Raw genomic sequence first — 144,179 nt, 5'->3', positions numbered from 1 at the left:
TCCACCAAGATAGAAATTGAAGCTGCATGTGTAAATGTTTGGGGAAAATTAAGTATTGGAGGTGGGCATACAAACTGTAATTGGGTCCTTCTATTGACTATGATACTCAACTCTTGCTGAAGCCAAAAACATGAGAAAACCTCAGTTCTCTTGTCACAAGTTCCCAAGTGACATTGTAATCATAGTCGGAGGCTTTAATCATGCAACAATCAACTAGGGAGTTCACAGTTTAGTTGGTGGTGGCTGTAACAAGACATCCTGTGAAACATTACTAAATGCCTTCTCTGATAACTATCTGGGACAGATGACTCAGAACCCCAGTCATGATGGAACTATATTAGAACTAATGGCAACAAACAGATGTGACCTACTTCAGAATGTACACATCGAAACTGGTATCAGTGGCCATGATGTGGTTGTAGCAAGAATTATTCACAAAGTACAGGGAGCCACTAAAATTGGTAGAGGGTTATAAATGTTCAGTTAACTGGATAAAAAAGCAAGTGTCATATGTCAATCAGGAAGCAGTTATTCTTACAGTAAAAAGTTTGTGAATCATTCAAACAGAACACAAAATAAATTGCAGTTTGCGAAAATTGCAACAAAATAAAAAAAATAAAAAAACAGGGATTTACAGTGTGAAACTGATGGAGCAGATGAATATATCCAGATGCCTTCACTGGCAATACCAAAGCTTTTCATCAAGACTAAATAAACCTAAGTTGGAACTGAAACTGATACCAGTGACAATGACACAGTTGCAGAAAAAATGAATGCTAAGTATAAAAGGCAACTAAAACAAAGCAGAAAGATTTACATGTTCACCAAACTAGATAAAGAGGTGATAGTGTCATTTCTCAATGATGAAAACTTAGATCTAGATAGGAGCTTGTAGACGACCTATGGCTGAAGTTTAAAAGAATAGTTGGCACTGCACAAGCTACCTACGTATCCTACCTAGTATAACAATTCATGATGGAATGGACTGACCATCATACACTGTCACTCTAGAGCAGCTTCTAAAGAAGTGACTATTGCATAAAAGGTATAAAAGCATTGGGCCTACATATAGAGAGATGCTGAATGAAATGTGTTTGGCTGTCAACATGGCAATGCATGAAGCCTTCAATAACTATCGTTGAAGAATATTATCAAAATTCTCTCATAAACTCCAAAAAAGTACTGGTATATGTAAAGGGTGACACCAGAACTAGTGTCCAGACACTCATGGGTGAGACAGGAACTGAAACTGAAGATAATGCAAATGTAGAAATTCTGAATTCAATTTTCAAATCTTCCTTTATAAAGCACATTCCAGTAGTACTGCCTCAATTTAATTCTCGAACCACTATAAACATGAATGAAATAAATATTAGTGTCAGTGGTCTAGAAACACCTGAAATAGTTAACACTGAACCAAGCTCCAGGGCTCAGTGGAATGCCTGTTTGATTCTATACTAATTTTTGTTACTCGATCATTCCTTCTCTTAACTACAGCTGAATGGAATGGAACTTCAAAGCAGTTTACAGAGTATGGATCACACTTCACAGCAGTTTACAGAGTATGGATGTAGATGTAGATAAACATTAACTTCAGAAAAAGCTGAGTAAAATTTTTATGTACTGCCAATGTAGCACAACAAACTGTACTGCAAAAGACACATCTTGGCAAAATCTTTAATACAATGTATCATTAAAACTGTACATTTTTTGAATATGCAAGTATAAATACGTTATTTACCAAATACAACCAATTAGCTTCCGCAACACTGAAATTAAGATTGTGGTTACTTGATTTGCTGCTGACAGACAGCCACAGCAAGCACAGTACATGCGATCTGGTTAGGCAATTACAAAGTGCACAGCAGACGTAACCTGATCAGCTAATTACACAACTTTTTTTTTTTTTTTTTTTTTTTTTTTTTTTTTTTTTTTTTTTTTTCTTCCAGGGACAGGGTTAGGCCGGGATGTAAGAGCACAGCTTAAATTGCTGCAAATGTTGCAATGACATTCCTATTCTCATTTGCAATAAATATTTGGCTGTTTTATTCCAAATATGTTTCAGTTCCCATATCATGATTTCTGGGGGTATGGTTGGGCTTCGACGTAACTGCATGGGCAGTGAAGCACAATGCAATATCCAAGAGTGTAGTTAGGCTATTTTCAGCTGTGCCCCCCACCCCAGCAGATATTTCACGATTTCTTTTATTTTATTTATTTGTATTTTGCTTGTCTGGTTCCATATGACCAAATTGAGAAGCAAGCTACATGGTCATGGAACATGTCAGGATATGAAATTAGAACAGAAAAGTAATGACAGATGCAACAATATGTTTATGAATCCTAATAATTGTTGGAATGGGAACTACTTTCTGCCACACACTTCACAGTGGTTTACAGAGTCTGTGGTCAGGTTGGGACACTGGAGCAAACTTGAATTACCACAGAAAACTTAATTGTGGTCACAGTTGATCTGCAACATTGCCTAAGGTATGAGTTAGGTTGGAAAGTAACAGTCTGTGAGCTGAAAAAGCCTACAAAAGTGAAAGCAAAAAATCTGATTATGGTGACAGACTTATCAGTAGCCTGAGGTGCAGCAGTAAAACATATGTTGCTTGTCATGAATAATAAGCTATTTTTCTGAGTATGAAAACATGATTATGGTGACAGACTTATCAGTAGCCTGAGGTGCAGTAGTAAAACATATGTTGCTTGTCGTAAATAATAAGCTATTTTTCTGAGTATGTCACAATTCCCAGGAGCATGCATAGGTATGAAATGAAAAGCATAGCTTCAATAGGTGGAACCATATTATATATTTTCTGTTTCATGAAACTGTCAGTTTTTAAGCTGAGCTACAGCTTGTTGTGGCTATTTCACAGCATACCTCTAGCAGTCACTGTGCACAAGTCAAATGCGACATTACCGTTCGACCACTGTCAATACCATATCAAGTGCTGTGAGATGTTACAAAATTTGAGCCCATTTGAAGGAGAGTATCATTTGCCTGATTGCAGTTCAGTCTTGAACATGGTGTGCCATGGGTATCTTCTATGTTAATCTGCATTTTATAGATCGAGCAAAGTGGACTCATGGTCATTGTTTGTGGAGTACAATGAACTATCACAAGGGAGGACAGTTGCATGGTCAAAGGGCAGTGCAAATTCAAGCACAGTGCTCAGATCGGTACTTGGCTTGGTGATCTGAATATGACAGTCCGATAAATCTCAGACTTTTGTGCCAGGAGGGTCTTCACATGTTATCCAAAGATGCTGAGACTTGTCACAGATTTTGGCATGTCTCCACATACGGTGACTAACTGGTCTTTCTTCTGTCAAGAAGTATGTATCAAGTGGGCAACAAATAATTCACAACAGTTACGAGGAGCAAGAGGTCAGTGAAATTTGGGAAAAGGAAACATGGTACACACTGTAAAATCTGTGGAAACTGGGTGTTTGGGGGAATTCAGTGAGGGTTAAAAAAATGTTTTCTTCAGCCCACTGAATTTTGGAGGAAGGAGGTACTGATAAAAATAATCAACAAAAAGATCCTCCTTGGGATAACTGCTTAATTTGATGCAACACTCTGGGTACCATACTGAATGTTCCTACCACCTTACAGTGAGCTATAGTCTGAACTTCATAGATCAGAAAGATCATTCCATTGACACAGAGATGAAGTGGGGTGCTAGAGGTGTCACCCCATGATGTCAGGAAGAACAGATATTATGTCGTTTATGTTGCTGAGCATGTTCCATCAAGCATATTGCTCAAAAGAAATATTACGCTACCTTTTTCATTGAGGTGGGTAAACTTTACCTGCCTTGCAGAACTGTGATACAATAATTCTTTTGAAGAATGCTGCAAGTACAACTAGAAATTACAATTCTGTGCCTTTCAGGGAAACTTGCGCCTTCACTTTCCTCAAAATTATGATATAGCATCACTTTGCTTTGTACTGTACAGAGCTAAATTTCAACAAGAACACATTGAAAGAAAACAGCACTGGAGATTTAAAATAGTGCATGTGTATTAAATCACAACATAATTGTAATCTAGCACTGCACTGGCACCAGTGATGTAACAATGGGTGACCAACATGATGCTTTATTGAGTCAGAGGTTTTGTAGAGCACTTGCCCATGAAAGGCAAAGGTCCCAAGTTCGAGTCTCGGTCTGGCACACGGCTTTAATCTGCCAGGAAGTTTCATATCAGCGTGCACTGTGCTGCAGAGTGAAAATCTCATTCAGGCTTTGTACAGTTGAAGTGGTGTGTTCTGGCAGATAAATGTTTAGAAATAAAGTACTGGTACAGTACACATTGTATATTATCTTGAGACATCTGCTTTACTCCTGTTTAATGCTTAATATTTTTTCGTCATTAGTGTGTGTGTGTGTGTGCAAAAATGTGATGATGTGATTGGCTGATTACATCATTTGTCATGTGTTCTAATTCTGTGCTTTTATTGGCTGACAACATCACGTGTCCTGTGCTCTGATTGTCAAACAAAAGCACACTGCACAGTGCAATCTCAATTTCACAGTTTCTGAAGATATCATGGCGTATTTCAGTTTATCCTCGGGTAATCCAAAAATATGCAGTTTTAGTGATACAGAGCATTAAAGATCTATCCACAACACATCTTTGTTTTTGGTTGGTTGTACTACAGTGCCAGGAAGGCAGACACCAATGGATAAAATCAGTACCAAAAGCTGCAAGGTAAAAGTCTGACTAGCACTGCAGGTTCATTGAGGAACCATATAAAAAATGAACAATTTTAGTCATTAAAATTTTTTGTGTGCTGAAAAGATAATCATCTAATCATGTAACATTTTAACTGTTAAAACATGTCACTGTTGTGTTAGTCATTGTTATTGAATTAATAAAATTCAAAGCAATTTTTTCTGTTTTTCTCTTTTTCTACCTTTAGTTACTATTGATAATGTCACTAAAAATTATGTTTTTAAACATTTCATTTCACATATATCTTTCAAATATTCTGATAGTTTACTTCATGCTACTGCAAAATATATTTCACTAGTGCATGTGGTGTTAACTGAACCTCATACTTATGGAAAACTGGTCATTGATTCTTAACCTACAAAAAACATGTCATACCTGTCATATTTGCCATTATACACAAACAGAAGCATTATTATTAGGTACAGAGTGAATTATTGAATTGATAATATCAACAGTAATGGAGTAAACCATCAATCATCGAGTATCCGTAAGAATTGCTGACAAATGTAGCACATCCACAAGCATAATTTATTTGTATAAATTAGAAAGAAGTATGGATATTAAACTCATGACACTGGACAATCAAGAAAGGCACATTACCTTATCAGCAACATTATGAGGTTTGTAACTTAAATTATTTATTTACAACTTACATAAAATGGGTACATGTTTCAAAGTTTTACTGTCCTTCAAAGTATTCACCAGCATTGTGTATAACCCACTGCCATTGATGATGAAGTCATAGGATACCCTTAGAAGTGCCAATCGAGTGGTCTATTGCCCAATGAATCTCAGCAACAGTTCTGAAGACAATTCTATGAAGTGCTTCCTTCATCTTAGGGATAAAGTTGAAGCCACAAAGACTTAAGACTGGGGAGTATGGTGAGTGGAAGAGCACTTCACAGTCCCACTGATTGAACAAATCAGTCACAACTTGTGCCACATGCACCCAAGCATTGGTCTGCAAAAAGATGGGTGGCTCTGCAGAAAGTGTCCTGCCAATAGTATAACCACCTCTTTCTCAAGGTTGGTCACAAGCTGTGTTCCAAAACTGGACAGCAACACTTCCTGCAGGAATCAGGCATCATTTTACAGAACAAAACTCTGGCACATATGGTGTAAGTTGTTGCTGATTTGTTCAATCAGTGGGGCTGGTAAGTGGTGCAGCATCCACCACACTCCTCAGACTTAAGCCCTTGTGACTTAACATTATTCCTAAGCTGAAGAAAGTAATTCATGGCATTTGCTTCAAAGCTGTTACAGAGATTTGCTAGGAAACAGATTGCTCCACTCCAAGTATCAACATGAGAGGCAGTGCTGAGGGTTTTCTACAACTTGCACATTGCTGGCAGTGGGTTATACTCAATGCTGGTGACTATTTTGAAGGACAGTAAAACTTTGAAACATGTATTTTGTATAAGTTGTTAATAAACTGTTGCCACTATTAAACTTACAATCCTTGTGTATTCAAAAAGCAACTGTATTATTTTACATACTCTGCCACCTCAAACATTTCAAAAAATTCTCATGGCTAGCACACAGATATCTTTTATTTATTTATTTATTTGTCCATATAAATCTCTTTTTAAGTACATATATTGTACACAGGATATTGGACAGAAAACCTTTTTAGCTACTGGATTTTCAAATGTCAAACATAAATTTTATAAATTTTTATGACAAATTGGATCTATACAGTTAATAATTACAAATTTTTGAAATGCTGTATATTTATAACTTATTTCTACAATTAAAGATACAAATTACATTTTTTCTTGCATAAGATACTGTGAGACTGAATAGTAGCAGTTTTTCAGAAGGTAGGATGTCACAGACTTTTTAAAGCTTTGTAGTTCAGTAAGAGATTTTATATGTCTTGGTAATCTGTTGTAAAGTTTTGTTCCTGTATGATATACACCTTTTTGGCATAATGTGGTGTTACAATGATTGACATGTATGTCACTGTCTGACCTGGTACTGTGATCATGGACACTTTTGTTTTGAGGAAAAAGGTTTTCTTTTCTCAGTATGCTTTTTTTGACATGCGTGACTACTTCCAGTATATAAATGCAGGGAAGGGGTAGGATCTTCAGATCTTTAAAGAAAGGTTTGCATGATTTCCTGCTCCTCACTTGTTTCATTATTCTTATAATTGCCTTTTGTTTCCTGAAAACTGTTATGGCCTGATGTACATTTCCCCAGAAAATGATACCGTACTTCAGTATTGAATGTACACGAGCAAAGTATACAGCCCTAACTGTTTCTGCACTAGTACTGTTGCAGAGAATTCTTACCACATAGCTCATATTTGCTAGTTTTGAATTTAGGGCAGTGATATGAGTGTTCCATTTAAGATTTTCCTGGATATGAATCCCAAGAAATTTAGTTTCATTGACAGAACTAATGTTTTGGTTATCTATACATATTACAGGTTGTGCTGGATTTTTATTTTGATCAGTGTGGAAATTCATGAGTACCGTTTTTTGTGGATTAACTATTAGCCTGTTTCTGGTAAACCATTCAGACACTCCTTTTGTAATATCTTTTGCAGATGCAGTAAGGTTTTCTTCATTATTCCCTTCAATCAATAGACTGGTGTTATCTGCAAACAGTAATGGTTCAGAATCCCTAACGTGTGATGGGAAATCATTAATGTAGACCAAAAAAAGAAAGGGAAATAAAATGGAGCCCTGTGGAACACCATGAGTTAGTCCACACAGTTCTGAAACGTGTACTTGGAGTTCATTTCCTTCTGTGTACTTAATTTCAGTTACCTGAGAGCGATATTCCAAATATGATTTGATCCACTGATTTGGCACACCTCTTACACCATACCATTCGAGCTTCCGCAGGAGTATAGAATTCGAGCTTCCTCAGGAGTATAGAATGATCAATCACATCAAAAGCTTTTGTTAGGTCCAAGAATAAACCTGAGATATTTCTGTGGTTGTCCACTGCATTTAAGACATGGTTTATCAGATTGAAAGTGGCAGTTTCAATTGATCTCTGTGGTCTGAAGCCATGTTGACATGCAGAAATAATATTATTCTTGTCGAAGAATGTAATTAGTTTTGAAAGGAACACTTTTTCAATAATTTTCGAAAACCCTGACAATAGAGACACAGGCCTATAGTTACTCATACATTTTCAGTTGCTGACTTTCTTGTTTTATTCCTATCATTTCTAGATATTCTTCTGTAGATTAGATTTCTTCTTCTGTAAATCTAGCTGCTTCTTCATTATTTCTGATGGTTCTGTGTCAAAATCATTGATTCAGTTTTCTCTGTCTCCTTTTTTCTTGGAAGTAGGGCTTTGGAATGAGAAGAAATGTTTTTTGAAGCATTTCTTGCCACTGATCACAGATATTGATTTCTTCACTAGGCTGAGGAGAGACCAGACCTGCAGTTATGGTCTTCTCAGATGTATCAACTGTGGGAGTAGATGCCAATTTGATTCTTTGGTTGGGTTCAATTGCAAAAATTGATCAGTCAGTTAAGGTAGCAGATGGTCTCCAGGTCCAAAACATCTGTGTTCAGCATGCAGTAGTGCATGTCCTAAAGTCACTACATAGTTTTCAGATAGTGAAAGGAAAGATGAATACTCTGCCAACCAGTCCAGTAACATCATAGAGTCTTATTGATATCCTTATCATGTGGTGTCTTCCCTCACCAACTACCTTTTTTATATAGGGGTATTACTTTTGCCATTTTCAGTTGCTGAGGGAAGACACCACATGATAAGGATATCAATAAGACTCTATGATGTTACTGGACTGGTTGGCAGAGTATTCATCTTTCCTTTCACTATCTGAAAACTATGTAGTGACTTTAGGACATGCACTACTGCATGCTGAACACAGATGTTTTGGACCTGGAGACCATCTGCTACCTTAACTGACTGATCAATTTTTGCAATTGAACCCAACCAAAGAATCAAATTGGCATCTACTCCCACAGTTGATGCATCTGAGAAGACCATAACTGCAGGTCTGGTCTCTCCTCAGCCTAGTGAAGAAATCAATATCTGTGATCAGTGGCAAGAAATGCTTCAAAAAACATTTCTTCTCATTCCAAAGCCCTACTTCCAAGAAAAAAGGAGACAGAGAAAACTGAATCAATGATTTTGACACAGAACCATCAGAAATAATGAAGAAGCAGCTAGATTTACAGAAGAAGAAATTTAATCTACAGAAGAATATCTATAAATGATAGGAATGAAACAAGAAAGTCAGTCAACATTAAGAACTCAATGAGCATCACTATCTTTTACCTATCACAACTTATCTTCAGCAGTGTCTCCTTGTTCAGGTGAAGGCAGCATTCTTCAGAGGCACTTCGTCACTGTGAACTCTATGACAAAGATCAACTACTTACAGAAATTGTGATGTTAACGTTTAACAAGACCTGAAAGATAGCCAACTCAAGTGTCATTTCTGTGTTGTAATGGAACAATGAAGTGTACTTCCAAAAATGAAAGAAAATTTGCACCACCGATCGATGGTTTGATAGTAATTACCTAAACTAAATATAGGTTAACAAGAACAGCCTGAATGCAAATATATTGTCTTTTGATTGTGAGTAGAGTGACTTGTGATTGTTGTATACCAGCCTTTTGTAGGCTGTTTCATTACTATTGTTCGTTGTTTGCATTTTAGTATACTATAATCCATAGCATGTGCAGATCCAAGATTTGGGCTGCAAGGGCATAAAAGGTCCTAACAACTTGCTATTTCTTATACACTCAACAGCCTAAGAAACTGGTACACCTGCCTAATATCGTGTAGGGATCTCCCGTGAGCATGCAGAAGTGCTGCAACACAACATGGCATGGACTCAACTAATGTCTGAAGTAGTGCTGGAGGGAACTAACACCATGAATCTTGCAGGGCTGTCCACAAACCATAAGCATACGAGGGGGTGGAGATCTCTTATGAACAGCACATTGCAAGGCATCCCAGATATGCTCAATCATGTTCATTTCTGGGTAGTTTGGTGGCCAGCAGAAGTGTTTAAACTCAGAAGAGTGTTCCTGTAGCCACTCTGTAGCAATTCTGGATGTGTGGGCTGTTGCTTTGTCCTGCTGGAATTGCCCAAGTGTGTCAGAATGCACAATGGACATGAATGGATGTAGGTGATCAGACAGGATGCTTACGTCGTATCTAGACATATCAGTGGTCCCATATCACTTCAACTGCACACATCCCATACCATTACAGAGCCTCCCTCAGCTTGAACAGACCCTGCTGACATGCAAGGTTCATGGATTCATGAAGTTGTCTCCATACCCATACACATCCATCTGCTCGATACAATTTGAAACAAGAATCGTATGACAGGCCAGCGTGTTTCCAGTCATTTACAGTCCAACGTTTATGTTGACGGGCCCAGGCAAGGTCTAAAGCTTTGAGTCATGCAGTCATCAAGGGTACACAGGTGGACCTTCAGCTCCGAAAGTCCATATCAATGATATTTCAGTGAATGGTTTGCATGCTGACACTTTTGGATGGCCCAGCATTGAAATCTGCAGCAATTTGTGGAAGGGTTGCACTTCTGTCATGTCGAATGATTCTCTTCAGTTGTCTTTGGTCCCATTCTTGCAGGAAATTTTTCCCGCCACAGCAATGTTGGAGATTTGATGTTTTACCGGATTCCTGATATTTACGGTACACTCGTGAAATGGTTATACGGGAAAATCCACACTTCGTCACTACCTCGAAGATGCTGGGTCCAATCACTCATGCGCTGAATGTAACACCATATTCAAATTCACTTACATCTTGATAACCTGCCATTGTAGTAGCAGTAACTGATCTAACAGCTGCGCCAGATGCTTGTTGTCTTATATAGACAATGCCGGCCGCAGTGCCATATTCTGCCTGTTTACGTACCTAGAGATATGTTTACAGAGCTGTATTTTAATACACATGCCTATACCAGTTTCTTTGGCTATTCAGTGTATATAATGCTGATCAGCCACTATGGTTTTGAGCCAAGCAGAAGGCATTGGATAAAAGGCTCTTAAGTTCCGTTACAAGCTGGGCTGCGATACCCTGCAGTTGTGACTTAAGGTTGGGAACTGTAGAGGCCCTCTACGTGGGTCATGGGTGCGCTACACATCAGAGGCCACTACGCAGGTGACTGACTATGTATGGAGTGCACAACTGGTTTTTAGCTTAGGAAACTCCAGATCCATTCCAGATAATTATAGCTGAAGGAGATCTGTACTTTAGGATAAGAGTCAAAGAAATTGTCCCCAGAGACAAAATGACTAAAATCTGAGTGATATAATGCCAAAACATTCACAACTGAGTCCCAGAGTTTGAAGCAGTTCTGAAAACCAATGGAGCTCATCTAACACTAGGCACAGAAAGTTAGCTAAAACCCAAAATTGATAGCAGTGAGATTTTTTTTAGGAAAATCTGTGTGCATATCAGAGGATAGGCTAAGGGGAAACTGAATGGAATATACTTGACTGTCATGAGAGCAAGGTGCAAAGCTTTCAGTGCCTATCATGGCAGAACCTTATCAATGATCTCTCACAAGAATCCTGATATTGTGTAAAGTGTGTTAATTGCATCACGGTGAGTGCCCATTCACTCATAAATGGCAAAAGAATGGAAACTGAGGGTAGCAAGACAGAAACAGATATACTGTAACTCCTTTCTGAAATACTCCTTTACGCAAGAGATATATGTACTGTCACAGTTTACTTTTCACACCACTGCAAAGATAACTGATATAGATATTAGTGACAGTGGCGTTGAGAAATACCTAGAAACCACTATCATTAAAGAAGGACCCTGGGGCTGATGGGATTGTCATCAGATTTTATGCACAAATTTCAATTGCTCCTATAGTGTACAGTAGATAGCTTGAACAAAATTCCGTGGAAGGTAACTGAAAAAAAGAAAAGTATAGGGGCAATTCCATAGTTACGGGTGTTACATGTACACACCTTAAAATCAGGAAAAATAATGTAAGGAAAAATATTTATTGAATTTAATATTGAAAACTTTTAAGGCTTACATTATATTTCATGTTAGAAATGTTGGTACTGGAATTGTTTTATTGTTCTCCTGGTTATTAATCAAAAAATTGGTGTTACAGGTGTTACCAAAAGTAGACCTGGCCCCTGTTATGAGTTACGGAATTCTCTAATTTCTGCATACTTGATGAAACTTTTATTCTTGTAAAACAACTGTTAAGAGGTATTGCCCCAAATTTTATTTTGAAATATAAATTTTTATTTTTTTGGACATCATAACTCAGTATATATATATTTTTTGCTGTTACGGGTGTTACGTTAAATGTTACGCGTGTTACATAGATGCATCAGATTTGATTCTTGAAGGAATAGATCTACCTCTTACAATTGCATAACAAGGAAATTAGTATTGTAGTCTATTTGGAATAAATGTATGTACTTAAGAAAACATATTTGAAGGATAATGCTATTTATTACACAAAAAATTTTGTTACAATTTTATAGTACAACTAGGCCAAGATATCGTTACTTGCTTAACATTTAGGCCCTACCTCATTTTGTAGGCCTAATAATTTTATGACAAAAATGTTTTCTTATTATTGATAGGTTTAAAAACTTCATTTAATAATCTTTTTAAGCAGCATCCAACTCAAAATTGAACTCATAGTACAAACGGTTACCTTGTTGTTTGATTTCTGGTGTTGTTACCTTAGATGGTACTTGACTGAATTTCACAAAACAAACATCAGTTTCATCTAGTTTAAAAAGTGTTGTACTTTTTCCTACTGACTTCAGAAACAGTATTTTCACATCTTCCTCTTCATCAACCTCACTCTGGCAGATTCCCAAGTAACGGTATTGAATTTTGGATAGGGTTGGCTTCTTTTTGTCATTTGGAATGTCAACCAAGACAAATAACCCAAATTTTAAATCAGACTTTTCAATTTTATTAGTTATGATTAACTCACAAGCACTTCCAATATTGTCTTGTGATTCAGATAGTGAAACAGTCTCCTGATCAGAATCATCAGAACTGCACACTTCATAGAAGTTTATGCATCTTTTTGCATTTAATGTGTTAACTTTGGCCTCCTCAGTAATAAATACTGACACCCTTGTCATTAATGACTCTGCTGTTTTTGAAACCAGCAAATCAGTTGTGTTATAAGGCTGAAAGTGATGGCAGCCCTGGATTTTGAGGAATCGCTTGTAAATTTTTCCACCTTTCATCCAAAATAGGAATGTTATGCTCCACTGTTATCTTACCAACCCATAGTACCTTACCTTTAGAAAAATTCTTCAGAGTGTAGTCATAAAAGTCATTTGCATTGTTAATAATAACTTTCCTAGATCTAACAGCTGTCCACACACTCCTCTTCAGTGCACCTCCAATGCCATCCATGGCTCCTTTACCATGTGAACTGGCAAAAAAATTCCACTCAACTGTCAATCCAAAGTCTCTCAAAATAACATAGATTGGACAAAGTATATTTATTTTTGAACTCTTTTAACTTTAGGAAACGCTTTTTTAATCTCTGTTATAACAGTTTTAAGAAAAGTCCACACAGAATATTTTCTGTGTGAAAGGTCGTTACTGATGACTGCATAGGACCTGACTTCATGGTTTGCAAACCAAATGCAGAATGTGCAAATAGTTACTTGTGAATGTGTCCAGTGTGCACTCTGTACCTCATCTTGCGAAATTAAAGCATAATTCTTTGCAAAGTCCATTTGAAGAGAGATCAGAAATCCTGATAATGTAGGCCTATTAATGTATAAACATAACACTGTGCAGAGAGATAAAAGTAAAAGACATTGTTAAACATAGGCTCTTATGAATGACTAGAATTTGCCTCAATAAGCAGTTTACTGGGCCTATATAAAATTTAAAACTTGGGTTAGCAATATTGTTGAACTTGGAAAAGTTAGAATGGAAAACATAAACTATATGTAATCTAAGGAATTTTGGGCTTAATTAACTTTTTAGGAGAACGTCAGTTGAGTCAGGTTAATGCCCTAATTAACTTTTATAATTTATGTGTAGTGCTTAAACAAATGTATGCAGAGGAATAAAAATTTTAGTTTTCATGCTTAAAACTGTTTTCATATGTAATAAACATAGTTAAAAAAACTTTTTTCATTCATAATTATACACTATGGTTATAATTTAAATATAGGGCCTAGGCCTACTAAAGATGAAGGTGGCATTAAACCTTCCAGTTCAAGTTACAGGTGTCACGAATGTGTTAAGTAACACCCGAAACAAAAATTAGTAACACCCGTAACAGCTCTAAGAGTGTTAAATGAGATTTCAAAATGCCACGTAATGATATGATATTGAAAAAACATGTGCATAACCTCACTTTTACAGAAAGGTATTTTGCAGAACAAATTTGCTAGATTACAAATTAAACTTTTGTATCTTTTTTGTTATGGGTGTTACAAGCTGCATATATATTATAAAACTAACAAAATAAAGAAATCCAATTAGCTTACCTCAACAAAACGAATTATTATGAGCTATAACAATGTTGACTTTAATATTTTTTGCAACAATAGAACAATCAGCCATAGATAACACAACTAATACTCATCTCGAAATAGCATAAAACATACCTCTCTGTGGTGCCATAGAGTAGTGCGCTTTAAACACTTAGTGAAGGTAGAAATTTCATTTTTTCATATTCATGATTATTATATGAACAAATGTACTTTTCACTTGGCATTTTTAAGGTTATATTTGTAATATTGTCATTTTAATTTTTTTGTCACAACATGGAATGACCCATAGGTCATATGTGTACCAGAAGATTAAGAGAAGTACTGGTAATCCACAAAACTACTGCCAATTTTTATTGGCATCCACCTGTTGGAGAATCCTAGAACATATTCACAGTCCAAATATAATGAGATATCTCAAACAGGAGGATTTCCTCCATGCCTATAAGTGCAGACTATGAAAACATGTGAAATTCAATTTGCACTTTTCTCACATGACATTTTGAAAGTCATGCGCACCAAGGCAATCAGGCCAATGCCATATTTATTTATTCCCAATTGGCATTTTACCTGGAATCATACCAATGTTTATTGATAGAAAATGTGGCAATATGCGGTTTCAATCAAAATTTGTCACTTAGTTATGGGCCACACAGTAGGCAAGATGCAAGATCATATCTTGGTTGAAAGTCAGTTACAGGAGAAGGAATGGATTTTCAGGCATGACTTGGAGGAATCTGTCAGAGCCCTTTTTGTTCACAGTGCTTATAAATGACGTGGCAGGCACTATTAGTAGCATACTCAGGCTTTTCTCAGATAATGCGTTTACTTATAATGCCTGCAGAAAGCTGCAGAAATATACAGTAAGATAATGATAAGATTTCTAGTTGATGCAAATAATCTGGTTCACATGTATAAAAATAGTTGTGTAGTTCATGAAACAAAATGCCCCACAATTAGAACAGGTGAACTCGTGCAAACATGTGTGTGTAACAAATTGTACAGATATGGAATGGAATGATCACACAGGCCCAATCATAGGTAAGGCAAGTGACAAAGTGGCACGTGATTTCATTGGCAGGATACTGCCAAAATGCATCTTAGAATATTGCTCAATTGTATGGGGCCCATAGTAAATAAGAGTAATGGGCGGTACCAAACATACACAAAGATGTCTGGCATTCATGGGAGCCCACAGAAATTTTTCCAGAGGAGGCAAGATTAAAATTGCCATTTTTGTTATATAAGTGAGTTGATCAGCAGAAATATGCTGCAACAACAACTCGGTTTTATAGATGGCGCAGGAAATTTATCACACCTCAGAGAAACTATGGCTATCTGCTCTATATAAATATGAATAAAAACTCTGTTCAAGATTACAGGGGCGAGAGAGGGGCTGGGGCAGAGCAGGTGCGCCTTAATCAGTGGTCACAGGTTTTAGTCATACGTGAGCATCAGAGCTGTAGAAAAATTTTGAATTGGCACTGTCTTGAAGACCGCAAGAACAGTAGTGTTTTATTCATATTTATGTTAAGTTGGATTATCTTTCTGAAATAAGACGACTGGGACCCTATTTCTGAGAAAACAGATAATGTCCTTTAGGTCATAGGCATACGCATCCATTTCAAGAAGATAAAATATCCAACTGTAATTATTAAATCAAGCGTTCATTATTAGCTGTGTAATGTTCAAAGTTAATGCGGCCAAACTGTAATCGTAGTGTTTTGTACTTTCGAGTTTATTATTTTTTCACATTTCATATGATCATGTGAACGACAGAAATTACTTCACAAATTTTATTGTACGATACTGCTTCCTTCATTGCACGGTATATGTTGACTCGACATACGCTTCAAAATAAAACGCGGGCTCTAGATGCAGCGATATCTACTTAGTAACGCCACTTTCGGCAGGCGTCCCATTTATTTAGAACTCTACTTACCTCTACAGTATCACTTCCGCAGGCGCCCCATTTATTTAGAACTCTTCACATTTAGAATTCTCAACCGTCTAGAAATTCTGATTACGTTGGGTGTATACGAAAGCGTTTTAAATATGCAAACGGATTCATTTCGCGTCGCAATAATGTTTCAACATTCGTTATTTCTTGTAATAATTTGAGTTCTTTGGATCTTAGGCGCTCGTAGAATAATACTGGCTATAATTTTAAAACACATTCATTTAATCCAGTTGATAGGAATTGACGTGCTTTAATATACTATTTGGCGTGACGGGTATGTTTTCGTCGTTTAGAGCTACCGGTACTTAATATTCAAACACACACTGAGAATATACTTGAACGGTTTATTACTTGGCACTACAGAAAAAGAAGCACAGTTGCTATGTGTAACTTGTACACAAAACAGTAACCAAGGAACATAATAAACGTAATAACAAAAGCTATAGCCCCAAGGAGTAGGCAACAATATTATTCAGTGCTCCAAGCGGCGGATTCAAAGTTCGCGGTTTACGCCATTCATTTGTTGCCGTGCAGTTGTTTTGAAGTTTTCTTCCCAATAGGGAAATTGTTTATTTTTATCGGCATATTATTATTACTCCAGCTTCTATAAATATGCGTCCTATAAGAGATGAAACTAATAAGCCTACCTTACTGCTACACTGATGGGCACGAAGCCACAGTCTAATACATGTCAGACTGTGGTGTAGCACTGCATCCTATACTCCAACACAGGGTATCTTATTGGCGTTGCTCTGCGAGCAAACAATGAAGCGTCAATTGTTTATTGTACTAGCCTTAATTATTTTCTTCCCGCCCAATCAGAAAACACATCACTGGATGTGATGCAATAATGTTTACCCGCTCTTGTAGAACTTATTGTTGTGCCTTGTATTGTTCCCATTTCACTCACTCGTTTGTTGCATATTTCTGTGATCAACTCAATCGGCTTTGTGAGATGAAAGTGCTAGACCCATCTATGTACAAGGCGTCACAAGTCTGACGACGGGGCAAAAGAGATAGTTGGCTTCGTCTGACGAGGCTGTGATGTTACCACGGAACACAAATTAATTATCAGAAGTGTGGGAACTGGCCACAGAGTCGTCACAAGAAGGTTACAATTTACTATGATTGCAGTTTAGACCTGAAATTCAAAGAATTATCCCAGGAGAGGAGCATATTTAGTTTCACAACGCCTTATCTGACATTGCTAAGTTCACCTCGCTATGCAACTAACTTGTGACCAGTTTCCTCATATAAGATTCTGTAAATGCTTACCCTATGCTAGAAGCCAAGGAACGGATGTTCTGAACAGATAAGTACTGTGACAGCTGGCATTCTCCCTATTCCGGTTGTACTGCCCAAAATTCTGTGTGTGTCCTGTCACCACAAGTTTATTATTAAAAAAAAAAAAATGAAAGAAAATAGACGTAAGCTGCGATTACGAATGGTGAGAACTGATAACCAAATGTCGCGAGGCCGGCCGAAGTGGCCGAGCGGTTCTAGGCGGTTCTGGGCACAGAAGAGCTTTTGACTGTCTCTGGCTGTCGGCAGTAGGCGTTACAGTCCCATAGTACTCAGAGCCATTTGAACCAAATGTCGCGAGTTCTGTCCTCTAGCAAGATGGAACAAGGTTGATCAAAGTACGACGGTGCTGCATATATTTATCAGTAATAATTGCAACTGTACCCGGTACTGCTGTTGACTGCCTGCATTGCTCAAAATGGTTCAAATGGCTGTAGCACTATGGGACTTAACATCTGAGGTCATCAGTCCCCTACAACTTAGAACTACTTAAACCTAACTAGCCTAAGGACATCACACACACCCATGTCCGAGGCAGGATTCGAATCTGCGACCGTAGCAGTCGCGCGGTTCCAGGCTGAAGCGCCTAGAACCGCTCGGCCACACCGGCCGGCGCCTGCATTGCTCGACAGATTGCTATGTAGATGACCGACGGAGCAGCAACTGCGACGATGCGCGGCACAGTAAACAACGTGTTCCTAGGTAAATCTACTACATCTGTACTCCGTAGCGGATAATGGAGAGTACTACGACTGCCCACTAAAGCAGTCAGAACACGACTCCCCTTGTCTCAACTCGAGCGTAGCCTCAGCTTCTCCTACTCAGCACCAGCGAATGCCCCAATCATCTTCTTGCAACAAAGTTTCCACCAATCCCCTGTCTTCCCTCGAAACAGTGTGTGCGCGGGAATCATCGCCCGATGTCACACAATTTCAGCCAGTGGGTGGTTTCTGCGAGCTGTTTTAAGTTGAAACGTTCTCGAGGTTTGTGCGTCGCTAACAGAACCATCGGAACGTTTCTGCAGTCCCACGCCAAGAGCAGGGGTATGAGGGGCTTACAAGAAGCGCACTCGCCAGCACGGCTCGTAGCGACGCCACACCCTTCTTTTGTGTTAATACGGCGCCTTCCCCGCAAAAAAAACTGAGTCTGGGCCAGCATTCCACGTAGTGAAGAAATCGCAGTTTTGAGTTTTATGGTGCGGGACGAGGGCACCACCCCACCCCGTCGTCTACAAAGGCTGCCGTCCGCCGGGGGCGGCCTGTCGCAGGCTTTCTCTCGGGCCACCCGTAGAGGCCACTATAAGCCTTCCCGACTCGGCTGTTCCTTCGATGTGGCTTAGTCACAAAAATCGAAGCTAACTGAATTATTTTCATCTGCTACAAAATTTACTATTTCCGTGAAGCGCGACATTTAATCACCACTTGTCCCACTTGATTTGTTCAAATGTGTGTGAAATCTTATGGGACTTAAGTCCTAAGGTCATCAGTCCCTAAGCTTACACACTACTTAACCTAAATTATCCTAAGGACAAACACACACACCCATACCCGAGGGAGCACTCGAACCTCCGCCAGGACCAGCCGCACAAGTCCATGACTGCAGCGCCTTACACCCTTTTTTTTTTTTTTTACTTTTTAATCTCATTTTGTTCGTGTGCGTTGGTTGCATCTGCTCGTGGCGGACGTCACAAGACACCCGTATCAGTTCATCGTTGATCCATTAACTCTGTTGTTATTATTACAGAGGGCAGCTAACCCTCTGACCGAACGTGCCGAGTTACTGTGCCGGCCTGCTCGGCTAATCCCGCGCGACCACTTGGCTACTCCGGTGTAAAGATAACTAGAAATACTCAGAATGATTCTGCAAGACCATATACAAACTGCATGACTGTGTATTAAAATACAAGGAGAGTGAGTGATATGGGTTTTGCACTCGTTGAGGAGGATACACATCGGTTGCCACCTTGCTAGTTCCAGGAAACAGAGAACGACTGTAGCGCTTTTAGTGGCTTGGAAGTGAACTTCGAATATTGGAAGACATGGCGCGAAAATCTGTATTCTAGCTTTTTCAAAATACGAGTATTAAATGATAATATTTTTCACGTACACTTTATGGGTACGGCTGAAAGCAAGGGGAAACTACGGCCGTAATTTTTCCCGAGGGCATGCAGCTTTACTGTATGGTTAAATGATGATGGCGTCGTCTTGGGTAAAATATTCCGGAGGTAAAATAGTCCCCCATTCGGATCGCCGGGCGGGGACTACTCAGGACGACGTCGTTATCAGGAGAAAGAAAACTGGCGTTTTACGGATCGGAGCGTGGAATGTCAGATCCCTTAATCGGGCAGGTAGGTTCGAAAATTTAAAAAGGGAAATGGATAGGTTAAAGTTAGATATAGTGGGAATTAGTGAAGTTCGATGGCAGGAGGAACAAGACTTTTGGTCAGGCGAATACAGGATCATAAATACAAAATCAAATAGGGGTAATGCAGGAGCAGGTTTAATAATGAATAGGAAAATAGGAATGCGGGTAAGCTACTACAAACAGCATAGTGAACGCATTATTGTGGCCAATAGAGACACGAAGCCCATGCCTACTACAGTAGTACAAGTTTATATGCCAACTAGCTCTGCAGATGACGAAGAAATTGAAGAAATGTATGATGAAATCAAAGAAATTATTCAGGTAGTGAAGGGAGACGAAAATTTAATAGTGATGGGTGACTGGAATTCGGTAGTAGGAAAAGGGAGAGAAGGAAACGTAGTAGGTGAATATGTATTGGGGCTAAGAAATGAAAGAGGAAGCCGCCTGGTAGAATTTTGCACAGAGCATAACTTAATCATAGCTAACACTTGGTTCAAGAATCATGAAAGAAGGTTGTATACATGGAAGAACCCTGGAGATACTGACAGATTTCAGATAGATTATATAATGGTAAGACAGAGATTTAGGAACCAGGTTTTAAATTGTAAGGCATTTCCAGGGGCAGATGTGGACTCTGACCACAATCTATTGGTTATGAACTGTAGATTAAAACTGAAGAAAGTGCAAAAAGGTCGGAATTTAAGGAGATGGGACCTGGATAAACCGACTAAACCAGAGGTTGTACAGAGTTTCAGGGAGAGCATAAGGGAACAATGGACAGGAATGGGGGAAATAAATACAGTAGAAGAAGAATGGGTAGCTTTGAGGGATGAAGTAGTGAAGGCAGCAGAGGATCAAGTAGGTAAAAAGACAAGGGCTAGTAGAAATCCTTGGGTAGCAGAAGAAATATTGAATTTAATTGATGAAAGGAGGAAATATAAAAATGCAGTAAATGAAGCAGGCAAAAAGGAATACAAAGGTCTCAAAAATGAGATTGACAGGAAGTGCAAAATGGCTAAGCAGGGATGGCTAGAGGACAAATGTAAGGATGTAGAGGCTTATCTCACTAGCGGTAAGATAGATACTGCCTACAGGAAAATTAAAGAGACCTTTGGAGAAAAGAGAACCACTTGTATGAATATCAAAAGCTCAGATGGAAACCCTGTTCTAAGCAAAGAAGGGAAAGCAGAAAGGTGGAAGGAGTATATAGAGAGTCTATACAAGTGCGATGTACTTGAGGACAATATTATGGAAATGGAAGGGGATGTAGATGAAGATGAAATGGGAGATAGGATACTGCGTGAAGAGTTTGACAGAGCACTGAAAGACCTGAGTCGAAACAAGGCCCCGGGAGCAGACAACATTCCATTAGAACTACTGACGGCCTTGGGAGAGCCAGTCCTGACGAAGCTCTACCATCTGGTGAGCAAGGTGTATGAGACAGGCGAAATACCTTCAGACTTCAAGAAGAATATAATAATTCCAATCCCAAAGAAAGCAGGTGTTGACAGATGTGAAAATTACCGAACTATCAGTTTAATAAGTCTCAGCTGCAAAATACTAACGCGAATTCTTTACAGACGAATGGAAAAACTAGTTGAAGTCGACCCCGGGGAAGATCTGTTTGGATTCCGTAGAAATATTGGAACACGTGAGGCAATACTGACCCTACGACTTATCTTAGAAGCTAGATTAAGGAAAGGCAAACCTACGTTTTGTAGCATTTGTAGACTTAGAGAAAGCGTTTGACAATGTTGAGTGGAATACTCTCTTTCAAATTCTGAAGGTGGCAAGGGGTAAAATACAGGGAGCGAAAGGCTATTTACAATTTGTACAGAAACCAGATGGCAGTTATAAGAGTCGAGGGGCATGAAAGGGAAGCAATGGTTGGGAAGGGAGTGAGACAGGGTTGTAGCCTATCCCCAATGTTATTTAATCTTTATATTGAGCAAGCAGTGAAAGAAACAAAAGAAAAATTTGGAGTAGGTATTAAATTCCATGGAGAAGTAATAAAAGCTTTGAGGTTTGCCGATGACAATGTAATTCTGTCAGAGACAGCAAAGGACTTGGAAGAGCAGCTGAACGGAATGGATAGTGTCTTGAATGGAGGATATAAGATGAACATCAACAGAAGCAAAACGAGGATAATGGAATGTAGTCGAATTAAGTCGGGTGATGCTGAGGGAATTAGATTAGGAAATGAGACACTTAAAGTAGTAAAGGAGTTTTGCTATTTGGGGAGCAAGATAACTGACGATGGTCGAAGTAGAGAGGATATAAAATGTAGACTGGCAATGGCAAGGAAAGCATTTCTGAAGAAGAGAAATTTGTTAACATCGAATATAGATTTAAGTGTCAGGAAGTCATTTCTGAATGTGGTGCTACAGAAGAATGCTGAAGATTAGATGGGTAGATCACATAACTAATGAGGAGGTATTGAATAGGATTGGGGAGAAGAGAAGTTTGTGGCACAACTTGACTAGAAGAAGGGATCGGTTGGTAGGACATGTCCTGAGGCATCATGGGATCACCAGTTTAGTATTGGAGGGCAGCGTGGAGGGTAAAAATCGTAGAGGGAGACCAAGAGATGAATACACAAAGCAGATTCAAAAGGATGTAGGTTGCAGTAGGTACTGGGAGATGAAGAAGCTTGCACAGGACAGAGTAGCATGGAGAGCTGCATCAAACCAGTCTCAGGACTGACGACCACAACAACAACAACAACAACAACAACAACAACAACATAGAAACAAGATTTATATATGCCCAACAACTTTAAAAGTGGATGTAGAATGTTCAATAATTCAGCAAAGGTACTTTCTGTAGACACCCCTTGTTAGAATTAATCATTCTAAAACATAAATACAATAGCAAGGCCAGTAACAGCATTGTCAGTCAGATCAGTCTCAATGACGTCTCACAGTTGGAGAGGCTAGGTAAGACCCACCATTTTTAACAGCCATGTTAGATAACTGCTACATAAACAGAGGGAGCTTCATCACAGAGTGAAGAGAAGCCAAAATCTAATAAACAAACAAAAGCTAAACAAAGCAAAAATCGAAGTTAGGAGAACAATGAGAGAAGTTTTCAATGACTTTGAAAGTAAAATATTATCAACTGATGTGACTAAAAACCTTAAGGGGTTTTGGCCTTACATAAAAACAGTAAGCAGTTCGAAGTCATCTATTGAGTCACTCTGTGACCATAAGCCACTGAAATAGAAGATAACAGAAAAAAGGCCGAAGTACTAAATTCAGTGTTTTGAAAGTTTTCACCATGGAAGATCGTAATACGGACTCTCGCTTCGTCGAAATGGCAGATACTGAGATAACCGGTTGCGGAACAGGAAAATAACTGCAATCGCTTAATAATGGAAAGGCGTCAGGACCAGATGAGATACCTCTAAGGTTCTACAAAGATTATGAAACAGAATGTGCTCTCCTTCTAGCAGCAGTTCGTCGTAGTTCGCTAGAGCTAAGAAGAGTACTTAGTGACTGGAAAACGCAGTTCATTTCCTTTTTCAGAATGGCTCGTAGGGGAGGTGCACATAATCATAGGCCTATATCGTTGAGGTCAACCTGTTGTAGAATTATGAAACATGTCTTATGCTCAAGACTAATGATGAGAGCGAAAATCTCCTCTATGTAGATCAACATGGATTCCGCAAACAGAGACCTTTCGAAACTAGGCTCGCTCTGTTCCTGCATGAATACGTAGTGCTGTAGACCAAGGTGATTTGTCTGATGCCGTGTTCCTTGATTTCAGGGAGGCATTTGACACCGTCCTGTAAAACCGTTTATTGACAAAAATACGAGCTTACCAAGAGTGGGGTGGTAGTGTATGTTCTGGTCGGAAATCCACTGACATAAGCATCAGCAGTTTCTCATCTCTGGTGTCATGTCACAGCTGAGGCAAATGCACATTTTACATTTCGCAGACTTCCTTATTTCCAAGGTCACTCCAGGGTCCATCACATCCTGCCACGTGTCAAGATGAAGGCAGGCGTGGTGAGGAGCGCCCTCTCACCCCCTACCTCCCCCTACACTTCTGCAAATTTTGCACAAAGTACTTTCTGCCCCAAGTGCCCCTGCTCTGCAGCTAATGGCGTGCTATCTCGGCTCCCCATCCCCTGAGCATTTTTTTATAGTAATGTGGCTGTATGCACGTCATCGTTTGCTGTCCAGAACAAAGTGCCACCAGCAGCAGCAGCAGTAGCAGTGATAAACTATGTATTATGTCAATCCATCTTTAATTATTATTAAGTACGCATGCTTCATTATACTTAGCTGTTTCTGCTACAGCTGTTTCAGGTGCACAGCAACAGCCTACATTATGTCCAGTGTTATTAGATTATCCTGCAGCACAAGCAGGGCAGCTGCAACAAGTTCCTGATATAGTGCTGAACGAGATTATTGACATGTTTCCATATTCACAGCACACAAGATGTCTCCCAGACCTTTCCAACCTGGTGTCATCTGACAATGCCATAGCGCAACCACAATAGCCAAGTCCGACAAGAATTCTGTTATTCGCTAACACATACAATGTATCTGTCAGTGGTTCTTAAATGCATAAATGTAGGTTTGGCATCTGACAGTGACTTCGAATAGTTATAGAGGTACAAAATGCAGAATGCACTGGTGCTAAAGTGAAGTATTCTTGGTATGAATTGGACTATCTATCCAGTACCAGGGAATATATAGACAGGAAAATGACAGACAGAGTATGACACATCTGACATCCCTATTGACATTAGCATGTTTGGTCATAAAAAAACCTGTAGTATGGTGAGGCAGTTCTAGAATATTTCTCATACGAGATCTAAATGTATCTAAAACATGTAAAAAAATGTATCTAAAACATCCAGCTGATATTAAACTGAAACACCTGTTTTCTGCAGTATCAGTTGCCACTAACAGATTGTGTCATTGGCTCCAATAATTGAGAGGAGCGTACTATGAATTTGTAGGCTATTTGCACAGCAATAACGAAAATATTGGACGAGTGGAGCAAAGTACTGGTGTCTGTACTCCAGGCCCCCCACCCCCACCCCCCTCTCCCACATATAAAAGTGTATAAGTCTTGACCCTCTAACTATAAAATCAGTGGAGGCTGAATTTACTGAATGAATGTCCATGCATGTAATTGAATATGATTCATGCTGAATTCAAAACATACAAAAAAACAATTATTTGGATCCTTCTGTAAAGATGAATGATTGTGTGTAAAATTAAAAAGATGTCCCATATAGTTTTTCTTATTTACTTCCAGCCCACAATAACTTTAATGGTGAAAGGATGAAATAATAATAACACAGAAATGGCAAAGTAACTCCGTTTATTATCTGAAAAAAATAAATTTTTATCAAAAAGAAGATTGCATAACAAATGTAGAATGATTATTTACACGAAAGCTACTTTTTTTGAACAGTTCTCGGGTATCCGACCGGGTAGCGTCGTAATTTCTCCACAATATTTCGGCGGACGTACACGCCGTACCTGAAGATGGCAGCGTGTACGTCTGCCGAAATATTGTGGAGAAATTACTACGCTACCCGGTCGGATACCCGAGAACTGTTCAAATTGGAAATACGCCGGGAAAACTTCAAATCGCATAAAAGACTGCTTGCTTCACCATATGAGAAGACTCATCATCAGAAAACAGACAGTACTTATAGTCTTCGTATGTGAGCACCTATGAGGCTGCACAATACACACCATTAGCCTGTCTGTGGGTGGTACATGCAACTACACAGTGTGCATACATCTTCAGTCTGACCCCAACAAACTCCACACTCTGATAGCCATCCACTTCATCTTTTATGCGGCAAATAACTTTCTTGTTTTGAGGTGTTATGCCAAAAGATAATTGGGCTGCAAATCCAGACATGTCGAATTCCTCAGGATTGTATCTAATTACTTCATATGACCACAGCCTTTCACCCAGTACACGAAACTGTTTAATTGATATGAAATAACTTAAGATCAGCGACGTGTTGTTTTGCAAACTTGTCATGGAATCGGCACATGTGGAGAACACACATACCGATATAGACGGGCTTCATGAATCTACTGAAACCGTAGGCATCTCCAAAGCAACTATTCCTTCATTGACGATTGTCACCCTCCTCAAATTTGGCCTTATGATATAATCCATTGAACCATAACGTCTATCCTAATGGTGAACGAAACAAATATCGTGATGGTTCCTAACATTCACCATCTTTTCGTCAGAAACTGACTTATTAAATAATTTATAAAACATTTCTTCAGAGCCCCTTTTTGCGAAAGCGCTCCGATTGCTATTTAAATGAATATACTCTTTCAACCAGGAACACTGCTTGAAGGAGGTGCTATGGGTGGTTCTAAGAAATAGCATCCCAAACCTGAGACATTGCTGGTTTCTATAGTGTAGAATGTATCTCTGCTTATTCTCCAGTGTTGTCATCAGCTTCGGGATAGAACCATTTCAGTTCGACTAGGCACTCCAGACACAGACCACTGTGCTCATCATGTAAATCAGTGAGATATATCAGGTCTGTCAACGAAAAAAGCTCTTAAAGGTTTGAAGCTATGTGTAAAGCTTGTTGCAAGTAACTAAGTGCTCTCATTCTCAAATACTGGACGAATAAATTCCAGGTATTCTCGCGTCATGTAGTATCCTCCTTCTTCACTGTCACCCTAACCCTGTTGATAGGTAGGTGGTTCTTATCCAGCAGCGGTTCTTTCCAGACAGTAAGTGATTTGTGTACCAAATTTGGTTGAAATTGGTCCAGTGGTTCAGGAGGAGATATGGAACATATTTACATCCCTTTTTATATGTGTGGTATTATTTTCTATATTGCAATGAGATGCTGCCTTGTTTGCAATAACAATTCACAGAAATGATTATACAAATATGAAATGTTATCCACCACCAAATACGTCAAGTATATTTACTAGCCTGTAACCTGCATAGAATATCTTAACATAAAATTTGAAGCAAGATAATCAAATAAAATTACTATAATTATAATATCAATATATGCTTATACAAACCAGCGCAGTCTAAGCACTCCTAAAGCTAGACTAAAAGCTAATCCAAAACATTTACATCAGACTTGCAATATGAAGTTCAGTTTGATAATGCAAGTCTGATGTAAATGTTTTGGAATAGTTTTTAGTTTAGCTTTAGGAGTGCTTAGACTGCCACTGGTTTGTATAAGCATATATTGATATTATAATTATAATAATTTTATTTTATTATCTTGCTTCAAATTTTATGTTAAAATATTCGGTCCTAGTAAAATTGTGAAAAGCAAAAGATTTTCGCTTCCTGTTCATGCAGTAAAACTGCGACATCAGGAGTGACGTTTTAGTTTACTACTTCTTTATTACTAACTGTATTCACGATACACTTTGCAGACAGTACTTACGTATATCAGCCAATGTACCTGCAAAATTATATCATTGTATGACACATATTTCAGGAGATATACCGTCATACACATTGAGTTACATGAAAAACAGCCATATTACGTAGGACCTTTAAGTCTATTACTTCTTTGCTCAAAAATAAATGGTTCAAATGGCTCTGAGCACTATGGGACTTAACATCTGTGGTCATCAGTCCCCTAGAACTTAGAACTACTTAAACCTAACTAACCTAAGGACATCACACACATCCATGCCCGAGGCAGGATTCGAACCTGCGACCGTAGCAGTCGCGCGGTTCCGGACTGAGCGCCTAGAACCGCTAGACCACCGCGGCCGGCCACTTCTTTGCTACTAATTCTATGTCCACACATATCTCTGAATATACACACATCAAAAAAAGTTTTGCATCACCTCGGTTCCGAGAGTTCCGGAACCTGTACAGAAAATTGGAATAGAGCTCAACATAAACATCATTTACACCCTTTTATTGGTCATGAAAACCACACATTGCATGTTGTAACACCATAAACCGAGACCTTCAGAGGTGGTGGTCCAGATTCCTGTACACACTGGTACATCTAATTTCCAATAGCACGTTCTCTTGCATTGATGCATGCCTGTATTCGTCGTGGCACACTATCCACAAGTTCATCGAGACACTGTTGGTCCAGATAGTCCCACTTTTCAACAGCGATTCAGAGTAGATCCCTCATGGTGGTTGGTGGGTCACGTCGTCCATAAACAGCCCTTTTCAATCGATCCCAGGCATGTTCGACAGGGCTCCTGTCTGGAGAACATGCTGGCCAATCTAGTCGAGCGATGTCGTCATCACAAGATGTGCACGATGGGGTCGCGAATTGTCGTCCTTGAAGACGAAAAAATGTTCAAATGTGTGTGAAATCTTATGGGACTTAACTGCTAAGGTCATTAGTCTCTAAGCTTTTCTCACTACTTAACCTAAATTATCCTAAGGACAAACACACACACCCATGCCCGAGGGAGGACTCGAACCTCCGCCGGGACTAGCCGCACAGTCCATGACTGCAGCGCCTTAGACCGCTCAGCTAATCCCACGCGGCTCCATGAAGATGAATGCCTCGCCAATATGCTGCCAATATGATTGCACTACCGGTCGGAGGATGGCATTCACGTATCGTACAGCCGTTACAGCGCCTTCCATGACCACCAGTAGCGTACATCGGCCCCACATAATGCTACCCCAAAACAGCAGGGAACCTCCATCTTGCTGCACTCGCTGGACAGTGTGCCTAAGCCGTTCAGCCTGACCGGGTTGCCTCCAAACACGTCTCTGACGACTGTCTGGTTGAAGCCTTATGAGATACTCATCGGTGAAGAGAACGTGATGACAATCCCGAGTGGTCCATTCAGCATATTGTTGGGCCCATCTGTACTGTGCTGCATGGTGCTGTGGTTGCAGAGATGGACCTCGCCATGGACGTCCAGAGTGAAGTTGCGCATTATGCAGCTTATTGTGTACAGTTTGAGTCGTAACACGATGTCCTGTGGCTGCACGAGAAGCATTATTCAACCTGATGGCGCTGCTGTCAGGGTTCCTCCGAGCCATAATCCGTAGCTAGCGATCATCCACTGCAGTAGTAGACCTTGGGCTTCCTGAGCGAGGAATGTCGTCGACACTGTCTCTGTATCTCCTTCATGGCCGACCAACATCGCTTTGGTTCACTCCGAGACGCCTTGACACTTCCCTTGTTGAGAGCCCTTCCTGGCACAAAGTAACAATGCCGACGCGATCAAACTACGGTATTGACCATATAGGAATAGTTGAACTACAGACAACACGAGTCGTGTACCTCCTTCCTGGTGGAATGACTGGAATTTATCAGCTGTCGGACCTACTCCGTCTAATAGGCGCTGCTCATGCATGGTTGTTTACATATTTTGGCGGGTTTAGTTACGTCTCTGAACAGTCAAAGGTACTGTGTCTGTGATACAATATCCACAGTTAACATCTATCTTCAGGAGTTCTGGAAACCAGGGTGATGCAAAACTTTTTTATGTGTGTACATATAAAATTATATCATTGTTCAACACATAGTTCAGGAGATGCGACGGCAAACACTAAGCTGTGTGTAAACAAAACTGCAGAGCGAAATTCGCTAGAGATACAAGTGAATTATGTGTACCAATATGTATGAAATGAGTTAACGTACGTGACACATCCATATTCGGGCCAAGTTGCGGTTACAAGATCCCTTCTAAACTCCTAGATCGTATTCAGCCATACTTGGTACACATAGCATTTAATAACTAGGAAGGAATATTGTAGGGGTAACAGCTAGAAACATCCTTTTGAGGTGTATCGTTGAGAGAGAATGGGTGGGAGTAGGAGGTGGAGAGATAGAGAGAGGTAAGGATCACATGAACACAGATATGTGGGAGGAGGAGAGGGACAGAGAGAGGGGGAAGGAAGAGATGGGCTAATAAAATTGGAATAAATACATACCTGAGCAACATGGGGTATTCAACTAGTAATAAACAAACGTTCTTCGATAGTCACAGAGACATATTGTAACAAAATCCATTAGCACTGCAGGCATTTGAATACTGTATATTACAGTTATTTGTGCTGAATTCTGACTAATTCATAGCATTCAGAGTCTGAAAGTGCAACTCTCATGCCTCTAAATTCGGGGCTTTGAGAAATTGCTGTTATATTAAGCTCATGACCCAAGGACATGCCTACAACCGCACTTAAACTACCATTCACATTCAGCTTATGCCTCAGAGAGAATAACATTACTTTATCAGGTGACCTACATCATGGTAATGGCACAACAAGCAGTATCAATGTGGGTTATAGCGGAAGCTCGAAGTGTGAAAATATTTGTTGTATGTCCTGCTACTCCAATATATGAGATGGCCTATTAGCGTGCTGCTGCAGCGTGATTAGTGGTGTAGATACTGGAAACCTGAATAGCTTTTTGTTGTGCTCTGATAAATCAGGTAACCTGTTTGTGTGCTGCTGTGATGATGATGGTGGTATGGGCAATGGAAAATCAAACAGTTATTGTATATTCTGCTCCACTGCATCAGGCAGCAGTTGTGCAGAAGGAGAAATAACAATAAACGAAAGTACACATATATACAATGAATAATAATAATGAGCAACGAGAGAAAAAGTTTAATAATAGTTACATTGAAATGTAAGAGTCGGTTTTTTCTTTTTATTCTGGCTGATAGCAGTGAATGATCTCTGCTGATGCTTCACGATGATAATTTACCAACATACAGAGCACAAATGCCATGTCCATCTGATAACTATGGCTAGCTTGCCTGGTTAAGCAGTGGGGGTAGTTCCCTACAGTATCACAGAAATTGGAAAAACTAGTTTTGTTTTATGGTGAGAAAAATCTTAGATTGCGATACTGGCTCATAAATTGTAATAATTAATGTCAGGTGGATCATAACTTAGAGTAATTAAGATAAGCATATCTTGTAAAAGCATCCAGTGGCCATATTGGGTCATAAATTATTGTAATAAAGATAAAGTGGCATAAAGACAAAGGCAGAGATGTTTCGATAGTGCGTCGTACATTACAGTCATTAAGATGACTGGGTCATAAATTAAGACCTAATTAAATTCTAGGTAAGATAACTGGTGGGATAGTGGGAGACTGGATAGAAGAGGGGGGCGACTTTGAAAGTGACAGGGGGTGTTTGTTTACATAAGGCTCGTAAATCAGTGTTTCAGAATGGAGTCTGTTTCACTACTAAGATCTTGAATAAAAAGTCAACTCCTGTTACAGGATCTTTTTTTTTAATTTTGAAAATCATGATTGATTTCAGCCCTAAAGGCCATTCACCAGTGGTATATGTCAGGTGCCCTGAGTAAACACGGCACAATTCTCATGAAACCTAACATATGCCACTGGAAAATGGCCGCATGGTAAAAACCAGCTGTTTTATAATAAACAGGAAAGCCCAACTTGTGTTTGCATTTTATTCAAAAGTAATGTTACATTTGTGAATCTGCGTCACGATCTTCCATATTATGCTACACAAGCGAAGATAAGTTGAAAGGAGCTCTGTTTTCTAAGCGAAAATAATTTTGGTTTGATTAATCTGCAAGTACTTGTTGGAAACTGCATGATAGCGACTTCAACTCTCCTTACCTGCTAAATTCTTGTGATTAAAATTTCTTTCTCTGCCAGGATTCGAAATGGCTACCTCCACATCTAAAGCCGTCAGATTTAAATGCCTAAATGGTTACTGTTACACAGGCAACTGACGGGGGAAAATAAGATTGCCCAGCTAACGAAGTAAAGATCGAAAGTCCCCAGCATGCACACTGTAGGCAATAATATGTCGACCCCGGGAATGCTAGCAAATACCGAAATTTTCTGTTTTGTGCATAAACACTATAGTAAGAAGAATATTTGACTAGGTTTTTAGGTGATCTGGGGGTGCACAGGGTGCGAAGTGTAGTACACATAGCAGTCTCCTCTGGCAGCAGAAACTGTTTTTATAAGTTAGATGTCCAATTAATGTGAACTTGGATGACAGATATGGATACATACCCCATTTATTCAATAGAAGTATTGGTGGATGGTGGTGTGCCAGTTTCCGGGAAACCCGTGAGCAGATGTTTGTATCGAGTGAGGGATTTGGAAAACGTGCTGACCGGACCTACTTTCAATTATAGGACAGCATGGGCAACATGCCGTCTTACATTATCTTTTGGAAACGTAATGTCACCTACGCCTAGAAGACATAGCACAGTCACCAGTCTTAACACAACAGACCTGTAACGCCTACTGTCCAAATTACCAGCTATGCAAACGAGAGTCGATTGTGTTGTGTACTCAGTGGAGTTCTGTCTGGCCACACCAGGAGCTTGGTGCTTATGACAATGACGAATTCATCGTTCAATCTTGTTGGAGCCTCCACAGATTGATATGCTCGCTGTGATGCTGGGCGTAGAACGGAAAATCGTCTATAGAGACCACACAGTGCCATTGCTGTGGTTGGGCACACCACTATCACCGCTCAGACAGCTGCAGCATCAACGAAAGCTGCAGCGAGGGTCGCCATGCTGACAGTCGGCACTGCTCCAGACGTCGTTGCACTGCCCTTGGATACTTACTTATCTTGTTGCTAACAAGCTCATTACCTGACTCAAGGTACGTGTTGCTGTACAAATTTGCAAGGCTGAGTGAACAATATGTCTGATTTCTCTGATCGTGGGGACCGTTGAGATCTTGCATGGCATTGAGAATGGACCTCCTCATATCATACGAGGTGCATTCAAGTTCTAAGGCCTCCGATTTTTTTTCTAATTAACTACTCACCCGAAATCGATGAAACTGGCGTTACTTCTCGACGTAATCGCCCTGCAGACGTACACATTTTTCACAACGCTGACGCCATGATTCCACGGCAGCGGCGAAGGCTTCTTTAGGAGTCTGTTTTGACCACTGGAAAATCGCTGAGGCAATAGCAGCACGGCTGGTGAATGTGCGGCCACGGAGAGTGTCTTTCATTGTTGGAAAAAGCCAAAAATCACTAGGAGCCAGGTCAGGTGAGTAGGGAGCATGAGGAATCACTTCAAAGCTGTTATCACGAAGAAACTGTTGCGTAACGTTAGCTCGATGTGCAGGTGCGTTGTCTTGGTGAAACAGCACACATGCAGCCCTTCCCGGACGTTTTTGTTGCAGTGCAGGAAGGAATTTGTTCTTCAAAACATTTTCGTAGGATGCACCTGTTACCGTAGTGCCCTTTGGAACGCAATGGGTAAGGATTACGCCCTCGCTGTCCCAGAACATGGACACCATCATTTTTTCAGCACTGGCGGTTACCCGAAATTTTTTTGGTGGCGATGAATCTGTGTGCTTCCATTGAGCTGACTGGCACTTTGTTTCTGGATTGAAAAATGGCATCCACGTCTCATCCACTGTCACAACCGACGAAAAGAAAGTCCCATTCATGCTGTCGTTGCGCGTCGACATTACTTGGCAACATGCCACACGGGCAGCCGTGTGGTCGTCCGTCAGCATTCGTGGCACCCACCTGGATGACACTTTTCGCATTTTCAGGTCGTCATGCAGGATTGTGTGCACAGAACCCACAGAAATGCCAACTCTGGAGGCGATCTGTTCAACAGTCATTCGGCGATCCCCCAAAACAATTCTCTCCACTTTCTCGACCATGTCGTCAGACCGGCTTGTGCGAGCCCGAGGTTGTTTCGGTTTGTTGTCACACGATGTTCTACCTTCATTAAACTGTCGCACCCACGAACGCACTTTCGACACATCCATAACTCCATCACCACATGTCTCCTTCAACTGTCGATGAATTTCAATTGGTTTCACACCACGCAGATTCAGAAAACGAATGATTGCACGCTGTTCAAGTAAGGAAAACGTCGCCATTTTAAGTATTTAAAACAGTTCTCATTCTCGCCGCTGGCGGTAAAATTCCATCTGCCGTACGGTGCTGCCATCTCTGGGACGTATTGACGATGAACGCGGCCTCATTTTAAAACAATGCGCATGTTTCTATCTCTTTCCAGTCCGGAGAAAAAAAATCTGAGGCCTTAGAACTTGAATGTACCTCGTAGATTCCATAGTTGCCTAACAGCTGTGGGGTCCTGACCAATGCGAGCACCAATATCGGTGAATGATAACCATATCCTCGTTAGGCCACGACCTTGCTGTTGTCGAATTCCAACATGTGCCAATGAACGTTTCTCCTTTTCACAAGAGGCATTACCCAATCTTCTCACAAACAAACAACATTCAAGTGCTATTTCCAATTGAGCTTCAGGCTATGAAGTCATTCTTTATTTACAAAATGTAGATGCTGTTACTACTGCCTCGTTTTCACAGCTGTGCTAATCATCAAAAAATGGTTCAAATGGCTCTGAGCACTATGGGACTTAACATCTGTGGTCATCAGCCCCCTAGAACTTAGAACTACTTAAACCTAACTAACCTAAGGACATCACACACATCCAAGCCCGAGGCAGGATTCGAACCTGCGACCGTAGCAGTCGCGCGGTTCCGGACTGAGCGCCTAGAACCGCTAGACCACCGCGGCCGGCTGCTAATCATCATCAGACATGTAGTACACTTCACGCTAATTTGACATTCGTTGCATGTCGCGTTTATAACGTTGCAATTTTAATGGCCATCTGTGTATCCGTCTTGTAACAAGCAGAATGTGAAACAGAAAGAATAAAAGGAAATTGTATTCTGCTCTTAAGATCAATTTATTATGTCACTGAAACTGATAACAGCCGCAGCGGCGCTGAATTAAAGGTACTGATTGATGAAGTCTTCGTAGGCAGAGACCCTGGTGAAGACGGTTGGCGCGCCCTCGGAGCCGCACGGCATCAGACCCCAGGAGACGACCCCGATCACTGTGCCGTCCTGGGCCAGTGGCCCGCCGGAGTCTCCCTGCAACACAGGCGTTTTCACTACAAGTTGTTAACTGTGATCAGCAGCTTGGTGTCCAAACACCCCTCTTCAGAGTGCCTGCCCTAGCTGAAATTCTGTCATTTCGGTGCTCTGCGTGGAGGATATTTTATATGTAACTGATCCGCCGTAGTCATTGCGATGTGCAGATTTAAAGCGTAGCGTGTTATATGTTGTTGATGAAGCTCAGAGTGAAAGTAGAGATGTTAACTAGCGCTGCTTCTTTTTCTACGGAAGTATCAATGGGGCTGCAGTGTCTAACATCTTCATCCAACGGATTGATCACCACCATAAAAGTTCGCACCATGAAATATTGCGCAGGGGTTTTGACTTATATGAGCACTGCCAACATTCTGCCTATAAGGAACTTAACGCCTTCACCTCATCTCTCTTACAAACCAAACAGCGATGGTTAAACTTCGCTCCACACTACAATTCATACCGGTTTCTCTATCTACATTAGCGTTCATTAGCGATATTAACACAGAGAGTTCGTAAATACTACATACAAAGGAGATTAGGGTTTAATGTCTCCTCTATGAAGAGGTCGATGGCTCACATTCTCGACAAGGACCATCCCGTATTCGCTCTAAGCGGTTTAGGTAAGCCACAGAAAAAAATCTGGTTTGCTCCATACGAGTTTCAATCTCTTTCGCCACGAATACTAGTCCAGACTCTTACCACAGTGTCCTCTCGTTCGATGAGAAGAATAAACAAGAAATTAACATTGACTGTAAAGCATGCGTATGTAACTGTAGCAGATTGTAAGCGCACAAACTGCAGATAAGCTTCAGTAGCCACTGTGAACGAAAGTAAACTTTACTACATTATTGAACTGTTTCATTTTCCTCTTCTACTTTCTTTTCTACTCAACATTTGGCCTCACTCCAGGGATCTTCTCCAAGAATTCTTCAGATGACTGAACACAGCCAAACAGCTGTATCTCATCCAAATAAAGATGAACGGTCTATCGCATTTTTGTGAAATTAGAAAATTGATGGACGATATTCGTGAGACACTTATTGATAGACCATCATTTCTGGTTAAGTTCTGGCAGCTGGAAGTGCTAGGAGGGGAATGTTGCCAAACAAGTCATGGTGCTGCTAAGATGTTTTCTGGAGAGAAATGTTCCATGTCCATTACTGAAGTTTAATTACATTCGTGATGAATAGAAGCTGCTAAGCTGAAAGCTTGTAACAGATTTCTCTACTCATCGAGAACAGAAGGAAATAACAAGTGACACCAAATGAAATTCGTAGAATACCGCCCGAGACAAATGGTGCAGCAGAGTTAGCCACGAAGTCCAAAAATGCACACGTGCGCAATACGCTGCACGTGTGCGCTCCCAGGCTCGGTCTTTCCCAGCTGTACTCGGTGCGTCTCAGTTTGATTTCTCTATTCATCGAGAACAGAAGGAAACAACAAGTGACACCAAATGAAATACGTAGAATACCACCCGAGACAAATGCTGCAGCAGAGTTAGCCATGGAATGCAAAAATGCACACGTGCGCAATGCGCTGCACGTGTGCGCTCCGACGCTCGGCCTTTCTCAGCAGTACTCGGTGCATCTCAGCTTGCTTGGTCTTCTTGGAACTGCTCGGTACTACAGGACATTTCGTTTAGCAGTGTGATCCGACGTTGCTTCTTCCGGCATCTGGTATGGCATTCTTCAGTAGGCACGACTTTCTTCAGTTCAGCAGAATCGTGATGATAACGTCGTTCATCCTTCGATATTCGTTGGTGTAATTAAGGAAGTTCAGAGGTCCAGTGGCTATCTGCGTAAAAGGAGGCAGTCTAGCGATCTATCGGCACAAAATTAATAGGTATCACAGAACAGAAGGATGAGAATTCTCCATACTCATTGTGTAGCCACGTAATCTTCAGTACAGGCAATCTGATGTAGAACGACATTGCAGCACTATGCAGAAAGAAATTAAAGATTTAGTTAACAATGAAAGAGAAAAAGTTACGACGCTCAACAGACGGTTTGTAAGGAATTCTTTGTTTTGTACATCTACAAGCATTTTGTGCCTTATTTTCCGGCACGAAGCACGTCATGAAATTAGTTGTAAGAACAGCAAATTTTAAGAAATGAGATACATCATCATACCATCAGTTGCAACAGTTGTAATGGAACTGAATGAAGAGTAAGGAGACATTATATTACTGCTAAGAACGTTGGTTAAGTCAAGGAGGATTTTTCGAATCGAGACCGTCGCCAAATTCTTGAAAGGAAAAATGAAAGGAACGAAAATTATACTGAAGAGCCAAAGAAACTGGTACACCTGCCAAATATCGTGTAGGGCCCTCGCGAGCGCGCAGAAGTGCCGCAACACGACGTGGCCTGGACTGGACTAATGTCTGAAGTAGCGCTGGAGGGAACTGACACAATGAATCCAGCAGGGCTCTCTATAAAACCGTAAGAGGATGAGGGAGTGAAGATCTGTTCTCAATAGCACGTTGCTAGACATCAAATGGTTCAAATGGCTCTGAGCACTATGGGACTCAACTGCTGTGGTCATCAGTCCCCTAGAACTTAGAACTACTTAAACCTAACTAACCTAAGGACATCACACACACCCATGCCCGAGGCAGGATTCGAACCTGCGACCGTAGCAGCAGCGCGGCTCCGGACTGGAGCGCCTAGAACCGCACGGCCACCCCGGCCGGCTGCTAGACATCGCAGATATGCTCAATAATGTTCATCTCTGGGGAGTTTTGTGGCCAGCGGAAATGTTTAAAGTCAGAAGAATGTTCTCGGAGCCAATCTGTAGCAATTCTGGATGCATGCGGTGTTGCATTGTCCTGCTGGAATTGCCCAAGTCCGTTGGAATGCACAATTCATATGACTGGATGGAGGTGATCCGACAGGATGCTTTGCTTACAGGTACGTACGTGTAACCTGTCAGAGTCATATCTAGCCTTATCAGGGGTCCCATATCACTTCAACTGCACACGGCCCACACCATTACAGAGGCTCCAACATCTTGAACAGTTCCTTGCTGACCTGCAGGGTCCATCGATTCATGAGGTTGTCTCCATACCTCTACACGTCCATCCGCTCGATACAATTTGAAACGAGACTCGTCCGACCAGGCAACATGTTTCTAGTCATCAACAGTCCAATGGTAGTGTTGACCGGCCCAGGTGAGGCGTAAAGCTTTGTGTCGTGCAGTCGTCGAGGGTACACGAGTGGGCCTTCGGCTCCGAAAGTCCATATCGATGATGTTTTGATGCATGGTTCGCACTCTGACACTTACTGATGGCCCAGCGCTGAAATCTGCAGTAATTTGCGGAAGGGTTGCACTTCTGTCACGTTAAAAGATTCTCCTCAGTCGTCGTTGGTCCCGTTTGTCTCAGGATCTTCTTTTGGCTACAGCGATGTCGGGGATTTGATGTTTTACCGGATTCCTGGTATTCACAGTACACTCGTGAAATGGTCGTACGGGAAAATCCCCACTTCATCGCTACCTCGGAGATACTGTGTTCCATCGCTCTTGCACCAATTATAGCACTACGTTCAAACTCATTTAAATCTTGATAGCCTGCCATTGTAGCAGCAGTAACCGATCTAACAACAGCTTCAGACACTTGTTTTCTTATCTAGATGTTGGCGACGGAAATGCCGTATTCTGCCTGTTAACATACGTCTGTATTTGAATACGCATTCCTATAGCAGTTTATCTGGTGCTTCAGTGTAGAACGTCTGGAATTGATTACAGACCTCGCATATCAAGTGGTTTTTTCCTGCACACTTCCCACAGTAGGACGTTGAAATGAAATGCCGTGTGGCTAGGGCCCCCCGACGAGTAGACCGTTCACCTGGTGCAAGTCTTTCGAGTTGACGTCACATCGGCGGCTTGCGTGTCGATGGGGATGAAATGATGATGATAAGGACAACACAACACCCAGTCCCTGAACGGAGAAAAACTCCGACCCAGCCGGGAATCGAACCTGGGCCGTCACGCTGACTACTCAGCTACCAGGGGCGGACAAGTAGGACGTTGCAAGGTTGAGAAGAACTTCTTTCTGATTTTATGGGGATGCGTATAAAAAGAAAATCGAATTGCGAAAGGAACATCTTCTGACAAAAAACACTGTCCACTTCCCTTAGCTAACTGTAGCCGAAAAAAACGAGAATTTTGAAGAATTCATTGTAACATTGAAAGAATTACAAAACAGTCTTCTAAACGTTTTAACGACACCGCCAAGTTTACATCTGTTTTTGAGCTGTTTTCAAGGCCTTTTGCTGTTTCAGTTGTGAATACCCCGGTGCGTGTGCAGATGGAACTGATCTATTGGCAGTCTGATTCCTGTTTAAAAGACAAACTGTTTTACGTTAAAACTGTCCAGGAGTTCTACTTTGGTTTCCTTGGGAAGATTTCCATTGTCTCCAAACTGTCGATACTGAAGTTGCAAACGTGATACCATGTTTCGATCAACATATGTGGGTGAAAAGCTTTTTCCGATTATGAAACTAAATAAGTCCGATTACTGAGTGACGAAAATCTGCGATATTGTCTGCATCCGTCCATATTCCGACATTTTATAGCAGATATATATGTATTGCAGATGTATATGTATTGTGTCTTCAGTGCACCAATAGTGATTGAGTAGTAATGATAATATGTTTTGTTTCCATCTGTGTTATTGAGAAATATGAAATCAAGCCACATGCAGTGCATTCAATGTTCCTTCCGCGATTACATAGCCATGAGCCATGCACAAAGTTCCAGTTTCCCCTCCACTTCTTCTTTTTCTTCTCCTGCTCAGACAGCATGGTCTGATGGAGGACGACGGATGGCGAGGGGGGGGGGGGGGGGAGGGGATGTGCACTCAGTCGACAGATTTCCGCATGTGTGCAAGAGCTCCGCATGTGTGCAGAATTCTTAACCGTCCGTGTGCTATAGCAAACAGTATATGTATCATGACAGTGCTAAGCAAGCAAGTCACGTAGGCCGTCCTACTAGGATTACCATATTTTTTTAGGTCCACCCCAGAAATTATTATTACGTTTTTTTGAGTCCAACCCAGCACATATCTTTGAATGCTCTGGTCTTCAGTTACCTGGTTCAGCAATGTACACCCATTAAGAAGGTCATCAATATTAACGGAATCTTTTATAATTTCATTAATAGTTTGTGACCTCTATTCTAAATCTGACCAAAATATTTCAGTTGCAGATTATTTATTTATTAAGTTGTCCTTTTTTACTAGACATGACATTTTTCCGAAGCTGTTTGTTTCCATTACATCATATAATTTACAACAAGAACGTTCTCAATTAATTTTAACATTTAGCAGATTTTTAACATTGGATACTGAAAGTGTATCCCTTTTTGCAGTCCACATGTACACCATGATTGCAAAATCTCTTTCAAGTGGAACAGATATCCTAGGCAATGACATCGCAAACCATTTTATAATTATTGCAATATGAAATATCAGTCTTTTGAAACACTTTAAGAAGTTGCTTTCCACTTTTTTTTTAATATCTGGTACTTTTCTAAACTTGAAACACTTCCTACCCATTAGCCTTCAATCATCTGGTTCAACAATGTGCGCCCATAAAGTAGGTTCTCAATATTAATAGAATCTTCCATTAATAACTTGTGAACTCCCTTCTAAATATTACCAAACTAATTCAGTTCTTTAATTTATTCCTTGAAATTTATTAACTTTATCAAAACTGGTTTTCAAAACTCTAAGTATTGGATACTAGAATTATAAAAATTGTCCACGCCAGAAAACATTTTTTATTCCTTGACAATTTTATTTTCTTGAGAGTGCGTAGTAGTTCTTTGCAGAAGGTCATTTAAACATTAAACACACACTTTCTTTTGGTATTTTCTAAGCAATGAAAAAATAATCAAATAGGATAAAATGATCAAAACTTACTGCACACAAAAGAACAACGTCAGCACCCTACTAATGCGATGTTGCTAAATGACTAAATGAAACATTGCTACGGAATATATAGCCACACCTCTCCATCGACGTCAGCACTTGCATCAAGGTCGACTGAGAGAGGTATTCCGCAAAAGAATGCTTAAAAACGCGATGTTAAACAAATAGGTCTAATATTTTTGAAAAATCCGCGCCAGTCTCACACACCAGACATTTTTTCAACTTCGGACATTATCCAGACAGCATTAAAAAGCCAGGGCTGACTGAGCTAATCCCAGTCGTATGGTGAGCCTAATCCTATCTTTATAGTTCGTTAGTTAGATGTTCCCTATAAGATCTGAATGATTCTTTTATCGAAATTATGAGTAACGAGTCAGTTTGCAGAATGTGTTATCAATATTAACAGTAATGAACGTATTTTTTAGTCTCCTCATGCAACTGCACTTAACATCAACCTTTTTTACAAGTTAACAGCTTTTAAACTGAAATTCATCCATGGAATAGGAGGAGTTGTCCAGGAGAAATTACTTTATGTTAGATTTAAAACTTGCTTTGCTACCTCTCAGACATTTTATATTATTGGTCATATAATCAAAGATTTTTGTTGCAGCATATTGGGCTCCTTTTTGAGCTACTGACAGCTTCAATAAAGCTTAATATATTTTGCAATTGCTGTAGTTCATTTTCTTGCGATCCATCTTTCATTTCTGTACAATGACATACCATCAAAATACAATTTCCGAAATTATTTTTTAAATTCAGTGTCAGTGTTAGATGCCCACAGTTAACTTTGGTTAAAGATATCTACACCTATCCGCCCCTGATATGTCTCTTGCTTTGAATATACTGTATAATCTCCCTTAATCTCTCTATTTTGTCCTCTTCGATTTTCGCATTTATTAGGCCACTATTCTCCATTTTCTCTTCAGCACATTCATCTTCGCTTTCTGTTGATTTACCACATGCTCTGTACAGAGATGCTGCCCATTCCACACATACGTTTGATAAAGTCTCGTTACTTTCTGGTATGAGAGATACGTGCTTTCTACATCTACAGCTACATGTACATAGATACTCCGCAAGTCACCGTACGGTGCGTGGCGGAGGGTGCGTTGTACAACTGCTAGTCATGCCTCTTCCTGTTCCACTCACAGATAGAGCGAGAGGAAAAACGACTGTCTGTATGCCTACGCACGAACCCCAATTTATCTTTTGTTCGTGATCCTTACGCGAAATATACTTTGGTGGCAGTAGGATCGTTATACAGTCAGTTTCAGACGCCGGCTCTCATAATTTTCTCAATAACGTCCCTAGCAAAGAATGGCCCTCATTTGCGAGTAATTGAGGAAAAAATGTTTCGTAATTTTGCATGTTATTGTATATGTTTATAATTCATAATTGTACATATAGTGGCGTTGTAGCGCACTGGTTAACATATGTGCGTGATGGGCCGAAGCTTGTGGTTTCGAATCTCGTCAGGTCCTTCAGAGTTTTTGTATTTTTAAATAGTTATCGAAAGGAATTTGATCATTATTTTTATTCGATTAATTTGTTTAAATGTATTCTTTTAATTTCTTATCCTTTGACAAGTCATTTTAATCATCGAATTATCTTCTACATTTACTCTTAGTTTTACTTCCTACCATTTGGAATCTTTGCGCAAGTGTTTTTAGTTTTTTTTCTTAATTTCGATTTAATTTCTTTCATTTGATGATTTTATGTTTTTGTCCATGTTATTACATTCATTGTTTCTATTCCTCATTTGCACATTTATTTATAATTCCTTCCTTCTTTTAAATTTGCATCTGCGTTAATTTGTCCATTGTGCAACGGGCATGTGTGTTTTACGTATTGCTATAATGATAACAATCCAAAAGATGTACACCTTGAACATAACGAAATTTACACTGACACCACTGCAGAGCCAATTTAACTATATTATTTATTTTGCTTTTTAACCGATAGGTCGGCATTTTCAAACATCTAAATATTGCGATACAAAAATAATTAAAATGAAATGCACAAAGATTCCAAATGAAAAGAGAGTGATGGGAAGCAGAAATAAGAGCGCATAAAAAAGTTCATACGCTGATTAAAATGGTGTGCAACGAACTAGAAATTTAAAAAAATAGATTTAAAGCAATTAATTGGATAAAAATTACGATTGAAGTGACTTCGACAACTATCCAAAAATAAAAATTTTAAAGCTCTGGAAAAGGTAGGACCCCCAGCCTTCTACACGTCAGGCTTATACACTCGTCACTGTACTACAAAAAATGGTTCAAATGGCTCTGAGCACTATGGGACTTAACATCAATGGTCATCAGTCCCCTAGAACTTAGAACTACTTAAACCTAACTAACCTAAGGACATCACACAACACCCAGCCATCACAAGGCAGAGAAAATCCCTGACCCCGCCGGGAATCGAACCCGGGAACCCCGGCGTGGGAAGCGAGAACGCTACCGCACGACCACGAGATGCGGGCACACTATACTACGCCACTGTATGTAGAACTATCAACTTTAAAGCTCTAGAACATCACGCAGAATAACGAAAAAGACGATGTCACCCCTTGGGACCTCTCCTTGTAAGTGGAATGCTAGTAACTGATTTTTTTTCCTTTTTCTTTTGCTCCTTTCCCGATCTTCTTCGATACCGAAGCAGCACTGATCGCAAGCTAAAAGCTAGTATTTCACACACATATCTTCCTCTTTTAATTTCTGGAGGTATGGTAAATTACTCAAATGTCTCTCTACTTTTTCGCAGTTGTTCTCGGCTCTTCAAGTTATTATAACACTCAGATTGTCGAATACTTGCTGAAGACCACTGTATCGTGAAGGCGCCCTTCAGGCGGAACTACATCTCGTTTGTTTCTGAAGGCGACCTTTTCTTGGTCTACCGCCAGGTTCGTGAACGAAGATAGGGCTAGTATGTAGTTGCAGCTGTAGTTCCCTCGGACCCTGAGATAGCTATAATCAGAAGAGTGTCCTTGACTATATTCTGTAAATGATTGCCCGAACTTATTTGTGTAGTACTTATTGGTTAACAATTCAGAACTTGTGCAATAATTTCATAGAGAGCAATTGACTATATTACTCGCTGTGTTGTTGTTGTGGTCTTCGGTCTTAAGACAGGTCTGACGCAGGCCTGCACACTAGTCTATGCTGTGCAAGTATCTTCAAATCTCAATAACTACTGCAACTTACATCCATTTGAAATTACGTATTGTATTCATACCTTGGTCTCTACAATTTCTGCCTGTAATACCAAATTGATAGTATCCTCATGTCTCACGATGTATTCTATCAACTGATTCCTTCTTTATTCGTGTTGTGCAGGAAATTTCTTTCATCCTGTGTTCGATTCAGTACCTCCTCATTAGATGAGGAGTCTTCAGCGTTATTCTGAAGCACCACATTCCAAATGCATCTATTCTTTTCGTGACTGGAATGCCTATCGTCCACATTCCACTTCCGTACAACACTACACTACAGACAAATAAATTCAGAAAAAGAATGACTAACACTTAAATTTATATTCGATGTGAACAAATTCCTCTTTTTGAGAGATGCTTTCCTTGCTATTGTCAGTCTGTATTTTACACCCTCTCTACTTCGGCCGTCATTAGTTATTTTTCTGTGCTAATAGTGAAACACATCTACTACATTTAGGGTCTCATTTTCTAATCTCTTCCCCTCAGCATCGCCTTAGCTAATTCGACAACATTCCATTATCCTTGTTTAGCTTTCGTTGATGCTCAGCTTATAACCTCTTTCCAGCGCACTATCCATTCCGTTCAGCTGCACTTCCAAGCCCTCTACTGTTCCTGACAGAATTGCAATGTAATCAACAAATCCCAAAGTATTTATTTCTTCTCCTTGTAGTTTAATTCCAGCATTTCCACATTTTTCTTTGTGTTTCTTTACTGATTGTTCTGAGTGGAATGAATAACATCGGGGACAGGCTACACCGCTGTCTCACTCCCTTCTCAACTAGTGCTGCCCTGTCATGTTCTTCGATTTTTGCAACTGCGGTCGGATTTCCGTACAAGCTGTATATAACCTTTCGCTCCCTGTATTTTATCCCTGCTACTTCTACAATTGCAAGAAGAGTATTCTAGTTAATATTCTCAAAATTTTCCCTATGTCTACCAATGCTACGACCGTACGTTCGCTTTTCTTTCACCTACCTCCCGAGGTAAGTTGTAAGGCCAGTATTATCTCACGTGTTCCTAAGTTTCTGTCGTACCCAAACTGAACTTCCCCGAGATCGGCTTCTAACAGTTCTTCCAATTGTGTCAGTATTTCACAGCCATGACTTATACAACTGATAGTTAGGTAATTTTCACACCTGCCAGTATATGCCTTCTTTGAAATTATTACATTATTTCATTATTACATTATTTCTGAAGTTCAAAGGTATTTCGTCTGCTTCATGCATCTTGTACAACATGTGGATTAGTTTAGTCATGACTGTGTCTTTAAAGGATCTCAATAATTCTGACGGAAGGTCGTCGAACCCAAGGGTCTTGTTTCGACTTAGAGTTTCCAGTGCTCTGTCAAATTCTTCTCGAGTGTCGTATCTCGCATCTAACCTTCATCTAGTTGCTCTCCCCTTTCTAGAATATTCTCTTGAAATTCATTTCCCCTGTAGAGCTCTTCTGTATGTCCCCTCCACCATTCAGCTTTGTCTTCACGCTTATTAGTCATTTATCCATATGAACTCTTGATATTGATGCGGTTGTTTCTCATTTCTCCAAAGGTCTCTACAATCTTCCTATAGGCGGTATCTATCTTTCCCCTAGTTATACTCGCTTCTACAGTCTTGTGTTTGTCCTCTAGCCATTACTGCTTAGGCATTTTGCCGCTTCCTGAAAATCAAATTTTTAGACGTCCGCATTTTCCTTCGACTACTTTATTCGCTGTAGCTTTATCAGCTTTTTTTCCTTTCGTCAGTTAAACTATTTCCTCTGTTGTCCAAGGACTTCCATTAGCCTTGACTTTTACTTACTTGCTGGTTTTCCGCCTTCAGTATTTCACCCCTCAAGTCCATCCATTCATTTGCTACTGTATTATCTTCCCATGTGTCAATCAAATATTGCCTAATCCTATTGTTGAAAATCCCAATAGTCTCTGGTTCTTTCATCATATCCACGTCTCATCTCCGTAATTTCTACCTTTTTGCAATTTTCACTACCCGTCATTTATGCGAATAGAGAATTCTCATTCCTCCCTTTTGTCATTACCATTCATTTTAAAGGATCCCGACGATAGATCGCTAGATGGCCCCCTTTGTGCAAACAGCCACCGGATCAGCAAATTGCAGTTCATGACCAGTACATTATGGTCAGAGTAAGCATTTGCCCCTTGAAATGTTTTCCAGTTTTAAATATGGGCAAAAAAAAAAAATGGTTCAAATGGCTCTGAGCACTATGGGACTTAACTTCTGAGGTCATCAGTCCCCTAGAACTTTGAACTACTTAAACCTAACTAACCTAAGGACATCACACACATCCATGCCCGAGGCAGGATTCGAACCTGCGACCGTAGTGGTCGCGCGGTTCCAGAGTGTAGCGTCTAGAACCGCTCGGCCACTCCGGCCGGCAAAATATGGGCAAGTAGGCAATCTAGCGATCTGTCGTCCGAATCCTTTAAAATGAGTCGGAATGACAAAAGAGAGGGGTGAGAATTCTCAATTCGCGTAAGTGACAGGTAGTGCATTTTTGCTATGAAGCGACGTTACAACATCATGCACAGAGTATTTACAGAGTTAATTGACAATGAAAGAGCAAAAAATTATAAAGACCGACGGACGGGGTTCATTGTTTTGTACATCAAAATGAATTTTGGGCTAAAATTGAAGGCCTGGAGTATGCGAAGAAGTTTGTGGTACAAATAGCAAAATTTCTGAAGTCGCATGCATTATTACGTAGTCAGCTGCAACAAATTTCAATGGAACCTAACGGAGAGAATGAAGACTTCATATGTCAATGCAAAGTACGTAGGTTAAGTCGAGGGGGATACCTGGAACGACTTTTCGAATTAGAACTCGCTTTTGGTGAATTTATGAAGCAAAAAGGAGTGGAGGAACAAAAATTAGAACATCCGGGATGGAGTGCAGACTTCGCATTTTAAGTGAATTTGACTGCACACTGCCGACAGTAACACATTGCAAGGTAACTTCCATCTGATTTGATGGGGATGCACTTAGAAAGAAAATCGCGTTGTAGAAGGGGCACATTCTGACACAGTCCAGTTCCCGAAGCTCACTGGCGTTAAAGGAAATGCAAAGTTTGAAGAATTCATTGTGGCCCAGGCAGAATTACAGGGGTAGTTATAAAGATTTTGAGAACATTATCAACCTTACGACTGTTTCCAAGCTAATTTCGAGGCTGTTTACCGTCTCAGTTGAAAGAGCCCCTTTCCATATGTAGATGTAACTGACTGCCCTGCAAGGTAATTCCAATTATGACAAATCTTTTTACGTTATAACTGCCCAGGACGTCTACATTGCTTTCCTCAGGTAGAGGTTCATGTCTCCATAATGAGGTTTCAAAAGTGCTATAATACTGCGATGGACATATTTTTGTGAAAGACCTTTTTTGGATTAGGCGTATGCCTGTATCCGGCTGTTTGTCCCGCAAAAAAATTATATTTTGTCTTCAGCTCACCAAAACTAATTAGACAATACTGAAAATTTGTTTTGTTTGTGACCAATGTTTTTGAGAAACGTTAAATATAAAACAAAGATGTATGCAGTGCGACAGCACTTCCATTTAAACGGGGCGCGTTCGCGGCTTTCAGTTCTTCCCACTGCTCGCCGTCAGAGTGGCGTGGCGATGGGGTAAATGTGGAACGAGGCTTAGTACGTTGGCAACGGGACCTGGGCACGGCCCATGAGCCGAAATATTGGCCGCCCCTGCTCTAAATGGTGGTGGTACGTTTCTACGGGACCAAACTGCCGAGGTCATCGGTCCCTAGGCTTACACACTACTTAAACTAACTTACGCTAAGGACAACACACACATCCATGCCCGAGGGAGGACTCGGACGGGAGGAGTCGTGCGAACAACGGCAAGGCGCCAAAGACCGCGCGGCTTTCTCGCGCGGCCTTCTAAACGGTCCAAGGCTGTAAACATCTCCTGACTGGTAGGTGCAATAATATCTGTATTCTCCTCCTCCTCACTTTCTTCTGATGACCCTTCTTGCACCTCGGTCACAGCTTTCAGCACATCAGATGCCACAGAAGCACATACGGCAACACCATCGTCTGCACTAATGAATTCCTCAAAATTAATCCCAGGGTTTGCAACATCTTGCAAAATTGTCCATTCATCTGGTGAAATGGCAGTGTCCAACTAGCAGACATCTCCAGTGTTGCTATATCTCCAGGCTCTGTTAAGCACTTCTGTAAATGATGTGGTTACACGGAGTTCCAGGCTGCTTCAATGGCTTTTATTGCATCAAGCAGATTCCAATTTGGGGTTGGCAATATTGTTTTCAGCAGCACGAATTGCAGCTCTCGCAAGTCGCTTGTAATAAGCTCTTTTCATGAGAGAAGTTATGCCTTGATTCAAGAGCTGAAAGTGGCTTTTTGAGTTCGGTGGAAAAAACTGAATCTTTACGTTGGTTAGTTTCAGATCCTCTACGTTATGGGCAGGGCATATGCCCTACATAAGAAGATTACGTCTGTTTCGAACAACCATTCGACTACTGAAACGGAGGAATCGCTTGCGAAATGATGCGCCGTCCAATAAAGCTTTCTTGTGCTGAGAATAGATGCAAGCTAAAGGGTCCATATTTATGCTTCTAAAATAAAACGGTTTCTCAGACCTACCGATAACCCAGGGACGAAACTTCTCACTGTCGTCAGCACTACATACAAGTGGAACAATTACACGATGTTTCCTGCGTGCTCCAGCATGGCACTTATCATTGTCTATATCCAAAGAGTGATTTGAAAAAAAATTTGTAGAAAAATACAGTTTCATCCATACTGAACACATCACATGAGGCTTATTTTTCCCTCTCGGCTGAATTCATGCAACCAGCTGTTCGTACCTCCTCAATCAACTTTATTTGCTTCAGCACAAATTTGTATGGATGAAACTGAATATCACTGTTGGAATCGATGCAGCCAACAGGCAGAAATACTAAGATCTTCGATGACGGTATTTTTTGCAATCTCATTTTCTTTTAACTGAATCATAGGGCCACTTAAAGGTATATTAGATGTACGCACATGATTGAACCGCTCTAGCAGTAACGTCTCGATGTCATACTTAGCGTTAAGAAGTCGTTTGGATTTGTTTTCGGAACCAGATGCAGCAGCTTTAATGTTTTTTTTTCTCGATTGTTTATTATTGTAGATAAGGCAGGCTTGGGAATTCTAACTGCTCCGGAATTGTTTTCTTTTTAAAACGGTCCACTTCATCCATAATCTTAAGCTCTACTTACACATTTACAGCTGTCTGTTTCTTCTTTACCATGTTTCGCATTCTATCGTTTGTAGGTTCTTAATCAGTATTCCAACTCGATTTGGCTGTCACTAAAAGAACACTGCACATAGGATATGTTTCCAAATGTTAATGCATACATTATTGGATTTATTCGAATGTACCGTACGCCCTGATTGTTGAAGTGATAGTCGCGGCTGCCAGCCCACAGTACGTTAGAAACGAGTCAACACTGGCTAGTTGGCTTTGTAGTTGCATTTCTAGCATTCATTTCGGAAAAAAATTAATACTTAAAAATACTGTAACGTCGGAAGTTTGTATTACTATGAAATTTATTTACGCTGAAGACTGAAGAAGAGTTCGTGATACTGCTTAACTGAAATTCGTGTTAACCGATAAAACTCCCACAAGAACTAATGTATTCCTGCAGGGGCCAATATGTTTTCGCGTTAACTGCGAGTTCACCTTTTCTAGGTGCTTCAGTCCGGAACCGCGCGACTGTCACGGTCGCAGGTTCGAATCCTGCCTCGGGCATGGATTGTGTGATGTCCTTAGGTTAGTTAGATTTAAGTAGTTCTAAGTTCTAGGGGACTGATGACCTCAGATGTTAAGTCCCACAGTGCTCAGAGCCATTTCAAGTGTCTCCAGGGCTCTACAACTAGCTACAGTTACTGCAAGGTTCCCACTAACAACGATCTTCAAAGCAGACCGCTCGGTCTCCAATAGAACACTTACTGGTTGCAGCATGTGTTACATCATATGCGCAAAAGAGTATAAATTCATTCATCATCGTGTGTGAATCTGATTGAGTTCCTCTTGAGTTTCTCCTTCTGTGTTTGTCTCAGATACCACGATGTTCATAAACACGGATTAAGGTAGTGCAATGGTGAGATCTTTCATACTTAGACTGGAGAAATCGTGATATATTCGTCTTGTTCTACCTATTTGATAGCTTTTCTGTCGATGTCCTAAATCGCTTGAGGCGAATGCTTGATCTTTTCCCTAAACAAAGCCGCAGATGATTTCTTCACCAGAATTTATCCATCTTTGGAGGTGAGAGGGGGGGGGGGGTGTTAAACGATATGATATATGATTTTCGCCGTCATCTGGAGCCTTTACAGTAGTGAAGTCTGCCAGATGCTGACCAAAGTTGGAAATGCGTAGTTACAGTAAAACAAAATTTTATTTAATAGCACCTTTTAATGGTATGTGTAATAAATGTCTTATCGAAGCTGTGGAGTGCAACTTACAAAAGAAAAGATATTTATCTAGCTATCAACGCGTTTCATGGCAGATATTTATTACCTGCTATGTAGTAGCTTCTAGTGTTGCTGGAAAATTTATCTCTTCATAGGTCCTGACTCAGGGTAAAGTGAAGTGTTAGAGACTGTATTATTAGAGCTATGGTTCATATTCGTGAAGACATGGAACTCAGACTTCAGCATAGTGCGAGGACCGGTCGAAATTATTGGTACCTACGACACGAACCCTCTGCAGTGCCGAAGAGGAGCTAACACGCCCCGCTGAAGGGGAACTGCTTACAGAGGCATATGCCACAAGAGAAGTACTTGAGTAGTGCTTACGGTGCAGGCGGCGATGCCCCCAGTGACCGGCCCGGTGCACACGTTGTTGTCGTTGAGGGCGCTGTAATTCTCCAGCAGCTCGTAGCACTCGGTCATCCCGATGACGGTGACGTCGACGTACTGCAGGATGTCCGGGTCGTGCGGCAGAATACCGCTCTTGGTGCTGCCCCAGCCGGAGAGTGCAGCAATGGATCCAGCTGAGAAAAGCATTGAAGCTTGCATGCAGAACATGTATTTCATATAGTTATCAAATTTTATCGTATGGTTCATAAAATTCGTGAATAATTAGCGAGAGCGATCATTATTTAATATCAGTTTAACTCAATGATTATTTGATCACCACAAAGAAGAAGCCAATCGCTAAAACTTGGCGAACGTATCAGCCAAACAGTCGACGGCTTTATTCCAACAAGCATCATGCTTATCACTTAACAAGGACATGCACTGCTGAGATATTGTACTCGCATTCGGGAGGAAGGCAGCTGTAATTCCCTCCTGGAATGCAGATTTAGGTTTCCCATAATATCACTAAATGTCTTAAGGGGAATGCCAAGATGGTTTCCTTTGAAAGGATACTACCAAAATTTACCTCGTTATTCCCCGATCCAAGTACATCCTCCGTCCCTAATGACCCTGTCATCGACGGGATGTTAAACTCTAATCTTCCTTCTGATCGTGAAAATACGTGCATCCATCTTATGCAAGAGGTCATGAGCATGTGTCCTGGCTCAGAGTTTCTTATATACCCCAGTACCAAAATGAACCATAAGGTTCAACGTCCCGTAGGTGACGAAGTCATTAGAGGCGGAGCTTGGATTGGGGGAAGAACGGAGGAACAAATCGGCCATGTCATTACCGAAGGGCCGCGTGAAGTGGCCGCGTGGTTAGAGGCGCCATGTCACGAAACGGGCGGCCACTCGCGCTGGAGGTTCGAGTCCTCCCTCGGGCATGGGTGTGTGTGTGTTGTCTTTAGCGTAAGTTAGTTTAAGTAGTGTGTAAGTCTAGGGACCGATGACCTTAGCAGTTTGGTCCCATAGGAATTCACACACATTTGAACATCTGAACATTACCAAAGGAACCGCTCCGGTACTTGCCTTGAGGGAAACTACGGAAAATCTAAACCTAATGGGCGAACGGGAATTAGTTTCGCCCTCCTCCCTGAAAGAATCCAGTGTTTTTCCGCTGCTACAACTCACTCAGTTGTGCCTCTGTTCGAGAATCCTAGTGTCTTCGACTTTACTCATTGTGCTACAGACCGTCTCCATGGTATTACAATAAATTCATGATGGGCGCGCCGGTACGCCTTCAGGGCGCCAAACATCAGAATGAAAATTAGCAGCAAATATGGCAGAAAATTCTAAATCCATCCCTCCCCACGAACGCACGAAGAAGATTGTATGAGCTAATGACAGAAACGATAAACACAAAGGAAAATTATTTTAAGATAAAAATGACTGATTCTTCGATATATTTTGAACGTAGAATTGAGGGACCCTTTATTAATTTGTGTGCAAGCTTTACGAAATTTGTAATTGTACGAAGAAGGTACTGACCCTTACTCGTAGGTCTACAAGGGGGCATAAACACTCAAAATAGTTCTGATCCGGACTGGAAAGTCTTCCCTGTGACGAAAAATAATGCATATTCTTGAGCATGCATCCTTAGTTAAAAGAAAGAATACCTCGCGTATCACCAATGGAAGGTGTAGGGCCTACTATAGGAGACGTGCCAATTGCAGGGAACAATTCAAGAATTTCTTCACGCGGCGCTATAGTTCATCTAAAGAAGAGTTATTGCTTCTGTCTTCCTTCAAGGAAACATTCTTGTTTTTTCAGCAATCACGTAGATCGCAAGTTCGGTTCCCCTAAACCACTTGAGACTTTTTTTTTTTTTGTTGAAATGTCTGGAATGTTATACATCCAGTCTCGTGAGGCCATATGAGGAGCCGCTTGGATAAAAGAAGTGAAGCTGACACACTAGCCACCAATGTGGCATGCAATATGCATTTATTTTGTTGCTACCAATGTATTGTGTCGGGGCAATTAGACGTGTCTAAGGCTGTATGTGATATATTTTATTGCGATCAAGACTCAGCCTTTTAGTTGCTTTTCCCCAGAGAGTGGCATGCTATGTTATTCAGTTTCCGACTTAACTGTAACAGCTATTCTCATCCACAACCGAAAACATCTTTGGGGTTAACCGCTACAGTTAAAGACAAGGAAAAAATGCTACCCTGCCATGGAATATGATGGAACATACAATGGATACAAACTCTTTTACTGTTATTTGATAATTCAAAGAAAATTTCTGCTTCCTACTGCTTAGGTAATACAGGCGCGGAGACGACTTCCTGTTACATGGCTATTCGTCAGACTTCAGTACAGGATTTCGAGTACGCCAATCTGAAATTGACAATTTTTTTTAATGTCGCTGCATAACAACTATAGACCTACACGATGCTCTATTGTTACGTACCTACTGAAAATAATCCTCTAGCCTACAAGAAACATATCTAAAGGGACGTTTACTATATTTTGGTTCAAAAAATCGATATTTTTTAAATTGCATTTTGGGATCTATAAAAGTGTTTAGAATCCATCCCTGAAATGGTTTTTCCAAATATGGAATGGAAATGTTTTGTTATTTGCGGTTGAACAGAAAAATGCACCTGTCTGAAATCGGCCTTTTTCACGCACCAGTTTTTTTTTTCTTTCGGAGGACGCGTTATTGTGCCGGTGCTTGGGAGGAAACACAAAATTCAAATGAAAGTTTAAACGCGTGTGTTTGGAAATCAGCCCCCTGGTGCGAAGACTGTGGAGATTGCGACTTTCCTGGCAGTGAGCAGTTTCAACGAAGGATATTCAGCAATTCTAAAGACAATGACAACGTTGAACATCACCCTGGGACTCTAATAGACGCAGTTCGCCAAGCATTCGTACGACCACCGGATTCAAGTGGCCGAAAATCGCTTGTCACCGGCCGTACGAGCGGCTATGGAGCAGCTCAGGATGGCCCAGATCGAGCAGAACGCCCTCTATGAGGAAGAGGAAGGACTAGTTTATGGACCCGTTATAGCAGATTCAACTTAAGTTGCATAATATTGCATTTATATGTAGTCAAAACTTCAAACGCGTTTTTCTCGAAATGACTTTTTTTTCGCGCAGTATGGTAACTTGAAATCGACTGAACCGACTGGCATGATTCTTTGTTTCCGACGAAGCTAAGTAAATTGTCTAGGAGTTGTATCACTTTTATTCCGATCCATCAATTATAAATATTTTTTTCTTGGCCGACGAAGTCGAAAAATCGATGAAAAAAACCCTATTTTTTTCAAATGGCCGCCATTTTGTTTCCTATGGTCCAAATAACTTAAGCGAGGTACAACTCCTAAAGAATTTATATACTTCGCTAACGTCAACTCAATCTTGATTTCGGACGAGCCGGCTGACCTGTGACAGACCGCGCGTGGAGGTCTACATCGAAATTTTGTTTCGTTCCGACGGTACTTCCCCTTCTATCTTCGACATTTCCGGTCGAAAAAATTTCAGTTTGTAGAGGAAATATCAATAAATATTTTGACCAAATTTGACATTGATATCTACAACACATCCCGAGAAAAAAAATTCTCAAAGAACATGCTTTTTTCGGGCTAAAGATAGTAAACCTCCTCGTAAGTCGATTCTCTCCACACTTTTTCAGCTTTTGTAGTCCTGTCTTCCTCAGTTGCGTGTAATATTACGGTATATTGATAATTTTTACTTATGCACCGTCTGATAGCAACTGCTGTCAGACGGTCCATAAGTAAAAATTATCAATATACCGTAATCTCTCCACACTGTCACATAGTTGCTGCTAATACTTTACACACAGAAAATAATTATAGAGAATAGTTCCATTCTTCCTTTATGAAGCAGTCCGCAGCACAGAAGGCGTCATCACTGTTTTCTCCTACCTGCACCCCCTGCCTTCCTATCTGATATTTCTGCTCTTCGATGACAGATTTTGTTTTCTTCTCCAGTGTTAGTAGAAGAAGTCACGGCGAACAGACACGCGCATGCGTTAATGATGACTGTCAGCTGAAGATAGAGAACAGGTCAGATCTGATGCTCTTTTCCTACAGGTATTAATCACTCAGAATATTTAAGTATTTGGACCAGGATGTCAGTTAAATGATATACTTTCTACGAGATAAAGTTACAGAAAGACATAACTATGTTTATAGCATTTGTAGGTGTAGAAAAAACTTTAGCTATGTTGACATACATTATTCTAAATTCTGAAAGTATCAGGGATAAAATACAAAGAGAAAAAGGTTATCTACAATTTATACAGAAACCATAATCGATGGATATGAAAGACAGGCAGTAATTGAAAAGAGAATGAGATAAGGCTGTAGCCTTTCCCCAGTGGAACCGAAGAGAAATTTTGAAAAGGAATTAACGTTCAGTGACAAGAAATAAAAACGTTAAGGTGAGAAAACTGGTTCAAATGGCTCTGAGCACTATGGGACTTAACTTCTGAGGTCATCAGTCCCCTGGAACTTAGAACTACTTAAACCTAACTAACCTAAGGACATCACACACATCCATGCCCGAGGCAGGATTCGAACCTGCGACCGCAGCAGTCGCGCGAGAAAACTGGAAAAGGAAAGAATCGTAGCACTTGAGATGTGGCGCTATAGAAAGACGCTGAAAATTTGGTGGACTAAAATTTAAGAAATGAGAAGGTTCTTCGCAGATTCGGCAAGGAGAAGAACTGTCTTTAAACACTAAGAAGAAGAAAGGACAATATGATATCCCATGTGTTAAGACTTGGCACGTAAGGGATCTTAGAGGGTAAAAACTGTAGAGGAAGACAGAGATTGGAATGTGCCCAACAAATAACTTAGGGTACTAGATGCAAGTGCTACTGTGATACGTAGAGAGTAGGTGGTACAGGAGAGGAGTGTGTGGCGAGCGGCATTAAGCCAGTCAGAAGACTGGTGAAACAACCAAGTTTGCCGATCACCACCTAATTCCGTCAGACAGCACAGGATTGGGAAAATCCACTGAACGGAATGGATAGGTCTTGAAAAGAGATTATGAGATGAACATCAACAAAACTAAGTCAAGATTAATGCAGTGTAGTCGAATTACATCAGGCTGCTCTGAGGAAATTAGATTAGGCAATGAGACACTGAAAGCAAAAGATGTATTTTGATATTTGAGCAGAAAAATAATTGACGGTGTATGAAGACGTGAAGAGATAAAAAAGCAGATTTGCAACGACGCAACACAATAAATAAGTCACTTTTTTGAAACTCTGTTAATCAGCACCCATTGCGACGCAGAAATTTGACATTTAGTTCAAAGGTGCCTACCACCTACGCCGCGCGGGTTTAGCCTAGCGGTCTCTGGCGCTGCAGTCATGGACTGGGCGGCTGGTCCCGGCGGAGGTTCGAGTCCTCCCTCGGGCATGGGTGTGTGTGTTTGTCGTTAGGATAATTTAGGTTAAGTAGTGTGTAAGCTTAGGGACTGATGACCTTAGTAGTTAAGTCCCATAAGATTTCACACATTTGAACATTTGATCCTACCACCTACGTCTGTAATGGGCAAAAGTGGGGCCTTCTCCGACACCACTTCGGGCTCGATGACGCTTCAAATAGCAAAGTGTCGATACATGTCAAAGAAAGGACTGATTTCAGAAGTTCACATGACGTCTAAGATGAGTTAATGAGGTCATATTATCAAACTTCGTTATAATGCCGCCCAACGCCACAGTGGACGTGTTAGACGATGGGAAGGTCGTCAACCTGCCTTTTCCCACATATCACCCCTTTTCTTGACGCCTCTGCGACTCAGGGCAGAACCGAGAGGCGAAGAATTGAAATCACGCACTTTGAGTGGCCAAGAGAAACGTTTCATACATAGCGCCACTGAGATCGACACGAAAGGGCCTCATGAGGTGGGCATAAAGGACGTCAATGAAACCACCCCTTCCCTTGAGGCGTTGATTCCCATACATTTCGTGTTCCAAAACGACAGCACACAGTGCGGTGAGCAATGCAGTGATGTTCTTGGGAAGCTTTGACATTGCTGACACACCTAGGCCGTTTCAATCCTTCTCTAAGGACATTCTGGGACTACAGTGTCACTGAACGTGGTTGCACATTTTTAGAATGTAGCGTGATTTCAATTTTTGCTGTAGTGTATAGGGCATAACCCCATTAGGGACCGTTCAAAACCTTTCGATGAAATTTGAACGTGATCCAAAGCATCGGAGAGTGTTCCTGCTTTCTGAGCGCTGCTGTTTCGTGCCCTCCTTTGTCTTGATCACGGGGTGAGTGGTGCGACATTGCCATGTGGATCCCTCTACGACTCCCCAGTTCTCAACAATCCCGGTGACATCCTCACTTAATCCCAGGCGCCGGCGTGACGGGAATCCCTTTCGACAGCTCTTGGATTTTGCAAGGGCCAGTTCAGCGAGGTAGCACCATTCAGCTGAGGTGTGTTGGATGGAATCCTGTCACGACGGCGCCTAAGAATCAATGAATGGCTGTCTTTGTACAGAAACATTTATACAGAGCCCAGCAAAGGTGCAAGTAAATCCGAGCGTGTTGCCGAACTTGGCGGGCGGTGGTGGTGGTGGTGGTGGTGGGGGGGGGGGGACTTAGAGGGACCTTTTGCCGTCTTATTCACGCATTTATCAACGCCGTGAACCTCCTCCCCCTCACCACGTTATCACGCCACAGAAGGGCGCCAAATACGAGGACTGAAAGACAGGAACACCCTTTCTGCTTCGAATCATGTTCAGATTTCGTCGAGTGGTTTCAAAAGATCCCTAGTAGTGTCACACTGTACAACAGAGAAAGAGCTACGGTTGATCTACACTCGAAAGGTTATGGTCATGTTTATGATGTTGCAGACCCACAATGTTCTTAGACAAAGGTTGTATCGGCCGGGAGTTGTCAGCAGTGTCAAAGGTTGTCAAGAACGTCTTCCCGCTACAGATCGCACTGTGAACTGTCGTTTTCTGACGCGAAATGTGTGGGAAACAACTTCCCATGCTAGGGGGTGATTTCATTGTCTTTTATGCCACCCCACTGAGGCCTTTTCGTATCGGTTCTGAGCTGCGGTGTGTCTGGAATTTTCCCCTCGGCCACTCACAAGAAAACCGCGTTATTTCAACGCTGTGCGTCGCGTTCTAACCTTTATCGCAGATGAGTCAAAAGATGGGGTAAAATTTGGGTACGAGGGGCTGTGACGACCTTGCCATCGTTTGACACGTCCACGGTGGCATTGGGGAGAATCGTTGTGAAGTTTAGTTTCAATGCGACATTATTAACACACCTTACACGTCACATGAACTTCTGAGCTCTGGCCTTTTTTTCGCACTTGTCGACAGCTAGTTCTCTGAAACGTCGTCGAGGCTGAGGGAAGTCGCAGGGTGCCACGCTTTTGCACCTTTACAGAGGAATGTTGTAGTCACCTTTGAGGCAAACTTCAAACTTGTGTGTGTCAATGAGAGACAGTTACGAGGTCTTGAAGTTTGACCCTTTAACTGCTTTGCGCAATGTGTTATAAATTTAAGTGTTAGAGAGTCTTTTCTGAAAGTTTGTGGTTGGGGTGTAGCCTTGTACGGAAGTGAAACGTGGACCACAAATGTTTCAAATAAGAAGAGATAGAAGCCTTTCAAATGTGGTGCCTCAGAGGAGTTCTAGAGATTAGGTGGATAGACCGGATAACCAACGAGAACGTACTGATTCGAACCAGGCAGACGAGACATTTATTGCCCAAGTTGACGAAAAGAAGGCAGTGGGTGACAGGATCCTGAGGCGGTAAGTGTGATGGTTAAAAGTTGTAGCGAGAGAGCATGTTTCGACTGAAGTAAGCAGGTGTTCTAGGTTGCAGCACGCATGTAGATGAAAGGTCTTGCTCAGGATGACTTTCAATAGTCAGACTTTAACGATGTAGACTGACACTTTGCTTTGATGCTATCAAAGGGCAGTTCGTAGGGACGCCACGGAAAGCATATCCATTCTATATTCTTGCATTTGTCAATGACTAAAGGTGCTAAGACAAATAGAAGCATAACAGAAGCCTCAAGGTGAAGTTTACTTACCAGTGGGAACACTGTCAGCCACGGGAAGAGCTATTTTCTGTACGTAGGTGTCCAGGGTGAGCTCCGACTGCAGGGTGAAGACGGCCACGTCGTTGATTGCAACGTTCCTGTGAACACAGATCTTATTCATTGTTCCTGCAACTCTATCATCGAAAAACTCTGTTTTTTGTCTCTACACATGTCGCTAAACTACTGATCTGTAAGCATCAAACTAACGCCTATGAAATAATATGAGGTATGAAAACAAATATACTTAACTTCATAACGGCGAGAAGAGGATAATAGAGTCTCAAAATAATCCATTGCTGTTCATCTGTCTCCATAAGCTAAGATTTATTGCACTAAAAGGCATTGCACCAAGATGACACTGTGAAATACGAGGGCGGAGCAGAAAGTAACCTCCGATTGGTCACAGTGCGGGTTGTGGGGGGAGTAGCGACGCCATCTGTGCGTTCACGCACTCAACAGGTCAGTCGGCATCAAGCCGTGGTCGAGTGAACGTCGTACCTGCGCTAGTTTAGTTTTTGTGGCAGTCTGAAATGTGTGCTGCAATAGAAAACCCCGCCAAATGTGAAGTGCGTGCTGTCATAAGGTTTTTTACAGCCAAAGGATATTCTGCAGCAGCTATTCATCGTGAGCTTTGTGTCGTGTACGGACCAAGAGTTATGAGTGAAGGAGTTGTCTGTGAATGGGAACGTTTATTTAAAAGTGGACGAGAAAACGTTCATGATGAAGAGAGGAGTGGTAGACCATCATTGGTGACTGACGAACTCGTTCAGACAGTTGATGCAAAAGTTCGTGAAAATCGACGTTTCTCAATGTCGGAGTTGTCTACTGGTTTTCCACAGATTTCTAAGACTCTCTTGTACGAGATAGTGACAGCAAGATTCGGTTACCGTAAGTTCTGTGCACGATGGGTGCCCAAAATTCTTACCGACCACCACAAAACTCAAAGAATGGCCTCTGCATTAGACTTTCTGTCACGTTATGAGGACGAAGGAGAACCATTGTTAAACAGAATCGTGACCGGTGACGAAACCTGGATTAAGTACGTGAACCCTGAGACAAAAGAACAATCAAAGATGTGGGCACATTCAAATTCGCCTACCAAACCAAGAAAAGCCTCGCAAGATTTTTCTGCCAGAAAACTGATGGAAACGGTGTTTTGGGATGCCAAAGGGGTGTTGTTGGTTGAATTCATGGAACGTGGTACGACCATTAATCAAGACGTGTACTGTGAAACAATAAAAAAGTTACGACGGGCTATACAGAACAAACGCCGTGGTATGCTGACTTCCGGTATCGTTTTTTTTGCACGATAACGCCCGTCCTCACTCTGCTCGCAGAACAACGGCCCTTCTTGAGTCCTTCAAGTGGGACGTTATCAACCATCCACCTTACAGCCCAGACCTGGCGCCAAGTGATTCTCTTCATGCATTTGAAAAAATGGCTCGGGTCACAGCGGTTTGATGACGACGAAGAGCTCAAAGATGCGGTCACAGGCTGGCTCCAGGCACAAGCGGGTGATTTTTATGTAGAAGGAATTTCAAAGCTTGTGAAGAGATACGATAAGTGCCTCAATCGCTATGGAGACTATGTAGAAAAATAGTGCAAAGATGTAGTTGTAAGATGTATATATTAAAATATTTTTATTTAACTTGGTGTATTTTTTTTAAAATCAACGAGAGGTTACTCTCTGAACGGCCCTCGTACAATATGCTACACAGTGGTGGTACACAAATGAAATTGTGCCATACACGGCACATCAGAAGGAGACCCCTAGTATGGGCAGAATTCTTCGGTACTGTGGGTCAGACAACGTGTTGTGCGCGTCTGAGACACTGTATTCGAGATGGAGAAAGAAGATGGCACAGCGGCTACGGCATTAGTGGCTCGTTATAGAGCGGTCAAAATTAACGTGGTACACTTTCGGCCGAAAGATTAATTCTAACAGTGTACCCACTTCCACTATTGACCTCAAGAGTGCCTGTCCAGCAGTGGGAAGCGTTTTCCAAAGCCGAGTTATTATGCCTAATCCACGGTACATCCGGTGGGGAGACGTGCGTTGTGTTTTGTGCATCACACTCTGTACTGTCGTTCTGCATGCTTCGAAAAGAGGGCTATCACACTCGACAAATGTTACATATAGCCAATGGTCGGTTCCCCGAAACGAATTGTGTAAAAATGAGTGCGTTATATTGTTGCCAGGGCCCCATTCGATGCACACATTATGTCATGCCCAGTGTTGTTTCGCGGTTATCGATCTTAGTCCTTAGGCACTTGTGTTTTCTGATGCCAGAGCAGCTGCTTGAGATACCGGCGACAATGCGCATATTCGTAATAACGAGTGAACTGTTGTTAAGTCAGTATTATTCTAAGGCGCGTCCAAGTGCCTACAAAATGTTGAGTGACGGGTCGGACCAGTTTTCTGGACTACAGCAGTCTTTCAAGATACGCCGGTCAATCTCCGTTCTCTCTGTCTTTTGTTGGTCCCCTCTTGCAGACTCCTTTGCTACTTTAACAGATCCTGTCATTCCTAGAGAAGATACAATTTTTTGTAACTGAATTATATGCTGTTATTTAGAAGTGAATATTAAAACGCCCAACATGAATCACCAGAAATGAGTGGATTTTACATCGCAAATAACCAGCAATATAACAGATAAATGAGTAAACGTAAAATGTAATAAAAATATTAGAAGTGAACCACACATTATGGGAAGATCCCTTATATGTACATTACAGATGCTTCAATTTTTATATGAGGAGAGGCTTTGTTTTGGCTCATGTAATGATTCAAATTTCAGCTGTGTTCAGCTCTGGAGGGCCGGCCGCTGTGACCGAGCGGCTCTAGGTGCTTCAGTCCGGAACCGCTACGGTCGCAGGTTAGAATCCTGTCTTGGGCATGCTTGTGTGTGATGTCCTTAGGTTAGTTAGGTTTAATTAGTTCTAAGTTCTAGGGGACTGATGACCTCAGATGTTAAGTCCCATAGTGCTCAGAGCCATTTGAACCAGCTGTGGACGAGCACCACATTGTAGCAGCCGACTGACGATATCCCACCCATTTTAATCCTCTTTAAAAGGCCAAAAAAAATCACGTTAATGTGCAGGTCAGAGAACAGGTCACGTACTCTATAGAGTAGTCTTGAACATCCTATGTGACTTGTGGATGTCCATTTGTTATTCACCACAACTGCGAGGACCCGTAGAAAGAAGCTAAGCAATTTAAACTTTTCAAATTACCTCATATTACGTGTGCAACACGAAGGAGTTGGAATTTCCCCTGATAATCAAGGACCCTGTTGGCAATCATGACAACGTAACTGTTCGTCCAGTACAAAGCTTAATAATGTACTCTGGCGGATGACGATCATGTACTTCTGTGTCCCAAGCGTGTTTAGTCATCACTCCCGTACAAACTGAAGAGAGATTCATCGGAAACGATTTTTTTCTATCAGTCCGCATGTTATTATCTGTATTCGCGACACCCCTGCAGTGCTAACTACACAGCTCGCGATCCACTGCCGGGGCTAACTATTCGTCCGTTCCTCTTCAGATCATGTTTTCCTCAGATACACCTCTGTGTTTATAATACCCACAGTAAAAACTTCTGTTTCGCTATGACACAGACAGAATAACGAGAGTCTGCTACTGCCTCCATTCCGATCCTATAACGTGTTCCCATGGAGGCGTTTGGCGTAAATGAAGAATAATGCTATCTAATGTGACGTTTACTGCGGCAGGTACGTGCACACAGCCTTCTGTGCTCCGCTGTAACCTTTATGCAAAAAGATACCGAAAAATTTGTGAAGTCGATTTTGTATGACCCTTATTCCTAGACATGGGATAAGGTTTCGTGGCACAGAAATGGATGTCCTTACTGCCACTATCTCTGTATTGCCAGTGAAAAATACACATGACTTCGGCTGTATTTGTGTGTGTGTGTGTGTGTGTGTGTGTGTGTGTGTGTGTGTGTGTAAACGCTCCAGACTGAACGGGTTATCTACAAGGAACTTACACGTAGTACAGAGTAGAGGTCTTATAAACAAAGCGTCGTTATATCATTCACTGCAATACAGAAAAGCTTGTGGAATGGTTTGCTTGGTTTGTTTGTTAAAATATGGGGACTGTTGAACCGCTACGACCGTCAGTTGACACGTATTTAGAAATCTAATTGCAAGTTTGCATCGCTACAAAATGATGATTATCACGTATATTATGAACAGTATGTATTAATGAACATCTGGAAGGAATTAGCGTTTTTATGAACGAAAGTGAAGGTGAGTTTTTTAAAGTATTTATTTCTAGTGTTCACCGCAATTTTGGGTGACAGTCCCATCATAATAATTGCTCCATGATGATCATGTGGTAGCAAGACTGATCAACAATATAAATAACTGTAAGTAGGCTGTTTAGGTTTTTATGTTGGTAACGTCATGTAGCGCTCTGTGTGAAAATCACTGACTGTGCTGTGTTCAGTCTATGGCTGGTTTGCATTGTTGGAATATTTGCTATTGTAGTTTTGGGCAGTTGGCTCTGAACAGCGCGTAGCGTTGCGCAGTTGGAGGTGAGCCGCCAGCAGTAGTGGATGTGGGGAAAGAGAGAGCAGAATTTTGAGAGCAGACGATCTGGACGTGTGTCCGTCAGAAAGAGGAAATTTGAAAGACTGAATATATATATATATATATATATATATATATATATATATATATATATATATATATATATATATATAATGACTTTTGCACACTATTGAGCTGGCAGTACTGGCGCTCGCTTTACTGCAGTAGTTCGAGTAACGAAGATTTTTGTGGGGTAAGTGATTCATGAAAAGTATAGGTTATTGTTAATCAGGGTCATTCTTTTGTAGGTATTATTGAAAGTCAGATTGCATTGCGCTAAGAATATGGTGTGTCAGTTTAGTGTTGATCAGAATAAGTAAAGAGAGTAATGTCTGAGTAGGTTCAGTTTTGCTCAGCTGTTTGAAAATCAAATAACGTAAGAGCTTTACCAGCACAGTCATTTATAATTTTCCAAAGGGAACGTTTCATAACTACTGTAGAACATTCCATCAATGTTTTCATTCATGTAGGAAATTGTTTTATCAAGAAGTTATGGAAGAATCCAGTAAAGTAATGCAAGGTTACCTTAGTGACAACGTAGCCTTACTATAGTGCAAAACAGAATAATAACATTCTTTTTAACTCAAAATGGTATGAACCTTTATCCCTAAACCATTAATACTGACACATTAATTGCAAAAGTTATTTAGAAACTAAGCTATAAACTTCTACGATTACCACGAGCTCCTACAGATCCTAGTTTACTTTAACTATGAAAGAATTATATTTTAATAAGAAGAAGCCATGGACGTCAGCTTATGCCAAATAAAAGGCACCACCTTGTGATGCATCCTTACCCCCAAGGCTTGTAATCAGGGTGCAGGATCTGGTCTGCCACTTCGATCGTCTGTTCGGTCCCTTCGTCAGCACTTAAATCGTGTTCTCCGGCTACTGCCTGCAAAGTGTAAATACAGGATGTACAATAAAACTGCAAGGTTGTCATATCAACTAATGTAAGTAGCTCCTTATAAAGATCCGACTGTTCATTACGCTGCTTCGTATAGCTTCAGAGACAAATGTGAACTGAAGATGTGGTATTATTAGTGCATTCAGTAACAATCGAGTGCACAGCATCGTATATAATTAATAATGGTAGAATCATCAGACTGTTCGTATATCATCCAACAAAAAAATTGAAGCACTCTTACTTATTAAGTGAAACCAGCCATCTTAATTCACAAAAATCTGAACCGAAAACGTGGTTTGTTGTGGCAGTAACAACCATTGTAGGAAATTAAAACAAAGAAGCTAAATTTAAGTATGATGTAATCATTACAAAAACCGTGTAGTTCTTAAAAAATGACTGCCAGACGTTGTCATCAATTCAAGACTACTAACTTAATACATATTATATCACGCAAACAGACATTCGGCAGGTGTAGTAGTAGTAGTGGTAGTACTAGTAGCTTTATTCATCCGTAGATCTCTTTTTACTACAATATTGGACATGTCAAAATATTTACAAGTTTAGATCAATTTTTAAAAAAGCTAATTCGTATACACATATATTTACAGACTTCTAGTTAGAGACGGTTATTAGATTTACAATACTTTTTTTTACAAATAACTTATTAAATAATTTAACGCCACACTGTTCACTCATATCTCACTATCCTTCACTGCACACACTATACACACATTGTTTCATAACACTTCACTCACTACACACACACACACACACACACACACACACACACACACACACACACACACACACAAACGCACTGGTGATCTCTGGGCCATTTTCTGTGCTGCAACTTCCCATTTGCTATCCTGAAAAGCTGAGTCAGCACCCCTCCATAATGAGTGAGATGTAGAGCTCAGAAAGAGGAAGAGGTGTTGGTATTGTGCTACTCATAGCTTGGGGGTAATTAGTTCTAGAAACGAAAAAAAAAGTGAAGGTGTTATGCTGTATGTTGGATATTTGATAATAATTATTATTATTATTATTTATTTGTATAACATTTTTTTATCAAACCCCTACTCTGTTTTATATGGAAGAGTCTTATGAAATGAAGCAGCCAACTTTTAACAATTTATGGTATTTCTTCTGGACCTCATTGCAATTTCAAGATGAGGGTGAGTATAATTTACTTGCGATTTAAGAGAGCCAAGGCAAAAGCTGTAATGCAATATAGTTGTTGTAAATTATCATATTCTATGGTACACACGTTTGTCGTCTCAAATACATTTTTGTGATAACTCCTTCTTTCCATTGAAATAAAACAGTACAATACTGCGAAATTTTGCGAAAATATGCCGGCTATTGATTGATACAATTTTACAGTATGTTGATAATTTTTATTTTGGGACGGTTTACTTACAAATGAATGAAACACAGGTTTTGTGCAATACGCATGTCGCCTTTATTCTTTGCAAAGCATCTTTAGTGGTCTGGAATATGTACATTTTTTTGTTTATACTATTCAGTTTACTTTGTCGACATTGTACGTGTATATGAAGATTGTAAGCACTTTTTGCATTCCTATGGTGAGGTAATAATTAATTGCAGATTTCATGGATGTTGGCCTATATGTTGTGTTTTTTTCCTTCTTGTAGCTGTTCATCTTATAACTCCTATTTGAAATTTTGTTTTCAGACTTTCGTTTTGATGTTTTGTGTTTGAATGTGTTTTTGTGATATCTGCGATCTCTCTCTCTCTCTCTCTCTCTCTCTCTCTCTGTGTGTGTGTGTGTGTGTGTGTGTGTGTGTGTGTGTGTGTGTGTGTACGTGTGTACGCAGCCGAGTACGACAGTACTACAAAAGTTGAAAATGATACAGATTTATTTGGTCTTAACAACACTGACGCTGCTGTAACATATTTCGGAAACGCTAGGTGAAAAAATTTCTATTAGGCGTTTTTTTCTGTTGAATCAAGGAGTCATTGAAGTTCGAAGTCTCAACGAAGTAATACCTACTTGAAGATGAAGCAAAGAAGAGCACAAGTAAATAAAAGCTTTGATAATCAAGAACAGATACAAAGTTAATCTGCACTGAAGTCATTGTTAATAAATCTTATCAGACTATCTTCGTTTAATATTAAATGAAGGAAAAGAAATAGACACAGAAAGAAATCCATACGTCTAAGATCATAAAATTCACCTCATATTCTGTTCGTGAAACGTTAAAGATTTGTGGTCTTCGTCTTGCCTGAAGTAAATTTTTCAAAATTTTGCTCATGTAGATGCATTTTGGAAAAAGAAAGCTCGGCTTATGGAATACGAACTGGTGTTCACTGGTATACGCTTCTGTCATGTCACTGGTAAACTCGTTGCCGATTGAAAGAAATCCCTTTGCGCTATTAGCCCTGCTCGCTACTACAGCCTCTACATGATGTGGCAGTATAACAGCTCGTGTTCTCCCTTCCAATTCAGTAATTTCTGTTTTATCTACTTCTATCCATGCCTACATGACTGCTCTTGCAATTCACCTTCAAGCTAATTCTCTCCCGTTTCACTCTCGAACAGCGCGCGGGATCTGATTGCTCTTATTTTATTACAATGAAAGCTTCCCTCTATGTACGTGTGCCCCAACGGAATATTTTCGATTTACAAGGATAAAGTTGTTGATCGAAATTTCTTGAGAATATCCCGCCGCAACGAAAAACACATTTGTTTTAATGACTGGTACACCAATTCGCGTATCATTTCTGTGGCACTCTCGGCCCTGTTTCGCGATAATACAAAATGAGCTGTCCTTCTTTGAACTTAGTCAATGTCCCCGTCAATCCTATCTGATGTGAACTCCACACCGTGAAGCAATACTCCAGAAAAGGGTGGACAAATGTAATGTATACAGTCTCCTTCGTAGACCTGCTGTATCTTCTAAATGTCCTCGCCACAAATCGCAGTCTGCGGTTCACTTCCCCACAACTTTGTCTATGTAATCGTTGTAATTTAAGTTATTCGTAATTGCAGTTCAGCCGCGCGGGTTTAGCCGAGCGGTCTGAGGCGCTGCAGTCATGGACTGTGCAGCTGGTCCCGGCAGCGGTTCGAGTCCTCCCTCGGGCATGGGTGTGTGTGTTTGTCCTTAGGATAATTTAGATTAAGTAGTGTGTAAGGTTAGGGACTGATGACCTTAGCAGTTAAGTCCCATAATATTTCAGACACATTTGAACATTTGAACAATTCCAGTTCAAAATGGCTCTGAGAACTATGGGACTTGACATCTGAGGTTATCAGTCCCCTAAACTTAGAACTGCTTAAACCTAATTAACCTAAGGACATCACACACATCCATGCCCGAGGCAGGATTCGAACCTGCGACCGTAGCATTCGCGCGGTTCCGGACTGAAGCACCTAGTACCGCCCGGCCTCAGCGGCCGGTCGTAATTGCAGTCCTAAAGTATTTGGTTGAATTCACGTCCTTTATATTTGCGCGATTTATTGCGTAAGTAAAATTTAGCGCATTCCTTTTACTTCTCATTTAGATGAGTTCACACTTTTCATTATTTAGAGATAATTGCCACTTTTCTCTACATACAGACAGCTTGTCTAAATCATTTTACGATTGGATTTGATCATCGGATGACTTTACCAGGCGGTAAATAACAACATCATATGCAAACTATCTAAGATGGCTGCTTAGATTGTCTCCTAAATCTGTTATATAGATCATGAACAGCAGAAGGCCTATAACACTACCTTGGGGAACGTAAGATATCACTACCGTTTTATTCTATGAGTTTCCGACAATTACTACGAAATGTGCCCTTTCTGACAGGAAATCATTAATCCAGTCGCACAACTGAGACGACAGTTCGTAATCACGCAATCTGATGAGAAGTCGCTTGTGACAAACGGTGTCAAAAGCCGTTTGTAAATCTAAAAATTCCGAATAAATTTGAGATCCCCTGTCGACAGCGCTCATTACTTAGTGTAAATAAATGTCTAGTTGCTTTTCACTAGAAGGATATTTTGTTAATCCGTGTTGTCTATTTGTCAATAAATAATTTTCTTCGAGGGAATTCACAATGTTCGAACACAGTGTATGTTCCAAAATCCTGCTGCAAATCGACGTTAGTTAAATCGGTCTGTAATTCAGTGGATTATTCTTATTCCCTTTATTGAGTATTGGTGTGACCCGTGCAACTTTCCAGTCTTTAGGTATGTATTTTTCGTAAGCGAGGGGTTGTATGACTGCTAAGTATGGAACTATTGTATTAGTTACTCTGGAGGGAACCGAACTGGTATAAAATTTGGGACAGAGGCCCTTTAATAATCATTTAAACTGCTTCGTCACACCGAGGTTATCTACCTCAATAAGTTACTCATGTGTACTTCACATACGACTAGAATCTCTTTGGATTTTCTGCCAGATTTCGAGACAGAGTTTCGTTGTGGAAACCATTAAAAGTATTTCGCACTGAAATCTGCACTAAGTGTCAAGCTGCAGTGAAACATCGCAGATCCTGGAGATTTGGCGTTCTTTTAAACGTGGCATCCTTTTTTCGTTGCTTCTGCAGCTGCGTTCTGGCTTGTTTTGTGTATCATGGCGATGAGTACCATCTCTTATTGACTTATTTGGTGTGTATCTATCGACTGCCGTCACCACTATGTCTTTCAATGTAAACCACTTCTGGTCTACGATTACATTGTTTGGAAGGAGTGGAGAGTGTCTCTTAGGAAGATGCCATGGGAAGTTTTATCTGATTTTTTAAATAGGTATATTTTGCATTTCTTTTTGGTGGATTTGAATGTTGCAGTATTCAGCCTTGAGTGATAAATCCTGTGTCTTTGGCTTCCTTTCTTTCAATGTTGCTTCATGGTAGTCAGACACGGATTCTTCATAATAAACATTTGTGACACGCGACGTCATGGGATGAGTGCCATGAACCTATGGACAGTGTTGGTTCGTGTGCACCTGGTCGACAAGATAAATTCCTGTATCTTACACAGACAAAAGAGTACTAGGTGTCCATCACATTTATTAAAGAATATAGAAAAATCTTTGTCCCGAGTAGACGTTCTTTGTACGAGAGGAGGCGTGTGAGTTCACACACGTTGTTGAGACGTTATCAGATAAGTAACAAGGTCACAGATAAACCGGACGAAACAACGCAGGGAAAGACAGAGAAAAGTGCACAGACGTCTCCTACGAGATTATGGAACTGTGAAGTAAAACCACTCATTACTAGAAATGTTGTAGCACTTATACCAACATTCGTATGCCAGTAACTTATAATCTTCTGCATCGTTTTCAGTACCAATCCGCATTGGTGGATGTCAGATACATGACGCATACGGCGAGAAATTACTTTTCTTTTAGAGTCCCGATTGTCTCTCGCCGCGAAATCCAATAGGGCTGGTTAACACTAATTCAATTGACATCTCGGACATTCGGGAATCCAGCCGGATGTTCGCGTCGTTCTCGCACGATATTTCAACAGCGGGCCTCGCTGTCTTCTTCAGGTGCTACCTGAGTCTGGTCCTTGGGCCGATCGAGTCCAGTATTTATGCCTGGGAGGTGCTGGGCGTTCCCTAATCGATTAGGGATTCCCGGATATCCAAGATGTCAACAGATCGCCGGGAAAGCATGAAGAATTACTAATTCAATTACTTACGTCTGCGATGGGTAACTTAGAACATTTGATAAAGGAGAAAACAGGGATTGTGGATGTGCGTGTTCAGTCAAAGTTTGTTAAGCGGTCAAGCACCGACTGCTGTAGAGTTTACACAGCAAGATTACTCTTATAGCGATATCGAATCAAGCAGTACTAAACCAACGCTATTCAGACCTATCTGTCGGTGCGCTATTGGTGAGTGAACTGGGGTAACGGAAGCTATGGACAGTCTACTATTAAATATCAACATTACTACTAAACCATTTTACTCTCCTGGTCGACTAAACAATATTTTATATCACAATTATTTACTAAAACGTTAGCGATAGGGCTATACTGCCCTCTTAACTTTACCGAGAGATAACTGCAGTCAGTTGTACATTGTTTATTTGATCTACGTGCCATATGGCAGAAATACTTGTGAGTTGGAATTATAAAAGTATTAACCCAATACTTTTACTGTCACTCGAAAATTAAAAATAAATGCTTCAATAGAAGTTAGATCACCATCGCATTACATGCAAGGAATAACTGCAGAACATAAGATCAAATACCTATGGAACATCAAAGAGGAGTATGTTTGGAATTACTCTCATTCAGCTGCGTTCCAACTTCACTCTTCAACGGTACACGTATACATCAACTATATGCAAGCTGGTTGTATATAGACATGATACATGAAACCTCAGTAGTTAATCCATACATATTATAAAAATGGATATACACTACTGGCCATTAAAAGTGCTACACCAAGAAGAAATGCAGATGATAAACGGGAATTCATTGGACAAATATATTATACTAGAACTGACATGTGATTACATTTTCGCACAATTTGGGTACATAGATCCTGAGAAATCAGTACCCAGAACAACCACCTCTGCCCGTAAAACGGCCTTGATACGCCTGGGCATTGAGTCAAACAGAACTTAGTTGGCATGTACAGGTAAAGCTGCCCATGCAGCTTCAACACGATACCACAGTTCATCAAGAGTAGTGACGGGCGTATTGTGACGACCCAGTTGCTCGGCCACCATTGACCAGACGTTTTCAGTTGGTGAGAGATCTGGAGAATGTGCTGGCCAGGGCAGCAGTCGAACATTTTCTGTATCCTGAGAGGCCCGTACAGGACTGCGACATGCGGTCGTGCATTATCCTGCTGAAATGTAGGGTTTCGCGGGGATCGAATGAAGGGTAGAGCCACGGGTCGTAACACATCTGAAATGTAGCGTCCACTGTTCAAAGTGCTGTCAATGTGAACAAGAGGTGACCCAGACGTGTAACCAATGGCACCTCATACCATCACACCGGGTGATACGCCACTATGGCGATGACGAATACACGCTTCCAATGTGCGTTCACCGCGATGTCGCCATCATGATGCTGTAAACAGAACCTGGATTCATCCGAAAAAATGACGTTTTGCCATTCGTGCACCCAGGTTCGTCGTTGAGTACACCATCGCAGGCGCTGCTGTCTGTGATGCAGCGTCAAGGGTAACCGCAGCCATGGTCTCCGAGCTGATAGTCCATACTGCTGCAAACGTCGTCGAACTGTTCGTGCAGATGGTTGTTGTCTTGCATATGTCCCCATCTGTGACTCAGGGATCGAGACGTGGCTGCACGATCCGTTACAGCCATGCGGATAAGATGCCTGTTATCTCGACTGCTAGTGATACGAGGCCGTTGGGATCCTGCACGGCGTTCTGTATTACCATAATTAACTCACCGATTCCATATTCTGCTAACAGTCATTGGATCTCGACTAACGTGAGCAGCAATGCCGCGATACGATAAGCCGCAATCGCGACAGGCTACAATCCGATCTTTATCAAAGTCGGAAACGTGATGGTAAGCATTTCTCCTCTTTGCACAAGGCATCACAACAAGGTTTCAGCAGGCAACTCCGGTCAACTGCTGTTTGTGTATGAGAAATCGGTTGGAAACTTTCCTCTTGTCAGCACGTTGTAGGTGTCGCCACCGGCGCCAACCTTGTGTGAATGCTCTGAAAAGCTAATCATTTGCATATCACAGCATCTTCTTCCCGTCGGTCAAATTTCGCGTCTGTAGCACGTCATCTTCGTGGTGTAGCAATTTTAATGGCCAGTAGTGTACGTAGGTATTTATTTGTACATGTACGTATGTATGTGTCACATCTCCTCCTAAATCACCAGACGATTTCAACTAAACTTCGTACATGATCGCGTACTGGATGGAACGAAACAACCCCACAAAATGAAAAAAGAGGAACGTTAATCGCTTACTACATTTTCGCTGTTTCTTCTTTACTACTAACCGTATTCATGATACATTTTACAGACAGTATTCACATATGCCACTGAGTGTACGAGCAATATTATATCACTGTACGACATACTTCAGGAGATATCACATCATAGACGTTGAGACCAGTGAAAATCTGCCTCACCAAGCAAGACGTTTAAATTAATGCTTCATTGCTACTAAGTCTATTAACAACACTTGGCAGACAATATCCACATTTTCCGCTGAACGTACCTACAAAAATATGTCATTGTACGACACACAGTTCAGGAGATATGACATCACTCTCTGGAATGCCTGAAAAACAACCGCATCATGCATGACGTTTTAATCTGTTGCTTCTTTACAACTAACTCTTGTTCGCATCATATTTCATAGGCAGTACCCGCATATGCTGCTGAATACACCCAGGAAAATATATTATGGTAGGATACAGTTCAGGATATATGACATCAAATTCTGAGATGCCGTATCATGCATGACGTTTTAATTCATTAGTTCTTTATTGCTAACTCTATTCACAACACACATTGCAAGCAGTAGCTACATGTACGACTGAACTGGATGAGCCTCCAAAATTTTATCATCGTGCAGCACAGAGGAGATAGGGCGCCATAAATATTGAGCTGCGTCATAATGAAACTGCAGGGAAAAATTGACTAGAGATACAGGTGAAATGCGTGTACAAATATTTGAGAAATATGTTAAATATATGTGAAGTATATTTGCCATGTGTGTATGCGTGCAAAGTCAAGGCTACAAAGCTGATTTTAAACTATGGAACAATTTCAAACTAACTTGGTATCAAAATTAGCTACGATCTGGAAAGAATTACTGTGGGTTTAAAAACCACCACCCTCCCACTGGGAATGGGATGACATCGTGGAGAGTAGAAGGGAGGATGGGGGGGGGGGGGGGGAGAGGAGATGGATACAGACAGAGTGAAAGAGGAGATGGGCAGAGAGAGAAAAGAGGAAGAGATGGACAGACAGAGGAGAGAGGATTAGATGAGCAGCAAGAGGGGAGAGAAGATGATGGACCGGGAGAGGAGGAAGGAGGAGCAAACAGAGTGAGGAGAAGAAGAGAGATAGGGAGACGAGAAAATGGACAAAGAGAAGAAGAAGAAGAAGAAGAAGAAGAAGAAGAGAAGGAGGAGGAGATGGGATTAGAAGGGCGAGGAGTAGATGGACACAGTGAGAAGGAGCAGATGGGCCGAGGGGGAGCAGCAGATAGACAGAGGGGGGAGGAGGAGAATGACAGAGAGAGGGGCAGGACGAGATGGATAGACAATGAGGGGGGCAGACAGTGATGGGGTGGAAGAAGCGGACAGAGAGAGGGAGTGAAGGAAATGGACAGAGAGGAGGTAAAAGGGGAGATGGACACAGAGAGAGAAAAGAAGGAGAAGGACTAATAGATGAGTAGATACATAAATACATACAGGAGCAACCCTGGGAACTCAGCTAGTAATATTATATAAATGATATCTTGGTTATTTCTGTCAAATACGTAAATTAAATGTACATTTTGCCAGGGGTGCATTCCCACCATTTATTGAGACATCTTAAAGGCGTGCGATACATATGCAGCACTTTTAAGTGAGAATACATGTTGTACCAACTATTCCGACCTCGACACTCACTTGCTCAGTACATATGTTTTATTACATCGTATGGGGAGGCGTTATTCGCAGTGTGAATACTAATATGCTAATAAAGTAGTTGCTCTGCCTTCACCATTAAGAAAAGCTTCCAGTGTGCAACGAATGGCATGTTAGGACGAGTCTGCGGAGCTTTAGCTTTTTACTGAGGATATTTGTCAGCACAGCACACAAACTGCACCATGTTATTACACACACACACACACACACACACACACACACACACACACACACAAAGTTCTAGACTGTCTGGTCCATGACATCCATTCCTTTACTCACCACATAGTATCCCAACAAACCAGACTGGGTACAGTGTCCAGCTGTGAGGACAGCTTTGGTGCTGATTATCGAGCCACCACATGTGTGAGAAGAAATGCCCAGCACCACCCACTGCAGCGATACTTGGTACGGAAACTGCCCTGCAAAGGTACGTCAGTATTCATTGAAGATTAATCGGTGGCGACAGCCTCAGTTGCTGTTGTAAATGTAAGTAATCATTTTAGATCCACAGTTTGTTAGACAAGAGTTAAAATACATGAATATGTTCGAAAATAGGCTAACTGTAATTACCATCTGGCGAACTATTGAGCCAAGCACTGCGATACAGTAGGATATAGATAGATAATGACTTCTATTGCCGGCCGCGGTGGTCTAACGGTTCTAGGCGCTCAGTCCGGAACCGCGCGACTGCTACGGTCGCAGGTTCGAATCCTGCCTCGGACATGGATGTGTGCGGTGTCCTTAGGTTAGTTAGGTTTAAGTAGTTCTAAGTTCTAGGGGACTGATGACCACAGATGTTAAGTCCCATAGTGCTCAGAGCCATTTTTGACTTCTATTGGATCATCAGTCTTCTGACGTGGCCCACCACGAGTTCATCTCCTGTGCCAACCTCTTCATCTCGGAGCAACACTTGCATCCAAAGCCCTCAATTATTTGTCGGATATATTCTAATCTCTGTATCCCTCTACAGTTTTTACGCCCTACAGCTCCCTCTAGCATCATGGAAGTTATTCCCTGATGCCTTAAAGTAGGTCTTATCACAGAATTCATTCTTCTTGTCAGTGTTTTCTACGTGATTCTCTCCTTGTTCTGTGGAGAATCTCATTTCGTATGTTACGCCTAATTTTTAACATCCTTGTACAGCACCGCATCTCAAAGACCAATTCATCTGTTTTCAGCTTTTTCCACAATCAGTCATTCACTTCCATACAAAGCCGTGCTTCAAACGCTTAGACTCAGCAATTTCTTCCTCACATTAAGGCCGATATTTGATGCCAGCGAGCTTCTTTTAGACTCTTTGCAGATGTTACTCTGCTTTTTATGCTCCCTTGATTCGCCCGCCATAACTTTAGTTTCAGAATTCCTTCAGTTTGATTACTTCGTGTTCCTCAGTTTTGCTATTAAGTTTGTCGCCAGTTTCGTTTCTGCTACTTGCTATTTTTATCCGCTCTCTTCTCGGCGTTTAACAATGGAACTCCCCTTGGACTCATAAGCTTGATGTCATTGCTTTTAATTTCACGAAAGATTGCATTGTTGATTATTCCTTCCGACGACCATTTCTTTTTGGATGTCTTCTCGGTTTTCCTGCTGCCATTTCGCCTTGGTGCCTCTCCAACTCATTATTCTTCATTACTTCAGATTGATTCCTCCGGACAATTCTCACGAACTTCACCTGCTCTTCGTCACAAATCTGAGTCTATATCGACTACTGGGCACGTCTTATAATCAAATATGTGATTTAGGATTCTTTGTCTGACCATGACGAAATCCATCCGCAACTGTACAGCGTCTACTATCATTCTTCAAATATGCCTCCCTCCCTTAAGATTTCTAAACAGTGGATTCGACGTTACTAGCTGAATTTTACTTCAGAACTTAATTAGTATTTCTCCTCGCTCATTTCTGATACCCACCCCATATTCATTCGTAACTTTATTTTATATTTCTTCCCCTAAAAATGTCCAAGATTGTGGCATTTAAATCTCCATTTACGTACTTAATTACACGTTCAATATCCTCGTACGCTTTCTGTATCTCTTCATCTTCTGCTTGTTATGTCATCAAGTATACCTGAGCTGTTGTCGTTGGCGTTGATTTGTTGTCGAGTTTGCTCAGAACAAGCCTATCACTAAACTATTCACAGTGGTCACTCTCTGTTCTACCTTCTTGTTCGTAACGAATCCAGTCCTGTTAAAACATTTTCTGCTGCCACGACCATATATGTTAATCAACATATAGCATTATCTTCTTTCCATATCACTTAACTGACCCCCACTATATTCACATAGAACCTTTGCATTTCCGTTTTCAGATTTAATAGTTTCCCTACCATGTTCAAACCTCTGACATTCCACTCTACGATTTATAGAATGTTACCTTTCCATTCGTTTTCCAATCTCTCTTCTCATGGTTAACTTCTCCTCGATCCACCGCGTAAAATGTTACCCTTCTGTTCGTCATTCAATCTTTATTCTCGTGGTTATCTCCTCCTTAGTAGTCCACTCCCAGAAATCAGAATCGGTGACTAACCCGGAAATTTTTGCCAATGGAGACATCATTATGACACTTTTTCAATTACAGGCCATGTGTCCTGTGGATAAACATTGTGCGTTTTTAATGCAGTGGTTTCAGTTGCCTTCATGCCACTTGTGGCACACTTCAATAGTGGCAGAGCAGTACATTAAACAAGGCAGTATTTAATTGCACTGTATTATATGCAGCACGCAATCAAAAATACAAAGTCAGCTTCAGATCAGTTTATCCAACGTACAGGTAACTCTGCCGAAAGACACGTTATACGATACGAAGCAGAGTTTACTACGGCTGGTCAAAGGTCAGATCAGCATCAGTAACGTCAACGAGACAGTATGATGGAAAAGAAAGTCTGATTTATTTTGAGATAAAGTACCTGTTGTGGATCCTCAAAACAATGAAAATGCCTTCTGCCATCATCTGTTGAAGCAAGAAAACAGAATGTATATTACCTGCGCAAAATATTCTATACTCCTGGAAATGGAAAAAAGAACACATTGACACCGGTGTGTCAGACCCACCATACTTGCTCCGGACACTGCGAGGGGGCTGTACAAGCAATGATCACACGCACGGCACAGCGGACACACCAGGAACCGCGGTGTTGGCCGTAGAATGGCGCTAGCTGCGCAGCATTTGTGCACCGCCGCCGTCAGTGTCAGCCAGTTTGCCGTGGCATACGGAGCTCCATCGCAGTCTTTAACACTGGTAGCATGCCGCGACAGCGTGGACGTGAACCGTATGTGCAGTTGACGGACTTTGAGCGAGGGCGTATAGTGGGCATGCGGGAGGCCGGGTGGACGTACCGCCGAATTGCTCAACACGTGGGGCGTGAGGTCTCCACAGTACATCGATGTTGTCGTCAGTGGTCGGCGGAAGGTGCACGTGCCCGTCGACCTGGGACCGGACCGCAGCGACGCACGGATGCACGCCAAGACCGTAGGATCCTACGCAGTGCCGTAGGGGACCGCACCGCCACTTCCCAGCAAATTAGGGACACTGTTGCTCCTGGGGTATCGGCGAGGACCATTCGCAACCGTCTCCATGAAGCTGGGCAACGGTCCCGCACACCGTTAGGCCGTCTTCCGCTCACGCCCTAACATCGTGCAGCCCGCCTCCAGTGGTGTCGCGACAGGCGTGAATGGAGGGACGAATGGAGACGTGTCGTCTTCAGCGATGAGAGTCGCTTCTGCCTTGGTGCCAATGATGGTCGTATGCGTGTTTGGCGCCGTGCAGGTGAGCGCCACAATCAGGACTGCATACGACCGAGGCACACAGGGCCAACACCCGGCATCATGGTGTGGGGTGCGATCTCTTACACTGGCCGTACACCACTGGTGATCGTCGAGGGGACACTGAATAGTGCACGGTACATCCAAACCGTCATCGAACCCATCGTTCTACCATTCCTAGACCGGCAAGGGAACTTGCTGTTCCAACAGGACAATGCACGTCCGCATGTATCCCGTGCCACCCAACGTGCTCTAGAAGGTGTAAGTCAACTACCCTGGCCAGCAAGATCTCCGGATCTGTCCCCCATTGAGCATGTTTGGGACTGGATGAAGCGTCGTCTCACGCGGTCTGCACGTCCAGCACGAACGCTGGTCCAACTGAGGCGCCAGGTGGAAATGGCATGGCAAGCCGTTCCACAGGACTACATCCAGCATCTCTACGATCGTCTCCATGGGAGAATAGCAGCCTGCATTGCTGCGAAAGGTGGATATACACTGTACTAGTGCCGACATTGTGCATGCTCTGTTGCCTGTGTCTATGTGCCTGTGGTTCTGTCAGTGTGATCATGTGATGTATATGACCCCAGGAATGTGTCAATAAAGTTTCCCCTTCCTGGGACAATGAATTCACGGTGTTCTTATTTCAATTTCCAGGAGTGTATATATTGAAATCGGAGAATCTCACATATTTCGTAATGAGACTAACCAGTCAACTCGAGTTCACTATGTGCCAATAACGTCTTTCACTTCAAATTCTTCCTTAACTATATGCCAAGTGTAAAACTTTTACTGCGTAAACTATTGTGATACTATTTCTACTTCTGTTTGTGTGTAACAATAAGTTTTCGAAAGAAAATAAATAACTAGAAACCTTAAAATATTCCGTAAAATCTTTCTTCTCTTTGTGAGAATGAACGTGAACTGGAAAAGTGAGAGGGTGACCTGGAGACAAATGATGAGCTATAAGACGTAAAAGTGCCTCTCGATAGAAATTCAAATTTCAAAATAACTCTTCGCGTAACAGCGCTACATTTGAGGTCCAATGACACATATCTGTCTCTCTCACTATTTTTAGAAACGAAAATTCTGGGTGAACTTCTGAATACACGTCTTCCACGAAAAACTCTTCGGGTCCAGAACCTACACACTCAGCAGCGGGTCTCAAAAAATAGAGTCGGCGAAATCTGTCACCAAAGATCTAAAAATACAGAAGAAGAAAAAGTACCACAGAAGGCGAGGTGCTAACGCTGAAGAAAATTACTGACACTGAGAAGAGGTGCACAAAATCACAGTTAGGAACGTTTATTTCATATTTGTTTTTTTAATGAAGCATTCACATACAAAAAAGAAAGTCTAGCAGCAGCACTTAAAAATGCTTGGTCATCTGACAATCTCCCAGGCAGACATTCTGTTGATAGCCAGGCCCCAGGCAGTGGGTAGCCCAGGGTTCCAGTGCTCTTACCCCCCCCCCCCCCCCCGGCCTCCTCCCGCCCTCCCTCGAAATGTGTGGGCTTATAGTAGATACAACGGAAACTTTCTAGTACCAAAATTCTTTCTTCATATTATTCACTCTTGATTATGAAATGAGTTCCAGGAGTAAATATGTTGGTGAAGAACATCAGGGGAGGATCCACAAACTATATCAAGCTTCAACTTTTGTAAAGCAGAGTAGATGGTGAACAGTTTCATAACACCACTAAATGTGTGTTTGCGTAAAGATTTCGCTATGGTTGAAAATAGATCACCCAAGGACAGGTTTGAGCTAATTAGCTTTCTCCGCCTCCAGTCTCAGTGCCATATTTAGCAACACAAGAAAAGTTCAGGCGCAACATGGCTGAGTCTAGGCTATTTCGGAAAAAAAACCAGAATAGACTCGAAGTCAATATCTTCGTTCGAAAATCTGTGTAAGGTAAATAGATGCCTTTCACACAGAAAAAAGTTACTGAATGATTTTAACAGCGTCACGTGGAGTAGAATATATCTATCAAAGCGAGCAATCTTCAAGCCCCTGTCCAACTATATCAAAGTAAACACTTCCAACCATATAAAAAAGTGAAGTCACTCAGCGAGGAATTTTTCATCGATCATCTTATAAGACAGCTTTCCAACCAGTTGGCTACTCGAAGTAAATTTTCAGTTAGTCCGGTATAACGTGTGTGTTTGGTAAGCCAGCACATTCAAAATTTAGCAACCTTACTTCAACTGTACTGTAAATAGAAACAGGGTCACCATAGCATCTCCAGCCACTAGAATTATTGAGAGTAATCTACTCACTAAAGCACTCCGTCTTCAGGCCACAAGTGGCCCATCGGGACCATCCGACAGCCGCGTCATCCTCAACTGAGGAAGTGGATAGGAGGGGCGTGTGGTCATCACACCGTTCTCCCAGTCGTTATGATGGTTTTATTTGACCGGAGCCGCTACTTTTCGGTCGAGTAGCTCCTCAGTTGGCATCACGAGGCTGAGTGCACCCCGAAAAATGGCAACAGCGCATGGCGGTGCGGATGGTCACCCATCCAAGCGCCGGCCATGACCGACAGCCCTTAACTTCGGTGATGATCTGACGGGAACGGGTGCATCCACTGTGGCAAGGCCATTGACATTGAGAGTAAGGCGAATCATTTAATTTCTTATTTCAGTTCTTGGCAGTGCCTTGCCGTTAAGCACTTCATCTACACTATAAACATTTCTAAGCCAGAAAAATACACTCTAAATTTAAATTAGAAATGGGGAAAATTTTTACCAGTGTACCAACCCAAAGAACGCAGTTCAAACATTACAGACGTCTCAACACTCGAACACTACTTCGAATATTTGTCCTTCCTGTATCAACCTGCAGTTATGAGCAAAGTTTTAGCTGCCTGCTTTTGCGCTCTACAATGAAACAAGGGAAGCTGAATCGACTGACACCATCTGTCCATTAACCAACATATTAACGTGAATCCCGAAGTTATAATTAACATTTCCCTCGACGACTTGGCTTTATTTTGTAATCTCTTGTTAGTTTCTTTGAATTTTTCGAGGTATTTGTTTTCTACTGCTTACTATGTCAGATGACATTTCAGTAACATTGCTGTAAATTAAATATATATTTATCTAGTAGTTTTGCGGAAATTTGAGCTTTTAACTAGTTTATGGATCACTTAAGGCGAATGAAAACAACAAATCAATTCTTATCCGCCTGGCTGGTCTATTAAAATGTTTGATGGAATTTGTATTTATATTATAATATAAATAGTCATACTAGGTAAAATTAGCTTTCCAATTTGCTCAATCCCCCCTCCCGAAGAATAACTCTGTGTGGGGGCCTGCGTGACGGACTGTGTGCTCGAAATATATTATTCGATTAACCTGAGCGCTCTCAACATTTTACCACTTTTGCGGGGCGCGTTGTGAAAGTGGATGTAATTTCTCAAACACGCTCTGAATGCAATTGGAGGGTGTTTCGAAGGAAGAGTTTTTAGACTTCATTAACGAACTGGCTAAGCCCGTAGAAGAGTAAATGTCTCACTGTTAGGAAACGCGGCAGTAAGATTTCTCCAAGAAGTTCGGTGAACAGACTACTATGAAAATACACACACAACGCATCGTTGGTAAAAACAGAGAAATGCTGGGAGGCTTAGGGGTAGAGAATAGTGGAGCTCTATGAATTGCGGAAGAAGGAAGGTAGGTTAGAGGTTAATGCCAGATCGACAGTGATTTTATGAGAGACGGAGCATTAATTATGATCAGTTCGAAAAGAATTTTTAAACTACAATTTCAGCAGTCATTTGTAATTAGTTAGGGACACTATGAAAATTGATGATGGAAAAGTGAACCGCTGCTCTTCCGAATGCAAGTCTAGCCCTCTGATCATCTTGCCATCTCGTTCGCCCTATACCTTACAGCTGTTGAGACAAAACACTGTTCTGACAGAGAAACTGCACATTGTAATACCAGAAAAAGTCTCCTGCTCTAGGGTGCCGTCTTAATTTGTAAAGCTCTCGACTGCAGAACATGAATCCGGCAGATTACAGTAAAAAGTGTACGTATTTGGCTGTAGATACCAAAAACTTCAACTGTTCTCGCAATTGGAGTCGGTAGTGAGAACTGTCTTTTATAATCAACTGGTACATACTTGAGGCACCTCGAAGAACTGCAATGCTTTAACATTTTTGCATAATGATGGCAGCTTCAAGACTGTAGTAGTGCATTCAGCAGGCATACGTAGAAACAGAAGCTGTGTGCCGCACATAGTTACGACATGTGCAATACCGAGAGGGTTCCACGTTCAGCCAGCTTGGAGCAGAAAGAGCAGCTGCTGGTTTTAATACAGAAGCAAAGCAGACAGCTGAGTCGGTCAGTGGTCTTGGTTCGAAAGTGGAGACTGCATCAGACTAGCTTTGATTGGCAGTAGCTTCAGAATATTATAAATATCTCAGTAAAACAACGTCACGTTGCATAATTACATTGTAGATAGAAGAAGTAGTGTGAGGTACTGTATATGTGGTAACACAGTAACGGTTACCCACTACAGCAGTGTAAGGCGCGACAGAGCTACGAACAGAATCAAACTACGATCATCAGCGATTTATCAATTTAAAATGCAACGAAACAAATAATGTCACTACCTAAAGGAGAAAGGAAAGAGTGCCAAATTCTCGAACGGTGTAAATGAGTCTGTTTCCCGAAGTGCGTTCCACTTGCAATGATCATATTCTCTTCTTTAAACGCGGTATACACACACCCATCACATAAAAATACATCTTCATATATTAAAAACCATAATACAATAAGAAGGCAAACGTAAAGAGACGTGTGAGTCGACATGGGTCGTGTATTATGTAATACAGAGAACATGAAGACTGGAATTCAGTTATGTGATCTTTGCTTTTGATAATATCTTATGTTTTACTCGTATGTTGACTCCTAGTTAGCAGCGCGGAGTAGCACGGTTTGGGGCGTCATGTAACGAATTGCGCGTCCCCTCCCGCCGGAGGCTCGAGTTCTCCCTCGGGCGTAGTTGTGTGTGTGTGTTGTTCTTAGCATAAATTAGTTTAAGTAGTGTGTAAGTCTAGGTCCCTTAGGAATCCACACACATTTGAACTTTTTTTTCACTCCCAGTTAATGTAAAGTGTCAACCACCTTGCCGCAGTGGTGACACCGGTTCCCGTCAGATCACCGAATCTAAGCGCTATCGAGCTGGGCTAGCACTTAGATGGGTGACCATCCGGTCTGTAGGGCGCTGTTGGCAAGTGGGGTGCACTCAGCCCTTGTGAGGCAAACTGAGGAGCTACTTGACTGAGAAGTTGACGCTCTGGTCTCGTAAACTGACATACGGCCCGGAGAGCGGTGTGGTGACCACATACCCCTCCGTATCCGCATCCAGAGACGCCTGTGGGCTGAGGATGACACGGCGGCCGGTCAGTACCGATGTGCTTTGAGTTTAAAAGTTAATGTAAAGTAAGCTATCTGATGTCACTGGGGTCCACTACGCAGGCGCCTCCCACCAACTGCAATTTTCTTTTTCATCCCCTTCTGAAGTGAACTTTCCCAAATAGAGATTGGACTCTCCAGTTAGCGACTGTACTATTTCTGTTCCAGTGACATCGCTGTTTTATTTATTTATTTACCGTAAACTTGCAGTAGCCACCTTTCCGATTACGCACACTTCTCGCGCAGATACGTATTTCTGCTTTATTTTGTCTGGCATTGTGTGACGGAAGCGTTCACCGCGTCTTTCAGTCTCGGGAACAGCCAGGTCGGGTGACCTCTTCCACGTTGCTCTTGGTATAACACTCAGATTCACTTTACAGTTGAAATATTGCTACCTACAAATAAATATCTTTCGATAATCACTAGAACAATGTGCGATCAGTCTACCACATATTCATTTATCTTTAGGTTTTGTTAAAAAACAGTTTCTGCAGCGTAGAAATTCTTCATCCGAGGCCAGATTCCTTGCTCCAACGAGGACCTCTCTGCGTGATATTAAGCTACTTACTGACACTTTCTGAGGCACAGTTGAGGCAAAACAGTCCGTGCATTTTCCAGCGTGGAGATTTGCTGAGCTCTTAGGTGGAGTCTAACTGCAGAGCTGAAGTGCTCACACTCACCCTTGGTGGCGTCCTGGCCGCCGACGATACGGCCCCGGAAGCGGCCGAACCCCCGGTGGATTCCGCTGTGCGGGATGCGACGAATAGGCAGCTCGGCCGCTGAAAGGAAACAAGTGGAGGCGTGAGTGAGGGGGTCGTGTTCAGCTACTTGTATGTTGGTATTGGAAATAGCACAAGAGGTTATAATAACAGACTTGATGATGCGTTTTTATACTCATTGACTGTATGCGCTCTAGGCGCAGGTGATGGACGGTAATGCCAAAAACTGATCAGGCAGAAAACTTTGAATAAATAAAAGATAAGTAATACAAGTAACTCGTGCCGATACTAAAGTGTTAAAAAAACCATAATACACGTTCAGTTGACTATATCGTCAATTTATTCATAATTTAATAAATTTCCGGCAGTTTCAAAGTAACGTAAGAATCCTCGTTTACGTTCAAATTGTTCCCTCGGCCTATCACACCGACAGTTAATAACTTACATTATAATAAAACGTAGTCTCATTCGTGCATGAATTACGGGTCTTTACCTGGTCGCCACGTGTAGTGCCTTCTGTTTTTCCCAAGCTGAATGATACCACACTACCTTAGACTTTTTTAAACAGCGGCTATATCATGCGTGCCACTTTCAGGCTCCCTAATATGCAAAAGCATGTATAGTTCTTTTGATACCTACACTATGTGATCAAAAGTATCAGAACACCTGGTTAACCCTAGGACTCACTCTGCTAAAATTTCCTTAGTACTCCATCTGGGGTCATACATGACCCCAATCAATATATAATTGACTGGGTGTACTAATCATTCAGAGAACAACGTACTGTCGTTTAATACTGTTTGTTTACATTTTATTTATTATTTGGACACATTTCACAGCTTTTTTAACAGGTATGTACGTAGTAGAATTAAATTACATATGACAGAGTAATTACATATCAGAAGTTACAATATTACTCTAAGTCATAATTTGTTTCACTCATAAATGTTTCACAATGGCTTAAAATTTACAGAAAATGTGACGAACAACTCAACAGGAAACATAATTCTAACCCGATCCCTGCTTACCGGTACTGCACTTACATCTTCTCCACTGTCATCATTTTCAGCAAGAATATCATTTTCTTCTAATTCATGTAAACAAATTTCATCACTTTGGTCTACCTGTGTCTTCGGCGTCACTACCTCCTGAATCACTACTGCTACGAAATAAGTCTTCCGTAGCTTGTTCTACACTATAGCCAGGAGCAAAACGTATTCCATCCATGCTGAAATTACACTGCAACAACAAACGTACAAACGAACTTCCAGTTTGAGGTTAGTTCTGAATAACACCTGAATTCAGTGTTAACAACTCAAAATACCTAAGAAAGAGATTGTTAGTTGATAATCTATACATTCTATGAATGTTACATATAATCTATCTGGGGTCATAATTGACCCCAACAGTAGTTTTTGTTAATTATTGACTTAAATGTTGCGTCAAGCGCTCTAAAAATTTTTGTGAGAGAACTACAATACTGTGTGGTAAAAGTCATAAAATTCTGGATTTTTACAAGAAATAGAAATATTATTTTATCCATAGTAAAGATGATTGGGGTCACCTATGACCCCAGAGTGAGTCCTAGGGTTAAAAGGGACTTACAAGTTCGTGGCGCCTTCCATCGGTGATGCTGAATTCAGTGTGGTGTTGGCCAACCCTTAGCCTTTATTTCAGCTTCCGCTCTCGCAGGCATACCTTCAATCAGGTGCTGGAAGGTTTCTTGGGGAATGGCAGCCCAATCTTCACGGAGTGTTGCACTGAGGAGCATGTCGGTTGGTGAGGCCGGGCAAAGTCGCCGTTCCAAAACATCCCAAAGGTGTTCTATAGGATTCAGGTCAGGACTCTGTGCAGGCCAGTCCATCACAGGGATGTTATTGCCGTATAACCACTCAGCAACAGGCCGTGCATTATAAACAGGTGCTCGATCGTGTTGAAAGATGCAATCGACATCCCCGAATTGCTCTTCAACAATGGGAAGCAAGAAGGTGCTTAAAATATCAATGCAGGCCTGTTCTGTGATAGTGCTACGCAAAACAACGATGGATGCAAGCGCCCTCCATGGAAAACACGACCACACCATAAAACCACCGCCTCAGAATTTTACTATTGGCACTACACACACTGGCAGATGTTCACCAGGCATTCGCCATAACCACACTCCGCCATCTGATCGCCATATTGTGTACCGTGATTCGTCAATCCACACAACGCTCTTCCACTATTCAATCGTCCAATGTTTACGCTTCTTACACCAAGCGAGGCGTCGTTTGGCATTTACCGGCGTGATGTGTGGCTTATGAACAGCCGCTCGACCATGAAATCCAAGTTTTCTCACCTCCCGCCTAACTGTCATAGTACATGCAGTGGATCGTGATGCAGTGCGGAATTCCTGTGTGATTGTCTGGATAGATATCTGCCTATTACACTTAACGACCCTCGTCAACTGTCGGCAGTCTCTGTCGGTCAACATACGGGATCGGCCTCTATGCTTTCGTGCTGTACGTGTCCCTTCACATTTCCACTTCATTATCACATCGTAAACAGTTGACCTAGGGATGTTTAGGAGTGTGGAAATCTTGCGTACAGACGTATGACACAAGTGACACCCAATCACCTGACCACGTTCGACGTCCGTGAGTTCCGTGGTGTGCCCCATTCTGCTCTCTCACGATGTCTAGTGACCACTGAGGTCACTGCCAAGAAGGCAGCACAGTGCACCTGATATGAAAAACGTATGTTTTTGGGGTTGTCCGAATACTTTTGATCACATAGTGTAGCTAGCTCTGCACATCTATACTGAGTGAATATCATTTCATGACATGCTTTTGAAAGAAAGCATAATCAGTTTAATAAAAGATACACGCTGACCAGGACGCGTGACAGCGTAGTAATGAAATCCGAATGACGAGTGGGGTATAAGTTCTTACAGACAAGGTGAACTGCTCCAGTACAAGCTGGGAGCGTCACTGAAAGTGAATATTATTCTAAGTAAGTGCAGTAGAGAAGGTACACAGCTGTACAGTCCCCAGCAGCAACTGTAGGAGGTAGCATAGGAGGCACCACACAATCAAACGTAGCTAAAGTTACGAGTGAGCCATGCGATACCCGCCATGCTCCCCACTCCAACGTTTCCACTACCCCTTTCGTTGCGACTTGCTTATCGCTATTCAACGGTGTCATCTCGTACCTAATTCGGAAAACTAACTGGGAACATGCAAGTCGTCGTGTGAAACATCCTGAGACTGTAGCGTTTCTTGAGAGACTGCACAGCTACGTATGATTATTTGTAATTATGCTCCGGCGCACAGTTTGGTACGATCAGTAATATCCTGACTTGTTTGCTTTGATCATTTTATAATTTCTCTAGTGAACAGGACAGTGCTTCGCAATTACTAAATATGTATGGGACTCGGATATACGTCCTGATGTCCTCTCTCTCTCTCTCTCTCTCTCTCTCTCTCTCTCTCTCTCTTCTCCCTCCTCTCTCTGTCCATCTCCACTATCTCTCTCCACCATCATTGGCTTACGGGTATGAGAAACGTCTCCTGCTGCTAGATCTGTGAGAATAGTAGCTTCAATGACGCCATTTCGTATAGTTTTAATCTGAAAACGGTAGTTTTATGCCATACATATTAAAAAAATACGTAGCCTGTGTCTGTCCGCACGTTTGTTAGATTATCGTATATAAATTTGAAGTAAACTGGTCAAGTACTTTTCAAGAATTTTGATAACAAAGTTAAACAACGACTTTTCTTTATACTGTACTATAGACTGGTGAACAAATCACTTTCAATGCAAAAAGTCTATTCACTAATTCTCCACCTGACACTTATTATTTAAGGCCGTCGCCTTTTAGTAACTGTCTTGGTAATCTTCAAATACCGAATGCTTTAGTAATTACTACAAACTGTAAGCTCATGACCAATTTGAAATTTCATGTGCATGCTACTGAGATGCTCTTAAAATCTTAATGTTTATACAAGACTTCACTATGGGCTTCTGCTGACGACCTCATGGGCTGAAAAGTCATCAGATATGATCCTGACATTCGTTCCATTGCCGTCCTGGAGCGTTGAGTGCCATGTTATTTTTGATGAAAGCTAAAGGACAGTCACTACCTGACATCGACTGTGTGTGTGTGTGTGTGTGTGTGTGTGTGTGTGTGTGTGTGTGTGTGTGTGTGTGTGTGTGTGTGTGTGTGTGTTTTTTTTTTTTTTTTTTTTGTCTTTTGACGAACGTCGATGAAATTGTGACATTTGATGAGCGGAGGATCGTGTTGTACGCCCACATAGTAAAGCGCTCGTGGTTATGGTTCGTAGACTTCGTTCAGGATGGGAATAGCCGATATTTTGTGACTTTGACATTCAGATGACACTATCGTTGCTAAGCTCGATGTTTCCTCGCTTCATATTATAGGTTATAGTGTTGTCACAATCGTTTCTGATCATATGCTGGCTGTAGGATACTTGGGTGGGTTACAGACGCCGTAGTGGCATCTTTTTTTTTTTTTCCAAATTGTATGAGATATTTGGATCACAAGAAATTGTATCCTGCCAAGTTGCGCTGGGTTACAGACACTGTCGGCTAATTAAGTCTGGTGAATGGGCTAACTGCGAACCTTTATTATTATTATTAATTGATGTAAAGAGACGACTGTGGTTTTTTTTAACGAATGCCACTTACCTTTTCGGGACTCTTTCCATTATTGTGTATTTACTGCGACACCTCATTCAAACTAGTGTTGGGCCGGTTTGAAGTATATTTGCTGTAACTGCTAGCTCGAAATTCAAAATATATGGGAGTATGTGTTAAGGTTGGTGTTTTTAGAGGAACATAGATACTAGGCGATGTCTTTTATCTCTATTTTTGCGTTTTAACGTTCTTAAAGAAGAATTCTAAAGTTATTGGGTAACCATATAAGTTATCTTACATTTTATTAAATAATTGTAAATGTTGGTGTTACAATACATTAAGATAACGATGTTGTAATTGTAAGTTTGAGTGGGAAGCGTCTCAGGAAGCAGCGTTGGGGCCTCGTAGGCGGCTTTGGCAACTGCCCCGGTGTTGGTCATGCTCGACTTAAATGAAGAGTTTATGTTCCACACCGTTGCATCGATGGCGAGTGTCGCAGCTGTACTTTTACAGGACGACAATGGGAAGCAGCTGCCTATTACTTACACTTCACGTGCCCTTTTCTCGCTTAAAGTCAAATATTCTGTATGCGAGGAAGTGATACTGGCGGAGTTGTTCAGAGTTGAGGAGCTTAAAATCTGTCTTGAGCTTCGTCCATTCTTGTTAGAAAGCCATAACCAGACCCTTAACTGGATAGTAGTATGGCCAAGACGTAACAGATGTATAACGAGGGGGGCCATGAGTATTTCTGCACTTCAGTGCAAGTTTGAGTATGCTGTCGCATATGGCCTAAGTAGGGTGATTAGGGAGGTACAAGATCACCTCTTGGACAAAGGGGTCTGTGAACACAATGAACGTGATGCCTCAGGCCATATAGTTCGTCCAGTCTTAAGGGGATGTCCCCTGCTTTATAAAGATGTTGCAGAACAACAAGATTCTGACCTGGAGCTAAGTGAGCTGAATGAGACAATCAGGAAAGGGGAAACGGTTAGACCGTAATTTTTGAAGGGGAACTCACTGTGTTGCACCTCACGGGGAAGTCATGCGGTTAAAATAGGTTTACTGAAGTATACGATACCTTGTAGATGGTCATCGGCGGGACCAAGATGAAGATTAGGAAGCAGTTCATCTAGAAGGCCATGGACGAGCAGATTGGGGGCTTTGTATCGACCTGTACGACGTGTGCATTTAGTAGGCTATCACTGAATAATGGCCAAGGGTTCCTGGCATCGGAGTGGGTGTATGTTGATCATGTAGGGCTATTCCCAAGTTCGTGAGACAGTGTACTGGTACACACTCATGTGTGGACGCATTTATACATTTCTGTTGGTTGACTCTGAAGTATGGTACTACTTCCCACGTTGAGAAATGCCTTTACTGTATATTTGGAACCTTTGCCCCCATATACACTGTTAGTTACTGACCACTCTCCGAATTTCGCCTCTGCAGCTTTCCACAAATTCTCTTTTGAAACTGATAGCAGTCACTCCACAACAACTGTGTATTTCCCCAATCCGTCGTTTGCAGAGGAGTGAGCCGGAATTTGCGAGTAGCCTTTATCGGTTTCCACCATAAACATCGTATCCGTCGGGATAGCTCATTACCTCTGTTGACGTATGTGTTCAATACATCCATAAACAAATACCGGCCGCCCTTATGTTCGCTTTTAGGCCAAACTTTCACTTGTCCAATCTACAGGCGTTCGACAACCTTCTCCTGAGAAAGCTGATGTTGCCCAAATTGGAGCTAAATGAAAACGTGCGAGGAGTAATGCAAAGCTCGTCCATGAGAAGCTAGAGAGCCACTTATTATGCTGAGAGGCGGCCATCTCGTTAAAGCCTGACGACAGTGTCTGGATTAAGAATTTTGCAGCAGTGAGCCGTGAGGAACATAACGCGATGGCGGAACTCTTGCCTATATTTGTGGGTTCAGTTCAGATCCTTCGCTCAATGACGCTGGCCACCTTCATCGTCAAAAATCTTCAGACAAGGCGAATTTTTAGGGTTCACATTTCTCAGACAAAGCTATTTAAAGAGCCTGGTGCTTCCCAGTAGCATAAAGGTGATATACTCTGAAAACTGAAATATTTATTATTTCACTAGTGAGGCGAAGCACTTTCATATTTTAGATGTGACTCATATGCTTCATTATAAATTAATTGTGAAAGGCTCCTTGAGAAACCGGGAAGGTGGTCGCTATATCGGACAGCAACGAGATTCAATCGGGAAGTATTGTTCTATGGTAGTCTGATGTATTTGACATGTGGTACCACCATGCTATAACCCTGTGACTAATGAGTATAACTGCAAGTTTCAGTTTTCTCCCCTTCTAAGGGACCTTAGTGTCTGAGGTGGAGGAGGGTGTGATGTTCATTTCTGTCACGTTCACGAGCCAATTTGAATATCCACCCATCGGCTCCAGCACGGCCAGCGCGCATTGACTGAGTAGTGTCGACTTGGGCGGCAATACTGAGAGAGGTCTCCGTGGCTGCAGCTGCGGTGCTGCCTACCGGGTCGGCCTCAGATCATGCCTAGCGATCAACTAGCTAAGAGCGGAGAGACGACCTGCGCTGGATGAGCACGTGCACCGACCCAGCGACAAGTGGGACCTACCCACTACTCCTCTAGTCAGCATACGATTTCGACCCATGGTCCAATCTATTTTGTTCATTGTATGTGGGATATCCGGATCTCCAGAAAGTGTAATATGTCAAGTTGCTCTGGGTTACAGACACTGTTGGCTAATAAAGCAAGGTGAATGTTTTCTGTAAACCCTTGATCTTCATTATTAATTGACATAAAGATACGTTGTGTTATCTTGTGTGCTCTGATTAGTGGCCATGGCTGGTTTTTTGAATGATTATCAGTTGCCGTTACTGGCTTCTTTTGTTTACTGTGTAGTTTACTGGGCTCTCTCAATCAAACTATTGTTGTGCAGGTTTGAAGTTTATCTGCTGTAGCTGCTAGCTCGAAATGCAAACTACATCGTAGTGTTTCTTAACGCAGATGTTTTAAAGGAATGTAGTTGTTAGAATATGTTTTGACTTTTTAATTATTTTATTTTATTTATTTATTTTTTGCAACTTAACCTTCTTAAAGGAAAACTGTAGAGTTGTTGGCCACCCATAAGTGGTGTTACCTTCTATTTTTTAAGAAAATAATTATGAACATCATGGTTATTATACAACTCGAAAGTAAAACTGTAATTGGAGGTGGTCATATTGATTGGGTTTTCGTTTCAGATGCAGGTTTTGTGCTATACAGGATGTTACAAAAAGGTACGGCCAAACTTTCAGGAAACATTCCTCACACACAAAGAAAGAAAATACGTTATGTGGACATGTGTCCGGAAACGCTTACTTTCCATGTTAGAGCTCATTTTATTACTTCTCTTCAAATCACATTAATCATGGAATGGAAACACACAGCAACAGAACGTACCAGCGTGACTTCAAACACTTTGTTACAGGAAATGTTCAAAATGTCCTCCGTTAGCGAGGATACATGCATCCACCCTCCGTCGCATGGAATCCCTGATGCGCTGATGCAGCCCTGGAGAATGGCGTATTGTATCACAGCCGTCCACAATACGATCACGTAGAGTCTCTACATTTGGTACCGGGGTTTCGTAGAAAAGAGCTTTCAAATTCCCCCATAAATGAGTCAAGAGGGTTGAGGTCAGGAGAGCGTGGAGGCCATGGAATTGGTCCGCCTTTACCAATCCATTGGTCACCGAATCTGTTGTTGAGAAACGTACGAACACTTCGACTGAAATGTGCAGGAGCTCCATCGTGCATGAACCACATGTTGTGTCGTACTTGTAAAGGCACATGTTCTAGCAGCACAGGTAGAGTATCCCGTATGAAATCATGATAACGTGCTCCATTGAGCGTAGGTGGAAGAACATACTGACGAAACTAAAATGAGCTCTAACATGGAACTTAAGCGTTTCCGGACACATGTCCACTTAACATCTCTTCTTTATTTGTGTGTGAGGAATGTTTCCTGAAAGTTTGGCCGTACCTTTTTGTAACACCCTGTACACAAAAAAAAATGTCGGTTTTTGGATGTTGCTGCGCCCTTATTTGTAACCTGGCACCACCACTCCCACTACTGCGACAATTACTGAAGTCTTGGGCAGCACAGGAATCAAAGTTTTTGCTAGTTTCAAAATCTATGAAACATGTGGCTAAACATGAGTTTTAGAGAAATAATATTACCGAAGCATCTTTACTGTACAGGGTAAAAGATAACATGACCGCTCTGAACGAATAGTGGATAAGATCTCTGCTCTGTGTTGAATGTTATCGGTGGTGCGCTTGGTCGCTAGACAATTGTGCAGCGCTAGGGCATTCTTATTAGAGGCATAGTAGTGAGCAGTTGTGTATTGGAGAAGGAGATCTGATATTTGTGAATCTGGGAGAAATTATCTGGAAGACTTTATTATTTAGATGAAAATTTTTTTATAAAGATATTTCCTTCACTGTATGGATGGAGAGGTTCAAGGTAACCAATGTACGCACAAGAATGAAATATTTGTTTATCAGAACTATTGCTTGAAGGAAACCCCTTAGCCAACTAATAATATTCATGAATAGTGTCAAGTTGATCTCTTTGTTTTCATAATGTCACAAATAACTCGATTGGTTTAAATGCCTGTAATTTTTGTAATGAGAAAATCTCGTAATTGTTAGTCATCTCATGCAGTACAACCTTTTCTGACGATAATCGGAGTTTAATTTTTCAAGAACGCTTTGAAGTAAAACCCTTCTCCATCATACTTACAAGGGAACCTCCCCAACGCACCCCCCTCAGATTTAGTTGTAAGTTTGGCACAGTGGATAGGCCTTGAAAAACTGAACACAGCTCAATCGAGAAACCAGGAAGAAGTTGTGTGGAACTATGAAAAAAATAAGCAAAATATACCAACTGAGTAGTCCATGCGCAAGATAGGTAATATCAAGGAGAGTGTGTGAGGTCAGGAGCGCCGTGGTCCCGTGGCTAGCGCGCGCAGCCGCGGAACGGGAGGTCGTGGGTTCAAGTCTTCTCGCGAGTGAAAAGTTTATTTTTTTATTTTGAGACAATTGCCAAAGTTCAGGCACTCACACATAATAAACTTCGCTCTCCAGAATTCCAGGACATGTTCAGATATGCTTGGACATATTCAGGATTTGACGCTGTACACTCGGAAAAATTTGGAAACGTTAAAAACATATGTTTTGACAGAGCGCCGGCAAAAAATGTACGACTGTGAAACTGTTGCATTCATTTCTTGCAGTTTATGTGACAAACTCTTATGTTTTCATCACTTTTTTGGGAGTGATTATCACATCCACAAGAAAACCTAAATCGGGCAAGGTAGAAGAATCTTTTTACCCATTCGCCAAGTGTACAAGTTAGGTGGGTCGACAACATATTCCTGTCATGTGACGCACATGCCGTCACCAGTGTCGTATAGAATGTATCAGACGTATTTTCCTGTGGAGGAATCGGTTGACCTATGACCTTGCGATCAAATGTTTTCGGTTCCCATTGGAGAGGCACGTCCTTTCGTCTACTAATCGTACGGTTTTGCGGTGCGGTCGCAAAACACAGACAATAAACTTATTACAGTGAACAGAGACGTCAATGAACGAACGGACAGATCATAATTTTGCGAAAATAAATGAAGTTAACTTTTTACTGGAGGAAAGACTTGAACCAAGGACCTCTCATTCCGCAGCTGCTCACGCTGAACACGGACCACGGCGCTCCTTGGCTCACAGTCTCCTAGATGTTGCATATCTTACGCATGGACTACTCAGTTTGTATATTTTGTTTAATTTTTCTATTGTTCCACACAACTTCTTCCTGTTTTCTCGATTGATCTGTGTTCAGTTTTTCTAGGCCTATCCACTGTGCCAACTTTTAACTAAATCTGAGGGGGGTGCGATGGAGACGTTCCCTTGTTAGTAAAGTTTTAAATACAGTATTTTATCGTGTGTGCATTGCACCTTACCCCAGATGCAGCAACACGCGGTTTCCGACGAGCAAAGAAAAAAATGGTGGTGAGTAGATTATTTTTCTTTAGCTGTTGCATTTGCGGATTTCAACTTGCTTTCGGGAACTTCAGAGCACCAGACACAAAACAACATGCTGAGCATGAGTTATCTTACTTTTCTTTCAGGCAGATCTCATTTGGCATTCAAGTGAGCAAACAGTATGTAGTCAGAATTTTCAGTTGTTGTTCTAAGTTCAAAATGGTTCAAATGGCTCTTAGCACTATGGGACTTAACATCTGAGGTCATCAGTCCCCTAGAACTTAGAACTACTTAAACCTAACTAACCTAACTAACCTAAGGACATCACACACATCCATGCGCGAGGCAGCATTCGAACCTGCGACCGGAGCAGTCGCTCGGCTCCAGACTGTAGCGCCTGGAATCGCACGGCCACTCCAGCCGGCAGTGTTAGTCCACACTATTGTTTCATCTGCAGTATTTCCTGGATGCATCCTAGGTTTTCTGTCGGGGAAGGTATGAGACTCTCGGAACCGATGGAAATTAACTAGGTTGGTTTCTTAGGCACACATGTGAATCTTAACTAGGGGACAACTGAAAATAATAAGTAATTAACTGGAGGCTGTTAGAAATTTTAACGTTGCCTCCAGCTGCCACTTATGGCAGGACAACATGTTACTTCTGCTCAGTAGGAAAGCATGAACTTACACTAATGTCTCAGAAGGCACAGAAGAGAGGACACCGAACAATTACAAATGGCTGCGTCTATAAGAGATTGTGTTAGAATATCTGTGATTCGACTCAACACCGATCTACCAAGTCTTCGATCAGGCAGCCATCCGAAATGGCCGATCTTCGTTGGCTCATTAACTTCAGTGACAACTAGCTTCTTCCCTAGATATTTTAGGCAGATGTGGAAATACAGGTACTCACGGTCCTCTGGACTGTTTTCTCTGCTGAGTACTGGCAGTGTACGCTAGGGGTCGGTTCAAACCAAGAAACTTTCAGTCTGACTGTGTCTCATCGTCTCCATTTGATATCACATGTGTACCCCATCACACTCTATCCTTTTGGTAAAGTGATCCTGAGAACACGATCGATCAAACCACTGAATAACCAAGATTGACCCCTTGCTTATAACCAATGGCGTAAACTTACATGTAATCCCAATACTAGCAAAAGTCGTTATGAACCGATGATTTTAAAATGTTTTCTGATGTATTCTACTTCATAGCGTCTCTACAGTCCACTCCTGATGAACTGCAGGTGTCTGATTCACACGTACACTAGGTATTACCTTATGTAGTTCCCGAATGGAATCGTTACATGTGAACGATTTGAAAAGCCAATTCAATGAGTCCCTATATAATTTTTTCCCTCTATTTCACATCTACATTCGTACTCTGCAAACCACTATGAAGTGCATGGCAGAGGGTACTTCCCATTGCAACAGTTATTACAGCCCCTTCCCGTTCCATTCACTCATGGAGTGCGAAAACAACGTTTAAACGCCTCAATGCACCTTGTAATTGAACTAATATTGTTCTCATTATCCCTTTGGGAGAGATACACTATGTGATCAAAAGTATCCGGACATCCTCATAAACATACGTTTTTCATATTAGGTGCATTGTGCTACCGCCTGCTGCCACGTACTCCACATAAGCGACCTCAGCAGTCATTAGACATCGTGAGAGAGCAGAATGGGGGCGCTCCGCGGAACCCACGGACTTCGGACGTGATCAGGTGATTGGGTGTCACTTGTGTCACACGTCTGTACGCGACATTTCCACACTCCTAAACATCCCTATGTCAACTGTTTCCGATGTGATAGTGAAGAGGAAACGTGAAGCGACACGTACAGCACAAAAGCATACAGGCCGACCTCGTCTGTTGACTGACAGAGACTGCTGGCAGTTGAAGAGGGCCGTAATGTGTAATAGGCAGACATCTATCCAGACCATCGCACAGGAATTCCTAACTGCACCAGTATCCATTGCAAGTTCTATGACAGTTAGTCGGGAGGTGAGAAAACTTGGATTTCATGGTCGAGCGACTGTTCATAAGCCACACATCACGCCGGTAAATGCCAAACGACGCCTCGCTTGGTGTAAGAAGCGTCAACATTGGACGATTGAATAGTGGAAGAACGTTGTGTGGTATGACGAATCATGGTACAGAATGTGTCGATCAGATGGCGGGGTGTGGGTATGGCGAATGCCCGGTGAACATCTGCCAGTGTGTGTAGTGACAACAGTAAAATTCGGAGGCGGTGGAGTTATGGCGTGGTCATGTTTTTCATGGAGGGCGCTTGCACCCCTTGTTAGCGTGGCACTAGCACAGCACAGGCCTACATTGATGTTCAAATACCTTCTTGCTTCCCACTGTTGAAGAGCGACTCGCGGATGGCGACTGCACCTTTCAAGACGATCGAGCACCTGTTCATAATGCACGGCCTGTGGCGGAGTGGTTACATGACAATAACATCCCTGTAATGGACTGGCCTGCGCAGAGTCCTGACGTCAATCCTGTATAACACCTCAGGGATGTTTGGAACGCCAACTTCGTGCCAGGCCTCACCGGCCGACGTCGATTCCTCTCCTCAGTGCAGCACTCCTTGAAGAATGGGCTACCATTTCTCAAGAAGCCTTCAAGCACCTAAATTAACGCATGCCTGCGAGAGTGGAAGCTGTCATCAAGGCTAAAGGTGGGCCAACACCATACTGAACTACAGCATTACCGATGGAGGGCTCTACGAACTTTTAAGTTACTTTCAGCCATATTTTTCATCACATAATGTATATGAAAAAAAACCTAAATTACTTACAGACTATGGCGTACACACTCTTTATTCAACATGTAAACGTCACTAGATATTCGGATTTAGGTTATGACATGTTCGATATGCCTGTCAACATTGGCGATGACGTGGCGCAGACGAATAGCAAAATCCTGGATGACCGGCTGAAGCGCCGGAACATCGATGCTGTCGATGACTTCCTCTGTTGACTGTTAAGGCAGCCAGTCCACAGTGAAGTAGCCGAAAGGGCACGCGTCAACTCACGCCGTCTGGCGTTAAGTCTGGAACAGGATTCGTAATGAATGTGATAAAGAAAAGAACGTAGCTACTAGAACACTTAACTTTTATATTGTCCTTTGGTATACAGCATTCTGGATGATACAAGTGAGACTATCTTGAGGTACATGCAACGTTACAAACGGTTAATGGCGCCTTGCTAGGTCGTAGCCATTAACTTAGCTGAAGGCTATTCTAACTGTCTCTCGGCAAATGAGAGAAAGGCTTCGTCAGTGTAGTCGCTAGCAACGTCGTCGTACAACTGGGGCGAGTGCTAGTACGTCTCTCGAGACCGGCCTTGTGGTGGCGCTCGGTCTGCGATCCTGACAGTGGCGACACGCGGGTCCGACATGTACTAATGGACCGCGGCCGATTTAAGCTACCACCTAGCAAGTGTGGTGTCTGGCGGTGACACCACATCCTCAATGGCTGTTTTCAGCTTAGCAATGGTTTTGGGGCTATTGCTGTACACCTCGTCTTTAACAAGCCCCCCAAATAGAAGTCGCATGTGTTCATATCCGGAGAATATGACAGCCAATCGAGGCCCACGCCAGTGGCCTCTGGGTACCCCAGATCCAGAATGTGGTCCCCAAAGTGCCCCTCCAGGACATCAAACACTCTAGTGCTTCGATGGGATCGAGCTCCGTCTTGCATGAACCACATATTGTCGAAATCAGGTTCAAAAAATGGCTCTGAGCACTATGGGACTTAACTTCTGAGGTCATCAGTCCCCTAGAACTTAGAACTACTTAAACCTAAGGACATCACACACATCCATGCCCGAGGCAGGATTCGAACTTGCGACTAAGGTCGCGCGGTTTCAGACTGTAGCGCCTAGAACCGCTCGGCCACTTCGGCTGGCCTCGAAATCAGGGTCACATTGGATAATGCGAACGAAATATTCTTCCAGAACCTTCGTGTACCATTTGGTAGTCACCGTGCCGTCAAGGAATATCGCACCGATTATTCCGTGACTGTACATTCCACATCACACAGTCATCCGTTGAGGGTGAAAAGGGACTTCTCGATGGCGAAATACGAATCCTCAGTCCCCCAAGCGCACCAGTTTTGCTTATTGACGAACCCATTCAAATGAAAGTGTGCTTCGTCGCTAACCAAACCATAAAGCATACATTGATTTCCATCATGCCCCGTGGCCAACCATGAAGTTCGAACGTCGTAACGCAAACCGTTCAGAAGTTATGACGATTTTATTTCAAATAGTTCAAAAACAGTCACCCTTTATGTACAGGATGTTTTGAAAATACTTTTACAAACTTTGGGTCTGGTTCCTTACACCAAAACAAGAAAAAAGGCACCGATACACATATGTCCGAAAGTTATTCATTTTCGACGTATTAATGAAAGTTGATATTCGACTGCCTCCTAGGTACAAACCCAACAACTTCTCTTATCTGTGTACCCATTTGACACATTGGCGTTGTGTTGGCAGCGAGTCTTGTTTACATTTGTCATTCATCTGTGTTCAACGTGTCCATTGAGTACATGCACTGCAGGTAGTAAATTAACTGAAAGTACTCCGTTCAGAGACGGCAGGATATTCATTTCGCTAGCTGGCTGAAATGACTTATGTACTGCCGAGCGAATGGTAATGGACATGGACAGGAGGCTGCACGGCGGTATCAGGTGTTTCCAGAAGACAGCTGAGTCATGCAATCTCTAGTGCTGCGTATCGTCACGTTGCCGACACACAGAAACCGTAGCTCCACGGACTACTGATCGAGGAAGAACAAGTGTTGCTCGTAAGCCTGACCAACAAGAACACGTGGGCCGTCTGAGAAGAGAGAGGTACCAGCACATGACAAGTGGCCTTGGTATGTAGTATACCTCGAAGAGCAGCGTGGAGGATACTTTACGAGGTCGTGCGGTAGCGTTCTCGCTTCCCGCGCCCGGGGTCCCGGGTTCGATTCCCGGCGGGGTCAGGGATTTTCTCTGCCTCGTGATGGCTGGGTGTTGTGTGATGTCCTTAGGTTAGTTAGGTTTAAGTAGTTCTAAGTTCTAGGGGACTGATGACCATAGATGTTAAGTCCCATAGTGCCCAGAACCATTTGAACCATTTGAACCATTGATACTTTACGAACAATTCACGGTTCCCTTTTAACCTCAACGTACGCTAGGCCTTGCGCCAGCCGATCACCAGTCGCGGGAGAACGTTTGCCAATGGTTTGTTGCCAAACTGCCAATCCGTTGTTCGTCTCTTTAGCTCAGCTTTATTTACAGATGAGGCACCGTTTGGAAGATTTGGAGCAACAAATTGCCCAATCAACACATATGGGCCGATCGCAATTCTCTTGCTACAGTACAGGCTAGACATCAACATCAGCCTAAGATTAATGTGTGGGCTGGAATTGTAGGGGACTGTCTAATGGGGCCTTATGTTTTCCCAGCACGTCTTACAGGTGCTGTTTACAGGGATTTTTCAGAATACGCTCCACGACCTACTAGAAGATGTGCACCTGCCAATAAGAAGAAATACGTGGTTTATGCATGATAAAGCTCCAGCAGATTTCAGTCTCAAGATTCGAGATGCACTGACTGGTATCTACTATGAGAAACGGATAGGTACAGGAGCACCAGTTTCATGGCCTATGGTTTTCTCTGACGGCAGTCCTTTCGATTGTAATCTCTGAGGGCATCTTAAACAACTGTTCTAGAGAGCAGACAACTCGGATGCAGAAAGTCTTCGTCGAAATGTCGTGATAGCCTGCGAAACCATTTGAAACAGTCAGGGAGTATTTGAACGGATTCGACAGATAGTCATTCGAAAAGAGCATGCATGTTTAGAAGCAACAGGAGGGGATTTTGACCATTTGTTATACGTTTATGCGAGGTAAATTGTTAACTTCCCTTAATAACTCGGAAACTAAATATTTTTCAGCCATATGTTAATATGAACTTGTTTTGCTGTAAGGAACTTGTCTCCAATGTTTCTAAAATCATTTTTGAAACACCATGTACATCAATCGTCTTTGCGGCGATGCTAAATTAATCAGAGGCAATTTCCCTGGATTTTCGTTTGCAGAGGAACATTTAAAAACTGAATTCAGTATTTCTGCTTTTGCTTTTCTGCTCTCTACTTCAGTCCGTGTCTCACCTATGAGTATCTCTAACAGCCTCTACACATGACCAGAATTCCTTTGTGTTGTCTGAAGACCGCTCGATACTATTCTGTTACGATAGTCGCTAAAAGGCTTCATGCATTGATCTCTTGACATCCATACGCGTTTCATTTAATTTATCCCGTCTGTAGCCCTATGCTTTCTTGTACACCTTTTATCTAGTAGCTGTTTCTTTACGGTGACTGTACCACAAAGGGTCCCACCAGTCATGAACTTTGCTCCTAGGTTGATGTTTACCAAGTAGATGGTGAACGTTGTCTGGAACGTTTGCCACAGTTTTTCTATGTCCTCTTCTCCAGAGCTAAATCTTTCGAGTTCATTATTGAAATACGACACTATTGCCTCTATCTACGTTGCTGAAAATACAACTTGCTTTAGTTGCCCTATGCACTTTGCTATTGAATGCTGCTACAGCTGCCTCATAGTCTCCGATACCAGTTTGTATGCAAACATCCTCAAAGAGGTCAGCTCTGTTTGCTGCTGCTAGATCTAGTATACCTATTTCCGTCATGAGTGTGATTCCGGATAATCTGTTCTAGATAGTTCTCTGAGGACGCACTTAGCAATGTTTTTCAGTACCTCTTGTCACGCTCTTCGCTCACAAAACTAATTTTCATAGATGATTGTTGGATGACAGTGTGGTTGGGGAACTTACACGCCGCCGGCTGGTGTGGCCGTGCGGTTCTAAGCGCTTCAGTTTGGAGCCGCGTGACCGCTACGGTCGTAGGTTCGAATTCTGCCTCGGGCATGGATGTGTGTGATGTCCTTAGGTTGGTTAGGTTCAAGTAATTCTAATTTCTAGGGCACTGATGACCTCAGCAGTTAAGTCCCATAGTGCTCAGAGCCATTTGAACCAATTGGGACCAACAACGACTGAAGAGAATCGTTCAACGTGGCAGAAGTGCAACCCTTCCGCAAATTGCTGCAGATTTCAGTACTGGGCCATCAAAAAGTGTCAGTGTGCGAACCATTCAACGAAAAGTCATCGATATGGACTTTCGGAGCCGAAGGCTCATTCATGTACACTTGATGACAGCACGACACAGAGCTTTACGCCTCTCCTCGACCCATCAACACCAACATTGGACTGTTGATGACTGGAATCATGTCGTCTGGTCGGACGAGTCTCGTTTCAAATTGTATTGAGCGGAGCGGATGGACGTGTAAGGGTATGGAGAGCACTTCATGAATCCATTGACCCTGCATGTCAGCAGGGGACTGTTCAAACTGGTGGAAGCTCTGTAATGGTGTGGGCATGTACAGTCGTGGACAAAACGAGCGAGACCCCTCGCCTTTTCGTTATGCTGATCCGCACGGCTTTAAAGTCTGCTACACAGCATAACAGGCAAGGCGACGAAGTGCTACCAACATACTATGCGCAGGCGTGAAATTGACAAACTATCTGAACTTTTTTAGACTGTATTCCATAATTTGTAAGACTATATTAATGCTGATTAGTGTGTTAAATACAACACGTAAATATAAGACAGAACTGAAAGAACAAACGCTAATTGGTATGAACTGGACAAATAAAAATGAATTTCAACTTATCGAGATGACTTAACTGTTTCAGTAAGACAAAGAACCCCAGATCGTTACGAAGTAGCAAAATATTATCCGCATTCGGCCGCGAATAGGTCTGTGTCAACGTTCAGACCAGTCATACTGGATTACCGTTGCTGACCTACCATGAAAGTGTGCAAATTTAGCAATGCGGGAAGATTCATAACGAAATTCACTTAAACATCATTCAGTGCCACGCTTAAGTCAATTCCATTATTGACAGAAGCGGAAAAAGTAGGCAGTAACATGTATGAAATTCTACACGAGTGTCATATTGACATGCACAGGGCGCCAGTACAGAATAAAGGTAGCGATAAAACGTATTGGGTGCGCGAGAATTTCTTAAAATTGCTTTACTGATATTCTACCTGCCTCCATAGAGATTAGAACCGAAAACAAACCAGACCTTCCTTTCACTATGCTAGCAGACAACCTAGGCAAACAGCCCTCTATTATTACCCCAGACATGAACAAGCAGGCAATTTCGAAATGAAAATCTGCAGTTTCTGTTGCATAGAGCTTTCTGGACTCAAAAACATGAATTTTCTTCCTTTATGTCACCGCTTATGTGACAATCATTCGGGATGTTTATCGAAATAACAAATTACTGTTATTAGAGAGTAAATTTTGTAGGATAATTCTGCACCACCCCAGGAAATAAACGGCTACATAGCTGCCAAACGTATTCTGCATTGTTTCGAATTCTCCACTAGACTCGCCACAGCCAGAAAACGTTCATTAGCAGAAGTGTTTCTTAAGCTAGCTAGCAATGAGAATGTTCGTACTTCTAAAACGCGGTGGCATTAATACTGGGATGTGAATTACCACGTGTATAGGCAAATACATTCTATTTGCATTCCTGTAAACGTGATTTGGATCGAAAACGTAGCTACGACTAATATGCTTATGTATCGACAGCAACTAGAACATTTCGAATAAAGAGTAGCGGGTGTTATTTATGCGGCCCTCATCTTCAGTGTTTTCGTTGTTAGGATTTCGTCACCTAAACCGGTAAAAACGGAACCCTACTAGTCTCACTTTCTTGACCGTCTATCGGTCTGCCCAACCCTTAAAACCCGTTTACCTCCAGAACGGGTGGACATAATAAGCGGAAATGTATCGCACTTCTTGCTGTAACCGGTCCCATGCTGGTGTAAAAAAGTGAGCTTCTATGTCAACGCAATCAAAAGATACGACGGTTTATGTAAAGAAAATTTACGCAAAAGGTCAAAAAATGGCTTCAAGAACTATGCGACCTAACTGCTTAGGTCATCAGCCCCTAGACCTAGAACTACTTAAACCTAGCTAGCCTAAGGGCATCACAGACATCTATGCCCGAGGTAGAATTCCAACCTGCGACTGAAGCAGCCGTGCGGTTCGTCACTGAAGCGCCTGGAACCGCTCGGCCACCGCAACGCGGCGAAACCCTACTCACCTCATGTATAATGATAATATATACTGTCTAGTGAGGATAAACTGTATTCTCCAGCAACTCAGATCGTTTGATCACGGAACTTTTACGAAGCTACATTCAAACTTTGTCGAAGTCGTCTGCAATATCCATTACAAACACCCTAGGAACTTCGTATGCGATATCCACTTCTGAAGACGCTGGCAGATACTGCAGTACTATAACAAGTAGGTGGGAATTTATTGTTATTGGTCCACGCATGACACTTTATTTCAATATCAATTTAACGCGCCTAGGTGTTTGTATATGCCTGAAACTATTGAACAAAAAGTAAATAAACAACAAACGAGCCGGCCGCGGTGGTCTCGCGGTTCTAGGCGCGCAGTCCGGAACCGTGCGACTGCTACGGTCGCTGGTTCGAATCCTGCCTGGGGCACGGATGTGTGTGATGTCCTTAGGTTAGTTAGGTTTAAGTAGTTCTAAGTTCTAGGGGACTTATGACCACAGCAGTTGAGTCCCATAGTGCTCAGAGGCATTTGAACCATTTTGAAACAGCAAACAACTTCGATGTTTAAATCAAATGAAAGTCACATGTCGTAATTAAAACATAATTTCGTCGTTACATCTACATGACTACATCAACAGGATTTCTTGGCAATCCGGACTTACGTGCCTGGCAGAAGGTTAGGGTTATTTCTCTACCGTCCCACTCATTAACAGTGTGCGGGAAAAAGGACCACTTAAATCTTTTCTTGCGAGCCTTGAATTACATTATTACTATGGTTTCTTCCTGTGTTCCCGAGGAAATACCCCGATCTTGCTGAAACTTCGCTCAGTGAAAGCGGGGACAAAATAAGCGAACACGTGTCTCGGCTTATCTGCTTACACTCTACCGCTTCTGAGAAAACGACGGTCAAAGTTTTCAATGCGCTGTTACTATAGTGTAGACACCTCTTAGCGGGTAAGCATTCAACTGGAGCGGTGGCTCTGCGGCTACCATAGCGATTTCTGAACTTTGCGCTGCGAGTTCGAAACCCGGTTTTTCCTTTTTTTTCCCCTCACTCTCTGAATTATCTACGAATGTTTATTCCAATTTATGTTGAAACACTGTTGTCGTTATTCGTCAGTTAATTTACTGTGTAAATAAATAAGTTAAAAAGGGAACACACAGTGCGTAGTGGGGCGATCACTCTGTTGTAGAAATAATTCAGAAGCCAAGATCGCTTAAATATTGTTTACTGGATAACCGGTTTCAACACACTAAAGGTGCCATCATCGGATCTGAATGTAGATTAACATTTATAAAATATTTGGTTATAACGATACATGAGGCAGCCCAGATGATGTTAGATCAGCTTGTCTCATTCGTTTATTACTTTTTAATTCATTAATTACACATAAAGTTAATTGGCGAATAATGACAACATTATTTCAACATAACTTAGAAAAAAACATTCGTAGATAATTCTGATGGAGAGGCAGGAAAATAAAATAATTAAAAAACCCAATATGGTATCGAACACGGGAATCAGTGTTAAGAAGGAACGACGGTAGCCACCGCTTCAATTGCGTTCTCGGCTGCAGAAGGTATCTACACTAGAGCAACAGCGCGTTGATAACTTTTACCGTCGTTTTCTCGGAAACGGTCGAGAGTCTGCAGATAAGCCGAAACACATGTTCGCTTATTTTGTCCTCTCCTTCACTGAGCAAAGTTTCGGGACAATCAGCCTATGACATTTGGCGAGTTCCCCTCGCTCGTCGAGTCGCTTCTTACGCCCGGCGAGAATTATGTATGCCTCCGAGTAAACTGCGCCACCTGGAAACACGGCGAGCGGGGATAAACACGTTTTCCTTCTTATAAGGCAACCTTCTACAGATAATATTCACGAAGTGTTCTTCAGGTTGCCGCAGATATTTCAGAAATGTTTCTTGCCTCAGGCCTGCCGCATATGCAAAACGTAAACATTTCATTTCATGTAATATTTATCAGGATAAGACATGACAAGAGTGGACCAGTCACTTCTGAGAAAAATTAGAGATTCTAAGTTGCTCCACTATGTAATGACACGGGCACGGGCTTGCGATCTGTCTTTTATGCCATCGATTTCCGTGTTACACATACTTGGCCACTGCGTTGCGGCTGCCATCTTGGAGGAGGCAGTCTGTTTCCTGCCAGCGCTGTTTCCGCAGCCAATATTAACCGCGACGAATCATTCAGTCAACGCTAAATGGCCCATCTGGCTGAGGCAGACAAGGGCGCTATAATACTCCATGCAGAGGGATCTTCAAATGCCGACATAGCGAGAACTATGGGTCTTCACAAGTCGACGGTAGCCAGGTGGATCAGACGAAAGGAAGAGAGTGGTAACTTGAATGGGAGGCCTCATGGCCGTCGCCGCAAAACAACGCAAGCTCAGGATCAGCAGATACGCCGTTTCAGTGAGAACCACCCATTTGTCAACGCACGACAAATCAGCAAATTCATGAAGCTTGGAATGAGTTACTTGAATCTCCTAGTTCTGTGGCTCGAGTTGTGGGCTCAATGCCCAACAGACTTCCAGCTGTTGTGGAAGCCAAAGGAGGCTATACGCGATTTTTTTTTACAGACTTATGTTTTATATAATTTCGGGGAAACGCAATAAGTGGAATGGGGACAAACAAATTAATTCACAGCAAGATATGTAATATTTAATTTGATAAGAGAAGAAATACTCACCTTATATATTCATTCAGTCTCTATAAAATACGTGACACACGTGTGTATGCAAGAAGGGTACAAAACAGTTCAGCACAAAATAAAAATGTTGAGGAGAAGCTCCCCGATGAAGACGTAATTGCAGAACAAAGGTTGGGCTAGAAGGAGAGGTAAGGAGGCCCGAAAAAGCAGAACAAAATCAAATACCCAATAGACTTTGAGTAGTTGTCGCAGCAAAGGGCGGTTGGTATATGCGATTCGGAGCAACTGTACAAGAATAGTTTTATTTACTGATTTTTGAGGCTTTATTTTGTGACGGCTAAACAGTGCTGCATCATGAGACCCGCTATTTTTCCACATGTGGCTAAACATCAGAGCTGAAAAAATTTTGAGAGGTACCGAAGTTCTCTGGAAGAGTAAAGTGTTTTAGACAAGAAGATGATTTTTAGTTCATTTCATTTTAACCATTCACACTATGCTTCGACATTCTAATCTTTGATTTCATTTTATTATTACGTATCTTTCCTTCAGTGAAAGTCAACGGTAGTAAGTTTCAAGATATGAAGAATAACTGGAAGTTTTTAATTTGTGGAATAGCGTATTTAACAGTTCATATTTTCAACAAATCTGTAGTTATAGGACATATTAAGAAGCAAGTAAAAATGGCACTGTGGAAAGATCAGGTTGGCCTCTAAAGGGTAACGACGGTAAAATAGCAAATACTAAACAATGGGTAACAACTATTGTTGATGGTGAGTAGCCGTAATCGATATGTCACTTTTCCGTAATTGTATTTCTGAAGTTTATCGTCAATCCTAGGACTGACATCGATACTCTGTTTTACGTAAAGAATACAACCTTCAAAATTTATTTAGCAGCGCAGAATATTAAATCACAGTTTATAGATCAGGAACCTAATCCAACTGCCTTTAATTTTATTCTCACGGATGACTTTGGGACAGTAAATAACAAGAGAAATAACAAAACTCTCAGAATCAATATATAGAATTCAAGTGTCCAGTGGATTCCAAAGTTTGCTATAATAGCGATTAATTGCTTTTACAGACTCCTTCATGCCTACATTTTCTATCAGACAATGTTTGAAACTAGGACTAAGAAGGTAAACAATTTTTCCACAAATTGTCAAATTGGAAGTCGGAGAGACAGTTACACAAATTACGATGACAACAAACGTTTCTCAAGTAAACTGATCACAGGAGGAATCCAACGCATTTATTGTGAGTTACATGCACAGTATGTAAACTGGCAACGCCACCAACACACAATACCACTAACAAGGGAACATCCCCATCGCACCGCCCTCAGATTTAGTTATATGTTGATACAGGGGATAGGCCTTGAAAAACTGAACACAGATCAATCGAGAAAACAGGAAGAAGTTGTGTGGAAGTATGAAAAAAATAAGCAAAATATACAAACTGAGTAGTCCATGCGCAAGATAGGCAACATCAAGGATAGGGTGAGCTCAGGAGCGCCGTGATCCCGTGGTTAGCGCACGCAGCTGCGGAACGAGAGGTCCTTCCGTCAAATTTTCCCAGGAGTGAAAAGTTAAATTTTTATTTTCAGACAATTATTATCTGTCCGTCCGTCCGTCCGATGCGAGGTAACCGCGCCGTAGTATGATGACGCTACACCTAAAAAACATCGAAAGACATGACGTCAGTCGACTATAGCGCACGGAAGAGAGAGTATTCCTGCTAATGAGGCTCCCTGGCTGGCAGTTAACTGTTCGCTACTTTGGACGAGAGTGCATTAAATACGTGCGATGCATTGCGTGGGCAATATGAATCCAGCAAATATAGCTCTTGACTCCAATAACAATGTCAATGAATATTTTCCGAACTGTAAGGCATCGGAAAGTTCCTTAAGGGATCGAACGATTGTCGAACATTTGTATGATTATTTCCTACATTTGTTGAATAACAGTACGTGTGGTGATGATTGTCTGAAAATAAAAAAAATCAAACAACTAACCCGAGGGAAGACTTAAACCAACGACCTCTCGTTCTGCAGCTCCTCACGCTAACCACGCGACCACTGCGCTCCCGTGCTCAAGCTATCCTTGATGTTGCTTATCATGCACACGGACTACTCAGTTTGTTTGGTTTGAATATTTTTTTCATAGGTCCACACAACTTCTTCCTGTTTTTCGAATGATCTGTGTTCAGTTTTCAAGGCCTATCCACTGTGTCAACTTATAACTAAATCTGAGGAGGGTGCGATGGGAAGGTTCCCTTGTTAGCTATGAAACAACTGTAGCAAAACGGAGCATCCTCGTTATCCATGTGATGGATAAGACGACTAATTCGCAACATAAATGTCAATGTAAGCATCAGTTTCTGTTGGAACGTGCTTCCCGGACCAAATAACCTACATTTCCTACGTCTTCAATGCGAATCATGTAGCAAATGTAATTTAAAGGACATAAAAATATCGAGTGAATTTACTAAAATAATTATGAACCACTTGAATTTGCATTCAACAGGCAATGTTCAGAAGTCTGGTGTAGGAGTACTGCATGCTCTAATTCGAAACAACAAAAATCAACAGAGTAACTATTATTGAACGTCATCAGGTCACTCATCGAGCATTCCTATGCAGTACTGTTACTGGTGACGTGTTATGATGCCTTTATCGTTAACTTCCTAAGAAGAAATGAAAGGCTGAGCCCCACCAAAAGACGTAAACTCGAGGAGAGAGTTGCGTGAACATATTATTTTACATCTGATAAATCCAAAAGTGTGTTTTGGGCTACGAATTCTGCCCCCAGGGTGTGTGCAACACAGCTGGAATTTGTTGCCAACAACTGAGACACCTTTCGGTCACAGTGTAAGAAAATCGAGCAACAAAACTACATCACCTGTGCTACTGCATGATAACGCACTATGTTGATTTGAGAAACAAAACTATCCAGGAGATTGATAGGAAAGTCGTCTCTCAGGCACATTTGTATTGATAGGGAAGTCCTCTCTCAAGCACTTGTCCCTCTCGTCATATATTTGTAAAATTTTACCTTTCCCACTCTAGATCGATCAACCGTCAAGGCAATTCATTTCTAGACGAAAATACTTTTAAAACTACTCTGGTTTATTGACATCGTTAGAACAAGTAGGTTTCTACAGGCGTAGAATTTGTAAACAACTTTACCATTGTCATATCGTTTTAGATATCGTGAAAGAAAATTCTGCTGCTAATTAATTTCTCTTTGATAATTACTGTTGCGTTTAGTAAACTAATGGAAAATGCAATTAAAATATTCACTGTACTAATACAAACTAAAGTCAGCTTAATACAGAAACATCACGACGGCAGTCTATCTTAATAAAGCATTAAGTTTCTGTGAGACAATTGGGCTTATTTTAACACGAATTAGTAGGATATTACAGACTTTACACTTAGAAAAGATCTGTATTTATTTCATTTCCTGTACCATTCGTAAGTGTTACGAAAATGGGGCTTTTCATAGATAAAATTATGTATTCACAACAACAAAAAAATGTCGGCAGAAAACGAAAGTGGCATTATGAATCTGGCAGTACCGTAAGGTTTTCACTCTGACACTAAGAGTTACTGAAAGTAGCAAGAAGAATTTTGCTCGAGCGTTGTCTTACGATTCCCTTATTAAGTTTTTATCTGCCTGCTTGTAGCTGTGCTACAAAAGAATTAAAAATCTGGCTTTCAGCAAGTCTCGAAAGGCGAACAAAAGCAGCTTGCACCTGGTTACTAAGCATGTTACCTGGGGACTGGTTTTTTCTTAAAGCGGGAAGACATCCTTTTGTGGTTCAATTGGCAAATGTCAGTCAGACGTGTGACGTTAGTCTAAGCGTTTCGGTGTGTTGAATTTGTACCAATGATTTTTCTACACGTTTTTTCTGTCCCAAATAGAGTTGAAGTCTCTCATTAGTATTTTCACGTCATCTTGGTGAATTTTGCTCATGGTATTTTCGAGTGTGTTCCAGAATTTTTCAACATTGTCGGTGTTTTTCTTATTTTCGATGTTGGTGGGTTCAAATGGTTCAAATGGCTCTGAGCACTATGGGACTTAACTGCTGTGGTCATCAGTCCCCTAGAACTTAGAACTAGTTAAACCTAACTAACCTAAGGACATCGCACACATCCATGCCCGAGGCAGGATGCGAACCTGCGACCGTAGCGGTCGCGCAGTTCCAGACTGTAGCGCCTAGAACCTCTCGAACACTCCGGCCGTCGATGTTGGTGGGGACACGTGCATTGATGAGTGTATATGTTTTACTGGGGCTCTGAATGACCATAGTCATAAGTCGCTTGTTGACGGGCCAGCCGCGGTGGCCGAGCGGTTCTTGGCTCTTCAGTCTGGAACCGCGCGACTGCTACGGTCGCAGGTTCGAATCCAGCCTTGGGCATGAATTTGTGTGATGTCCTTAGATTAGCTAGGTATAAGTAGTTCTAAGTTCTAGGAGACTGATGACCTCCACTGTTAAGTTCCATAGTGCTCAGAGCCATTGGAACCTTTTGATTGTCGATCGGTGTGAATTCTTTGGCAGAGTTGATAGATCGGTGTTCGAGAAATGCAATGCCGAAGATTGGTACGCCTTTCGTTGCCTTTTGTTGTATTCTGCTCTTGAAGATGCAATGGTTTCCCTAATACACGGTTTCATTGTCAGTTAGTCGTGGTTCTTGAAGTGCAAGGATGAGAATTTTTTGTCGGTCCATTTCTTTTGTGAAATTATTTAGTTTTCGTGTTTGGATCAAGGTATCGATGTTTACTTTTAAATGCATGTTTTTTGCTTGTAGGGAAATTTACCAGAGATCTTCGATATTCTCTGTCGTGCTAACCTGGACTCCCCAGAATCCGAAAATCCAACTGCCGCCTGTCGACAGCCGGGTTGTGTACCACCTGGGATAAAGTTGACTTTGCTTGCATAGTTTACGTTTGCTTGTGTTTCATTGGTTGTGCTTGGGTGATACCAGGACCGGACAGGACCAGAGGGTGTTGAAGCCTTTGAAAGCAAATATTTTCATCCAAGCTCATTGAGCTAACACGGTGACCAGAGTAACGGTGATTTTCACTCAGACGTGTCTGGATTTTGCGTTCAACGGATTGAGTAGCCGTTCAGGATTGTGTTAGTATTTGGTTCACCCCTAGTATTTGATTTCCTCGGTACCACCCATATGGGGGAGGGTTTCCACTATCCGCCACACGCGATTATTATTATTATTATTATTATTATTATTATTATTATTATTATTATTATTATTATTATTATTATTATTGTCATTATGTCTCAGCAAATCCCATATGGTGTATCTTCCCACCACTGAAATAGATGTGTATTGTTCGATTCAGTATTTCCATCACATAAATGTGGTTTATAATTACGTTACATTGCTACTAGTAGACATATTTCTCACTTTTTCTTAGACAGTTGCTACCTGTTACTCCATCATAGGAATTTATGTGCGAAGCATTGTTGAAATACAGACGTTCAAATTATCCGATTTCTGTAATTTCATTTCGATACCAGATCGTTCTAATCGGATTCAGCCAGGTAGTCTTAATGTGGATATCCGACCACGACTGTCATCATATGATAGACTGTGTAAACCACATTCTTTATCGGACTGTTGAATATAGATCACTTATCTATGACAGGACCTGAATTCTTAAACACTGTGGAAAATAATAATCCGATGTGCTTATTACAAATACGTTATTCCAATATAAATATGTGAACTAACGAGATAACAGTTTATTTACAGGAGCAGAACTAATGTTCAAATGTTCAAATGTGTGTGAAATCGTATGGGACTTAACTGCTAAGGTCATCAGTACCTAAGCTTACACACTACTTAACCTAAATCATCCTAAGGACAAACACACACACCCATGCCCGAGGGAGGACTCGAACCTCCGCCGGGATCAGCCACGCAGCTCATGACTGCAGCGCCCCTGACCGCTCGGCTAATCCCGCGCGGCTACTAAAAGTATACTCGTCCACAAAACCCATGTGGACAATTATCTGATAATCGGTCAAGCTTTGCTTTGTCGCAGCTCTTTAGGATACAAGTCCATTTACTTTCAGGCTCTTACATACAATTCTTGCAATGCAAGGTAATTGAAAAAACTCATCCACTCGACGCCAACTGAGGAACTGACTGGTGCATGTGTTGTTCAACACACAGTAGTTGTCACCCTCACTGGAATCAATGAGTGTGTGTGTGTGTGTGTGTGTGTGTGTGTGTGTGTGTGTGTGTGTGTGTGTGTGTGAGTGAGTTTTCGTGTTAATGCACAATCTGAATCAATACTATTAACATCAGACAGACAACCGGGCATCAAATATGACTGTAAAGTATGTTAATGCGATGGGAAGTTACAAACTGAATTTTCACCTAACCCACGTCCTGCATATTACGTTAAGTAAGATGTATTAACTCCATAGTATCGTTAGCAGAGAGTGCGCTCTTGTTGTCGAGGCCTGCGACAAGCGCAGCGATCAGCACTGCCCAATGCCGCCGCGATTTGTTTATGTTGGCTGAGCGTGGACACTGCAGCAGACGCTTCGCCATAAACAGAAAGAAATCACCTTGGCTCTGACTGCAGTGAGCGGATATCACTGCCTGCGTGTTCTTATAGTAACCAACGTGAGACTCTACTCACAAGTGCCATGGAGCAATTGCAACGGGTATCATGTCATTAGTCATGAGAATATTAACCAGTGATGAAATGTCCACTCTATTTGAATCCTAAGAAAATAGGAACCTTCTCACAAAGGAATGTGAGGTGATATCAAAATTTATCCAACATACAAAAATTAACTGCAGGGCTTTCATGTATGCAGTAGTAGCACACAAGGAAATAATATGTCTTGGAAGCGTATATTTCATTTCCTCTTCTCATATTAACGTCCTTGTTTTAGAATGAAGTGAGAAAAGTAACGCGAAAAACTTAAGTTCCTGAGAAGCATATAAGTCATTTCCTCGTCTCATATCATAGCTTTTGTTTTAGTATGAGGTGAAAAAATAAACAGTTTACGGCTCTGAAACATAATATGACACCAGATTCTTATCGTAGGCGCTATCGGAAACGCAAAAAGCAGGGAGCTGTCCATTCTTTTGTCCTAAAGAGCTGCGACAAAGCAAAGCTTGACCGATTATCAGATAATTGTCCACATGGGTTTTGTGGACGAGTATACTTTTAGTAGCCGCGCGGGATTAGCCGAGCGGTCAGGGGCGCTGCAGTCATGAGCTGCGTGGCTGATCCCGGCGGAGGTTCGAGTCCTCCCTCGGGCATGGGTGTGTGTGTTTGTCCTTAGGATGATTTAGGTTAAGTAGTGTGTAAGCTTAGGTACTGATGACCTTAGCAGTTAAGTCCCATACGATTTCACACACATTTGAACATTTGAACATTAGTTCTGCTCCTGTAAATAAACTGTTATCTCGTTAGTTCACATATTTATATTGGAATAACGTATTTGTAATAAGCACATCGGATTATTATTTTCCACAGTGTTTAAGAATTCAGGTCCTGTCATAGATAAGTGATCTATATTCAACAGTCCGATAAAGAATGTGGTTTACACAGTCTATCATATGATGACAGTCGTGGTCGGATATCCACATTAAGACTACCTGGCTGAATCCGATTAGAACGATCTGGTATCGAAATGAAATTACAGAAATCGGATAATTTGAACGTCTGTATTTCAACAATGCTTCGCACATAAATTCCTATGATGGAGTAACAGGTAGCAACTGTCTAAGAAAAAGTGAGAAATATGTCTACTAGTAGCAATGTAACGTAATTATAAACCACATTTATGTGATGGAAATACTGAATCGAACAATACACATCTATTTCAGTGGTGGGAAGATACACCATATGGGATTTGCTGAGACATAATGACAATAATAATAATAATAATAATAATAATAATAATAATAATCGCGTGTGGCGGATAGTGGAAACCCTCCCCCATATGGGTGGTACCGAGGAAATCAAATACTAGGGGTGAACCAAATACTAACACAATCCTGAACGGCTACTCAATCCGTTGAACGCAAAATCCAGACACGTCTGAGTGAAAATCACCGTTACTCTGGTCACCGTGTTAGCTCAATGAGCTTGGCTGAAAATATTTGCTTTCAAAGGCTTCAACACCCTCTGGTCCTGTCCGGTCCTGGTATCACCCAAGCACAACCAATGAAACACAAGCAAACGTAAACTATGCAAGCAAAGTCAACTTTATCCCAGGTGGTACACAACCCGGCTGTCGACAGGCGGCAGTTGGATTTTCGGATTCTGGGGAGTCCAGGTTAGCACGACAGAGAATATCGAAGATCTCTGGTAAATTTCCCTACAAGCAAAAAACATGCATTTAAAAGTAAACATCGATACCTTGATCCAAACACGAAAACTAAATAATTTCACAAAAGAAATGGACCGACAAAAAATTCTCATCCTTGCACTTCAAGAACCACGACTAACTGACAATGAAACCGTGTATTAGGGAAACCATTGCATCTTCAAGAGCAGAATACAACAAAAGGCAACGAAAGGCGTACCAATCTTCGGCATTGCATTTCTCGAACACCGATCTATCAACTCTGCCAAAGAATTCACACCGATCGACAATCAAAAGGTTCCAATGGCTCTGAGCACTATGGAACTTAACAGTGGAGGTCATCAGTCTCCTAGAACTTAGAACTACTTATACCTAGCTAATCTAAGGACATCACACAAATTCATGCCCAAGGCTGGATTCGAACCTGCGACCGTAGCAGTCGCGCGGTTCCAGACTGAAGAGCCAAGAACCGCTCGGCCACCGCGGCTGGCCCGTCAACAAGCGACTTATGACTATGGTCATTCAGAGCCCCAGTAAAACATATACACTCATCAATGCACGTGTCCCCACCAACATCGACGGCCGGAGTGTTCGAGAGGTTCTAGGCGCTACAGTCTGGAACTGCGCGACCGCTACGGTCGCAGGTTCGCATCCTGCCTCGGGCATGGATGTGTGCGATGTCCTTAGGTTAGTTAGGTTTAACTAGTTCTAAGTTCTAGGGGACTGATGACCACAGCAGTTAAGTCCCATAGTGCTCAGAGCCATTTGAACCATTTGAACCCACCAACATCGAAAATAAGAAAAACACCGACAATGTTGAAAAATTCTGGAACACACTCGAAAATACCATGAGCAAAATTCACCAAGATGACGTGAAAATACTAATGAGAGACTTCAACTCTATTTGGGACAGAAAAAACGTGTAGAAAAATCATTGGTACAAATTCAACACACCGAAACGCTTAGACTAACGTCACACGTCTGACTGACATTTGCCAATTGAACCACAAAAGGATGTCTTCCCGCTTTAAGAAAAAACCAGTCCCCAGGTAACATGCTTAGTAACCAGGTGCAAGCTGCTTTTGTTCGCCTTTCGAGACTTGCTGAAAGCCAGATTTTTAATTCTTTTGTAGCACAGCTACAAGCAGGCAGATAAAAACTTAATAAGGGAATCGTAAGACAACGCTCGAGCAAAATTCTTCTTGCTACTTTCAGTAACTCTTAGTGTCAGAGTGAAAACCTTACGGTACTGCCAGATTCATAATGCCACTTTTGTTTTCTGCCGACATTTTTTTGTTGTTGTGAATACATAATTTTATCTATGAAAAGCCCCATTTTCGTAACACTTACGAATGGTACAGGAAATGAAATAAATACAGATCTTTTCTAAGTGTAAAGTCTGTAATATCCTACTAATTCGTGTTAAAATAAGCCCAATTGTCTCACAGAAACTTAATGCTTTATTAAGATAGACTGCCGTCGTGATGTTTCTGTATTAAGCTGACTTTAGTTTGTATTAGTACAGTGAATATTTTAATTGCATTTTCCATTAGTTTACTAAACGCAACAGTAATTATCAAAGAGAAATTAATTAGCAGCAGAATTTTCTTTCACGATATCTAAAACGATATGACAATGGTAAAGTTGTTTACAAATTCTACGCCTGTAGAAACCTACTTGTTCTAACGATGTCAATAAACCAGAGTAGTTTTAAAAGTATTTTCGTCTAGAAATGAATTGCCTTGACGGTTGATCGATCTAGAGTGGGAAAGGTAAAATTTTACAAATATATGACGAGAGGGACAAGTGCTTGAGAGAGGACTTCCCTATCAATACAAATGTGCCTGAGAGACGACTTTCCTATCAATCTCCTGGATAGTTTTGTTTCTCAAATCAACATAGTGCGTTATCATGCAGTAGCACAGGTGATGTAGTTTTGTTGCTCGATTTTCTTACACTGTGACCGAAAGGTGTCTCAGTTGTTGGCAACAAATTCCAGCTGTGTTGCACACACCCTGGGGGCAGAATTCGTAGCCCAAAACACACTTTTGGATTTATCAGATGTAAAATAATATGTTCACGCGACTCTTTCCTCGAGTTTACGTCTTTTGGTGGGGCTCAGCCTTTCATTTCTTCTTAGGAAGTTAACGATAAAGGCATCATAACACGTCACCAGTAACAGTACTGCATAGGAATGCTCGATGAGTGACCTGATGACGTTCAATAATAGTTACTCTGTTGATTTTTGTTGTTTCGAATTAGAGCATGCAGTACTCCTACACCAGACTTCTGAACATTGCCTGTTGAATGCAAATTCAAGTGGTTCATAATTATTTTAGTAAATTCACTCGATATTTTTATGTCCTTTAAATTACATTTGCTACATGATTCGCATTGAAGACGTAGGAAATGTAGGTTATTTGGTCCGGGAAGCACGTTCCAACAGAAACTGATGCTTACATTGACATTTATGTTGCGAATTAGTCGTCTTATCCATCACATGGATAACGAGGATGCTCCGTTTTGCTACAGTTGTTTCATAGCTAACAAGGGAACCTCCCATCGCACCCTCCTCAGATTTAGTTATAAGTTGACACAGTGGATAGGCCTTGAAAACTGAACACAGATCATTCGAAAAACAGGAAGAAGTTGTGTGGACCTATGAAAAAAATATTCAAACCAAACAAACTGAGTAGTCCGTGTGCATGATAAGCAACATCAAGGATAGCTTGAGCACGGGAGCGCAGTGGTCGCGTGGTTAGCGTGAGGAGCTGCAGAACGAGAGGTCGTTGGTTTAAGTCTTCCCTCGGGTTAGTTGTTTGATTTTTTTTATTTTCAGACAATCATCACCACACGTACTGTTATTCAACAAATGTAGGAAATAATCATACAAATGTTCGACAATCGTTCGATCCCTTAAGGAACTTTCCGATGCCTTACAGTTCGGAAAATATTCATTGACATTGTTATTGGAGTCACGAGCTATATTTGCTGGATTCATATTGCCCACGCAATGCATCGCACGTATTTAATGCACTCTCGTCCAAAGTAGCGAACAGTTAACTGCCAGCCAGGGAGCCTCATTAGCAGGAATACTCTCTCTTCCGTGCGCTATAGTCGACTGACGTCATGTCTTTCGATGTTTTTTAGGTGTAGCGTCATCATACTACGGCGCGGTTACCTCGCATCGGACGGACGGACGGACAGATAATAATTGTCTGAAAATAAAAATTAAACTTTTCACTCCTGGGAAAATTTGACGGAAGGACCTCTCGTTCCGCAGCTGCGTGCGCTAACCACGGGATCACGGCGCTCCTGAGCACACCCTATCGTTGATGTTGCCTATCTTGCGCATGGACTACTCAGTTTGTATATTTTGCTTATTTTTTTCATACTTCCACACAACTTCTTCCTGTTTTCTCGATTGATCTGTGTTCAGTTTTTCAAGGCCTATCCCCTGTATCAACTTATAACTAAATCTTAGGGCGGTGCGATGGATATGTTCCCTTGTTAGTGGTATTGTGTGTTGGTGGCGTTGCCAGTTTACATACTGTGCATGTAACTCACAATAAATGCGTTGGATGCCTCCTGTGATCAGTTTACTTGAAAAACGTTTGTTGCCATCGTAATTTATGTAACTGGCTCTCCGACTTCCAATTTGACAATTTGTGGAAAAATTGTTTACCTCGTTAGTCCTAGTTTCAAACATTGTCTGTCTGACGGAAAACGTAGGCATGAAGGGGTCTGTAAAAAGCAATTAATCGCTATTATAGCAAACTTTTGAATTCACATGATACTTGAATTCTCTATATTGATTCTGAGAGTTTTCTTATTTCTCTTGTTATTTACTGTCTCAATGTCATCCGTGAAAATAAAATTAAAGGCAGTTGGATTAGGTTCCTGATCTATAAACTGTGATTTAATATTCTGCGCTGCTAAATAAATTTTGAAGGTTGTATTCTTTACGTAAAACAGAGTATCGGTGTCAGTCCTAGGATTGACGATAAACTTCAGAAATACAATTACGGAAAAGTGACATATCGATTATGGCTCCTCACCATCAACAATAGTTGTTACCCATAGTTTCATATTTGCTATTTTATCGTCGTTACCCTTTAGAGACCAACCTGATCATTCCACAATGCCATTTTTGACTCGCTTCTTAATATGTCCTATAACTACTGATTTGTCGAAAATATTAACTGTTAAATACGCTTTCCACAAATTAGAAACTTCCAGTTATTCTTCATATCTTGAAACTTACTACCGTTGACTTTCACTGGAGAAAAGATACATAATAATAAAATGAAATCAAAGATTAGAATGTCAAATCATAGTGTGAATGGTTAAAATGAAATGAACTAAAAATCATCTCCTTGTCTAAAAGACGTTATTCTTCCAGAGAACTTCGGCACCTCAAAATTTTTTACACCTCTGATGTTCAGCCACATGTGGACAAATAGCGGGTCCCATGATGCAGCACTGTTTAGCCGTCACAAAATGAAGCCTCAAAAATCAGTCCACATTCCATTTACTGCGTTTCCTTGAAATTATATAAAATATACGTCTGTAAGTAAAAAAAAAAAAAAAAGACGAAGAAGAAAGAAACAAAGCTTGAAACAGCTGATTGGTGAAGCCTCCTTTGGCTTCCACAACAGCTCGAAGTCTGTTGGGCATTGAGCCCACAACTCGAGCCACATAACTAGGAGATTCAAGTAACTCATTCCAAGCGTCATGAATCACATCAGAAAGCTGTCGGCGAGTCGACGGTGACTGCCCTTTCTCGTATTACTCTGACCATTTCTGCCCAGATATTCTCAATGGGATTCGTGTCAGCTCCTTTAGGTGGCCATTCCGTTACAGTAATATTACTATGGTCGTCGACCCGCCTCTTAACCACACGTACCATATGAATAGACGAGCGATCTTGTTGGAACATGATCTGATCATCGCCAAATCTTGCTGCCACAGCAGGCAACATCACGTTCTCCAGAATTGATATGTAATTGCGCGCATCGAATCTTCCTTCCACTTCCCACAGGAGCCCACACCCTTCGGCCGGTATCCACGCCCATACCGTTACCGACTACAAATGGCTCTGAGCACTGTGGGACTTAACATCTGTGGTCATCAGTCCCCTAGAACGTAGAACTACTTAAACCTAACTAACCTAAGGACATCACACACATCCATGCGCGAGGCAGGATTCGAACCTGCGACCGTAGCGGTCACGCGGTTCCAGACTGAAGCGCCTCGAACCGCACGGCCACACCGGCCGGCACCGACAACCTGCCACTCCTTCGGCAACTGTAAATATATTTTCGTTTATACCTAGCACATTTAGGCCGGTAAACTAGTACTTTTCCGGATGATGCCGTAGAGAAAACTTTTTGGTGCGTGAAAATCACTCGCCTCCAAAACTGGAGAGGTTTGTCGCCATTTTCAGTAGCAAAAGCAAGGCAAGCTTCTCTTTGGGAAACAGTCAATGTCTCTTTCACAGCAGCGCTTCTTGCTCTCAGTCCACCTTCCCTTACACGAGGAGTGACGGTCTTACTGCTAACATTGAGACCCAAAGTTTGCTGAATTTGTCGTGCGTTGACAAATTGGTGGTTCTCACTGAAACGGCGTATCTGCTGATCCTGAGCTGCTGTTGTTTTGCGGCGACGGCCATGAGGCCTCCCATTCAAGTTACCACTCTCTTCCTTTCGTCTGATCCACCTGGCTACCGTCGACTTGTGAAGACCCATAGTTCTTGCTATGTCGGCATTTGAAGATCCCTCTGCATGGAGTTCTATTATAGCGCCCTTGTCTGCCTCAGCCAGATGGGCCATTTAGCGTTGACTGAATGATTCGTCGCGGTTAATATTGGCTGCGGAAACAGCGCTGGCAGGAAACAGACTGCCTCCTCCACGATGGCAGCCACAACGCAGTGGCCAAGTATGTGTAACACGGAAATCGATGGCATAAAAGAGAGATCGCAAGCCCATACCCGTGTCATTACATAGTGGAGCAACTTAAAATCTCTAATTTTTCTCAGAAGGGACTGGTCCACTCTTGTCATGTCTTATCCTGATAAATATTACATGAAATGAAATGTTTACGTTTTGCATATGCGGCAGGCCTGACGCAAGAAACATTTCTGAAATATCTGAGGCAACCTGAAGAACACTTCATGAATTTTATCTGTAGAGGGTTGCCTTATAAGAAGGAAAACGTGTTTATCCCCGCTCGCCGTGTTTCCAGGTGGCGCAGTTTACTCGGAGGCATACATAATTCTCGCCGGGCGTAAGAAGCGACTCGACGAGCGAGGGGAACTCGCCAAGTGTCATAGGCTGATTGTCCCGAAACTTTGCTCACAAGGGGAGGCCGCCAAATGTGAAATTCAGATTCGATTCATACTGCGCATAATAAAAGCTCATGGCCAGAGGTGTAATGTGGCAAAGCACCAAGATGCACTTCTCAGCTGTTGTCGAGAAAATCGACAGTTAGAAGAAACCGTTGCGGTGAAATACTCTCTACGATTAATAATTTTCTACAGCGTCGTGGCGCAGCGGTAAGCGCTCGAATTCGTAATCCGAAGGTCGCCGGATCGAATCTCACGCCATGCAACATTTTTTTATTATTATTTTTTTGTAATTCAAATATATATATATATATATATATATATATATATATATATATATATATATATATATATAAACTATTAATGAATTGCTTATGCATGTTGGTGAAGGCGGATCGCTCTCCAATTGTACCGCCTCCATTTTACCGTTTGTTTAACAGGGTGTACCAAAGCTCTCACGTCCGCACTGATTTTCGACGGTGTTATAAGTTGTGCTAGGGACCGCATCTACCTTCTTTCGAAGTTAGCAGGCAACTACGCTGTTATGCGGCGGCTCGTTTCGGCCCATTCAACATCTGTCCTTCAAGTGTAACGAGCGATTAACGGAGTTTATATTTCATACCTGCCACAGCAAATTTGTGTTCGTGGGGTTTCTATTCCAATTCGAACGTTTGACTTACGCTATACGTATTCGTTTCGGAATATCGTTTCTACGTCTTCCGCTAACTATACGTGGTTAACATTATGAAGACAATTAATAACATTTGTGAAATACAATTTTTTTTTTTTTTTTTTTTTTTGTGGTTTTCGGGCGCACAACTTCAATGGTCATTAGCGCCCTGACTACTCTAAGAATGCACCGCGAGGCACAAGTTGACAACAACAACTAAAAGGGAAAACACAATAAAAGACAGACTGACAGGCATAGGATTAAAAAACATCATCAAATGTCCTTAGCGAGGTTTGTCAAATTGATAAAACAAAGAACACGAGCAGCTGCTCGTGGGTCATCCGCTAAAATGGCATCTAAAGTAGCAGGCAGGTTAAGATCGAGGCGCAGTGTTTTAAGATCGGGACAGGACATTAAAATGTGACTAACCGTCAGCAAGTGCCCACATGGGCAGAACGGCGCCGGCGCAGCCGTCAGCAGATGGCGATGGCTGAACCGGCAGTGTCCAATTCTTAACCTTGCTAAAACGACCTCCTCCCGCCGAGAAGGGCGTGAGGAGGACGTCCAAGCCACGGGAAGAGGTTTTAAGGCCCGAAGCTTGTTGTCGGTAAGTGCAGCCCAATCGGCATGCCACAGCGACACAACGCGCCGACAAAGGACCCTGCTAAAATCGGACGAAGGGACACAACAAGAAGCTGTCCGAGGCTGGAGGACCGCAGCCTTGGCCGCGGCATCTGCAGCTTCGTTCCCAGGGATACCGACATGGCCAGGAACCCACATAAAGCTAACCGGCGTACCGACGTCCACCAGCTGCTGAAGAGAGCGTTGGATCCGGTGTACGAAAGGGTGAACCGGGTACGGATCACTGAGGCTCTGGATGGCGCTCAGGGAATCTGAGCAGATGACATAAGCAGAATGTCGGTGGCGGCAGATGTACAGAACAGCCTGGTAGAGGGCAAAGAGCTCAGCTGTGAAGACCGAACAATGGCCATGGAGCCGGTATTGGAAACTTTGTGCCCCGACAATAAAGGAACACCCGACCTCGTCATTGGTCTTAGAGCCATCTGTATAAATGAAAGTCATGTTGTTGAACTTCGAGCGAAGTTCCAAAAAACGGGAGTGGTAGACCGAACCGGAGGTGACCTCTTTTGGGAGCGAGCTGAGGTCGAGGTGAACGCGGACCTGAGCCTGGAGCCAAGGTGGCGTGCGGCTCTCGCCCACTCGGAAGGTTGCAGGGAGTGAAAAATCAAGGTGTTGAAGGAGGCGACGAAAGCGAACTCCAGGGGGTAGCAAGGCAGAGACATACAACCCGTATTGAAGGTCAAGAGAGTCGTCAAAAAAGGAACGATAAGAAGGATGGTCGGGCATTGACAGTAGCCGACAGGCATACCGACAAAGCAGTATATCGCGCCGGTAGGTGAGTGGCAATTCGCCAGCGTCAGCATGAAGACTCTCTACGGGACTGGTATAAAATGCTCCGATCGCAAGTCGTAAACCCCGATGTTGTATGGAGTTGAGGCGGCGTAAGATGGATGGCCGTGCAGAGGAGTATACGAAGCTCCCATAATCCAGCTTGGAGCGGACGATCGACCGATATAGGCGAAGGAGGACGGTTCGATCCGCTCCCCACGACATACCACTGAGAACACGGAGGACATTTAAAGAACGGGTACAACGGGCGGCCAAATATGACACATGTGGAGACCAGCTAAGTTTCCTGTCAAAGGTAAGGCCTAAAAATTTGATTGTCTCCACGAGTGGGAGAGCAACGGGACCGAGTCGTAAGGACGGTGGGAGAAACTCTTTGTAGCGCCAGAAGTTAATACAGACCGTCTTCTCGGCAGAAAAACGGAAGCCATTGGCGACACTCCAGGAGTAAAGACGGTCAAGAGAACGCTGAAGACAGCGCTCCAAGACACGTGGACACTGCGCGCTGCAATAGATGGTAAAATCGTCCACGAAAAGGGAGCCTGATACATCAGCTGGGAGGCAATCCATTATTGGATTGATCGCGATGGCGAAGAGAGCGACGCTCAAAACTGAGCCCTGTGGCACCCCATTCTCCTGGCGAAAGGTGTCGGACAGGACAGAACCCACACGTACCCGAAACTGTCGATCCATTAAAAACGAACGAATAAAAAGAGGGAGGCGACCGCGAAAGCCCCATGTATGCATGGTGCGGAGAATGCCCGCCCTCCAACAGGTGTCGTAAGCCTTCTCCAAATCAAAGAACACAGCCGCGGTCGGGCGCTTCCGCAAGAAGTTATTCATGATGAAGGTCGACAAGGTAACCAGATGGTCGACAGCAGAGCGGCGCCTTCGAAATCCACATTGTACATTGGTAAGTAGGCGTCGAGACTCGAGCAGCCAAACCAATCGAGAGTTAACCATTCGCTCCATCACTTTACAGACACAGCTGGTAAGCGAGATAGGTCGATAACTGGAAGGCAAGTGCTTGTCCTTCCCCGGCTTAGGAATCGGGACAACAATAGACTCGCGCCAGCATGCGGGAACATGTCCCTCAATCCAGATGCGATTGTAAGTACGAAGAAGAAAACCTTTACCCGCAGGAGAAAGGTTCTTCAGCATCTGGATATGAATAGAATCAGGCCCTGGAGCGGAGGACCGTGATCGGCCAAGTGCGTTTTCCAGTTCCCGCATGGTGAATGGGGCATTATAACCTTCACGATTCGAGGAGCGGAAGTTAGGTGGCCTCGCCTCCTCTGCCTGTTTGCGGGGGAGGAAGGCAGGGTGGTAATGAGCGGAGCTCGAAACCTCGGCGAAAAAGCGGCCGAAGGCATTGGAGACAGCCTCAGGGGCCACAAGGACTTCATTCGCGACCTTCAAGCCAGAAATTGGGGAGTGGACCTTAGTGCCAGATAGCCGGCGCAGGCTACCCCAGACAACAGAAGAAGGAGTAGAACTGTTGAAGGTGCTGGTGAAAGCAGCCCAGCTGGCTTTCTTGCTTTCTTTAATAATACGACGACACTGAGCACGTAATCGTTTATAATTAATGCAATTCGCCACTGTAGGGTGGCGTTTAAAGGTGCGTAAAGCACGTCGACGAGCACGTAAAGCGTCCCTACATGCTGCGGTCCACCAGGGGACCGGTACGCGACGTGGAGAAGAAGTAGGGTGAGGGATGGAATATTCAGCAGCAGCGAGAATGACTTCCGTGAGGTGTGCGACCTGACGATCGCAGCTCGTGAAGGTTTGATCCTGAAAGGTCGCCCTGGAAGAGAAGAGCCCCCAGTCTGCCTTGGAGATGGTCCAACGAGAGGAGCACGGAGAGGGAGTATGCTGCAGGAGATGGATAACACACGGGAAGTGGTCGCTCGAATATGCATCAGCAAGTGCATACCACTCAAACCGGCGTGCAAGTTGGGGAGTACATATAGAGAGGTCTAAATGGGAATAGGTATGAGATGTGTCCGAAAGAAAAGTAGGGGCGCCAGTATTGAGGCAGACAAGATTGAGCTGGTTGAAAAGGTCTGCTAACAAGGAGCCCCTCGGGCAGGATGCTGGAGAGCCCCAAAGAGGATGGTGGGCATTGAAGTCTCCAGTTAACAAAAATGGTGCAGGTAGCTGAGTAATAAGTTGCGTCATGTCTGCCCTGGTAACGGCAGATGACGATGGAGCGTAAACGGTACAAAAGGAAAACGTGAAAGTGGGGAGAGTAATGCGGATGGCTACTGCCTGCAGGCCGGTGTGCAACGTGATGGGATCGTAGTAAATATCATCCCGGACCAGCAACATAACCCCTCCATGAGCTGGGATACCTACCACAGGGGGTAGGTCAAAACGCACAGAGGTGTAGTGTGCCAAGGCAATTTGATCGCATGGGCGTAGCTTCGTTTCCTGGAGGGCTACGACGAGTGGACGATGCGAGCGGAGCAGCAACTTCAAGTCCTCTCGGTTGGAGCGAATGCTGCGAATATTCCAGTTAATAAGTGCCATCGTAAGAAAAGGAAGATGAGAGAAGGGGTCACCTCGAAGGCCGCTTAGGGCCTGGCTTCGAGCGAACACTGCCGCCGCTAGCAGGAGGCGGACAGTCATCGTCCATGGGGTCTATAGGGTCATCGGCCATCTCAGGAGGATGGCCGGGAGGGGGAGCTTCCTCCGCCGGTGAACGGCCAGATGTTCGGCTACCAGCGGTGCGGCCAGGCGAAACGGATGACGGCCTGGGGCGGCAACCGCTGGGTGGCGCAGGAGAAGAAAGGCGCCGCGGCGGAGAAGGAGAACTGTGCTTCCTATGCGCCTTTTTAGAAGGACGTTTGGTGGAAGTACCGGTCGAAGGCTGGGAGGTCGAGGAACGGAGGAAGTCTGCACGGGATGGTTCCTTCTTGAAGGCCCGTGCATCTGACTTCGGGGTCTTCGACTGAGCAGAAGCTGAGGAAGTGGCTGGTGTCTGTGGGGTGATGGGAGGAAGAGGAGACGTCGACCGCGCGATCTTAGCACTGGCCGAACGGACGACCGTGGTGCTGAAGGTCAGATCGCATGTCTGGGTTGCTACCTCCCGGGTAGTCCGAGGAGAGGCGAGGACAGTGCTGTATTTCCCCGCTGGGAGCAGCGTGGGCTTCCTACTAGCCAATAGCTTGCGAGCAGCCGAGGTGGACACTTTCTCTTTGACTCGAATTTCCTGGATACAGCGTTCTTCCTTATAGACAGGACAGTCGCGGGAGGATGCGGCATGGTCACCCTGACAGTTCACACAACGAGGAGACGGAGGTGGACAGTCACCCTCATGGGCATCCCTGCCACAAGTGACACATTTAGCCGCATTGGAACAAGACTGTCGAGTGTGATTGAAACGCTGACACTGGTAGCAGCGCGTAGGTGTCGGGACATAGGGGCGAACTGAAATGACCTCGTAGCCCGCCTTGACGCGCGATGGCAGCTTAACACTATCGAAGGTTAAGAAAAGTGTCCGGGTCGGTACAAGGTCATTGTTGACCTTTTTCATGACCCTATGGACAGCCGTCACGCCCTGCTCAGCGAGGAAAGATTGAATCTCCTCGTCAGTCAAGCCGTCGAGGGATCTAGTATAGACCACACCACGAGACGAATTCAAAGTTCGGTGAGCCTCCACCCGGACAGGGAATGTGTAAAGGAGTGTGGCCCGAAGCAGTTTTTGTGCCTGAAAGGCGCTCTCAGTTTCGAGTAATAGGGTACCGTTACGCAATCTGGTACAAGATTTGACAGATCCAGCTATGGCATCAACGCCCTTCTGGATAACGAAAGGGTTGACAGAGGAAAAATCCTTTCCTTCCTCAGATCGAGAAACGACGAGGAACTGTGGGGCAGGCGGTAGTATTTTTGTCACTGTTGGCTGGTCACGTTTCCGTTTGTGGGTCGAAGTCGAAAGCGATGGAGTAGAATCCATTGCGGAGGAATCCCCCATGATTGCCAGCGTCTCCGATGGCGCGCTCCTTCCTTGTGGGGATCCTCTCAGAGGGCACTCCCGCCTTAGGTGAATGTTTACACCTCAGGTCACACCTCCCGAGAAACAGACGGAGGGACCAATCGGCATGGTCAGAAGGTATCAGCTCAGGCAATCACCCCTCCCCGGGCCTGGCCTTTACCAGGGGGTACGCGCGTGCCTTACATGTCTACCCAGGGCGGGGACTTACGCGTTACCCCGTCACCGGCTACGCGTGCGAACGCGTGGGTCGGCCTTCAGACACGCACAGGGAGGAAGGAAGAAGAGGAAAAAGAAGAGAGAGGGAGAAAGAGGACAGACTGTCTCAAACGCCGAGGCGGAGACCAGAGAAGGCAAGGAGAAGAAGGCAATGAGAAAGCAAGGAGAAGGAGGCAAGGAGAAGGCAAGGAGAAGAAGGCAATGAGAAGGCAAGGAGAAAAAGGCAATGAGAAGGCAAGGAGAAAAAGGCAATGAGAAGGCAAGGAGAAAAAGGCAATGAGAAGGCAATGAGAAAAAGGCAATGAGAAGGCAAGGAGAAGTCAAGGGAAAGAGTAAGGAAGACAGTGAAGTGGAGAAGAGCAAAAAAAGGAACCAACAAAAGGAATGAAGAAACGAGAAGTGAAAAACCAAAAAGACCACGATTATAGGTCGGGAAACCGTCCGTCTCCGGACGCAGGCGCTAACTACCCCCGTGAGGGGGATGGTCTCCTTTTAGTCGCCTCTTACGACAGGCAGGAATACCTCGGGCCTATTCTAATCCCCGGACCCGCAGGGGGGAAATACAAATTTGTTTGCGGAAAACATAATGATGTTCGAAGTCGCCAGTTTTCCCACGACAAACGACTTTCAACAACTTATTATATGCATAATTGTTGCAACCTGTTGCCGGGAATTTTATATATATATATATATATATATATATATATATATATATATATATATATATATATATATGTGTGTGTGTGTGTGTGTGTGTGTGTTTATACACACATTTGAATTACAAAAAACAAATACTAAAAAAAAAAGTTGCATGGAGCGAGATTCGATCCGCCGACCTTCGGATTACGAACTCGAGCGCTTACCGCTGCGCCACGACGCTGTAGAAAATTATGAATCGTAGAGAGTATTTCACCGCAGCGGTTTCTTCTAACTGTCGATTTTCTCGACAACGGCTGAGAGGTGCATCTTGGTGCTTTGCCACATTACACCTCTGGCCATGAGCTTTTATTATGCGCAGTATGAATCGAATCTGAATTTCACAATTGGCGGCCTCCCCTTGTCAGTGAAGGAGAGGACAAAATAAGCGAACTTGTGTTTCGGCTTATCTGCAGACACTCGACCGTTTCCGAGAAAACGACGGCCAAAGTTATCAACGCGCTGTTGCTCTAGTGTAGATACATTCTGCAGCCGAGAACGCAATTGAAGCGGTGGCTCAGTGGCTACCGTCGTTCCTTCTTAGCATTGATTCCCGTGTTCGAGACCATATTGGGTTTTTTAATCATTTTATTTTCCTGCCTCTCTATCAGAATTATCTTCGAATGTTTTTTTTTTCTAATTTATGTTGAAATAATGTTGTCATTACTCGACAATTAACTTTATGTGTAATTAATGAATTAAAAAAATAATAAACGAATGAGACAAGCTGATATAAAATCATCTCGTCTGCCTCATGTATCGTTATATCCAAATGGTTTATCAATGTTAATCTACATTTAGATCCGATAATGGCACCTTTAGTGTGTTGAAACCGGTTATCCAGTAGACAGTATTTAAGCGATCTTGGCTTCTGAATTATTTCTACAACAGAGTGATCGCCCCACTACGCACTGTGTGTTCCCTTTTTAACTTATTTCTTTACACAGTAAATTAACTGACGAATAACGACAACAGTGTTTCATCATAAATTGGAATAAACATTCGTAGATAATTCAGAGAGTGAGGGGGGAAAAAAGGAAAAACCGGGTTTCGAACTCGCAGCGCAAAGTTCCGAAGTCGCTATGGTAGCCGCAGAGCCACCGCTTCAGTTGAATCCTTAACCGCTAAGCGGTATCTACACTATAGCAACAACGCATTGAACACTTTGACCGTCGTTTTCTCAGAAGCGGTAGAGTTTAAGCTTATTTTGTCCCCTCTTTCAATGAGCGTAGTTAAAAGCAAGATCGGGGTCTGACACTTGGCGTGCCCCCTCGTAAATTGCGTGCGTTGGGATTCAGTAGACAGAATGCGTCCACTTTCCTCGACTACTCATTGACATGTTTGGAAACTTTCTTTGTTGTAGTTGCACTTTGCATTATGAGGGCTGGTTTTCCTGATGAGGATCTACTTATGGACTTTGCTCCTAATTTACGTTACTGTGTAGTAGACCTACTGCAACTACTTAAACCGGAAACGTTTGTTTGTTTGGATACTCCGCTTCTTAGTTGCTACATTTCGCTAAAATATTTTCCTTTTTTTCAAAACGGCAAGTTAAGATGACCACTGCAACATGGTAAGATCAGTAACAATTTAATACTTTGAAACAGTTATGTGTGGTGTACGAGGAGTCTACTGTTGTTGACTGAGGAATACATTAAACACGAAAGCTGCGTCCAATAACAATAATTAACTTTCGGTTACATGACAAAACACAAGTCGAAGCACTGTCAGTTCATCTCAGTACCCAGTAAAACAAACTGGAAAGATCGAAAACATACTTTTGTGGGGAAGGCAAACGAATGACTGCGTTTTATTGGCCGCACACTAAGAATACGCAACAGGCCAACTGAAAACACTGCCTACACTACGTTTGTCCGTCCACTGCTATAATATCCTTGACAGACGTGATTGACTGTGCACGCAAAAACGTCCAAGGAACGGTAGCACGCTTTGTAATGTCACGAAATAGGGGAGAGAGGATCCCAGATTTGATAATCGAGTTGGGGTAACATTCATGAAAACATATGCGTTTTTCGTTGCCACGGGATCTTTTCACGAAATTTCAATCACCACCATATGTTCTGAATGCCAAAACATTATTTCCTAGGGTACTTACACAAGAAGAAACCATAGTAATAATGTAATTCAAGGCTCGCAAGAAAAGATTTAAGTAGTCCCTTTTCCCGCACACTGTTAATGAGTGGGACGGTAGAGAAATAATCCGAACCTTCTGCCAGGCACGTAAGTCCGGATTGCAAAGAAATCCTGTTGATGTAGTCATGTAGATGTAACAACGAAATTATGTTGTAATTACGACATGTGACTTTCACTTGATCTGAACATCGAAGTTGTTTACTGTTTATTTACTTTTTGTTCATTAATTTCAGCCATATACGAACACCTAGGCGCGTTAAAGTGATATTGAAATAAAGTGTCATGCATGGACCAATAACAATAAGTTCCCACCTACTTGTTATAGTACTGCATTATCTGCCAGCGTATTCAGAAGTGGATATCGCATACGAAGTTCCTAGGGTGTTTGTAATGGATATTGCAGACGACTTCGACAAAGTTTGAATGTAGCTTCGTAAAAGTTCCGTGATCAAACGATCTGAGTTGCTGGAGAATACAGTTTATCCTCACTAGACAGTATATATTATCATTATACATGAGGTGAGTAGGGTTTCGCCGCGTTGCGGTGGCCGAGCGGTTCCAGGCGCTACAGTGACGAACCGCACGGCTGCTTCAGTCGCAGGTTGGAATTCTACCTCGGGCATAGATGTCTGTGATGCCCTTAGGCTAGCTAGGTTTAAGTAGTTCTAGGTCTAGGGGCTGATGACCTAAGCAGTTAGGTCGCATAGTTCTTGAAGCCATTTTTTGACCTTTCGCGTAAATTTTCTTTACATAAACCGTCGTATCTTTTGATTGCGTTGACATAGAAGCTCACTTTTTTACACCAGCAAGGGACCGGTTACAGCAAGAAGTGCGATACATTTCCGCTTATTATGTCCACCCGTTCTGGAGGTAAACGGGTTTTAAGGGTTGGGTAGACCGATAGACGGTCAAGAAAGTGAGACTAGTAGGGTTCCGTTTTTACCGGTTTAGGTGACGAAATCCTAACAACGAAAACACTGAAGATGAGGGCCGCATAAATAACACCCGCTACTCTTTATTCGAAATGTTCTAGTTGCTGTCGATACATAAGCATATTAGTCGCAGCTACGTTTTCGATCCAAATCACGTTTACAGGAATGCAAATAGAATGTATTTGCCTATACACGTGGTAATTCACATCCCAGTATTAATGCCACCGCGTTTTAGAAGTACGAACATTCTCATTGCTAGCTAGCTTAAGAAACACTTCTGCTAATGAACGTTTTCTGGCTGTGGCGAGTCTAGTGGAGAATTCGAAACAATGCAGAATACGTTTGGCAGCTATGTAGCCGTTTATTTCCTGGGGTGGTGCAGAATTATCCTAGAAAATTTACTCTCTAATAACAGTAATTTGTTATTTCGATAATCATCCCGAATGATTGTCGCATAAGTGGTGACATAAAGGAAGAAAATTCATGTTTTTGAGTCCAGAAAGCTCTATGCAACAGAAACTGCAGATTTTTATTGCGAAATTGCCGGCTTGTTCATGTCTGGGGTAATAATAGAGGGCTGTTTGCCTAGGTTGTCTGCTAGCATAGTGAAAGGAAGGTCTGGTTTGTTTTCGGTTCTAATCTCTATGGAGGCAGGTAGAATATCAGTAAAGCAATTTTAAGAAATTCTCGCGCACCCAATACGATTTATCGCTACCTTTATTCTGTACTGGCGCTCTGTGGATGTCAATATGACACTCTTGTAGAATTTCATACATGATACTGCCTCCTTTTTCCGCTTCTGTCAATAATGGAATTGACTTAAGTGTGGCACTGAATGATGTTTAAGTGAATTTCGTTATGAATCTTCCCGCATTGCTAAATTTTTCACACTTTCATGGTAGGTCAGCAATGGTAATCCAGTATGACTGGTCTGAACGTTGACACAGACCGTTTCGCGGGCGAATGCGGATAATATTTTGCTAATTCGTAACTGTCTGGGGTTCTTTGTCTGTTATCTGGATAAGCTGAAATTCATTTTTATTCGTCCGTTTCATACAAATTAGCGTTTCTTCTTTCAGTTCTGTCTTATGTTTACGTGTTGTATTTAACACACTAATCAGCATTAATATAGTCTTAGAAATTATGGAATACAGTCTAAAAAAGTTCAGATAGTTTGTCAATTTCACGCCTGCGCATAGTATGTTGGTAGCACTTCGTCGCCTTGCCTGTTATGCTGTGTAGCAGACTTTAAAGCCGTGCGGATCAGCATAACGAAAAGGCGAGGGGTCTCGCTCGTTTTGTCCACGACTGTACAGCTGGAGTGATATGGGACACCTGATACGTCTCGATACGACTGTGACAGGTGACAAGTACGTAAGCATTCTATCTGATCACATGCTTCCATTCATGTCCATTGTGCATTCCGACGGACTTGGGCAGTTCCAGCAGGACAATGCGGCACCCCAGACTTCCAGAACTGCTGCAGAGTGGCTCCAAACTTCTGACTTTAAACACTTCCAGCGGCCAACAAACTCCCCAGAAATGGACATTACTGAGCATATCTGAGATGCCTGCAATGTGCTGATCAGAAGGGATCTCCACACCCTCGTACTCATTGATTTATGGAGAGCTCTGCAGGATTCAGACATTAATCGAGTCCATATCATGTCGTGTTGCGGCTCTTCTGACTGCTCGTGGGGGGGCCCTACACAGTATTGGGCAGGTGTACCAGTTTCTTTGTCTCTTCAGTGTATATTACATATACTTACGTGATACATATATTAAAATATATAGCCTACACTCTCCAAATGTTTATTACAGCATCGTGCAAGAATTTGAAGTTAACAAGTCAGGAACCGTTCGACAGTTTTAGAAACAACGTTAGACAACGACTTGTCTTTACATAGGATTATAGATACTCGTATGTACGAATCCCACGGATTTTGCACTTACTTGATTTCGTGTTGCCTTTTACAATAGTGCACCAAAGGTAAACACTCCGACGTCAATGTATCCCACAAACGCGACATAAAATGCAGGAGCATAACGAATTACGTCTTACGCTTAGGCGGCTATTCCAGAGATGATATATACTTAATAGTAAATTTCCATACAATCAGTACACTATCTGAACATAAATGTTTCGGTGTATTTGTATAAATATTTGCTATAAGAAAATCTGTTTTCGGCTATCGTAACAAAACAATTGAGTGGTAGAGCGATGACGAAGGGAATGCTGATTGTCGATGTGACGACTTGACTGGTATGTCGGCTTTTGAGCATAAAAACTAGGAAAAATATTTAAATCAACATTTACATTGTAAGGATGTCATGTACAGAAAAACAATGAACTGTGCGCTCAGTTCTTTTCGTGGATGAACTTAGTTTTCGCAGGTTCAATGGCCGCAGAGGGATGGATCATTGGTGAAACAATGCGCGCCACGATATCTGGTTTGAACGTTTCGGTGTCTGTGCTTTTATGTGAATAATCCTTGAACTGGACGTATGAGTCATATGAAATGGAACAGTTTTTCGGGAGTACGACATTGTGTAGACAAATATACTCCGTACACACACAGATGCTGTGTATTTCAAATTGTGCTCGCTTTGGAACTTCAAGCTCACGACGACAGCTGCGACATTCTGGAGTCCTCTTATTACCAGCAACACGTGTATAATTGACTTACAGACATTGTTTCCAACGCAGAATCGCTAAGTAGCAGCATGACACATCATCGTCATCACATTGTCTCGGAATCCTGTAACAAGGTGAGGTGAAGCCAAAGCGGAGATTTTTTTTTTTTTGAAAATGACTCTAAATGGGATCAGGCTTTCAGTAACAAAAGTAATGCAGTACCTACTTTCTCATTAAAGTACTATGTTGTTCCAGTCGTAATACTGCATGACATTGCTGCAGCAGTACCAACATATAAACGCAGTGTTTGCATCACGTACCTTCCAACAATTTTTCTGGTTATTTGGGAAAATAAAGAAGTAGTGTACTCGCACATGCTTACATTTATTCATCCATCAATCATGTCCCAAAGGTTTTGATTTTTTACGTAATAAATGTTTTTAAGAAGTGAACTAATTTGGAAGCCGCCATTATTCGGCGTGCGCTCGAATCTATCATGCTGTACTTATGTCTGTCTGTCCGAGAACTTGGGCCCACGGTATTCGAGCCCGACAGCTGGTGCACAATACACGCGTTTTGGGCTGATTTCTTTGCAATATTTCGTGAGTTGTATGGGCCGGGTGCGTCGGTTTCTTTCGAATAATTAAGTGCATTTGTAGGTACATGCGTACTTAATAATCAATAACAATGGTACTGTACACTTGTGGCAATTTTATTTAATTCCAGAAAATGATTTTTGTATTTTGGAGAAAAGGTACAGGATGAGTATATGAATACAGCTGTATTTTTTTAGAGGTGCACATTAAATTTAATTCTTTTGAATCTAAATACCTCGCATGGAATTAATCACTGTTGGCTATAACATTCTAGTTCATTCAGTGTTACATAAAATTAGGTCACCACTTGATTGCAAGATAATTTACACTACTTAAATTTAGGTCGATCATTCCGGTTTTATACAATATCACCAGGAATCATCACCAGATGGACAATGGTGGAATGTGGCCAGTTATCATATCCTGATCTCTATTTATAGTTCTTATTTCTTTTTCCCGTGAATGTAATACAAACCCCTGTACTCATGTTATTCTTGAGAGATAGATACGATGAATCCAGAGTTGCTGCTCTTCGTGATGAATTTCCGGTATTGAGGTATGTTACGCCACATACGAAATAAGTAGGTGAGTAAAGTTTTTCATATAATTCGCCTTTTATGTAACGTTTCCAACTGCCTCACAGAATGTGACTGTCATGTTGTGATAACTTTTGCTGCCCACAACAGAATAGGCCTAGTGTGTCTAAAATACTGATACATATGAACACACAGCTGAATATTAAGCCTTATCGTTCTCAAGATAACGAGGAGAAATAATCAAACTTTCGTCTTATCAACGAAAGATATGAATTTACTAAACAATCGTTGATCACAGAATGTCCTGAGGTAGGTCTGAATAGAGTGTGAATAAGATAATTTTCAGGTGCCGCCACTACGAAAATTATTCGGACAATTTTAGACTCTTATTGATTTAAATAATAGTGAAAAATATGTCACAGTTGGTTGAAACTGTTTCCTATCTTTATAATTTCAATATAGTATCTTTAACATATCGCTGGCATGTAGGGCATTTGAAATTCCACTTACACATTTCTACAGCTTTCAGTGATTTCCGAATAGGGACCTATGTAGAAGGGTTCACCATTTGCCAGTTACAGCTAGAAGAAAACTAAAAGATAATGTTCAAATTTTCCACTTTTGTTCGTTCGAAGGGCACTTAGTACTTAAATTCCATTTCCAGTCTAAAATCTGAATTCTGAAAATAGTCTTATTTACGCCCCCACCTATATGTGGCTGCTTTGAAACAGTGTTTCACTTCCTTTTGAAAGAAAAGAAAGACCGGGATTTAAGAGCTCGTCTTGGTTAGGAATCGGAATGGGAAAGAGAATCTGTTCTAAGCAAAGCTATCATTCCAGTATATGCCTTGATCGATTTACGGAAACCCTGAAAAAAAAAACAAATTTGGATGTCTGGACATAGCTACGAAGCCTGCTGCTTCCGAACGGGAGTCCTCACTGGGATCATTATTTTGCTGAGACAATCGTCGCGTCGCCAAAGTCTGCTGAACGGCAGCAGCTCCATGTGGTGGCTGCTAACGGGGATGCATTGCTTGCATTCGCCAGCTACATTCTGCCACGACATACAAAATTTGATAGCTATCACACCTTTTCTGTGAGAGCCATCCTTCATTAAGTTTGTCTTTTTCGGATTACATTTTCTCATGAAAACTACGGCAAAGTGTAACGGTGTTTAACTCGCTAGTCGTGTAAGTCAAACTTCAGGATGAGTTTGTAATACTTATCAGTGGAGATGATACTCTAATTCGAGTGTAAAACATGGTGGCAGAGCATCGAGTTGAAATTATATTTGTTGCCAATGTTGGGTGGTACACCTTCCGAGAAACAGTAAATACATGGAGGTTATAGATTTAGGCCAAAATTTAATTTTCACATATTGCCAAAAAAATGATAAAACGATTTTTTTTAAAAGAAACCCATGTGAACAAATGAGCGTTTGATTCACTCTACACATGACTGAGGGATTGAGAACGACTTTCTTGCTGAATTTAGCCAGTTAAGTGAAGATCAGATTCAGAGCCTTGTCCAAGCAGCAAAATAGTTTTAACACGTCTTTCAAGAGGGAAGAAAGTGGAGATGCCATTAAAGCACAACATTAGAGAAAAATTCTAAGCAAAGATAAACGCACTGTTGTATGTAGATATATACAAGCTATTGCCCCTTGATAGTTTCAGTTGTTAACACTGTGGTACCTTACAGTCCATGATGAGTTACGTCTCCTTGAAGCATCACGGTCGGGTTTATCGATAGTGAGTTCGTAAGTTCTCCGCAGCTGTAGGTCGATTTTGATTAAGTGTTGTTTGAATCGAGAGCGAATTGTGAATTGTAAAGCTAACAGTGACAAGAAACAGCTGTCCCCTCATTTTAGCTTTGCTCGCAGTTTCTTCATTTTACTACACATTCCAAAGTGCATTCAGATTTGTTGATCGCAAAGCGAATGTCTGCCATCGGCTCTCAGCAGGACAATATGCATAGACAGTACGTGATGTGAGAGAGTCTTGCCACACTATAGGACTGCTCTACTTATTGTCCATGGGATTGTCTACCATAGCAAGGTACATGCTTGTAATAATATCAGGGACAGCCTAAATAGAAGGTTTTCATACTTGAGTTACATTTCTGTTCGCTTTTAGGTGCAAATTCTTGTTTCTGAACAAAGATTCGTACATACTCGTAAAAAGTTATCTATGCAGTAATCAAAATAAATCCTACATGATCTTAGTAAAATTTTCATAATTAGCCAGTGTAGCGATTGTCATGACAATATTATACTTACATTACTACAGCCTGCAAAGTAAATGCGGAAATCAGTGAAACCAAGATGAGATGAACGTGTGACTTGGTCTCATAGCAGTCTGGTTGTAGGCGCTGAACGAAGTTTCCAACGAGCGTGGGCAGAATCGTAAGGTAGATTCTTAAAAAACTGGACAACAAAAATAGTAGGTAGAGAAAACAGCTCCTTTTTCTCTTTCCTTTTCTTCATCTCGTCAGAGACCGCACCATAGTTTCATAGAAACTTTAGACTCTACAGAAATTGCAGAACGTGATCTTTTGCGGAAAACAAACTGTAGTACACCTAAGGGAGAGCAACAGTTTTTCGTTAATACCTTAAGACCTACTCATTGTTTGTCACATAAGTGGTCTAACAGTGATGAACGGTTGGCGTAAAGTCTTTCACTGGCCGCAAAAATAAAAAAAAATTACTTCTAACAAGGGAACCTCCCCATCGCACCCACCTCAGTTTTAGTTATAAGTTGGCCCAGTGAATAGGCCTTGAAAAACTGAACACAGATCAATCGAGAAAACCGGAAGAAGTTGTGTGGAACTATGAAAAAAATAAGCAAAATATACAAACTGAGTAGTCCATGCGCAAGATAGGCAACATCTAGGAAACGTTGAGCCCAGCAGCGCCGTGGTCCCGTGGTTAGCGCGAGCAGCTGCGGTGCTAGGGTTGCTGGGTTCAAGTCTTCCCTCGAAAAAAAGTTTAATTTTTTATTTTCAGACAATTATCTGTCTGTCCGTCGGTCCGATGCGATCACTTTTATCTACATCCATACTACGCAAACTACCTGACGGTGTGTGGCGGAGGGTACCCTGAGTACCTCCATCGGTTCTCCCTTCTATTCCAGTCTCGTATCGTTCGTGGAAAGAAGGATTGTCGGTATGCTTCTGTGTGGGCTCTAATCTCTCTGATTTTATCCTCATGGTCTCTTCGCGAGATATACGTAGGAGGGAGCAATATACTGCTTGACTCTTCGGTGAAGGTATGTTCTCGAAACTTTAACAAAAGCCCGTACCGAGCTACTGAGCGTCTCTCTCGCAGAGTCTTCCACTGGAGTTTATCTATCATCTCCGTAACGCTTTCGCGATTACTAAATGATCCTGTAACGAAGCGCGCTGCTCTCCGTTGGATCTTCTCTATCTCTTCTATCAACCCTATCTGGTACGGATCCCAAACTGCTGAGCAGTATTCAAGCAGTGGGCGAACAAGCGTACTGTAACCTACTTCCTTTGTTTTCGGATTGCATTTCCTTAGGATTCTTCCAATGAATCTCAGTCTGGCATCTGCTTTACCGACGATCAACTTTATATGATCATTTCATTTTAAATCACTCCTAATGCGTACTCCCAGATAATTTATGGAATTAAGTGCTTCCAGTTGCTGACCTGCTATTTTGTAGCTAAATGATAAGGGATCTATCTTTCTATGTATTCGCAGCACATTACACTTGTCTACATTGAGATTCAGTTGCCATTTCCTGCACTATGCGTCAATTCGCTGCAGATCCTCCTGCATTTCAGTACAATTTTCCATTGTTACAACCTCTCGATACTCCACAGCATCATCTGCAAAAAGCCTCAGTGAACTTCCGATGTCATCCACAAGGTCATTTATGTATATTGTGAATAGCAACGGTCCTATGACACTACCCTGCGGCACACCTGAAATCACTCTTACTTCGGAAGACTTCTCTCCATTGAGAATGACATGCTGCGTTCTGTTATCTACGAACTCCTCAATCCAATCACACAATTGGCCTGATAGTCCATATGCTCTTACTTTGTTCACTAAACGACTGTGGGGAACTGTATCGAACGCCTTGCTGAAGTCAAGAAACAGGGCATCTACCTGGGAACGCGTGTCAATAGCCCTCTGAGTCTCGTGGACGAATAGCGCGAGCTGGGTTTCGCACGACCGTCTTTTTCGAAACCCATGCTGATTCCTACAGAGTAGATTTCTAGTCTCCAGAAAAGTCATTATACTCTAACATAATACGTGGTCCAAAATTCTACAACTGATCGACGTTAGAGACATAGGTCTCTAGTTCTGCACATCTGTTCGACGTCCCTTCTTGAAAACGGGGATTGGGAGTGATTATCACATACACAAGAAAACCTAAATCGGACAAGGTTGAAGAATCTTTTTACCCATTCGCCAAGTGTACAAGTTCAGTGGGTCGACAACATATTCCTGTCATGTGACGCACATGCCGTCACCAGTGTCGTATAGAATATATCAGACGTGTTTTCCTGTGGAGGAATCGGTTGACCTATGACCTTGCGATCAAATGTTTTCGGTTCCCATTGGAGAGGCACATCCTTTCGTCTACTAATCGCACGGTTTTGCACTGCGGTCGCAAAACACAGACACTAAACTTATTACAGTGAACAGAGACGTCAATGAACGAACGGACAGATCATAACTTTAGTGAAAACTTTTTTTTCTTTATTTTCGCAGAGGGAAGACTTGAGCCAAGGACCTCTCATTCCGCAGCTGCTCACGCTAACCACGGGACCGCGGCGCTCCCGAGTTCACACTATCCTATATGTTGCCAATCTTGCGCATGGACTACTCAGTTTGTATATTTTGCTTATTTTTTTCATAGTTCCACACAACTTCTTCCTGTTTCTAGATTGATTTGTGTTCAGTTTTTCAAGGTCTATCCACTATGCCAACTTTTAACTAAATCTGAGGGGGGTGCGATGGGGAGGTTCCCTTGTAAGGAACTATGCTAGATACAGCTGTACGATTTGTAGCAAATGGTAGCTTAAGTCGAAGTTTTTTTTATGGATACACGTCAACACGTGCTCTCTGTTACAGAAGGACGTCTAGACAATACTCAGTTTGTTCCCATGTTTGTGCCAACATCATCTCTATCACCGCCTCTACAGCGTCTCGTGTTCGTACTCTAAGACTTTGCACGTCAGTAACTAGTACGCTAAAAACTTTATCCTTAACGTAACCTACAAAACGTCAAGTGGGATTATGTCTGATGAATGAGGTGGCCATCATGTTGGACCATTTTTACCAATCCATGTGTCAACATCTGAAGTCATCAGTCCCCTAGAGTTGTAACTAAGTAAACCTAACTAACTTAAGGACATTACACACATCCATGCCGGAGGCAAGATTCGAACCTGTGACCATAACAGCCGCATGGTTCCGGGCTGAAGCGTCTAGACCCGCTCGGTCACACTGGCCGGCAACTGGCGAACAAATTACATCAGTGTGGCGGTGCAAAATCTTCTTCAAGCACTACCCATTATAGAAATTCCTGTAACTGAGGTGGAACGTGAATAGCCATAAAAACTTAATGAATTGAGGTACCATTTGCAACAAACCGCATATCTGTGTCTAGTATAGATTCTTAGAAAGAAATTTTTGTTATGAGGAAAGGACATTACGCTCACCGTTTATGACAGGGTTAAATATTAACAATTTCTGGCTTCGACGATGCAGCCACGCAGAGACGGGGAAGAGAGGCGGCCAACACTCACCGAAGACGCAGGCAGTGAGCGCCAAGGAGAGGAGCACGGTCCGCATCATGGTGCTGGGGCTGCAGTGAGCTGCCGTCCAACGCTTAGCCCGCTTTTATCGTCCCTCTCTGGCAGGAGGAGATGCCATGCCGTCAAAAGATCGTTTATCTGGCTGATAAAGTAGTAATTAGCAGCACCCTCAAGAGTTGTTATCAAATGATTAAGTCCACATTTCAACTACATTCTACACATTAACTGGCGAACTTCGGCGACTTCGAAAATTTTCAGACTAATTTCAATAGTTTTTTTTTATGTACAGCAACCAGCAACATATCACAATGCTTAGTGACTTTTTTTAAAGAAGTGTCCGCCATCTAATGATCACGAAAGTTCACAACCATAGCAAGTCTCCCGATTCTTTGTTTCCAGTTAGAGAGAGAGAGAGAGAGAGAAAGAGAGAGAGAGAGAGAACGGGGGAAAAAAGCCATCGGAGACACCAATTTTGTAACTCATCTTGGAAAGTCTGAAATGTCCCGTTATGTTTTCGAATGTGTTTTCTCCTATACCAATTTCCTCGGTATTTTTTGACGTTCACGTAACCAGGTCAGCCGTAGCTCCTTGCATTGCCCCTATATACGGCTGCGGTCGCAGTGGCTCCAATATCGGTGGATTCCGCCGCCGGCGACCGACATCGGCCGGAGACAGCCGTTCTTTCCATGTCAGTATACCCTTGTGTGTGTGGTTACACTCTAGCCGATCCTAACTCCCGGCCGTACAGACTTCGGACGACAGTCGGTGAAACTGAAATCAGTTTGTTTTCTTCAGTCTAATCGACCGACGTTCTCACACACGAAACATGCAGCGCGAGAAACGATAAGTTTAGTCCAACAAAGAGTGTTTTTGTGGCATCCTGAGGATGAAAATATCGTAACCGAGTAATAGTTCGGAATCGAAGGACTGAAATCGCAGGTTTATTCGAAACCTCAAATAGGTAAAATCTTGAGTAGAAATTTTAGGCATAGATTATAAACCTCAAAAAATAATTTGTTCAAGTGCAAAAGGTGGCATATCTTATATGCTTACAGGTACTGCACTGGATCTTTTTTGTGCTAGGTCGTCATTAGTTGTCTACAAATTATTATTACTGCTTAATAGCGTTTTATGCCAGTATGATTCTGTTTATATCAAGTTGTTTGCAAATGTGGTGTACAGTACGTTTTTCCAATTAAGTGCTTAACTCGAAGGTTTTCCGAGTAACTTACGCTACATTTTATGCTTGTATTTCCGTCGTGTACTAAATGACAGTCGTTGAAAGTCAATTGACGCACGTCTGACAACTTTAAATAAATACAGCAAAACAGTGTGTTTGTAGCTTGCTTTTCAAGGTCACCACGAATAAGCTCGAGTATGTAACGGAACGTTTCCCCCGTCGTCTCATATATTCGTAAAAGTTTTCTGGTTATTTCGATAACTGAGGGCAGAGTGTATAGACAGGAAAGCTCATTCATAAGCATTCGGTGTCTAATAGCAGAAGCCGTTATGCAGCATTCGTATCCAAACAGAGGCGTCGTGATATCCACCCCAATAAGAGGTTAAAATCTAACCTATTTCATACATAGAATAGATTCCAACCTAACCTCCTAGACCATACGAACACGGTCAGGCTGAACGCCTTATACACACTGTCCGGTGAGTGCAGCAAGGTAGACGTTCGCTGCTTTTTTGGGGTGGAATTATATGGGGCCGACGTACTCCGCTGGTTTTAATGGAAGGCGCCGTAACGGCTGTACGACACGTGAATGCCATCCTTCGACCGACAGTGCAACCATATCGGCAGCATACTGGCGAGGTATTCGTCTTCATGGACGACAATTAGCGCCCCCGTCATGCACATCTTAGGAATCACTTCCTTCAGAAACTTTCTGGCAGATTAAAACTGTGTGCTGGACGGCGACTCGAACTCGGGACCTTTGCCTTTTGCGGGTTAGTGCTCTACCATCTGAGCTACCCAAGCACGACTCACTCCCCGCCCTCGCAGCTTCACTTACGCCAGTACCTTGCACACTCAACTGCAGAGTGCAAATCTCATTCTGGAAACATCCCCCAGTCTGGCTAAGCCATGTCTCCGCAATATCCTTTCTTCCAGGAGTGCTAGTTCTGCAAGGTTCGAGGAGAGCTTCTGTGAAGTTTGGAAGGTAGGAGACGACGTACTGTCGGAAGTGAAGCTGTGAGGACGAGGCGTCAGTCGTGCTTGGGTAGCTCAGATGGTACAGCCGCGAAAGGCAAAGGTCCCGAGTTCGAGTCTCGGTCCGGCACACAATCTACCAGGAAGTTTCATATCAGTGCACACTTCCTTCAGGGTAAAAACAGCGCTCGACTAGAGGGGCCAGCATGTTCTCCAGACATTAGCTCTATCGAACAAGCCTGGGATAGATTAAAAAGGGCTGTTTATGAACGACGTGACCCACCAACCACTATGAGGTTCAAATGGCTCTGAGCACTATGGGACTTAACTGCCGAGGTCATCAGTCCCCTAGACTTAGAACTACTTAAACTTAACTAACCTAAGGACAGCACACACATCCATGCCCGAGGCAGGATTCGAACCTGCGACCGTAGCAGTCGCGCAGTTCCGGACTGAAGCGCCTAGAACCACTCAGCCACCGCGGCGAGCCCACTCTGAAGGATCTGTGCTGAATCGCCGTTGAGGAGTGGGGCAATCTGAAACAACAGTGCGTTGATGAACTTGTGGATAGTATGCCACGACGAATACAGGCATGCATCAATCCAAGAGGACGTGCTACTAGGTATTAGAGGTATCGATGTGTACAGCAGTCTGGACCACCACCTCTGATTATCTCGCTGTATGGTGGTACAACATGCAATGTGTGGCTTTCATGAGCAATGAAGAGGGCAGAAATGTTTATGTTTACAGGTTCCGGAACTTTCGGAACCGAGGTGATGCAAAACATTTTGTGTGTGTGTGTGTGTGTGTGTGTGTGTGTGTGTGTGTGTGTGTGTGTGTGTGTGTGTTTTCTGAGCAGCCACCCTTTGATACATTAAGAACAGCTCCCTAAAATCTTGTTAAAAACGTTGGACAATTCACAAAACTTTCAAACCCTAACCACATTCATTTCATCATTACATAAAATAAACGGCAGTTCTGCTGGCAAATCCGCCGCGGTCCGCTGGTCTGCAATTTAAATGCTGTCCAATAAAATGTGGCGCACCGTGATGTGCACGCCACAATCATCACACATTGGAGGGTCCATTCGCCCGAGTACGAATCAATGTGTCACAGAGCTGTGGCCTATGCGAAGACGAGTAAGAAAGACCTCGTCCCGCTGACGTAGCTGGAATGAAGTACTCCACGGCCTAGTTGTGGGCAGCATGACACGGAGCTTGTTATCGGTCACTTCCAGCCAATCGTCTTCCCACCGAACCATGACTTTGTACCTCAACAGCGACGTGATAGCCACCAAGGGGATAGAGCACCTAATTAGCAGAAGATCACGATACGCTTCCTTGGTTGTTCTATCCACCCTTTCAGTCCCCGCAATTCCAATGTGTCCA

General features: G+C 42.2%; 1 protein-coding gene across 1 annotated transcript; it reads right to left on the bottom strand.

Annotated features, from left to right (window-relative positions):
• Positions 1 to 34,488: 34,488 nt before the first annotated feature.
• LOC126238756 (trypsin-1-like) lies at positions 34,489 to 140,730 on the bottom strand. The gene is made up of 7 exons (XM_049947810.1): positions 140,628 to 140,730; positions 83,749 to 83,847; positions 74,169 to 74,308; positions 64,186 to 64,283; positions 58,767 to 58,873; positions 50,667 to 50,863; positions 34,489 to 34,699 (listed from the first exon to the last, which is right to left on the bottom strand). Exons 1-7 carry the CDS (start codon positions 140,674 to 140,676, stop codon positions 34,556 to 34,558), a joined length of 834 nt encoding a protein of 277 aa, XP_049803767.1. The 5' UTR covers positions 140,677 to 140,730; the 3' UTR covers positions 34,489 to 34,555.
• Positions 140,731 to 144,179: the final 3,449 nt, after the last annotated feature.

The sequence above is a fragment of the Schistocerca nitens genome, chromosome 1 (assembly GCF_023898315.1).
Source record: "Schistocerca nitens isolate TAMUIC-IGC-003100 chromosome 1, iqSchNite1.1, whole genome shotgun sequence".
Taxonomy (NCBI): Eukaryota; Metazoa; Arthropoda; class Insecta; order Orthoptera; family Acrididae; genus Schistocerca; species Schistocerca nitens.
This window is presented reverse-complemented; position numbering and strand designations above follow the sequence as displayed.

Bases quoted from the DNA above. Each gene is read 5' to 3' on its own strand.
- LOC126238756 (XM_049947810.1), bottom strand. From the start codon at position 140,676: ATGATGCGGACCGTGCTCCTCTCCTTGGCGCTCACTGCCTGCGTCTTC. The intron at 64,284-74,168 runs GTGAGTAAAGGA...TACACTTTGCAG, and splicing joins GTTTGTTGGGATACTATGTG to GCAGTAGCCGGAGAACACGA. The intron at 34,700-50,666 runs GTAAGCACTACT...CCTGTGTTGCAG, and splicing joins GGGGCATCGCCGCCTGCACC to GGAGACTCCGGCGGGCCACT.